The sequence below is a fragment of the Micropterus salmoides genome, unplaced genomic scaffold (genome assembly GCF_014851395.1).
Source record: "Micropterus salmoides isolate LMB-PRFRI ecotype aquatic unplaced genomic scaffold, ASM1485139v1 Ms_hic_scaffold_17, whole genome shotgun sequence".
Classification (NCBI taxonomy): Eukaryota; Metazoa; Chordata; class Actinopteri; order Centrarchiformes; family Centrarchidae; genus Micropterus; species Micropterus salmoides.
Window position 1 is genome coordinate 18888965 of NW_024040817.1, and position 128345 is coordinate 19017309.

General features: G+C 41.2%; 1 protein-coding gene across 4 annotated transcripts; it reads left to right on the plus strand.

The window, feature by feature from the left end:
- The first annotated feature begins 61004 nt into the window (after positions 1–61004).
- Positions 61005–119944, plus strand: runx1t1 (RUNX1 partner transcriptional co-repressor 1). Of its 4 annotated transcripts, none has more exons than XM_038725240.1 (11): positions 61005–61543; positions 96831–96968; positions 99082–99323; positions 101715–101804; positions 105933–106114; positions 109375–109637; positions 110471–110568; positions 111244–111439; positions 111944–112012; positions 114412–114644; positions 115653–119944. In XM_038725240.1, exons 1-11 carry the CDS (start codon positions 61516–61518, stop codon positions 115971–115973), a joined length of 1860 nt encoding a protein of 619 aa, XP_038581168.1. In that variant the 5' UTR covers positions 61005–61515; the 3' UTR covers positions 115974–119944. The 4 variants fall into 4 exon arrangements, with proteins under 4 accessions (XP_038581168.1, XP_038581171.1, XP_038581170.1 ...); XM_038725243.1 differs by having other exon boundaries at positions 114454–114644; positions 115653–115973; XM_038725242.1 differs by having other exon boundaries at positions 110471–110559; positions 115653–115973.
- Positions 119945–128345: the final 8401 nt, after the last annotated feature.

Below are 128345 nucleotides of genomic sequence, written 5' to 3' on the forward strand. Positions count from 1 at the left end.
ACTGTAGAGTTAATTACTAACCCAAAGTACATTTATACATACATTTATATCTGGCTTGTCCGTGTCTTATAACGTAATAGATAGCATCTCTCTCTCTGTTGTTTCTCTACAAAATGCTAAAATGGGTCGCCAAACTAAAGCCTATGTATGGGAAACACTGTCTGTCCCATCCCAAAACAAATGGTCCGGATGGCCAATTTGCCGCTGGTTAGGGATAAGGTTGGGGTCATGTTAAGATAAGAGAAAACACATATCGACAGGAGAACAGACTTCGACACAACCCCTGTATTAGTGATAGGAACAGTGGAAAAGACGAGAGATTGATGTTAGCGGTATTTAATTATAAAGAACTATATAATATAGTATATCATAAGGCCACCCCATTATTCAAATACTAACTGGCAAACTCAAGCATGTTGTTTGATCAGTCAGGTGAATCTCTCTGGTGAGTATAATGCCATTTACTATCCCAATAAATAGGCTAGCTAGCGAGCTTGTTAGCTGTTGTGTGAGAGACCTATGGGGTAGGGACACCTAGCGCGCTTTGCCAGCTTCCATTTGGAAGGTGAATGCTTTTTAGCCTGGCTTGCTAACATTGGCACTAATTACCAGTAGGCAGTACTTTTTGTTCATGTTATTTTAAAGCAAGACACTACAGGTGAAAAGAGTAAAAGTTGATTACTTATATTAAGACAATGTTTTTTTTTGTATTATTTCTTTTGTATTAAATATTATATTTAAATATACAAATGAGACACTATCTAATGAAATTTTCGTTAATTTGCATCTATTTCAAGAACTAAAATCTGAACACCAGATTAAGTCTGATTCAAAATTATTCAAATGTTTTTACCAAGGGGATTTTGGATATAACTTTTTATTATTTCATAAATCAAAAAATACAACAGGCCTGCCAATTTTTGGCCTGTTCTTTTAGAGTAAAATGTTATATAATTCAGGTGATGAATGAAATATGAACAAACCACTCTGTAAACAATTCAGAATATGCTGTGTTACTAACATCATGTCTGAACAGTTGCTCTTACACACAGAAACAGACAGAGCCACCCGCGGAAAGCTAACATGACGCATCTAAGCCAATCATGTTATCAGAAATGTATGCTAGCCAATCAGATTTCACGCTTAGCTGGCTGTACTTTTGATTGATTGCTTGTACAAAGGAAATGACCATATTTGGATCTGCTAATTTTCTACAACAGAGAGAGAGCTTTCCAACAGTACTACAGATGAAAACGGTGTAGACAGTGGCAGGACATGTTGCTGTAGAATACTAACTTTTAGGAGAAATGTACAGACGCAAACAGACAAACTGTAATAAAAGAAACTACTAAATGTGTATTTTAGACTTTTTTCCTCACTTGTCTTAAAGAAGACATGTTTGGATGCATTACATTTATTCATTTAGCTGACGCTTTTATCCAAAGCAACTAACAATTACTATATGGGTCAGTGGTTGCACACCTCTGGAGCAACTAGGGGTTAAGTGTCTTGCTCATTGACACATTGGTGTCTCACATTGGATTCGAACCCAGGTCTCTCACAGCAAAGGCTGGTGTCTTATCTACTGCACCATCACCACCTTTTTTTGCCAACTGTTTATTTGACAGGGACAGCGCACAATTAAAACAATTGCACCAGAGTTAGCTAACGGATAATTTGCATCTGTTGTCCCTGGGCAGGTAGACAAAACAACAAACAACATTTTAGCGAAGGTTTAGTGAAGGTAATAATGACGGTGTGTGAGATGTGTGTGCACAGAGAGTGAAATACTTTGGCAACACTGCAAACTTCGCTAAACATCTGAGATTAAGTCAAATTAATATGATGATATTATGAAGCGGCAGTTCTGAGCAGGATATTTTCATTATAATTAAAGAATATGACAGTAGTTTGATGTTTCATGTATTTAAAAAGAATGGTCTTTAAAAAATTGCTTATAACATAGTTTTCTGCACATTTAGTTTCAGTTTGATTCTTACTTCCTACTATTGTTCCCATCACCATGACATCCCTGTGCATGGATGCCACAATACTGCTGGTCACATACTGGCACATAACCCAACATCTGTGGTTTTTAAATGAAGATTCTCATACAGATCCGGACTGATACATTACAGTATAAATTACTTTTATTTATTGTTCTAAATTTGTTAAGTTATATGTACATATTTAAATGAATGGAACAGATTGCCTCATATAAATGTATTTCAAACATTAACAATATCTAATATTATTGTAATATTGCAGCTGATGGTATATTCTAATGAACAGAGTTTATGGCAGTTTTAGAGCTCAGATTTAAAGAGCTCATATTATGCAAATGTTCAGGTTCATACTTTTATTTAGGGGTTGTACCAGAATAGATTTACATAGTTTAATTATTTTTTTTTAAACCCTGTGTGTTGAATAGGGTTGGGCCAATAGACGATGCCATTGTCCAAAGAAAATATGTCCCACTTCTCTCAGCAGGGGGACGTCTTGTCACTGTGTGTGCTGCAGCTCAGTGACTAGCCTAGGTGATCAATATGGCACAGATAAGTTACGTAAGTAAAGGCTGGACTACAATCGGGCTGTTTTCCGGCAGTTAGGAGCAGTGTTTTCTGTGGGAGTTTGCAACTAGAGCCCTGCATTCAAGCCTGAGCCCAAAGTGGGCTTGTCATGTCATAGCCTACACGCAGGCTGGACATCGAGCCTGTATTAGGCATCTTCTTTTTATGTTTTAGACAGCCATTAATTAAAAGAAACTAGGATAAGTTGGAGATGGTGAAACAAAGATAGAAAGCCTATTCATAACCTATCACACTGACATACATGACACAGTCTGCTTCCTGTAGTGTTAGGAGGCTGTCTCGTTTTTCATTTGGTTGATTTGATTGGATTTTGGGATTGGCCGTGTTCTGTGGTATAGCCTTGATTTTTGATGCATAGCTTCAGTGTAAGGTAAGACAACCTGCATGTTTTTATTATTGTTCGTTTATATTATTTAGCCTGTTGGTTTTTCCAACCGCCGTTAAGAGCAGCAGCAGCCTGTCTCAGCTTGTCAAAAATTCCTTTTTACTGTGGTAGAGATAATAAACGTTTAAACTAACTACCACTAATTCTGATAGGCTCTCAGACACTGGCCGGGTTTGAGCCTGAGGGTCTCAGGCCAGGGCCAGGCTGGGTCTTAGGTTTGAGGCCTGTGCAGGGCTCTGATAGTAACTCCCTTTGGGATGGACTTATTACATGCACAAAAAAGATATATAACAGAACAAAGGAAAGGGAAAATGCCAAAAAACATCACCTCTTTAACTCATTACATGCATTTTATAAGGTAGCGTATTCTACCAGGAAATTAATTGTATTGAATGATGGAGGATTTAAGAGGGCTTGTTTTTCAGGGCTGTCTGTCTTTCCAATGAGTTAAGATTGCCCGGATGGGTATGTAATCAGTAGTTCCTTCTCAATTTCAAGTCTGCAAAACATTCTTGAAAACTCAAACTAAATGAAAAGTTGCTTTGTGTCTTCTTCAGGAATGGCAGAGAAGCTTGAATGACACGAAAAAAGCAAAACAAGAAAGTAATAAGCCAACAGAATGAGAGCAGAGAAGCTGAGCCAAGCAGCTAGAGAGATTTTATTTCTTCTGCCTCCATCTTTTTTTAGTTTTTGGAAGGCAGCCTAAAAATGTGCCTGTCGCAGATGTTTGGACAGAAGGTGTTTGCATGCTGTTCATTTATACACTGCCATACGGGACACAGTATGACCACCACAATAACCAGTAAGTAACACTCTCCATGTGCACAACGACTCGCCAACTTCTACCTTCTGTTTTTGGAGGGAACGTGTACCCCCGTGGATTGAGACGTACCTTGAAGCTCCTGACTTGCCCCACTGCCACTGATAATGACGCTGCGGCGGTAATGGATTTTGCATTAGCGATTGGTTTGGGAAGGAAAACAAACTGTTTTTGATGGAGGTTTCACTGAATGTCTGTGTGTGAATGTGTGCACAGGTGTGAACGTCTGTGCATGCACAGATTGCTGTAGACCAGAGCTTGTCAAAACTCCCACACAAGCAAACTTCTTCTTCATGACATGGTAGCTTTGCTCTGCTATGCTCTACTGCAGAAAGCTACCCGGGCCATCTGTCATTCTACCCATGAAGTTGAACAGACTGTGTGCCTGAACCAATTCCAAGTTTCCCATGCTACCACTCCCACTACATATTGCAGGGGCACAGTATCACTGTCACCAGCTTTATGTTGCATATTCATCAATTTCAGCAGTTTGTCAGTTCTACCATCAACAGTTCCTCTCAAATGAACCCAAAATATAATCCCCTCATGAACACTGAAATATTGAAACATGCACTATGCCTGTGTTGAATATTTTGATTATCCAAAGTAATGAATGAAAAAGACAAGAATCAAAAATCTATAGTATATTGTGACTACCTAATGAAGGGTGCAGTATGCAAGATGACAACACCTCTGTATGTGAATTAAAAATTGCCCATGTGTCCACCGTATAGAACCATTTGCCATGTGTTTGTTTGAATCGTCTCTGTTATCACGTGAAGAAAACACTTCTGTTCATTTATGCTTCTCACCAGTACAGCGGTGATGAGGCAGACTGATGCAGCTCCAAAACATATGCTGTTCATTTTTTCTTCTTGAGCCATAGTTTCCTGCTTGAAATCTGGGGGTTATTTAGCAGAGAGAGAAAGAAAGCTGGTTTGGTCATGAATGCATCACTAAGCCCATATAGTCTAACACAAATGCTGCATGTGGGTTCCACAATTCCTTGGATACCCTAGCATCATTTTGAGGCTATGAAAATACACGATTCTGCTAACAAACGTTATAGTTACTGGCCCAATTTCATACAGCTGAGAGAAACACTTCAGCCTGCAATGCCCCACACTCTTATGCCTGCATTATCAAGGTTCAGAATTTAAAGTTATGGTTACGCTTTATAAGAAAGACCTGACATCATTAAAGTATAGGTGCCACTCCACTTCTTTATATTGATGTGATATTTTTTGTAACAAAAAAGCCCAAAGCTTTGATTTTCTGCTCTGGTTGGTAGAGGATATTAAAGTGAATTCCTTTTTTAAACCACATACAGTATATTGGTAAAGAAATAGTCCTGGCTTAATGGGCTTCAGTAGTTAGATGCATTAAAGAAATAGTTTGACATCTTGCCAAGAGTTAGATGAGAAGATTGATACCGCTCTCATGTCTATCCATTAAATATGAAGCCAGAGCCAGCAACTGGTTAGCTTAGCTTAGCACAAACACTGGAAGCAGGGCAACACAGCAAGCCTGTCTGCCCCTCTAAAGCTCGCTAACTAACCTTTTATATTTAATTTGTTTAATTCATGTAAAAACAAGTGTAAAAACGACATGTTGTGGTGGACTTTTTCATAGCCCGACAGTGACTTCCTGATAACTTGCTGTTACTACGACGTAGCCAACAACAGAGACCAGCTAAGTCGCTGCTGGCTGTAGCTTCATATATGATTACAGACATGAGTGGTATTGATCTTGTTATCATGGGAAACTATTCCTTAAAATCAGTGGCAGTATACAATATGAATTAAAATATATAGGCATCATGATTGCATACAAGTTACTGGACATATACGAACAGAGGTGATGAGATACAGATTTGCTGCACATGGCAGAATATAGGCAACATCGTAAAGCTAACAAGTATACTGTAGGATTTATATCAACATTATTTTTATTATCCACCATCATTATTATACTTCTATATCAACTGATTTGAAGAAAAAACCCAAAGACAAATTAAGAGCCACCTGTTCTGTCAGGCATGTATTTATCAGATTGATAACGTACAGGTATGTGTAGGTTTATCTACAAATGAGGTTTACCTACCACACTTTCTGTTTTCTTTCCCCTCCTGCATGTGTTCATAAAACCTCATAAAGGATTGGGTTATAAAAAATAAATAGATGGCAAGTATGAAATGTAAATCTTCTACAATTATTTTGTAAACACACATGTAGCCTTTGGAAAATTTCTGATCTGTGGAAATGTTTGTGCTTTAACTGATTCTGCAAAATGACATTATGGTTGATTTTAATTCCAGTGCCAGTTTTCTTTCATCACAATCCTACTGAGCTCAGCATTAAAGGGGGAAAAACTATTACATGTAACTGAATAGGCTCTGCCCTGAATAAGCACTGTGTCAGAAGAGTGCACTTCATACTGTAGGTCTGTGAAAATGCATGGTTCTGTTTTTTTGTGGGAGAAAATCCACGCAGTAGTGAATAACACTCTTTGTTGAAGGAGCCAAACCTCTCACAAAAATTACATTCTGAAACTATGTGAATGAAAGACCTCAAGCAGAAATGTAAAAGTCAGCCAGTCAGCATTAGGTTCAAGGATATGTTTTTTTCATCATTCAGGCAGTGGAGGAAAAAGGTTACTGCAAAGTTCAAGCCTTTGTTAGTGTTCTGAGATGCACTAATTGTCATTATTTTCTGAAATTCTGATTAATTAAACCTGTGCAAAGTAATGCTGAAGTTGGAAATACGAAGGTGGCAATATAATAAGCATTTAGCTCAAAGGAAGTTACCAAATGTATGTGATTCCATCAACCAGTAAAATAAATATGACCATGAATTTGACCGACTTTTCAGAACAATTCAGCTGCCATCATTTACCTTCTATTGTTTGCCTTTCCATAGGAGGAGAAAAAAAACAATGGGACACGTTGCATTTGTTTACCCCTCACATTTCTCTCATTGACATGCAAATGCTCCCCTCTACCCCCACCCCTCACAAAAAGAGAAAATCAGTTATTAAAATTCAGGTAATGTATTCCTGTTTCTGAATTCTATTTGAGAAACGTTATTAATTTCATATATCAAGTTCGGAGCGGCCATCTGTTCGCTGCGCACCGCTGCACCTCCCTCCATCTGCCCCTGAGTTCCCAGCGTGCCATTCTGCCGCCACCGGCTCCAAGTTTTTATGCACTCTGGCTTTTTGATTTGTCACTCATCACCGGCCTAGGCCCATGTGACCAGGCCCAGGATGGCAGGAGCATGGTGGGGGAGTTCGGCGGGATCAGTGATGGTGACATCTCAGGTGATTCAAGGCACTGGCAAGGTTTAATAAATGACTTTGTCCAGCCGTAACCATGGCTGTCACCTCCTGACACCACTGAACCAGCTATGGATGCCTTTCTCCTTCTTCTTCCACCTCTGTCCTTCCCTTCACCTCCTTTATGCTCTCTTCCTCTTCTCTTCTCTCCTTTGTTTTTATCTCTGTCTCTAGTCTTCTTTTTCTTCCCTTCTTTGTTTAACTCTCTCTCTCCCCTCAGTGTTCTCCTATTCCCTTCAGCTACAACGCCCCTTTCCTCCCTCCCTCCTTTCTGTAAGTGGAGGAAGCAGATTGTGCAGTCGGCACAGTGCAACGTGTCCCTGCCACAGTTAATTTAGCATCTGTGCCTTCATGAATATGAATACATTTACACGTCCAGGATATAATTAGGTGGTAGAGTGTGGAGAGGGTTCACGACACTCCAGGTGGGGAGAGAGAGAGAGAGACAGCGACGGAGGAAGAGATGGGAGGAAGAGAAACAGAAAAGAGATGGAAGTGGAAAAGAGGAGCAGGTAGGGCTAAAACAATCTCCCAGGCACTGTGACCTCTGTCGCCCAGCTAAGCACTCACATCAATCACACAGAAATGGCTGGAACTGCATGACTGAGGGAGTTTACATGCCTGGCACAGAGAAGTAGATGCAGATGCAGAGGCAGGCTGTGAGGCCACTTAAGCTTACAGCAAAATGTGCAGTTGTGATGCCAGTTGATGATTGCCCGCAGACTGTGTGTCTGTGTGTGATCACACACTAGCATGTGCATGTAAGGCATGTTAGGAAGGGTCAGGTTATAGATGTTTAGGCTACTATTGCAAGTCAATCTAGAAGGTTCACAAGAATTTTTTTATCCTAGGGGGTTCAATAAACCCTGAGAACAAGCTTGACTTGATTTGTAATGGACATGATAAAGGGTTTATGGTTAGACTAAGTCACTTGAAAATCTCTCTGTTTCGCTGATGATAGTCCCGTCTTTGGCAGACTGTGGCCATCAGCATACACTGGGGCGGTTTGGAGCAAATTGATAAGTAGTTCCAATGAAATCTGAACCCATGGGCATGGTTCTAAAAGTCTTCAAATGATTGAAAATGACACCTCCTACGTAAAGTATTTCGGAGTGTTGTTCACAAGTGAGTTTCAGATGGAGCAAGAAATGGCTTTTTTCCCGAGGCTGTCATGTGAAGGGAATGCTGAGGCTGAGAGCGTAACCTTTGCAGTCCATGTACAGTCCTCAAAAGTTGTCACAAGGTGTGAATAATGACCAAAAACAAGGAAGTTTGCTGAGCAGGGGTCAGGGCTCATCCTCAGGGACATAGAAGGGGCTTTGAGGAGCTTGGAGTAGAAATGCCACATCGTAAGTAGCAAGTTGAGCTGATTTGGGCATCTGGTTTTCACATTTCTTGTACACCTCCCTGTGGATTTGCTTCAATAACGGCCAAATGCGAGGAGACCCAGGGGCAAAGCCAGGAACACCTCGGGATCCCCGAAGAGAAGTTGGAGAAAACTGGATGCTTGAATCGCTGGAAAAGCTGGAAGTATGTACATGTGAATATGTGTATATTCTGTAATTATATATTGTTCTAATATGCGAATGTTACGTTTAGTCACATGTGGCATGTATGTATTGTTACACAAGTTATGGTGCAGATTGCCCTCTTTTTGTGTGCTGCTTTGTTTGTCTCAGTGAAACATGGTTAAGAATCTCAGCTTGGCACACGTGTCCATAAGTCATTCACACTGCGTAATGGTTTATTTGCCAAAGCGCTGTGCTATTTAGGCACCAGGGAGGCACAGTCTCCAAAATGTTTAATGTTGTGTAGTTCAGCCATATGCCACTGTTTTACAGCAAGCATTGCCTGTGTCATTACACCCCGGTGCATTGGGCGCTTTCCATAATGGATCTATAACGAGAAGTTTCTGCAAATGAATAGCCAAACATCTTTGGGGATGTTTGTTTAACACAGGTGTTACCCTTCTGTAAATATGATGGTGAGCTGCCATATGACAAGGTAAGTTGCCATAGGGAGGTTGGTGTTTTTTTATGGAAAGGAGGCAGTTTTTCTGCCTGCACAGTTCTTCTGTGCAACTTGGGGCTTTAAAAGTCAAATTTTGCATTCACTTGTTGTCTCCGTTCCAACCTGACTGACATGACAAAATCGCTCCTTCTAACCAGCTTTCACAGTGAGTGATTTGAATGAGGGAATGTTTTGAAGTGATACGACAATCTCCTCATCCATAAAACACTACATCACTCCAGTATCTGAGATGTCCTTCAAAGTGAAAAACAACATTGTCTTTAAGGTTAAAAGTCTGTGATAGAGTCTGCACACTATGCCTCTCTGTTCCTCGCCAAATGCTCGCCAGGGGACCAAGCAAGGTAATTGATTTTGGATGCAGTCATGCAGGGGTAGTCCCAGCCACCGAAGATAAGAAAGAATTTCAAATCAAAATTATGTCTGCGCTATGCATATGAATCAGATCAGGCCTAATAAAATAAAGGTATTAGCAGCAAGGGAGGGAGAGAAGTAATTAAAGCAACCCACCAGGCACCATTCTCGCTTCGCTCTGGAGATCTCTGTGCCTTAGGGTGAGTTAAAGAACTTGTAGCTTTTAACAGGAGGCACAGAGGTCATCTGACTTTGACTTCATTCCAACTTTTCAACAGTGGTTCATGCTAAGGTTCACAGGTATGCATCACATATCACAATTTTTCAATTAATCTTCATCATATCAAATTATGTGTTACGGACAACCTGTATAAAAAGGATTTTGCACAATGACTCAGGAGTAGATAGAATAAGGGGAATAAATTGCTGTTTGGGTGCATGGAAATCTTGAAATATTATATGTACACACTTCTGCACTCTGCGCATGCGTTGGCGTCTGTCGGAAGCTCCGTCTTAAACCAGACTCTTATCCAGTTTTAATCTACATTTTTCCGTTCCATTGTTTATATCCTTTTTATTTAACTTAGGTTTTTAACTTAAGTTTTACGTGGTTCAAGGATTTTAGTCATCCGACATGGATTTTAAGCTAGATGACCGTAAAAACGCCATCAACGCTACTGATCACAACAAAGCTCCGGCGACTAACGTTATGCTAGCCGAGATAACTCTGCCCCATGAAGACTGCACACTCCTTAAGAAAGCGAACAAAAAGATTGCTGACCTTATGGAAGACATCCGACGACTTTCAGAGGAACTCAAAGAGAAAGATTCCCTGCTGACTGGCTTTATGGATGTGGCTTCAGTACAAGCCAAACAGATTGTTTCTCTTAGCGCAACCGCCAACATCCAGGACACCGTGTTATGGCACCTCTATAGCCTTCCCAGGCTTTCCTCCTGCTCGACTCCAAAGCATCAGTCCACCTGGGCTGAAGTGGTGGTCCATGGCTGCAAGAGAGGCTCGGATGGGGCTGCCTCTCCTCCGCACATCGGCCTCTCCGGCGCTATGCAGCCCTGTCTGACGACACTCCGGTCCATCCAGCGGATGCACCTGCGGCTTCGAGTCTCCCTGATACGGATCTCTTTCGGCGGACAGTGCCTGCCGACACTGTTGCATCTCCTTCACTGGCTACATCTCCCGAGCTGGGCCACCGGTCTGCCGCTGGGCCTGATCGGCGGCCGTCATCCCGGTCAAAAACCTCCGCTTCCTGACGTAGGATCCTGAAGGAGGCTGTGCTCAGACGCTCTCTACCCTGCACCGTCGGGTAGCCCTTCTCTCAGGTCTGTTACTGCTACTCCAACACAACACTCGGCAGCTCACACACTCCATACTCAGTCCGCACACAGTGTTGAAGCAGATTCTGCTCAGTCCTGCTCTGGAACCCCACAACCGGCATCTCCTCGTCCTCACGCTACAACTCACTGCTTCCCCAGTGCCACCACGGCTGACATTTTAAAAAAACTCCAGGACCTGATGCCATCGCTCCTGTCCTCCATCACAAGAGTGATAGTCCATGTCGGAACAAATGACACAGCTCTTCAGCAGTCAGAGCTGACAAAATCAGATTTTAACCGTCTTTTTAACTTTTCAAAGCAGTGTGGAAAGTCCGTTTTTATCTCTGGTCCCATTCCCACAGTTGGTCGCGGTGCTGGCCGCTTCAGTAGACTCTTTGGCCTCCATGACTGGCTCCAGTCAGCCTGCAGGGCTTACCGTGTTGTGGTGGTGTCAATCAGAGCCTCTATTACCCCCGTGGCCTCTTACTCAGAGGTCCCTCACCAGCAACAAGAGAGTTTTAACCAGTTTTATCCCATCGACTTGTCTGAGCTTTTAAAAACAGTATCACCAATGAGAGTGTCCTCCAGCCCACTTGATGTAATACCTACAAAGTTTTTACTGAAAGTAATAGATTCTGTTGGGCCCCATTTGATCTGTTTTCAACAGCTCCCTATCTACTGGTTGTGTCCCTGATTATGTTAAAAAGGCTTGCGTGAACCCACTTTTAAAGAAACCAGGTTTAGATCCCTCCCTCCCACATAATTTTAGACCAATTTCAAAACTGCCTTTTATTGCAAAGATTCTAGAAAGAATCGTGTCCAAACAGCTGCTCACTGTGCTGGAAAATAACAAATATTTGAAAAGTTTCAATCTGGTTTCAGGAAGTACCACACACTAGACTGCCCTGTTTAAAGTCACCAATGACCTTTTAATGTCTGCTGATGAAGGCATGTGCTCAGTCCTGGTACTCCTGGACCTTAGCGCTGCTTTTGACACCATTGATCACAACATCGTGTTAGACAGACTGAGGCACTGGGTGGGGATCTCTGGTACTGCCCTAGAATGGTTTTCATCCTACCTGTCAAATAGGAAGTTTTGCGTGTCTGTAAACAACTATGTCTCTTCATTCTGTCCAGTTAAATATGGTGTGCCTCAGGGGTTGGTCTTAGGACCCATTTTGTTTTCCTTGTATCTGCTTCCCCTTGGACATATTATCCATAAACATGGCATTTCTTTTCATATTTATGCTGATGACACACAAATATACTTGCCCGTCAGATCCACAGACCCTGGAATGCTGAGTTCACTTAACAACTGCCTTTGTGAAGTTAAAAAATGGATGTCAAATAATTTCCACCAGCTGAACTCAGACAAAACAGAAATCCTGGTCATTGGGTCCCAGCAGATGGCAAAACAAATACTGCCATCTGCTGGTTCCCTAGTAAATCACATTAAGCCTATGGCAAAGAACCTTGGTGTTTGGTTTGATAGTAATTTGAATTTCGAGCAGCACACCACAAAGCTTGTTCAATCATGTTTTTATCAACTTAGAAATATAGCAAAAATTTGATCTATGTTAACTTTTAAGGACACCGAGACCATTTTACACGCATTCATCTCATTACGCCTGGATTACTGCAACAGCCTTTTCACCTGTTTAACCCAAAAATCTATTGATCGACTCCAGACTGTCAAGAACTCAGCTGCCAGGCTTTTAACCAGAACAAAGAAATATGACCACATTACTCCTATTTTAGCTTCATTACACTGGCTCCCAGTATGTTTTAGAATTGACTTTAAAATTCTATTGATCACTTTTAAAGCTCTTCATGGCCTCTCGCCTTGTTATATTTCTGAACTTGTAGTCCCATATACACCAGCACGTACCTTGAGATCCTCAGGCAGAGGTCTGTTGTCTGTTCCAGAGTCTCGACTGAAAACTAAAGGGGACAGAGCGTTTGCTGTCGGGGCCCCGAGGCTCTGGAACAGCCTGAAATCAGGTTCGCTGAGTCAGTGAAGTCCCTTCTTAAAACATACTTTTATAGGAGTGTATTTTAGTCTTTTCAATGTTTTCATGCTTTTATCTTGTATTGTTTTTGTATTATTGTCTTTTGGGTATTATTGTCTTTACACTTGTTAAAGCACTTTGTAACTTGTTTTTGAAAAGTACTCTATAAATAAAGATTATTATTATTATTATTATTCTACTTGTACACATTTGGAGTCTTCACAGGTCCAGACTTTCAAACACAATCCAAAATGGACAAGTGGAAAACCTGCCTGAACCGGACCTTTTATTTATTTATTATGTACAAGTAGCAGTGGTCGAAAAAAGAAGCAACATTGTCATTTTAATTCACACAATCTATTCTGACATTTTGATTTTGACATACACAAGTGATCAGACCTGCTAGCGACTCACAGGTCTACTCGGTTACTAGCAACTGAATGGACCCATGAAGACCTTAAATGCAGATATATTGTCCACGTGAAGCATACTGATTGTGTTACTTTAAGGGTGAAAGTTCATCTGTCCTACATTTGTCCCCTCTCTATACAGAGGTCAGAGGTCAAGTTGAGCTACAGCACCTTTGCCACAGTAAAGTTTTGTTCAAGGAGGTCAGAGCCATCTGGGACCTGAGCCACTGTCATACTACCCTGCTCCTCAAGTTTTCCCTCCTGTCAGTACTGATACAAATGAATACACACCAGGCACATGATTAGGACACTATCTCTCGATCTTTCTGTCTCTCCTTCTCCTATCAACAGTTGACTGGCCGGCCATTTTGGTTGCACAGGTGGAAGTCATTCTCTTTGTCTGTGGTCGGCAGCTCTATAAGCTCTCTGGGGGGAAAGGATTATTCACCCCTCTCACACACGCTCTGTCTTCCTCTCTCTCTCTACTCCCCTCAGGGTTTGCCTTTGAGTGTGTCCCTCGATGCTCTTCCAGTTGCCTTCTTGATCTGGACCCATCTGTGGCTATCTCTCATTCCCTTTTTAATTTTTTCTTTTGGTTACTCCTATCGTATTCCCTCTACCGGTCTTTTTTTCCCCCTGTCTTGCCCCTCTTCTTCTCACTTTCTTGCATTTTGTGCCTTGGGGATAAGCAATGCTTCTAGAGGGGGGACACACACACACACACACACAGACAAAGGCAAATGGTGGATTGATGCTCTGACAGGTGCGACTGGAACAAGTCTGGCTTAAGACTCCAACCTCTCCAGCTGGAAAGAAATGGTAGGGCAGCCAGGTTCCCAGAGATGGTACAGTGCAGGGATGTCTTTCATCACAGCAACACATCCTGCAACATCCCCACCCAACACCACGACCACTACCACTAGAGGTACACACACACACACACACACACACACACACACACACACACATATAAACATCAGTGCACACACAGCTTTCAAACCTCCACCATAAGCCTTCTCATAGGACAACAACAACAGGAAAGAGACAGCAAGGTATCTAGCATGCCAAGATGTTAAAGCAGTCTTTTCTTTTGTCTGTGTGTGTGTGTGTGTGTGTGTGTGTGTGTGTGTGTGTGTGTATCTCTAGTGGTGAGAAGAGAGAGAGAAAGAAGCAGTAAGTAGATTGAATCTATTCATAATGAACGAATGAATTAATTTTGGTGTGTGCGCACAATAATATACACACACATGTATATCTTGTTCCCTGTGACAGCGTAGATTGTCCTGTTTTATCCCTGTCTCCAGAATCAGTCCAATACAATTTATTTTGTCCTTCACCCTCGCCGAGTCATTTCTGCTCTAATTTCCGTATAATTTAATTCTGCTCCGTATCTCTACTCCCCGCTCCCCATATTCTTCAAGACTGATTCAAAAAAAACTTGACTGAAAAAGTTGCCAAAGAGACACATTGCATGGTTCGCAGCTGCACAATGGGTTAATGCAAATTCAGGAGTCAAGACTACTGAATGTCACGATCAGAACAGGTTTTTACTGCAGATTGGCTATTTACAGTAACTGTTCACATTCACTCATGCGGCAGCTATAGCCAATAAAATCCTAAAATAAAGTTCCATGAGTTGAAGTAATGTGCAGAATGCCTTATATTTACAGTCACAATTCAATATGCAGAAATTTTTTTGCTTGTCTAGTGATTTTCACGCTATTCATAGTGACTGTGTTCCATTGTCCCTTAAATCAGCATGGCTTAGTACAAACAGGAAGACAAATTTGCAGAGAAAAATGACATGTAGACTTTGGCTACACAAGTATTGTATCTTAATAAAATAAATACTATACAGATTCATTTCTAGTTTATTTTCTAAAAAAGAACAGTATAAGCCTGCAAAAACTACAGTTTGCAGTGAGGACCTTGGCTGTGACTGCATTACAGGCATATTTGCCTTTGCTTGTGAGATGTAATTGTGATAGGGTATTTATGCTTGTGAACTATGGATTATTTTTGCTGAACTGTTCTGCTAGTGTTTAGCAAACATGCTGAGTAAGTGTTATACTATTATTATACTTTTGTTATACTAGTATTATATAAATTTTATTTCAGCTTTTAGACAGTTAAATAGCATATAGCCAAGCAGCTAGCTAAGCTAATCGTTCACTCGTTGCCGAGAACGGCATGTCGCCAGAATGTTGTGTGTATTTTGATTGTGCTTGGCTCACGAGACTCACATACAGGGTAAGAGACTGCTAATGTGTGTATTTAATTGTTAGTATGTTCCTGTGTCCATTTCTTCAGTTATTGCTCATGAGCAGAGAGTATAGTAAATGGAGGAGACAAATGTCAATGTTTTATACGTTTTTGTTTAGTTCTAGTAAACTTAAGTTTGACAATTCAGGTTTAAAATTGTGGATTAATGGACCATTTTCATGGGCACCTATCTGTTACATTTGACTATTACCTGTTTAAAAAAAGAGGAGAAAGATATTGTACTTGTTCACTACCTGTATGAGAAAAGCTAAAGAACATGATAACTGTTGTGTGCGTTTGAATGGTTCTGTAGTCCTTACAAACTGTACTTGCCTTCTGTAAGTGTGATCTAACAACAGCTGTGTCTATTTTTGATATTATAATGTAAGCTGTTGTGTACAGTGTCTTGAGCACAACTGTTTTGAGATATTGCTGCACAAAGAATATTTTCAAATGTATATTCTACATATTGTCATTTTATAAAAATTAAATAGCTACTCAGGAACCTTGAATGTTGCAGTATAATGTATACTTGACCTGTACTCATTGGTTACCAAAGATACATTATTGTTAAAATGTTTCACATTGGAATAACTTTTCTCTGTGTGTAACTATTTCTGCATATAACAAATCATTCTCAATGAAGTTGATTGAAAGGAGGCATCGTGTCCAAGAGTCCTTATTAATATTTCCCCTTTACAGGGTGTAACATAATCAAGTAGGAGAGTGAGAATACTCTACTGTTGCACAATGTAACTAGTTAAATGCTTGTACATTTCCAGATTTTGCTACATCTTGCCAGATTTTTCAACATGTAAAGCTGCAGTTTGGTAAAAGTACAGCTGGTCCAACAACACTGAGATGACCTCCAAAAGTTGCTCCTTTGTCCTGGGAGCGAGTGATGTGCCAAGTCCTCAGTCTTGTGTGCTGTGCAAGCGAGCGCCGGCCGTGCAAGCGAGCTCCGGCCTGGCAGCGATGCCAGTTCAGAGACTGGTAGGGGTTCTGCAGGCCATATGGGAAAGCTCCAGGAGGATCATGGGAGAGCATGGCACTCATCTTTGAGGCCTGGGACCTGAAAGTGCACCATAATCAGAAACACAAATGCAGAACCAGACAAAATGAGCCAACACACATGAACATACAAAAGTTCTGAAATGAAACACGAAGAGCTTTAAGCAAAGACTTCATTATTTGAGCATAAATAGAATGTTCAATATATACTAATACTGTATATAAAACTCTAACGGATAGAAACTGATAAAAAAAAAAGAGTTATGGTTCGTTCACTTTGAAAACACATAGTTAACAAACCTTATACTCCTGACGTACTTTGGCTTCCCAGAGCACTCTGGTTGTGTCTGCTTCTTAGCTTTTCCACACAGAACTTTCCCTCAATAGGTTTATCATCAATCAATATTGCATGAAAATGATTCAAAGGATGAAAAAGAATTTTTAAGATGCCAAACAAATTTTTTTTTCTCTTAATGGTCAATTTAAACGGTACTTAAGACTGCATCGCTTTGAAGTCTTTTCATTTTTAATGATGACCTTGATTCTTGATTCTTGAATGAAATGCTTCAACGGAGAGTAGAGTGCACATCAGTGTTTCTCACATTTAAAGTCCCCTGCGCATAAACGACTAAAGTTTGGTTGTCCAATAACATCTCCAAGGACACCGGTGGGTGGTGGATGTGGTAATTAATTACTCAGTGAAGATGCAAGCATTCTTTTAGAAGTTGTGTTTCAAGCCAACTCGTTTTTGTTGTTTATTTTGCCTTGATAGTTAAAGCTGATTTGACGACCTCTGAATTCAAAGGAAAACTAAGGATAGTGTTAAATAAATGTCACACTACAAAGACATCAAAAAAGAAAATATAGTGTATGTGACAAAGACACTTCCACTACTTCCAACTTTCTGATTAATTACCATGTCTGTTGGCTCTATATACTGTTTCAGTGTTTGCAGAGTGATGTGTAAGTATTTTTTTGTCCTCTCTACGATACCTCATTCAAAGTACTGGTGTGTTTCCATCTCCTTCTCTCCCTCAAAGGGTCTATTGATCATCAGCACTGTGGTCAATGTTACAAGCAACCCCATCGCCATCTTTGCTTAATGTAGTCAATAATCGTAATGGTGTGATCAGTGCGGCCCCCCGTGAAATGGCTGCACAGCTGTGACTGCTTGATTTGACTGGTGGGAAAGATGGAGGAGGGGAAGAGGAAAGGATGAGAGATTCTAAATGGGGACGGCAGCGAAATGAGCTTAAGTGATGGATGGATGAATAGATGGATGGATGGAGCAACATGGATGGATGGATGTATGGATGAGTAAGTGAGGGAGTGATTGAAATGCATGATTGGAAGCTTAAGATTTCAATTAGAAAAGTGTAGAGGAATAAAGAAAGTCTCGGGTTTACAGCCTAACAGATGGGAGGATTGATGGAATGATGGTAGAGTTGAGGCAATGAGGATGGAAGGGTAGAGGAAAGGGGGGATGGAGGACTCTTAAAGCATAGTGGCATCCAGGCATCCCAAAGGAAGGAGATTAATGGCGTGTGCCTCTCCGTCACAGTGGCACTCTGTGCCAAGCGCCCCCTCGTAAAGCACGCCCCAGACATCTGGCAGAAGTGTGGGGCATGGGGCACCAATCCCGCTCTCTGTCACTGTTGCTCTGGAGGTAGGAAGTTCCTCTTGGCACAGCTATTCTGTGTATTTATACTGCTCTTAGAAAGCCTGATACTGGTGGAGAATTAATCATATTCTGATTAATTTTATGTGCTTTATTTCTGCGTCTGAGATGACCGTGTGATATGCCATTAGGAGGACAGCCTTCTTTACCCTAACACAGTTCCTCTGTGTTCACCGGATGTATATCTGTCAATTAAAGCACTTAGTAACCAACCGATTGGGAATGGCATTCCATGTTACCCTCATGTACACAGTAATGCAATTACCTTGTTAGTCACTGATAGGATTACTCTCATACTGAATACAAATGAAGAGGAACAAGTATATAGTTTTGGTTGTTGTACACGGCTTAGGCTATCAACAAATCAACTGTATAATTATTCCGACCATATCTCCTACAGAAATGTTTCTGTACTTTGCTTTGCCAGGTATCCCTTAGAAGAAATGTAATTACTGTCTTGATTACAATGAGTGTCAATTTCTTTTGAGTGACATTCTCATGCCTCAGAGAAGTTATATGGAGTAATTCAGGATAAACAGTGGGATGAACAAAGCACATTTTTAGCACCTGAATGCTGAAACATGTCTGTCCTTTCTGCATTTAGGGACACATGCACGGAGATAAGTGTGTGGCTGTTTTATACATGAAACATTTGTGTTTATTCTTTTTCCTTCTCCATTTTGTGCTCACCTCCAACAGGAGTTGGATTAACCGATCAGCTTGCTTGACACTCTAAGATTTGAAAGCTGTGTGTAACCCCTCTGCAACTTAAGGCTACCCATGAAACACCATTCTTAGGTTTGCAAAGATGTTATTGTGTATCTTCAATGCATCATTCCAGCTTGAGAACCAGATTTTCATGATGTGTCACATGCGCCATTAGGTTGAGGCAACATTTGGTTAAAGTTAGAGAAAGGTGATTGTTTTGGTGAAATATATGAAGTCATTGCATAACTTCTTTAGCGTCAGGTCAGCATTGAGTTTTATGAAATATGTTGAGAGTAAACATTTTGCCCAGGCATAACACAAGTAACAGGTACGTTCAACATAACTACATTTTCTCTTTATGATGATAAAATTTATGAAGATGTTTTTTCTTATCACCTTGGTACAACCCTATAACTGTGCTGGAGTTGATGTTCAGTAGGAAGTGTTTGTGCTGCTCTACTGGCTTCCAGCTAAACTAAGTGCAACTCTAAGAAAGCTGTGTTTGACATTGGCCAAATGGAAACTTGTCATAGAGGTTTGAACTAAATGTTGTTTGAGAGATGTTGAAATGTGTGTGATTGGTGGTGAGAGGTGAACAAAGGGTTGTGTGTATATGTATGTATCAGTCTTTGTGTGTGTGTGTGTGAGAGAGAGAGAGAGAGAGAGCGAGATTTGTTGAGGTTTTACAGCACAAAAGCAGTTTAGAAGACTGTGGCGGGATATGTGCGTTAACTGAGCACTGAATGCGTGTACCCTCGCGGCCATGTGTGCGTAACCTATCTGAGGTTTGGAGGCGATCAGTCTCTTGTGGATTACTGTCGGCGCCGGAGACCAAGAGCGTTTGACGGATCGGCCACCCCCACACTCGGGACGCTACGTTCCTACACAGATGGCGTAATTAACGGAAGGCAAGCCAGGGAGGGAAATTTATCTTTGATCAGCACCTTTGCGCCAGATTGTCATCTATGTTAATATGATGATAGCATCAGTGCGCACGCGTGTTCACACACTCACATGCACACACAGCAAGAGATGGATGGTGATAGAATAGAGGCTAGGCAGCAGTCAGCCCTGAGGATATAGGGTTATGTGTGCAGTCACATACACACACACACACACACACACACACACACACACACACAGTCTCCTCCTAATCCTTTGTTCACGGCATGGCACTGCACTCCCCCGCTGTGAGGAGAGCTGAGATGATCTTTGGAGGTTGCCTCAGACAGAATCATGCATACATACAGAAAAACACACAACTGTATGTCTGAAGTTTTTTGCACTGAAACTCAACAAAATATTATTGTAATAGTGACTGCTACATGATTGATCATTTGTGATATACTGTACACGATTGAGCAAATCCTCAAAAAACAGACCAGATCAGATCTCCCTGAGTTGTCCTATACATTGTGTGTGTGCAGTTCTGCTCTGCATGTACATGTGTAATAGTGTGTGTGTGTGTGTGTGTGTGTGTGTGTGTGTGTGCGTGTGTGTATGTTTGTGTGATACGGTTTGAGAAGAGTCTAGCTCTGCCACGTGCATACTATCAACACAGAGAGATATTAGGAGTAATGGCGCGTAGGTGTAATGGCATGTGCCATAATGTCTGGGCTATGGGCTGCCAGAGGAGAGAGAGAGAGAGAGCGCGACTACAAGGTTTCCATGGTCTACAAGGTCTCTGCGGACCACACATGCTGGGGAGGTAGGAGGATAGATGATAGTGGGATTGTTAATATAAGGTACTAGAATCAGAAAAAAGGCAACATCTGCAAAGGGTAGTTTGGAGGTCAAATTCAAAACACAGAATGGAGGGAAGGTGAGACAGAGGTAAAGGAAGGAAAAGAGCAAAAAAGAAGATGAGAACCAGAGACGAGAGAAAGGCAAAGTGATAAGGAGATAGAGGAAGAAAGGAGATGGGAGAGTTCATATGTTTGAGTAACTCGGAGTGGAAGAGAGGAGAGAATTAATGACATGTCTGCCTGCGTTAGCGAGCTTTAAAACATTTCCAAACAAACTGACAGGCGGTCAGACAGAAAGGTAGGCAGACATGCAGACAGACAAAAACGCAGGCAGACAGACAGCAGGGAGAACAAAGGCTGTGTTCCTCCGCCTCGCTCTGCTGCTCCCCAGTCCATCTGCTGCTTCTGCACACAGGCTCCGATCGGTTTCACACTCATTTCAGCTATCTTGCTCCTCTCCATCTTTTCCTCCCTCTCTCGCTCCCTTGGTGTATACACACACTTTACATTTAGCTAATTTTCATCCTCAACTTGTACCATTCCTCCTACCTATCTTCTTTTCCTCCATGGTTAATTTTCCTCTCGACTTAATTTTAGAGCTTGACACATGAAACAACTACTACCTGCAGGAGACAATGGTAACCATTAACCATACAGTACATCATAAATCCAGTGAAGATATTGTAAAAAAAAAAAATCTGTTTTAATCTGTACAATATAGACTGTCTTTTTTTTAAAGGTACTGTGTGTAGCTCTTTAACATCGCTAAACAAATATTAGGCATAATCACCATAAATAAAACCAAAACACCAAAATAAAAAGGTCCAGCTGAGGTTTTGCTTCAGGGCACACAACCTGAAAATTGAGCTGCTGAAAATGAAACAGAAGGTGGAAGGGTCAGCATCTTATGTATGACAAGAAATAACAAGATAATCCGTGCTGACAAAAAACTTCATTAAAGGCCCCATATTTTCTCAGTCAGCTTCTTACTCTGAGTAATATGGTCAAAGTTAGAACAGTTTTGATTATTTGCAGTCCTGAAGCAGATTAGCTGAGTTTTGCAGTGATAAACTCTTGGCAATTAACAATTTAGATTGTTTTTTCCAAACCTTAACTTTAATTGTTGCTTATTTAGTCATATATGTTTAATGTTGTAGAGAAATAAGATTTGAACAAGATACTATTGTTCAAACAAGTTACTAGCTAACTGTTTACACACGCTATTGGGGCCATTTATTGACTTGATTTTTTTAAATTCCCACCCAATAATAATTTACCACAATATATTCTATAGATCATCTTGTTCTGCAAGATAGTTTTATGTTCTCACAAGATTTCTCACAGAACACCATTTTGAATTGCTATGTAGCTCCAGGCATGTTTATAGTTTTTTTTTGCAGTAAATGTAAGTATCACAGTGAATTTGTCACTGTCACTCTTAAAAATGTTACACTTAAAAAGATCATAGTATTTGGAGGGAAAAAAGAGAAAGCTGATAAAATCATTGGTCAGAGAGGAAAAAGAAGCGCAAGCACCGATTCCTCCCAACTAAAACAGGCACAGCTGTGCACCAGTGCCCTAAAAAAAATCTTCTGTTGAACACCTGAAACTCATTTTGCCTATGCTGGCGGAGATGTTTGCAGTTAATTTTGAGATGGAGTGTTTTCAAGGAAAGCTTAAAATATCTCAGGGGAGAAAATGAAAAGGTTGTGGGGAGCATTAAACTTAATAAATTAATTAAGTCGTTCATTTTTCTATTTAAATTAAAAGACGATTATTATTGTTGACATAATCATCAAACCTTGAAAAGCTAGCGTGCTACACAGATGACATCAATAGTTTCCAAGTAACACTTAAGCAAATAAAGTTTTTATCAAACAGTCTTCACTCACACACCTTCAGTCACACAGCAGACCACATCCTTCTGTGTGATCAGTAATAGCTTTAATTGGATCAGTGTGTGTGTGTGTGTGTGTGTGTGTGTGTGTGTGTGTGTTTGTGCGCATGTATGTATGGCGAATAGGTAGCTGTATGCATACAAATAGATGTATGTCATACATAATTACAGGTCAGAGTTATACAGTCTACCGTGCCTGTGCATCTGTGGATGTGTGGATGTGTACACACGCACATGTGGGTATTTACGTGCTTTTGCATGCACATGACCTCTCGCATCATTTAGTTGCTGGTGACTCTCCAAACAGGGACGCCCCAGCGACAGCCTATAATGCGGTGTATAATAATGGGAGATTTGCTTTCATGAGCTAAGCTCCGGGAATGTTTGGACCTCCCATTTAGACTCAACAGGAGCTTGGCACTGACTCTGCACAGGTGCAGACAGAGAGAGAGAGGGAGAGAGAAAGGAGGAGGGAGAATTGGGTCCTGCGAACAACATTCAACATCTGTGTCAATGGCTGTTGCACACATTTTCACCAATAAAACAGTGAGCAAGGGGGAAGTAGAGAGTCAAACAGAGAGAGAGAGGGATAAGACTGGAGTGGGGATTCAACATCTGTCAGTGTCTGTTATGCTTTCTACTAAATTGAGAGAGAAAAAGAGGTAAGAGCTTAAAATAGCAGAGAGAGAAAGTTGGTGGCTAGCCAAGCCTGGATGAAGCAATCCACTTCCAGCTGTTGTACTGTTTGTGTATCAGAGCGAGGACAGGAGGGGAGGCAGGGAAGACGGGAAGGTAAGAAGCTACTAAAGGTGGGGAAGTAGAGAGAGATGAAGGGAGAGGAAGGTTAAAGTAATAAGTTACAAAAAACACTGCAGCTAGTGAGGACACTTCTTCCACAGGTTGGAGTTAGGAGTAGGAACGACTGTAGGATGAACTGCAGTATGCTTCTCTGTGCACTCGCTCCTTTATCTGCTTGTACACTGAACTTAACACACAGTCATTCCACTCCAACTCCATCTTACATTTATAAACTGTATGTGTCTGAGGATGATCTTGTTCAAATTCATACTTTTTAAAACATTTGTAATTCCATATTTTTAAAACACGTGGCTGAGCCTATACCAGCATGCACTTGGCAATAGATGGGGTACAAACTCCACAAAGAAAGGCCCCCGCCAGCAAGTGGAGCTGAGCCATAGTCTGTACGCAAGACAATCTAACTACCAGCCATTTATCAGAAGAAAATAACAAAAATCTAATGCTTGTAGTTGCAATTTAGTTGTTATTTGACAGAAATACAGCTGTGACCTCTCATAGGCTATAATGCATATGTTTTTGTTTTATGTAGGTAAAGCATGAACTATGACAATTAGCATATCTTTGCGGTTGGGACTGTGTTGCAATGGCACAAACAGATTAATCCATTTTTGAGATCTAAATTTTAGTCTGTTTGTGCAGTGACAAACACATTAATATTTACAAAACAAGCATTTCCTATTTTGTCCAATTCAAACAGCCCATTTCACTTCAAAAAAGGTTTCTCCTTCACAACCGCACCACTTAAGCCAATAGTGATTCATATTCTTTCATCATTCACAATGAGCTCTGAAAAAGATATTTTAATGTTCGCACCCAGGCCAAGTCAAATTGAAAAGAGTGCCTTGACTTTCAAAAAACATATTTGATAAATAAGTGGTTTCAATATATAGAGTTCCAACACTGGCACTCCTTTGACATCATGTCCTTCATTTTTTCCTTCTGTCAGTTGTGGCTAGTTCTTTTATCCAAGCAATAATCTGTGGCTTCAGTGTGTGAATGTGAATCTTTTAGCATGTATTTTTTATTTTTTTTTTTACTACTCTCTTGGTTTGCTTGATAGATAAGTGGCAGTTTTAGGGGGAAACGTTACTTATGATGAAATCAACAGGCTTTTGAAATTTGCCAAATTGACATGCTCAAAAAGGGACTGAACAGGTGGAAAGTAGGGCACTCTTAATGTGATTGCATGTGTCATAATCAAAACCAAGCCTTTTTTTCACAAAGAGGCAAATCATTTGAGATGTTTCATTACAGTCAAAAGGCTAAAATGAAGCAATCTACCAGCTGAGTAGGCTTGTGGGGGAAAAAACAGGGTAGCCATTGCAAAGGACACATCTTCCCCCAAAGCACCACATGTAATAAAATATATAATGTAAGAAAGTGTCTTCAACTATTTGTAAGTTTTTTTATTTACATTAAAATTTTAACTAGGCCACCCCAACAAATCAATAAATACATAATAAAATGTAATGTCTAAGGTATTGTTGTCTCCCACTCCTAAAGTAGCTTGAACTTATTTTCAACATCCAGCCAGACTCTTTTCGTTTTGTTTTTTTTGTTGTCAACTCACTCTGAACAATTTTCTCTCCTTTGAGCACCGTGCATCGACAATACCAGTAAAGATTGCCTCCTGGCTGTTACCCATGCATAGAAAATGCTGCCACAATGTTGTGGATCACACCCAATGCATAGAAAGTAGATATGTCGTTATTTTTTGGAATCTGTCAATACCGATAATGATGACAGTCTTTTGGAGTAAGAGAAAAGGTGTGTGTTTGTTCATTTTGTTTGTATTTTTGTCCCAGACTCTGGCAGACTACTATTTGTCCTCTTTTTGTGTTGTTTGTGTTTTCACTCACATTTAAAGACCAATAAAACTACAAGGATGAAAGAGATGTTTGTTTTGTTTTTAACCTATTCTAATGCAAGAAACAATATTTTAATTGTTTTAACACCCTTTAAAGATAAGCATGGCAGATGGATATTAGGCTGTGGAGTTGATGAGTGGCCAACGGAGGATGTTTGCTCTCAATTGATAAAATAAAGATTTAGGAGATTGTTTAAAGAACCAAGGTAGTTGAACAGTCACGTTATATTTTTGTTTATTATATATATTGTTTATTATTATATATTTGTTTTTTGTCCATGTGTACTAGTACTACTTTCTCCTCTTCACTAGCAAGGACCACGCCACAACAATGTGTGATTTGGAGGTACATGCAAATATGGAATGCATGGATTATAGAGGATGGATTAATGCATGTTGAGGGGAAGGGTGATGGTGGAAGATGGATGTCGTCTGGCTGGTCTGAGAGGGTGTACAGAAGACCAGGCAGAGAGACTCAGTGTGGGGGTTCCGTCTCGGAAGTGTTTTCGCCTGAGCTTATTTCAAGCCCCCCCAGACGGTACCTAGATGGCACATGAGAGCTGTGCCCTGATTGAATAGGAAGGGATGAGGGGATGAAGGGATGGGGATGAAGGGATGAGGAGAGCAGGGATGATGGTATGAGGGATGAAGGGAAGACAGGATGGGGGGGGGGGGGGTTGAGCGATCTGAAACAAGCGTGCTGTTAAGCGTGTGCTGTTGAGCGTAGATCATTGTCTGACTTGCGTCTGAAACAAGCAGGGCAGGCTGAGCGGAGCAGTATATGTTATCTTGACAGGTTATTGGAGGTGTGGTTGTGGCGTGGCCCCGCTTACGAACCTAAGTTAACAAATTAACTTAATTTATATAAAATGCATCCTCACATCAACATTTTGTATGTTTATCACAAATTTATTAGAATGTATCTCTTCATTATGATGTAAAGAGACACACACACCTCACTTGAATGCTTGGCGAACCTCTCACAATTAGCAAGGTCAAGGGACACCGCTCTCTTTAAATGGAGAGAATGTGGACAGTTTCTTGAATTAAAAAAGCGAAAAATGTCATGTGGACTTTTATGCAGTTTCTTATTCTGCATATTGATCCACTGTTTCTTCACTCCTTCTTTTCACGCTCACAGAGTTGTGTGAGCATATGCTTTTCAGATACACACACTCTCTCACACACAAACTTTCTCCTGTCTTCTGCAGAGGCTATTAACCTGCCTGCTTTCTGCAGTATCTCTGTAATTTGGCCGTCAGTTATTAAAATTCTACCTGCTGGCACGTGGCGAGAGAAAAGGTCCTTGGCAGTCATTCTGGACCCCGAAAGGACTGACTGCTAACACACACTTGCTAATGTAAGTGTGACATCCTAGGTACTGCAGGTTTGACACTGGGCCCAGCACACTGAGTGGATAATTGCATATGTGATGAGAGGGGTGGATGAAAAGGAAGGGCTGGCGTTTGCTTAACAGTATGAATGTTATAATAAATTGGCCACACACAATTGTTTCTACAGTTGTGTTACTGTAGATGGGGACAGACAGTGATTTTATGTATTGTATATACCTTACAGTAATGGAGCCATGATATTTAAACAAAGACACACAATGTCATTGATACAGCGCACCTGAAACCAGGCTGGGCAAATAGCAGAGACGCTATGCTGTAAATATGTACATCTGCAGGTTTATATGACTGCACCTGCATTCCTTTCATACAGGTGACACTGGTTAGTAGGAGGAGAGCTGATGTCATAATTACCAAAAAGCTCTGGCTTTTTTTCACAGCTTGCTGAACACAAATCTGTATCAATAATTTGTGTTTATTATTGCGAGGATGGACAGACAGAATTTGCACATATACATGTGAAAGAATAAGTGAAAAATACAGCAGAAACCTTATATTGTTGAGTGTGTGTGTGTGTGTGTGTGTGTGTGTGTGTGTGCTGGACTGGACTGATATCTGGCCCACCGGGCAAATGCCAACACACCTTTGGGGCCGGTGTAACGTAAATTATTTATTTATATATAACTGTTTTTAAAAATGGGCCAACGATCGGCCCATAAACCATGGAGCGCCCATTGGGTAATTTTCTATACTGACATTGGGCTGGCCCAGTCACATCTCTTACTAGCCCCAACCCCCTCTGCTCTCAGTATCTTGCACTGCGGGCCCAAAAAAACCCATTCTTCACACGCTGCCGCCAAATGCGCGGAAACAACTGATATGTTTGCTGCCGGGGTAGTGCTACAACATCAGCTGCAGTACCCTGCGTAGAGCAGGCACAGGCACTTGAAGGAGTAAAAGAGCTGTGGTGGCCATTACCAGGCAGAGGAGGAGGCATGTGAGAAACAGAGTGACAAAGTGATAGGGCCGAGGGAGAGAGAGAGCAGGAGGAGAGTGGAGGTGGGTAAGGAAGCGGTAAGGATGGAGTAGCTCAACCTGTAGGGAGGGAGCAAGGAGGGAGGGTCATTTACAGTGGGAACGCTGGGGACATGCAGCCACCACTTTTTGAAAGCATTTGTTAAAAATGTTCTGAAAATCAAGAAATGTTGATTAACTAATAAAAATGCTATGAGAAAGGCTTATTTGCACAGTAAGAAACCTGCTATGCAATGTAAAAATCAGCGTTGTCCAAAGAAAGTAGCCTAACTTAAGCAAAAATTATAATAAGCTACTAATTACTGCATTATGCTTTATTATATTTTTATATTGTGAATTGTCACCTGCCACCTGAATTTTGTGCTTCCCTTTATAAAAATAAAGACATTTACACCAATTGGTGCAGAAAATGTCTCTAGAATGCAGGAAAATAAGTGTTTAAAGTGGCATTATGTAGTTTCCAGTGGCCACTAGCGGTGCGTACACGTGTTTGCTTGAACTCATGAGTGAGCATAACCCGAAACACAATCACTTCCATACAGAAATCCTGCAATAAACGCAGGAACACCAGCATGCAGGCTGTGGCTTTTCACTCAGACATGTTAAGGCTCTGTTACTTCAACGTTCCCATTCCCGTACCTTTCATTCAGCGCAGCGAGACACCGGCATATTGGCACAGTACTCCCGAAAAAAGGCAAAGTGAGAGCGGCTATAGAGAGACAGGGAGCCAGCTTCACACAACATGGTGGAAACTCAGGTAAACCCCCACTGCAAAGTTACAGTAATATTTTTATCAGCTTGATGTTGAACTAATCCATGCTCGTTACCTGATAAAGTTACACTGCATTTAGCCAACGTGCTACATCGTTAGCTCGCCTGCTGCTTTCAGTAACTGCCTTTACTATGTGTGTATCTGTCACCGGAGGCTCAGCAATTTCAGCAAAGCTACATGTTTTGGATGATAATGAAACTGTTAGTGAGCTGGACTGAATGTGAGGTGGAGAAGCTGTGTACCTGAGTATCTGCAAAAGGCAATAAATCTGAATTGAATGTTACGAAGCAAACAGCGGCGGGTCCGAGCTAATGTAGTGTTACCTGGCTGCATCATTATGGGATAGCAAACAAATCGCTCCACATTAGCTTTTCTTGCAGGCTTTGACACTTTGACATAACAGTGGTACAGAGGAAAGTAACATGGGTTGCATTAGTTGGTGAAGTAATGTGAAAGCGATATAACTTTGCACCGGACAACATTAGCAACTGCTCGGTGTTAACTTGAGCCAACTGAAGCACAAAATCAAAATATATTTTACATGCTTTGTAGTAATGTTAGCTTACCTGTCCAATAGGATGAAAGCCAACTCTGGGTCTGTTTTTATACCCAAAACAAAGCGGAGGTTTCTCCATGATTCAAAAGCCCTGCCGATGTTGATCCATGTTTTCGTCCGAAGTCGATCCGATTCACGTTTGGCCTGACGAGCTTCAGCAGATAAAACTTTTTTTGTTTTTTATCCTTATGTGGAATTTGTGTTGGAGTCTGTGTTGTGCTGGGAGCAGGTCGTTTCTTAGTGTTAGCAGACTGCATGTCCTAAGTTGCAGTGTCGTCGCTGCAGAGTGCAAAGTCAGTAGACAAAGTGAGAGGCTCGGGAGCGTGCATGCAGGTGTCAATCACTGGATTTCGTGGAAAATCCGACCCGGAGCCTTCAAATAGGAATAGGAATACTTGCCTTCAGAGTTCAAGAGAGAGAGCGAGAGAGAGAGAGAGAGAGAGAGCAGGAGAGGAACAGAGAGAAAAAGAGGGGGATGGAAGGAGAGAGAGAGGGGAGGGAGGCAGCCTACACAATATACACACAGAGGTACAGACAGTAAAGGTGATGTTGCTATAGACTAAATGAAAAATGGTACAGATATTTATAGTAGTGTTAATGGTAACAGTCGTAATGTTAATGATTATAATAACAATAATAACAATAGGACTAGTAACAATAGTCGTTGCAGCAGAGGGTGTCGAGCAGGAACACGGGGGACAGGTGACCCGCAGCCACAGATCTAGACTCCACAGCTCTAGAGCCAGAAAACCTGCAGGAAGTGATAGGAGGAGAGACTACCAGAAAGGGGAGAAGTTGTGTTAGTAACATGCAATAATGGGATAAGGTTGCATACAGAGGGAGAGAAAGTAGAGGAGAGAGGAGCTCAGTGCATCATAGGAAATCCCCGGCAGTCTAGGCCTATAGCAGCATAACTAAGGGATGGTTCAACTACATATAGCCCCTTTAATGCTAAAAATAAAATTTGAAATATTATTTTTTTTAAATAGTATATCTATTAAAATACAATCTTGTCTTGTAGTCATGGACACCGATCTTGTGCAAATATCACGTCTCAGTGTTTCATCACACCCCTAATCTGACCCCCTAAATGGATCGATGGTGTATTGGTGAGGGGAGTCCGACCAATTTTGGTGGGCCACCCGGCCAAAAATGCCAGGGCCAATGTTTTCTCCCAGTCCAGCCCTGTGTGTGTGTGTGTTCATTGTGTTTGTATGTCTACAAGATCATGCCAAAAAAAACTAAATATATACATGCATATTGAAAAAGGATGAACATTTCACTCTGTCCTTTCAGGCTAATGCAAAACATACACTCCGCTGCAATGTCTTGCCAAGAACAAAATGTTAATGGTGGAACGTTGGGGGAGGGGGTTTGATTATTTATTTGTATTTCAGCAGGGGAAACCGGAGCTCTGTCACCAGTATGAAGCTGTGAGTCATAAAAGCCTGTTTATTTAGAAACCAGAACTTGCTGCTCGACAGGCCGTTACATCTGGTGGCAATTATATCATTCAGCTCTCCATCCCACATGCTGAATTCAACTCATATGTGGGAATTGCATCACATCAGAGTGTGTGTTTGTATTGTACTGTATACATGTGGGTCGTGTGGTTTGACATGCCTAGCTACATGGAAGAAGTCCCATTTATAAGACATCCTATTTTACATGGTTCTGTCCCTGAAAGATGACTCTTTGACCCTTGATTGGACTGAGAATGTCAACTTGTGTTCTCATCTTAGTCAAGAATTTTTCCATTATTGCTGAACTGAATGAGGAGTGGGTTTCAGAAGATTGGTGATAGTTTCCATCGTGGCTTCTTTTCTTTTGGGGCTCCAGCTCAACAGCTGCTTCCCGCCTTCACTAAAACAGAGCTTGGCCGTTGAGGGAAAACATCTTGTTTCATTTTAGCCGCTCTGTTGTTAAAGGACTTGGAACAATCGCTCTCTCATCTTCTCGCCTCCTCCCCTCACTCCCCTTCTCCTCACCTCAGGTCCTGTCAAACCTCTCTCCGGGGGAGAAATGGAAGGTGTGCGGCTCCTCAGTGAGGTGTGCGTTTTAATGTGTGCTTCTGTGTTTGTGTGTGTCTAAGTGCACTCTTGTCTATTCAGCCGTGTGCGAGCATGTGACTCAGTGTGGGCTCTGTTTAAACCCGCTGTCTCCAAAGCCTTACAAGGCTCCCTGTGTATAATTGGTGACCTATTACTTTCTGCCCATTGCATCTGACAGATATGAATTGGAGACTGCCAAGCAGACATGCTGATTAATGACAACCACAAGTGGTACCTTTTAATTGCCAAGGATGAGATGTCAGGCATTGCCCGAGAGAAAGAGAGTGAGAACAATGAGCATGCACACACTTTTGCACACATCTGTGATTACATGTTTGGAGTGCGTTGTGTCTCTGTCTCTGCACGTACAGGCCCTTTCTGACACTGGGGTGGAGTCATTCTAATTGACCGATGGAGCCAGCTGTTTGTCAATGATGCTACTTTCTCTGTGCATGTTTTCATGTCTGTGAACCCATGGGGAGTGGGGAGGGTTGGGTCTGCAGGGGGATGGCATTAGTAATGTGTATGATTTAGCACACATCTGGTCACATATACTCCACAAGGGAGAGGAGAGTTATATTAGCACACAGCACACACACTTGAACAGATCTACACACTGCTAATTAACCTGGTGCTTCTCACAGCTGCTGGCCCCGACTTTGCTCCTGCCAAGATGGACGTGGGTGGCTCTTCAACCTAAATCAATCTGCACTAATTGCTGGTCTACGCTCCCCTGCGTCTTTACCTTGCTGCCTGTCAGCATCCTATCTACCTGTCTGATCTGACAAGTAACTCCCACATCTTGGAGCCACTGTGATCACGCAGACAACTCAAAGGTCACAGTGTTTTGATTTTGCCACGGTGTGTTGCAGAGCTGGCTGCGTGCTTATCTATGATTTCTTGCAGTTGTGAAGTGTTTGAATGAGGTAATGTGTGGTTAAATTCATGCATCACTTCTTTGTGAATTCTCAACTTGAAGTAGCTGAACTTTTTCTCCCTTTACTGTATGCCTTTACTGTGCAGTCACTTATACCAGGAGTTCATGTTAAGGCTGCTAAAACTGTTCGTTATATTAGGACTGACTCTTAAATAGCACATTAATTCAGTGGTGAAGCTGTTCACTTAGATTTAGAGAATTTGGATTTATGTTTAGGTGAGTCTCCACTTGCAGTTTTCTGCCTCTTTTACAGCTTCTCTGGCTTGCTAACTGTTTCTTGTCACAGATGCCTATGATCAGTTATACTCACTCCATCCACAGCTTGCAAGCCAACTAGGAATGGTCTTGTCATCAATAAGCACGTTGCCAGGAACCATGGGTTGAGAACGGGACCAAGAATGGAGGTGGAGCCAACTGAATTTATATGTAGCTGAGCTACTCACAGCCACCAGAGCCTTAAAAGGGAATAGGTATGAGGAGAAAGTAGCTGTTCTGTGTCATTTCCACAAAAGCAGACATCTGTCTTCTTTTGGCACCTCTCCCCATGCTGACAGAGATCATGAGTTTGTGTTGTGTATAAGCACGAGGGTAACAGTGAGTCTGTCAAACTCAATGGAATTACATGAATGTGACAAGAAAGGAAAGAGAGCTCATAGAAATAACAACAGAAACATGAAAGAAGAGCCGAGGTCATTAAATTGTGAAACAGATTGCCCATAGAAGGCAATTTGTTTCACCACAGAAAGGCCATATAACTCCATATAAGAGATGCATAGAGATGATGTTGAGAATGTTTAAAAATTGCAGAATGAATCCATCAGTAACTTGGGTTTGTTTCACTATTGCTGAGATTTGGTCCTGACCCTCTCGTTAGCTATTAGCATATTAGCCGAAATTTGGCATAGGGGAGGGGGATTATGTGAATGTGAGTAAGGGGGACTCCATGCATCCCTACTCCACCTCTTTCCCTCAGATGGAGCTGTACTTTAAACAGCTGGAGGAGGGTGCCAGAGGGGCTACTGAGGAAAAACACCAAAGAAAGGCGGGGGCGTTGCGGGTCCTTTCACTGGAGCAGTTGCGTGAAACTGTAAATCCGTCAGCTATATTTCAGCGGGTCTGGCAGCGCTAATAGACGCATCTAGTTAATTATTTATTAAGCGTATGATGTGTGTGTGAGCTCAGGGGGAGAAGACAAGGGGTACTGTGATGGTGTCACACCAGACAGTAAAATGTGTTTGGCAGTTATGAGAGAAAGTGTCAGTGAGTGCCATCCCATAATTCCTGTATTGTACGTGCTGCTGTTTAAGAATGAATGCAGTGTCGAAGTTGTGAGATATGTGTGTGAAGTTACTGAGCATTCCTGAGTGTATGTGTGTGTAAGTTTAAGTGTAAGTGTACCCTCCAGAGTGTCTGCTTCCCACATGGAAAACACTGCCATTCTGGGCTTTTTCTGCCTCATAGACTCACAGCTGCTTTTTCATTTCTCATTTAAGGTGATTTGTCAAAACCGATCCAATGCAATTAAAACCATTTTAATGCTAACTCACGGTCCAGAAGGCCATATGAATAAAAGAGCGGTTGACATTACAAGCGTATGTAAGTACACCTCAATTACTGCACTTAAAAACAATCAGACTCACCTGTACATGTTAAATCCTCTGCAGGAATGCCATTATACATCACAGTGGTTGTGTTTTTGATGTACATGTACTATTAGCTTTGATATGACCATCATATGGATTGTGGGGTGATAGTACCAGTTGTCATCACAGTAATAATTATAATAAAAGTACATTATGTTGATATATTCTTATAGCTCTCTAGCACAAAGGTATTATGGTTAGAAAACATAAACACACCTTATGAAGCTTCCATCTCCACATCTCTTTTGTTGCCATTAGCAGCCTTATAATATAAAGTATTGACCAGCATGGTGCCAGGTCATGCTCTATCTAACCACCCACCTCGAGGCTGTTGCAGTCCCAGAAAGCCTCCTAAATCAAGAGAGCAGCACGTGCTGGGGCCGTCATGGCTATGGCATATACCCTGACTCCAGAGGATGACTGGAAGGCAGAGAAAGACAGACTTCAAACCCAGATGGGCTTTGATACGGACTCTGAACTGGTCCCTTGTCATCTAATAGATGGTGGCAAGAGAGAAATAGGGGAGGGGGAGGAGGTGAAGGAGAGGTAGAACGGAAGGGGAGAGAAGGCCTGGGGAGTTTTTACTTATATCATGATCAAAGAGAAGCAGAGAGAAAGAGGGGAAGGGAAAAGACAGAGAAACCTTATGCCCTTCAGACACTTTTTCAGCTGGAGCAAAGTTAAGTTAAACTTTACTAAAGACTCACTAAACTTACTTCCAAAAGTCATGTTTTCATTCTTATTTTTCCAGAGTTGAGACAATGACAACAAATAAAAGCAGACCAGACACATTTTACACCCTGGTAATCCTGGTAATGTGAAAATATAAATTTCTCATGCAAAGATATTCAAAGTGCCTTAACAGTCTTTATATTAAAGTAACTATATTAATGGCATTCAGTATTGTATTTAAAATATTTAGACTTTGTGCTATTGTGTGAATGCAGGTGAAATACTTTATTTCTGTACATGAAATGTTCCCAAAGTAGGTATCTCATGTAGCTCTGATGTCAAATTGTGTCTGTGTGTGTCTGTGTGTGCTCTGAGTTTCTATGGTTCGTGTTCTGACATCTGTTTTGGGTGAGAGGGCTAAATGGGTCTTGGACGGGCTCAGTGACCAACTGTCTGTCCCAGAGCGCAGAGAGCTTGACTCTGTGACTGCTAAATCGGCCCAGCTGAAAAGCTGCCATCCAAGCTGCGCGGTGTGTGTATGTGTGTGTGTGTGTGTGTGTGTTCTTTGTATTCATGATTTTGTGGGGACAAAAACAATTAGTGAGTGACTTATCTCCCATGGGGAACAGTATCTGGTCCCCATAACAATAAACATTTAAGACTGGGCCAGGGTTAGGGATAGAGATGCAGTGGTTATGGTAAGGTTAGGGTTTATGTTTGTAGCCCAAAGATATGAATAAATAAATTGAACTAAAACATATCTTAAACTAATTAAAGCCTTGTCCAACATGGACAAGAAATAGTCCTGCTCCTGCTCAAGCTCCATTACAGCTACGAAATGTAGCTTTAGATGAGATTATTTTGTCAGCGATCTATATCTATCTTCTAAAACTTGTGAGATAGCTCATTTGTTGGTACTGCAGTATGGTAAAGATCTGCAGTTGACAATACAGTAGCTAGACTCAATTTACCCATACAAATGATGAGGTTATGGTAAAAGAAATGTGTATGTATAGCTAACATGCTATATGATACTATAAAGATTTGAATATGAACAAAAAAAGTATATGAAAGCAAGTGAAATAAGAGTGGAAGAACCTAGAATAAAGACTGGTAGAAAGTGGTCTTACTACTAGTAACTAGTGGAATACTTGTTATCTCTCTGCTTGAGTTAACACTTCCTTCTCTCTCGCTACCTCTCTTATTTTCTCTTCTCGTCTGCTCAGTCGTGGTGTCGGGAGAAATGTGAGATCCAGATGTCGAGCCTTCGCTGCAGATGTGCTCTCTTAGAGGCCAAGAAACGCTAATCTGCCTTGCCGTGCTCATACACACACAGAAGCATGAAAGTGAGCTCACACATTTACATAAGCCCATATTTCCAGAAAGAAAATCACACACGCTCGTAGAGGCAGGATTGTTTGTGGATTTAAAACAATAATAAAAAAAAACAAAGACAAAAGACCTACTTAAATCTCCAGAACAGTGTCGCATATGGACACAAACAAAAAGACTTACAGACACTGCCTTCCTCATGCACCAGGCAGATTTAGAACAAACGCTCTCTGCTGCATTTTATTTATTCACTAACCTCTGACTTCTTATTGGCCAGTTTAAAACGTACACACACACACGCACACACACACGCACACACACACAACACACACACACACACACACACACACACACAGACAACAACAAGCCTAATGGATTCAAATATTAATGTTTCCTCTGTTCACTACTTGCATGCCTCGCAGCCCATTATTGTAGAAACAAGCTGCGTTTGAGAGACCTTGACTAGCTTTGTCCAAGGCCTTGATGCTAATGAAATGAGCAGGGCATGGCAGCATTGAACCACTTGCATTAAGGCCATTACAGAGAAATAAACTATGGGAACAACCAGGCACAGGAATCCAATTCCCACTTATGTTCTGTGAACCGTTGTCACTGTAACAAGCAGTGGGCTTATTATGATGAAGTTGACGGTTTGAATATAGACAGAAATAAATGCTGCAGCGGAAAAGGCTTTGAAACAGGCTTTATTCAACTGCAGCACATCCACATGTTTAAAATATTGTAATGGCTTTAATAAGCTATAAACCTCTTCATGTAACTTATGTTGCTATTAAGGGAGATTAGCAGAATTGAATCAAATACTGTAAAATGGAATAGAATAATGGCTGCAACAGTTATTTTCATGATCAATTAATCTGTCTTTAATTTGTACATTTCATAAAGAAAATCAGAGAATTGTGACAATTTTCCTTCACAAGCTCTCACAGTACAAGGTGATGTCTTAAAATTACTTGTTTTGTCAGAACAGTAAATATTCAGTTTATAATGAAATGAAATAGAGAAAAGCAGCAAATCACCACATTGGAGAAATTGGAGATGTTTGGCTGAATGACTTATGCAAGTTAACTACTACCCAAATTGTTGACACTAAAATTTTAGTCAGTTAATTAATTGACTGATCATTTCAGCATTAAATAGAATAAAATTATATTTAAGATAGCGTTTACCATACCCTGCAGGACGTTTTCAGGTTCCTACTGCATGACTACTACCATAAAAACATTTCAAAAACATTTTGAGTCATAGGTATCATTTACACTGGGGACAATGAGGACATGTCCCCATCACTTTTTTAAAATCATTTGCTAAAAATGTTCTGCCAACCAACCTTGAGAAAGGTTTATTTGCACAAAAGAAAACATGCAATGCAATGTAAATACAGAAAAAATAAATGTGCAGTGCCAAAATAAAGTAACTTAAGCTAAAAAGCAAGCTTCTGATTATTGCATTACATTGAATTATATTTCTATATTTTGAATCACCACCTGAATTGAAACACCCCTTAACTGAGCCTTTATGTCCCCAATTTTCACCACAAAGTGATGCCCTTGTTGTGAGTTAATCTGTTTTCTGTTTGGCCTTTTAGTCACATTGTGCTGATTGTTGGTTATTTCCTGTTTTTTGCAAAATACTACACTAATGATTTACAATTCTTTGTTCTTTGTTCTGCTTCAGTGTACAGTATATCAAATGTGCAATACATTGAATAACCCCCAAAAATCTGTGTGTGTGTGTGTGTGTGTGTGTGTGTGTGTGTGTGTGTGTGTGTGTGTGTGTGTGAGGGTCAAAGTGTGCAGGGGGTGCAAATTAGCTTTAGCTAGAAACCCTATATGCAATACATTTGTCCCAAGTTATTGTAACCTGTTGTAACCTCTTCTGCATTATCCCTGACAAAAAAACAATAAAATACAAAAAATATGTAAGGGTGAATGGGTGGAGTTATAGAGCAGCTCTGAAATATTGACATCAAGGAGAAAAAGCTGATACTTGTGTGTGTGAATGGGTGTGTGTTTGTTTCCCCTGAGCCTGTTTCTCATTATTCGTCTTTGTGTCCTTCCGGCCAATGATTATTGATCGGGCCATGTTACGTATGGAGAAGGCACCTTATGGTGACAGCTAGACTGGTGCTGCAGCGCCTTGATCTTTTCTGAAGGTAGGTAGTGGAGGCAGAGAGATGAAAAGAGGGATACGTTGTAGTGTGAAGCTGCGTGTGAATGTGAAGGAAGATCTTTGGGGGTTAGAGGTGCAAAAAAGTGTTTCTGCAGTAGGGGGGGGGCTTAAATGTGTTAGAGGGTTTCAAGACTATACTTGTACTGCTGTGGGTGTGTATGTGTGTGTGTGCTTGCATTTCTCTTCACCAGGGAAACAATCCTTCACCAGGGTTATAAGGAGCAGAATCCATCACATGGATTTATATTATATATATATATATATATATATATATATATATATATATATATATAATGTATTATTTATATATTATATCACTTAATTATTACCTCTTTATTATCACACTGTATCCCCACTATGTTATTGCCGAGCTGTAATGTAAAGTGCTACCTCAATTCCTTAAAATGTTTTCATGAAGGACCGTGTCACAAGGCTGCGCCTCGAACCTTGTCTTTGTCTTGATCATTGACCAAATTAGACTGTGGACCAATAGGAAATTTCATGTGTTTAGACAATCCCTACCGAGGGAGAACACATTTTTATGTTAACAACTTGTACAGTTTTCAACACATAAAACAAAACTGTTTGCCACATCTGTACTTCTTGCACGTTTTTTGTTTATTGATAACGGGCAGCTATGTTTGGGGTCCGACATGCATGGCATATTTGTAGTTATCATCCAATAGCATGCTTGGTAATGTAAGGGAAAGAAATAGCATGCCAAAGCAAGTTAAATGATGGTTAAATGCCTTAATCCCACAAAGGTCTTGGTTTGTTTTATTACAGTTTCAAATGTACAACCACATTTTACTTAATCAACAACGGCTGCCCCAAAACGAACCAACCACAGGATACTGTTGCATAATACAGTATGTGACTTTAGCATTATTAGCTAAATCTAAACCATTAATAAATCCATCTGCTGATCGTGAAATCTGTTCAGGAAGCAGTCTCATTTGGTAACCACGTATGTGGGTCTTTGCATTTTCTCTGATTAATAGGTCAAAATGTGTTAAAAATGCTGTGCTTGTACTCCTTGTACTTTGTCAGTTCATACAGTCCATTAATAAGTGTGTGACAGGGATCCCACAATAACAACCCCGAAATCAGCACTGTAAAAGAACACCATTTTTCAAAGTCATTATTCATAACATGTGGTAATAATGCTTATAAGAAATTATGTCTTCATGAGATCTTTGTGACACCAAAGAACAGAAATATACAAATCAGGAGCATTAAAGTGCTGCATAAACTGTCACTGTCAAAATCACTGGAATTTAAATGCCCAACGTGGGTCCTGATGATGCATGATGACAAGCTCCATAACTGTCAATTAGTTACCCGTCAGTCTGTATAACTTCACGTTTACTCCTTTTAGTTCATTTGTAAAATGTCAGTGTGAACATAAACCAGACCAGAACTAAAATGCAACAATGTACATTTTTTTCTCTTGATCTGGACAAGATGAACTACAGGTGTGAAAGCAGCTTATAGCCTGTCTGCTGTATTTCGGTTTCCCTTACTGTTTTTTGTAACAGGGGCACAATTGAAGTCCTCACCCCTTCTGCAATGAGCAATCAGCTCCGTGCCTGATTTGGGTATTTAAAAATCACATTCCCTAAACATAACAGTCTCCCTATTTGTTATTCAGCTTCATATACACAAAATATTTAAGTATTTTAGTGGTAGTCTTCATTGTCATCCTTACTTTTTTGATGTGAGAATTTACATATTCTGTCACAACATTACAGATGTCCTCAAAAGTTTCTTTGTGAGCTTTTCACATAATAAATATATATAAATATATCTGATTTCACAAATTTGAGGTCTCTTGTATTGCTTGGGAACTTCACCTGTCGGTCTTTAGTTAAAATGATGAACAACGTCATAAAAACGAGACACACACTAAACTGCTTCTGTACCCATCATGGTTTGCCAGCAAACATTACATAAAGAAATAGGGTGCATGTAGTTGAGAAAAATTGACCCGTCATTCCTTTCACAGACACGGGATGGGAACATTTATCATTTCATGTTTCTACGGAAAGATCCGGACACTAGAGAGTCCTCTTGCTGAATAGGCCATATGATGATTCAGCTTGGAAACTTCTATTCCAGTCTCCTCAGATTAGCAATTTAAAACCCCAGTTGTACTCTTGCACCCTTGTCCAGTTAAAGGGCTCAATTTGAAGAGTTGAGACATGACCTATTTGATATATCACATCACTGAATTCCCACCCACCTGTTTCTGTCACAGAGTGCTCACCTAGCTGCAGCTGAAACTACTGAGATGAAGAGAAGCATTTCTCATTCACATTACTTCTTAAATCCCATGAAGAGTGCAGTAAAAGTTTGGGTGTAAATTTTTACACACCTGCTGCTTTTCTCCACAGGTGATGAGACAGAATGCGTGATACGTGGGACCTACTGAAGAAAAACATGCAAGCATTACTACCCCTTATTTCTGGCACACGAGTACTAGGCCGAATTTTTAATTTTAATAAAGTGGTTGATCTGTGATTAAGATAACAGTAGTAACAGAAGATAACAGAAAAAATAGGTAGGAATAATGGTGGTAGTATAACTTCTGCTTCTGAGGTGCAGAATGTCGTCTGTGACAACTCAGTAGTTTCGGGGACCATACACAGTATATAGGGAAAGCACTGCATCTCCAAACTTAAAGCTATAGATAATGGGCCGAGTATTGAGCTAAAATAATTGTAGTGTCACTAATCTGATTTCTGCAATTACAAATGAGGTAGGTTCTACAGTCACACCACTGACTTTTACACATCCAAACAAGCACAACACCTGCTTTGAATTAAAATTTGAAACTTAAAAAATACATATATGTGAAAAATAAAACAAACTACCCAATGTAAGGTTATATTAATTATGAGAAATAGAGGCAGGCCACTTCAACTTCACTTCACCTGTAGGCTGCATGACGCTAGCTAGCAAGTGTAACATATTGCCTTTACTTGTGTTGTAGTCAAGACCCCCCAAATCGAGACCAAGTCAAGACCAAGACCGAGGGAGGGCAAGACCAAGACAAGACCAAGACTTTTAAGGGCTGAGACCGAGTCAAGACCAAGACCAGTTCCCCACATTACATGACACACAATAAAATGTGGAACAAGATCATAGGTACTTCTCAAATTGATCTGAAAGATCCCCATTCCCATTAAAACATCTAATAGCTGAAATCAACGTAAGAATCTTTATTCAACACTCCTTTTCCATGCTTACCATCCCGGTTAGGAGAGACAGTCGTTAACGGTAACAACACATTTTTAATTAGGGTTATTGGTTGCATTGGAAGCAGTACGTTTTACATCCAATCAAAGTAGGGATGTTAACAAATAAGACAATGCAAAAGCAATTAATTGATATTCCCAAAGTTATGGTCTTGACTGGTCTTGAAATAAAATCCGAGATGAGACCAAGACCATCAAAAAGGGGTCTTAAGACCGGTCTCGAGTACAACAACACTAGCCTTTACACAAAAGGTGGCCAAACATTTGAACAAAGTTTTGTATAAAACATAGCAAACATAAGCATAGCTAACATTTTGCAATAATTATAGTATTAATAACATTAATACTTAATGCAACTAAATCTGATAGGTTAATGATATCCCTCCATTAGTATCTTAACCTGCCATTGGTTGGATTGACATAGTAGTCCGCTGCGTTTGCCGGCATTTTTAACAAACTTTAGACTATGATTTTAGACAAAAAGTGCAAGAATTTCATACGGCAACAAACAGCTAAAATTATCTTTACAATTTTATAAACCCTAGTTGTCCATCAATGGGGATCATAATTTTCTAAAACTACAGCAGATACGTGGCCTTGGCCCACCACCTAAATGTCCTGATCTGTGGCTCACTCACTGGCTACTCTGACAGGAAACATTTAGTGCAAATGAGCCTAAGGCTGTGTTTTTCATCCAGCACTGAGACCCATGGGAATAAGTAAATGATTTGCAGCCCTTTTTGGTTAAACAGCATAACATACAGTTATTGTGCATTCTTAATAGCCTTGAAAAATTTTTCACTTCTTATCCCTGTTTCAAACCCTGTTTGCTTTTCTGTAGGACCTATGTTCCTTTTCATTTGTTGTTTGCCCCAATCATGACTTAATTAATTTAGGTACAACATTTACAGATTTATTCATAAAATTACATATCTTTTCAATGCTTCCTTTCACTACAATATCCCAAGCCGGGGCCCTTTGAAACCATCCAACCTCTGGAGTCCAATAATAGATCTTTTGATTTAATGCAGGGTCATGCAACTCCTTATAGCTAATAACTAAAACACTGCCAAAGAGGACTTGTTTACTTTTAGAGCTACTTATTTATCTTAGCTAATTTTACAGGGAGTGAGAGGGTCACACTGGAAAACTACATATTGTGAAATGGTTAGAACAAGATATCATGGCATTGCAATGCGTCATACATATATCGTGCAAGGTGAATCCAGAAGCTCAGTCTAGAAGCACTGTATTCACAACGGGTAGTATACCTTGAATAATAACTTATGCTGCAGTTAGAAGGGCTTTAATATAAAGCAAGTTTTTCCCCATGGAGAATTTCTTTTTAACTTAATCATTGCTGCTTGAAAACCTATGAGTCAGATCTCCATTGAATTGTTTATGTCTAAGAAAAAGCTGAGTCTATTTATTACATCTATTGAATCCATTTATTTCTCTCATTCTGGTTGGATTGCTACAGATAACGGCTCACTATTCATTCTGTTGGTGCGGTGTTTGGAGTGCTGCCTGTTGGCTTGCATCAGTGCCCTCCTGTTTGTTTTCTCCACAGATGAGTCAACTGATTGGCAGTCAGACGGCACACTAGATGATAGTGCTAAACCTTGGCCCAGGCTAGCTGTTCAATTATTCAAAGAAAGAGCAAGAAAGAGAGAGACAGAGAGAGAAAGAGAGGGAGAAAGACAGGTAGAGAAAAAATTAATGAGAAAGCCAGGGAAAAAGAAATGGGGAAAGATGAAAGGGGGTAATTCAAAAGCTGAACATCACCTAATATTGCCAATTGAAAAAGATCCGCTTCTTATTATCACCCACCTTCATTGGTGCAAGCATGGCCTAATGCCTTAATCTAGCTGCAAGTCACTGCCACCCACCACAGTGTGAGACGCACAAACACAATAAAGTAGCACTACCTCTGCCAACACTACGCACACATGCACCAACACACACTCCTAGCACTCCGGCATATGGGTCAGATCTAATCGCAATAATTTCATTTCCCCCCTCATCAGCTCCAAGCCAGATAGACTAAGTCCCATTTGTAACCACTGCAGCACTACTGGAAGAAAATATGACAGATAAGAGGACTCTTGTAATAAGCCGGCTGTGTGGATCTGATAAATGAAGAGAGCTTTTGCCAGTTAGCTGAAGAAATATATTGTGGAATGGAGGAAACCCAAGTGTGGTAGCTTGAGGATTCATAAAAATAAATGGGGAAACAAATTAACTTTGTTGATTAGCGGCAAGATGGAGGAAGCTGCTTGGAAATGACTCGACGCCGCTTGGGAAATCTTGAGTGTGTGCGGCAGCGTTCTGATATCAAGGAGAGAGAAAAAACATAGATGTGTAAGATACAGTAAATCCTCGTAGGCATCTTTTCATCAACATTGAGTCACTCCTCTCTCTTTCAATAACAAATCTCTTTATCTCTCTCACACGCACGCATACACAGTTGAAAAATCCACCCTTTTCAGCTGTTCCTGGTTAAAAAACAGATGTGCAGCATTGCTTGTGAAGGAAAGTGTAATATCTGTTTAGAGCATGTGCCTGCATCATGCCCATATGCTTTTCAGTGGGAGAGGTGGAGTTGCTCAAGCGGAATTTCAAACATAAATAGAACAAAGGATTGTGGGAGGTGGTTAATTGCAGCTGTTTCCATGGCAGGTAAGCACCGTCGGCAAGGCTGGGATGTTTATTTGTATGCCTTTATTTCTCTACACAGCATGTAAAATTAAGTTTGACATGCTTTGCACGGTTCAAAAATATGCATGAAAAAGTGGTTCTAAAAAAATCAGCAGTGCATGCAAAATTGCCCTGTGCGAAAATTTTAATTGCAGGACTGTTTAAACGGGAAGAATTGGGTTTAAATGTAGAGTTGTTTGAATTTTGTTTTACAGGTCTGAACAATCTCTGGAGAGGCTGTTTGTCTTTCATGACTGAGAGTTTCTAGATATTTTCTGCAGAGCATATTCCAACGTAAACAGGTCAAAAGGAAAGCCGAGGAAGTTTTCCTCGTGTCGGGCTCTCTCTGGAGGAAATGCTCCAGTGCATCTCAGAGAATCATCCATGCGAGACCGAACACATAAACAGTCACCTTGTCAGTCACCTTGTCAATCAGTCAGCCAGTCAGTCAGTAGGCCAGTCCGTCATCCAGCTTACTACTACTCAACCACTTACCCAGCGAACCAATGACTAATTGTTCTCTTTCACTTTTTTCACCCAGCCACCCTCTATTCTCCAAGTTGCCCAACACCAACTGATCAAGTGTCTCCTCCACTTACTAATGCTTGGATGAGTTTGTAGTCAGGACCTCCGTTCTTCCCTCCCCTCACACCTCTAGACATTTGGTCAAACTGTATATTTTCTATATCAGTTTCTGTTCTGATGTAGTGGCACTAATCTTTTTTTGGCCACAGGTGTTGCAGTCTCAATTCAACTAAATCTCCAAAAAATGTAAATAATTGCATAGCTATTGGTGTACAGTGAAGACACAGCTATTAATATCAAGGTGGTGTTTATGGTATAATGCAATAAGAAACTGAAAATGTAAAATATATAATGTATATAAATATATGTATTCATGATGATATTTGGAGTAGTGATTTAGCTTGATGTGAACAGTTAACTTGAAAACGATAAATTTGCTCATAGAATAATGATGTTTGTGAGACTTAATGATTCAAAAGCTCTGCCCTTTAGGGACATTAATCATTCCACAGCTGACATTGGCATATTGACAGACATGTCAATGTTTAGATACATAATTCTCATTACTTAAGAATCAAAGCATACTTACTCAATAGCAAAGCTTAAACACCTGTCCCACCCATCAGCATAAGTGTAACGGCAGACATGTCTGTGTTTTTTATACAATAAACTACCCGAGGTATTTGCATTAATTAAGCCACTTCTTCTCACTGCATATTGATTCTGAATCAAATGAAGAAAACTGAGAACTTGTCTCTTTTCTGCTCTTTTGAAAAAAAAAAAAAACGGGTGCGCTTGTGCGGCCACTGAATTGGCATAATTACATGGGTTTAAATGCAAATTTACAATGTGCTTATTAATTCTATTCTGCTCATTTGAAATGACTGACTGCACTTAATTAAATCAGATTGATTAGACCTTTTCTAGACTTTCCCTTTACAACCACATAATTATGACAAATAGAGCCACTTGACACAAAATCTACAGTGGAGCTTTCTGTTCTATGCTATTCAGGGTCTTTCAAGTCCTGCGTGTGGATCTACCAGTGGGTCACAATAACATGAAATAGGTCACCATATTATCTTGAAGGAACACTGTTTATTTCTCGAGGGATTTACTGTAAGGCCTCTGACCTGTTGTTCATATTTTACCTAACCACACATTAAAATATTACATCAGCCATCGCCTCTGCCCACACACAGCATTTTTACTCAAACACCCCCTTTCCAGTCTCAATCCTCTGGACAAATTGTGCTTGTTCCATTTCATGATGTTCCTCATCAGCACACCCACATATTCTGGAGAAATGGGTGACCACAGTGGTTAATAGATATTTGGTACATGCTGTTGAGTCTTGAGGATGGATAAAATAATGATCATCACAGCTCAGTGTGTCAAAAACTAAGCAGTTTCTTTAACTGGATATGGTTTTCTCATTGTTGCATACAACCGTGGTTACTCTTTTACGGTGTGTCCTTAACGACATTGGCTGTCTGTGCTGATAGTATTTTGTCCCACTTGTATTTCCTACAGTCTAATGAGTTATTAACATACACTTTTTAATATTTTTTTGTGAATGCAGTTGCTCAGCTTGAATATTAATAATTCCAAAACAGGGCTAATGGTGACTTGAAGACAAAGACAAATAGGAATAATAATTAAAGGGGGGGGGGGGGGGGGGGGCAATATGCAGAAAACACATTCAAAGAAATGTAATATTTAAAAAGAAGCACCCCAGGACCTGGCGAGTTAATGGCTGAAAGGGCTCCTGCTCCTCAAGTGTTTTTCTGAGCTTTGATTGCAATTTGGAGAAGGAATTATCTCATCAGGGTGCGTGGGTGGAGGGAGGTCGGATCTGACTGTGAAGTGCTTGTCATTACCAAGATCTCTCCCCTTCTATTTTCCCTCATTCCCTTTGTCTAACTCGTTTTCGCTCTCCCCTTTGTCTAACTCTTCTAGTTGTGGTTGTTCTGCTTCTGCAGCTCAATAGTGTCAAAATATTTATGAATTTACAACACAACACACAGTATACTGCACTTTGTTTTATGAGACATATTTATATATCTTTAATACCATCCAGCATGCCCTCTTCTCGTGCAGGAAATCTGATTTTGTATAATTATTGGATTGATTAATAAATTGTTGGGAAAACACAAGCAAGAATTAAATCCATGTATCTACACAGAGAGAGAGACACATGCACATAACTGCAGTCAATTCGCTGTCACAGTCACACATGTGTACATGCATACTGAAACTGTCTTTCATCGCCGATGCACCATCAAGACAGGTTCATTTTCCACATTCTTCCCTCCTCCGTCTCCTCCATTGATTTGACAATCACTGTGTAATCTCGGGCTTAAATGACTCCTTTTAAAAATGCCGTGGGCACGAGGGTCATGATATTTCCCCTTAATTACTCTGCCACATTATCACCATAAAGCACTTTCCACCTCTCTCGCACTTCTAATTACATTGTTCCGATTGCCGTGACACATCCTTTCATTTGCTGATGCACTTTGCAAGTGAATGAGTGCGTGAGCAAGAAAGGAGAGAACGAGCAAAAGAGGGAAAGAGACAGCCCCACTGGACACCTCACCGTAATGCAAGCAACGTGTCTTCATTAAAGAAAATGCTCTAAAATAATGTCCACACTCGCTGAACACTTGTGATTCGTAGCCCTGACAAGTTGCAAGAATCATCTGAGCTGAACACAACTGAAAACAGAGGAATGTGTGCCCAGTTCTCATGAGACATAAAGATGATTTTGCAACAAGATATGCCATTTTTGACACTACATTTGAAACTTGCAAGTCATTTTTTAAAATAACTTAAATTAAAAATTACTAATAACATAATTGGTGTGCAGCTGTAGATCTGCAAAGCTGGATTTGTGGGTGTACCAATTCTGGACTTAGCAGCACAAATGAAAGGTAGAAACCCACAGAAGAAGCAGGAGACAGACTGGAGGCTCGATGTGTAACTACCGGTCTGGTTTTGCATTCTGATGTAAATGTCCTAGGAATACAGTACCTGTCGAATACCATCAAACCACTGATGCATTGAAACAATGAAATAGTAAACACAATATCCACAAGTATCAGTATGTGAATTGATGATGTGAGCAGCTGATATCTTTTGGAGATGGTTTTTGACAGTGAATTGGTGACTCTGTGGGTTCTTGTAATTATAGTTTTAGTTTTTTGAGTTGTATTACATCCAAAATAAATGTATGTAAATGTAGGACTTAGAGCAACAGTTTTGGCTAATTCTGTACCTAATAAAATGGCAACTGAATGTATTTTACATACAAGACACATATAGTTCAGTAGGCTTGGTCAAGTTTGCATTTGTACTACTTGTTATACCACTTGAAATAACAGACACTGGATGTTAAACCATTTATCCAGTCACTTATAGCTATCTATTTTGACGTCTCTTGTCACTTGCTTTCACTCACTCTCTATCACAACATATAGTGTTCAGGCGTTACAGATGACTCCGGCTGGTGGGAGACATAACCTGTGCAATCGGCTTATCATAGCTGGTAGCTATGTGGTCAATGTAACGACAGATGCATTAACATCAGCATCACACATATTTGTAATCACACGTGTGTGTTTATTTCTCTCCTAAATACTAATATGTGGATTTAAAAAAAAAGTGTATCTATTTTTTCCTATTAGCACAGATTTCCACGAACCCCCTGGGGTACACACTGGGGGAATCACTGCATTAAACTCTATCTGCCATGTGTAAGGTGTTTCTCTGAATTTGTGTTTTAAGTCGCTCAACTGTAAAAATCCCACTTTAGTTACGAGCGATATGTTATTTTGTTAAAATTTTTCTTCTAAAAATACTTTAATCAATTGAAATTAGTTATTAAGTATATAAATAGTTTTTTCATTCATCGTCTACAGAGACGCTTCTGAATTTGCCTCTTTTTGCCTCACTATACTACTACATGGATTCTATGTCGGGTTGGGCTTTCCCCTTTTAAACACACAAACTCCCACCACCACCCCATTTTACTTGTCACTTGTTCGAAAACCATTATGAGGTCTTTCCACTGGTTTTAGTGTGGGATGGAGGGAATGACTCGGGGGCTGCGGCTCCACCAGGTGGGCTCTTTGCTAAATGGCCATTAATGTGCCCATTAAAGGCAGTGAAGTGGCGATATTGTCGGACAGCCCTTTCCTGTGTGAACACTGTATCAGGCCTGATGCGTTTCCATTGGTGGTCTCCATTTCTCTACTGCTCTCTGTGTCTGTCTCTCTCCTTCTTCAGACCAAATCTATTACACACTGACAGTGTGAGTCATGTGGTACATAACTCTTCAACACTTAGCATTTCTCCAGTGTGTCTGACATTACAGAGCAAACTGTGGTTGGTTTATGTAGTGGGACCAGATGAGATAGAGACATGCCAGAAAAAGATATAGTCTTTGGAACACTTTAAGGGCTATTTTAATCTGTGGTATACTATAGACAGTAGGTGTGACACACACACACACACACACATATATATGTGTGTTAAAGGATGAGGCTAGGAGGAAAAAATTTAAAGAGGTGGTATTATGCTCATTTTCAGGTTCAAAATCTTATTTAGGGGTTGTACCAGAACAGGTTTACATGGTTTAATTTTCAAATAACACCTCTTTTCACCCTATGTGTTGTACGCTCTGCTCTTGAGCTACAGAATGATGCATCTTAATTGTACAAAATCTTTGTTGGGAGTTGCACATGCCCAGTTCCCAGCCAATCAGAAGCAGAGAAGGGCAGGTAGTAACAAGGTAGTGTGATCCAAATCAAAGACTTCAAACTGCGACCGTAACCTAGCAGATGGTATAAGTTACTCACAAGTCCACAACCACACAATATCATTGTTCCACATCTTACCATAAACCACTACAAAAATCATCATATTTCAACTCATATTTACATAAGAATTGGCCAAACAATTTGAAAATTTTCTCAGTAGCTTTCACATCGGGTGTAACATTAGCATTATAGCTATAACTTTAGCTGTGTTACAACAACTTAAATATAATTCACAACCAATAAAGCATACTTACAGGTTGTGATTGTGAATTTCCAGGCCCAAAACAGAGTCGGAGTTGCATCATCTTTTGGGACTAAACGTTGAACTGTTGCCGGTGTTCTGACGATCTATGCTGCCTTGCCAAAAAATGCTACCACAGCGCAAATCGATAGACTCGACTCTACTCGGCCCTGCTCAGTTTTCCATTGCAGGTAGTACGTAGCTTGTCGTCATAGCGACACCACACACAGCTGCCGTGACGTAATGTTCAATGTGACACACACACCAGCGATCCACACATCTTTCTCTTTTTTAAGTTAAAATGTTTCAACATTTCTCACAGATAAGCTGTATGAAAACCTTCCAGCTGTGTTTTCCTCTGCCGTTGTTGCTGCAGTGGTCTGTGTGACGGTGGGAGCAGAGGGCTCTGTGAGCGGGCGGCTGGCACAGGCTTCCCCCGCAGCCACTTGCAGAGCTCCTCAACTCCGAAAATATTCAAGCACATTTTTGTTCCGCCAGCACATTTCGTAAAACTGTCAATATTCAAAATCTACACAGCTGATTTCTCACCTCAAATTTATTTATTTAGTGATGAAATTACATACGAAAACTGTAAAATATAAAACTTTCTGTTGCTTAGACTCTGACTGGTGCACGCAATGATGATGCAGTGAATAGTGAATATTCTCTCTGACCAAACAGCAGTCTGTCATGTTTTCACGTTACATTTTAGTATCCCTCAGCTCGCTTGGAACCTCGACGTAGGTGATGCGAAAAAAAGTACCTGGAAGCAGGTACAGGTACAACATTTCTACAATGGAAAACCAAACAAAGGCGAGTCGAGCCAAAGGGCCTCTGCTCAGACTAGCTTGGTCTGAGGACGTGCCTGACCCCCGCTAGCCGCTTGGCAAGCTTTATGACGTGTTTTCATTGTGACATCACAGTGAAGGAAGGGAAATGGCTGGACTACAAACGAGCTGTTTTCAAGCAGTTCAGAGCAGTGTTTTCTGTGGGAGATGGGAACTCCCTTTGGGCTGGACTTTGGGCTTTTTCACTTTGCTAACCTATTACATGCACAAAAAAGCGGTATAACTCAATAAAGGAGAGGGGAAAAGCCAAGAAGCATAATACCACCTCTTTAAATGGAGGTTTGAGTGTTTTGTATTGAGCTAGAAATCAGGAGGAGCAGAAAATCAGCAGATCGAAACTGCCTTTTTATCTTTTGTGTGTGCAGAGTTGAAGGTCAGTGCCTCAGAGCAATTAGAGACTTGATTTAATATGTAAGCTAAATGCTAAATAATGCACCTCATGTAAAATGAATACATAGTCTCATGAAAAAAAAACCTGTCTCTACACGGGCATACATTTATTTCAACAACTAAATGGTGACAATACAGTAGCCTGCTCTACTCTATGTCTCCTCAGTGAAAGATGATATAGGCTCCTTTATTAGCTTTGCAATCATATTATGGTGTGCATGCAGTTTATGATTTTATTTCAACTTAAAACATTCAGTGTCACAGTATTTAAATCTTAAAATCTTACATAGTTAAATAAAATCCTCACTTGCACAAATTATAAATAAGCTATTCTGGCTTAGCCATATAAAATTTAAATTTAAATTAAGATCTGTGTTTTGGCAAATGCTAATAGCAATATCCTTGCCTACAAATGTCTTAGCTACAACCAATTGGCTAGCAAAACAGTTTTGCCTTAAATACAAATTGGGTCCATGCGTGAAGTATAATTCACCTGCAGTTGTAACACTGAACACATGAAAAATGCCAGTTTAGGGGGTATTACCTAATTTCATTGTCTTATTTGCGCTAATGCAAATGTATGTTGAACCATGTGAGTTAATTTTTCCAGAGCCAATGCTGCCTAAACTATTTTAGAACTATGCTGTGTTTTTTTGCATTGAATAAAGACGTGCAATGTAATTTAGCGCACTAAAGCACCGACTTGTTCCATTATTCTTATACAATGAAAACTGAAGTCTAAAACAGAGACCTCTCGCCTTCAAAATAAAATGTCCGTGTTTTAACTGTAATTTTAAGGATAGCTAAACTTAATAAATAAACAAGTAGCCTAGCCTAAATATTGAACATAATTCATAATTCATATTCCTACCACTTAACCATATTATTAGTTATTATTATTAGGCTATACCACATTATTTCAATTAAATTGTCAATTGGCTTCAACACTGGAATTATTATTGAGTACTGTGATTTATGCCTATGTAGCGTAATGATTCATTTATATAGCCTAATCATCAATTTATTAATTTGTGATGAGTCTGATTTATCTCCAACTTTGACGTCATTGCTGTGGGTCTGTTTTCATGGCAATAACACTACTAGGTTACTCTATCCTCGTAATGCAGCACAACTGGTGTTGAAACCGCTATTTAAATGAAGGCTAGTCACATTTGCCGCTTCTGTTCCTTCCACACTATGTATAGCCTTTTCATTGTATAAGTTGGATAATGGAAAAAGCCGATGCTTTAAATATTTTTATATCGCACTTCATTCAATGCCACAACAACACAGCATAGTTCTAACATAGTTTAGAAAGCATTGGCTCTGGAAAATTGAACTCACATGAGTCAACATACATTTGCATTAGTGCAAGTAAGACAATGAAATTTGGTAATACCCCCTAAACTGGCGTTAACAACTGCAGATAAATTATACTTCACGCATGGACCCGAATTGTATGGCTATTAGGTGTGGTGAATGCTGAATAAGCATATGTGCAAATAGTCTAGTATAATGTATTATTAGTTATTTCAGCTGTTGCTTTAAGTCCTACATGGGACTGTGCTGCGTCAGGACTGGTATTTGCCTGTAACATACGCCCATGCCACATTTAAGAGAAATGAGGTAGTCAGTCTGTTTTGGTTAATGTACCTGAGGTCAAGTATAATTAAGCTAAATATGGAGTCAGTCCTGCGTGATTTGGTCGATCACTCTTGACCTGAAGATAAGCAGACTGTATACTTCCAAAATAGATAATTATCTCTGCATTGGGATATTCTTTTTTCAACTATTAAACAGTTCAATCAAATTCATTTGAATTAAAGTCTCAACATCTTCTCTTTAGAAGAAAATAAAGCATTTAGAAATATGACATATTCATATATCTTTGTAGTATTCCACATTCATGCATTCCCATTAGTGAAATGCTTTTATTCACATTTGAGATGGAAAATAAAGGTATGTGGCTCTTTCATGTGTTACTATAGCTACAATATTACAGCTAACCATCCACATTAACACTGTATATGCATTAAATATATATTATGCCACAGGTACTGTCCAAGGTCACATATGCACAATACCCTCCTAATATAATACAAGACTTCACTTACCATGATGACTTTTCTATGCCTGCGAAGATGTGGAGGCAGATGGATTGTCTGAAAAGGATGAGAAATAGATGTGTGTGGGTTGGGGTGGCAGGGTGTGTCCATTTGTCAGTGTGTGATTGCATCAGTGTGTGAGTACATTAAGCGCGTGCATGCAGCACATTGGAGGCAGCAAAAAGAGGTGAAAATGAATAGAGGTAAGTGTTGGCCGTGTGTGTTTCTGTGCTTACGTATGAATGTGACTTGGTTGTCAGCCTTTGATGACCTTTGCGTGTTGCCGCTGTGAGCAGAGTGACCCGGCTGTACTCATTAAAACCAATGGAACGGATCATTCCCCGCTAATTGTTTTCCACTGACAAATGGCTCCTCTGACTCCCGAGGACTGCTGCAGGGGCCCTGCCTGCCTAGAGCACACTGACTTCGCTAATGAGAACCGCCAGTCTGTGTGAGTGTGTGTCTGTGTGTGAAAGGCAGAGTAAATGTATGTCTGTGAATGTACGAGTGTATGTGTGTGTGTGTGTCTGTGCATTTGTGTACTGTCTTTGTGCTGCCAGCCTTCCTTGCTGTGCACTGGCATGTGTAAAGTCGGAAACGCTGCTACATTAGGCTCAACATAACCCATTATGGCATTTTTCTCTTGTCAATCACCTTAATACTGAAATGGTGTTAACACATAAACTATTGTATATTACAGCTAAAAAAAACTTATTTATTTACAGTGGAATAAATTCCAGGCAACTTTGGGAGAGCAATCATTTCAGCAGTAATTTTGACCTCATTTCCACTGCAAGCAAAATATTTTACTGTGTCAGCTTTAGTGTGGTTGTCATCTTTAACAATCAAGGAAAAACCAACCTATCATGCCCTTTTCTCCTAAACCACCCTCTCCTCTGTCCTCTCATTGTGAGGGCATTCACATTCAAACATACACAGAATAATCTTTTGTCCAACACATCCCCCAAGTTAATGGAGGACAAAAACGTCTTCTACCGGCAGGACTGCCTCGTATGTGAGTGTCTTCCAAAACCGTTACAAATCACTGTTGCAAAAATAAAGGCGTTCACTGTCCTGACACAGTTTAAGGTTTGGTGAGGTTTGGGCACATAAACAACTTGGTTAGGTTTAGGGGACTATCATTCTCATGGTTAAAAGAAACAAACATTGACTGTTGTTAGGAATTGGGAAGCGAACGGCACTGTCAAAGTCAACCAGTCCTTTAAATTATATGACAAAAGAAGTCGTTTGACCATGTCCTGTAGAATGACACATGGGAGCGTTTTCTGATATAATGCCCCTACTGCTGACGGCATTTTCCAGAACTGTTACAAATCAACGTTGAATATAAATCTTTTACATCAATGACATGGTTTAAGGGAACATCATGGTTTGGGTTAAAATTACCTTCAATGTATTGTTATGGTTACAATGATATTCCACCATCTTCTCCACTTTACATTGCTGCTGCCTCTTTAAATTACACTCCATCTTTTTCTACTGCAGACATACCACACACACACACACACACACACACACACACACACACACACCTCTCTTTCTCCCTGTTGTCCCTCTCTCTGCTTCCACCTGTTCCATGGTCCACTGGATGACTGTGAGTCCCTCAGCACACCGCTCAGCACCTCCAGCCCCTCCCCAGCCACACTACCCTGGCACTAATCCATCAGAGGAGCAGTCAGGCTGTGCACCACCCCGCCACCACCCATCCTCGATACCCGCCAGTGCCCAGTGCTGCAGCAGAGGCCCCAGCTGGGGGACCGCCAAAGCTCGGTCGTTATCAGATGACGGATAGCTTCATATCAGGTGTGTAAAGCGGGCAAGCACTGGCGAGGGCCATCTGGCCAATGATTTGGGGGAAGTTGGGAAGTCGGGACCGCAAGCGAGGTATAGCGAGGTGGGTGATGATGATGGATGGGGCCAGGAGCATCACCGTCCGCCAATCACAGCAACCCTTGCCAGCTTCATACATGTGTAGAAGAATTGTTTCACAACCACATCAGTATGCAGGGATGGTTAGACAATAGCTGTGGCATAACTATTTATTTCACATGTGCACACAATCTCACTAACTTCAGCTTTCTCTGAATCACTCATCGCCTCTTCCTAATTCTACCTTTGTCTTTCCTATGGTATGTTCTTCCCCCTACTGTTTATACAGTACATTTGCTGTTCTCAGTCCAAGCTAAAAAATCCAAAATCTCATTCTAACATGCGGTAGATTCATTTAAATTCAATACCTAAGGTGTGAGTAGTCCCTCAATGCCTTTACATGACGTTTGTTGAATTTAACAGACTCCCTCAGAAGAGATGCCTTATTTTGGTAGACATGTGAGGATGATTTTATCCATTATCTGATCAAGAAAACACTTCAACAAAGGGAGTCACTTTCATTGTAACATAGTACTATAGACTATAGTTCATTTGGTATATACTTTTGGAACCGTGGCAGTATGTCCATCTGCTACAATCTACAATGCAGTCTATATAGTCCCCAGTCAAAAGTAAGTGAAATTAATCCATCTGTCGCGATGTATTTTTTTATGTGTTCACATTAAATGTACACGGAAAAGTAGCACCTCAAGTCATTGTGGGATACCCTCCAGGCCCCAGCACAGAAGCAATGACAAAGATAATACAGTGGTAATATCCCTATTTTTGTCTTTTTTCTCTACTTTCATAAAGGAAAGATCTCCTACATCATATTTAAATGTAATATTCATTAAGATGACAGCTATCTGTTTGCTCTTTCACCATGGATTTTGTCCTGTAATACACTACGACATAACATATGACATACAAAGACATCGTTATCAAGAGTATTATTAGAAAGTTATTGTCTTACATGTTTGCATGCTGTCAGGATATTTAGCCAGTCTTCTCTAGAAGTTTGAGAGACTCATTTACATTTCCATGGAAGAAGGCAAGGTTGTCAGTTTTCGCCCACTTAGTTCTTCTCGAGCCAGACGGTGGGTTGAATTCCATAATACCCCAGTGTGTGAGTAAGATCCCTCTCCAGACACTGTACCTACAAAAGATGCTGCACTGCAGATGCTATCCCATCATGCACCTCTGTCTCTATTCCTCCACCTCTATCAGAGGAGTTAGAGATTTTTATTGAATTGAATTTTTTTTTTTCCAGACTTTTTCCACGAGTTGTAGAACAATGTATGTGGCATGTCACATTTAAATATGTGATTGTTTTTTGTCAGGATAAACAACTGTATGTGATTCAGTTGAGTATTGTGTGTTTGAATGGCATGCTGAGGATGGATTCATGCCATGCGGCAGAAATATTTCAAGTTAAGCAACATACCAAAACAACATAAATGTTTCACACATCAAATCTGAGGCAGTTAACACAAAATCCCTGACTTTTTCAATGTGCACATTCTAACCAATTAACCTTGCAAGGGCATTCAATAAAAGCCACGTTTTTCCCTTGAAAGACTGACTACTGCCTTTCTCCATCAATGCTACTTCATTTTATTTTTTCTATAGCAGATTCATCAAGTATTAAATCTGTGCTGAATCACTTGAGGACAACTCCAAAACTTACTGTTACCTTGGACACGGTTCTCTAAAAAATGTATTATCTTTCTGGTGTACCCCCATTTTCTCTTTTTAACGAGTTGCTCATAACAGTTCAATCTGCAGAGGAATTTCACCATTCAGAATTGAATGTCCTCTATTCCAAATAAATGACATTTACACAATGCCCACTATTTGGTGTGGCATATATTTTAAACCAGTATCACGGAGACCTAGACTGATGTTACCGAAATGTACTTCATCCAACAGAAGCAAAAGCACTTATAATTGGCCCATGTGTTTTACTATTCTACATTATATTATTCGGTTCTTATAACTGATACATTATTGTGTAAGTAACATTTTACTGCTGCTATTGGTAAAAATGAATGTAATTTTAACCATTTCATGACAGTTTAGTGGTTTAACTTTGCCCCCTTTGTTCCTATAATAAATACATATAAAAAGACAATCATATTTTGGAGACGAAAGTGCTACAGATACTGTAAAATAAAAAGAGATCCTTATATCTATACTGACGACCCAAAAGTAACACTGTAACGGCTCAGTATTACCAGGTTTGGACCCAAACGCAGGATTTAGAGACACAGCAGGTAATGTTAAAACCTTTGTTTTACTCGTGGTCAGAGACAGGCAAAAGTCAATACCAGACAGACAAGGAAAGTAAGGCAAAGATATCCAGCTAGGGATCAGGCAGGAAAAAAAGCAAAAAAACGAACCAAAAGCAAGCAGAGGTACATGCAGGCAGGAGTGAGGCAGGCAGAGGTGATGGCTGGAATGCTAAGTTGTGGCGGAGAATTAATGGGAATGGGCTAGTATATATATAAAAATATAAAATGCAAGGCTAATGGGCCAGTGGGAACAGGTGTGCAGTTGGGAGGGGGAGGTCAGGTCCTGCATGGCAGGAATGCAGGGATTACTGCTGGGAAGGAGGGAGTGGCAGAATCTGAAATGACAAGAGAGTTAGTACTTGGATGGACGAGGGCAGATAGAAAATGGGGAAACACAGATCTAAAATAGATTCAACTGCGAAGCATGGATATTTAAGCCCATAATATTCATACAAACCTTTCTGGCTTCAACTCCACTACTACTTCACTACTGATGTCTTTATCTTAATGTTCCAAATAGATCAAGTAACTTTAGTTCTCTTTCTTATTATCCTGTTGCTTTTCTAACCAGTGGTGGGGATGATGTTGATGGTAGGCCCCTTGGCCTCAGGCAATGTTGATCCAATGCCAGATAATGAGGGGTTCGAATGGCACTTGTTTACTGTCAACTCCGAACTTATATTTGTCTCATTCTTTGTCCCCATGAATGTAATATGAGTAAGTGTGTCTGTGTGTGTGTGTGTGTGTGTGTGTGTGTGTGTTACAGGTGGCTCCCCAGTAGGTGGGAAAATGCAGGAAGTCTGCTTGTCTGTGTCCACATGTATCAGACACAGCATGTTTTTCCCTTTCAGAGGCGAGGTATCCTGTGTGTGTGTGTGTGTGTGTGTGTGTGTGTGTGTGTGTGTGTGTGTGTGTGTGTAAGTGCATGTGCGTGCGTGTGTATGTCGCGGATCACACTGGGCGGCTGACTTCCAGGAACCCCTGCAGCAAAAACAGGCACTGTGTGTTTCCTGCTCTCACGCACCGTTATCACAGGACACACACACGCAAACACACACACACACACGGATCATTGCCCTATTCTCTTTTTTCCTTGCAGGTTTCCTCAACGCCTATCCTTGTGCCTCCGGCCGTCAAGATGTTTCGCTGTGATTGTCATAAGAGGACTTGCTCTCCGGGAACAAACCAGAGGACACAAATAGGCGAGGAGTGACGGCATCCTTACAGCCCTGCTGTTTTTTCTGACCATGCTAGGTTGCTCAGTTTGAGTGGCCAGTGGTGTTGATGATGAACCTATTCTGACCTTTCTCACATCTGATTCAGAGGCCACTTTTTTCAAACATGTTCTCACTACAAACCTCCCTTCTTCCTTATTTTCATTATGAGTCTGATTTACTTTTCTTCTGTGCTTATCGTTCAATATTCCCACCCTCCCTTTCCATCCCTCACCTTCTCACTGCATGTCTATTCACATATCCTGTGTAGCCCACTGCCTTTGTCAGAAATTGACAAAAGGACCCAGGCTGGAAAATGGAAGTAGAGCACAGAGTCCTGTGCTTGTGAGGGTGCCAGAGAGTGTATCTATCCATATTCCCTCTGAGAACACAATGTAACCCACTGCTGAAGCACTCCAGATAGTGAGAGATGAGAGGGAGATAAAGTGAAAGAGAGAAATGCACACTGGCAATGTTGCAAACAATTGCCATTAATGGCATCATCTTTTCCCCACAGAGATTGCACTGAGGGAACAATGAGCTCCACGATGATGGTACGCTAACAATCCACTGAATGTTTTACACACAGTACATGGCAGACAAAAGCAGAAGATGTTACTTTAGTTGTGATGATGCTCCATAATAACTTACAGTATAAAATTATTGATTTTGCTAGTAAAAACACACAGAATGAGTTTTTCAGGTGCACTATCCTTTGTATTGCCTGGAAATTAGAGACCATGTAACTTGCAGCAAATCTGACATACTGTAGGTGCTGTCAGCGATTCTAATCCAATACACTTTTTGTCACAGAATATCTCTGGTTCGTACACAGCCCTGGCTCTGTAAATGGGAAACAAATCAAGTGGCTTGGACCGAGCTACACAACATTATTCTAGCCAATCAGCAACAGGGGGCATTTGTGCTCCTGCTTGAATACTGTCCCTCTTCCGTCTTCGCCTGTGTAATGTAACTCGTCCTGACTATCTGCTATTCTGGAATTACCCCATGCCATGAACAAAATCTAAATAATGTCAGAGATATAACCCTTCCATGCTTAGACTTTAGTTTAGATAACTATCTGGCTTCAACACCTATTTAAATATAGTCACACTTTCTAGAGTATTACAAAAACAAATGCCACCTGTAATTTCATAGCTGTGAAAATTGCTTCAACTTTTTACCCTCTGGCAGCAGATGCTCTGGATTCTGCCATATTTCTCTTTTGGTCAGCTAGCGCAGTTGTATGGCATTGCTTTGACATTGCTCATCCACAAATTTGGGGGGCAGAGCTTCTGAATGAGCACTGAAGGGAGGGGTGTATTTGTTTGTCTGTTTAGTTCATCAGTAATCTTTCTCCAGAATCGCTGACTTTCCCTTTATATCAAAATCAAAACATCGGAAACAGTGAACTTAATTTTCGTAGAGGACATGTCTTGCAATTAAGTGAAGTTTAGTCATTGTTGCTAGAACCACCAAGTAAATGAGCATTACAGAATAGAATAGAATGGAATCAAATAGAATAGAATATTTTAATTTATGAGATGTTATGAACAGGCTATGGTGCATGACTTGTTCAACCATGCAGTTCAAGTGGACCAGTTGTTATCACCGAGTTGTAAACGTAGCTTCTGCTCTGTGCTTTCACTGGCTCTGCGGGTGAGATGACTTCCAGATGGTCTGGGGAAAGTGTTTGCCTTAGGTTACTGCAGGCCAGCCTGCTTGTGCCTTTTTCAGCTGAGGGAAAGATAAAGATACAGTGTGTGTGTGTGTGTGTGTGTGTGTGTGTGTGTGTGTGTGTGTGCAGACATGCATCACGCAGTCCTACTTTTTTTGCAGACACAAAGGCCATCCAGCTCCTCAAGCACTCTGCTGGCTGGTTCTTGTCCATGACACTCCACTGCTGTCTCTGCAAGTAGTTCTCAAAGTCCAGGCAAAATAGCTGAATGGATAGGCTTAAGCATTTTAGCACAGCTTTCAACAATTAACTCCCCACTAACTGAAACAAATCAATTGTCTTTTTTTGTACAGAATTCCCTCTTTGTTTCCGCAGACAGCAGCAAATAGTTCCATCCAAAAACAAATGCATTTCCAAAAAATCTGCAAAAGAAAGCCACTACGGTTTGCAAATATTAGGAGTTGAGACATGGAGATAAACAGCTGGTGGAGCTAACTGTCCAGTCCTGTGCCATTAAACCATTGCAGGAAAAAATGATGCAACGAGCAAGCATAATTCAAAGAGCACCAGTCAAAACTCACACTGTGGAAAATTTTTGTCATGCAAGTCCTGATTTCTGATTTGAAGTCTGTTTCTGTCTTTTATCAATACACCAACTTTTTTTCCACTCAGGTTTTTCAACACACAATGTAAAATATGCATAAAAACAGGTGGATGGAAATGCAGTTAGAGTTTCAAGCCGCAGTGAAGATAGTAACACAAAACCTTCTAAGTCAGACTGCTGAAGCCTCAGTTTAGCTTTTGCTGAACTTAAGAAAGCATAGGAATATGAATCTTGTCACCAATCACACACTTACATTGGAATATGAAGGGATTTAAGCCAGTATGGACAGAATAAATAATAATACAGTAACCAATTATGTTTTGAATGTACATATGGGCATGCAACTATTGTTTAAAAACAGACTTGACAAAATGTGAACCTGTCTTTTAATTCTTGACTAATATGGGGTGCCACACATTCTCTTGCGCCCTTGGGTTAAAACCCTACAGGAATAATCTCCCTGGGAGCCCTTGATATGAAAAAGCTTTGGGAGCCACTGGTACAGTAGAAAACGCTTCGACTTGACCTGACCCTGCTTTTTCCAACCTGTTTTAAGACACACAGATGCTAGCTGCTGCCCAGTGGCCACCTCCTCCTCCTGCCTCACCAGCGCTTCAGTCCCGCCCACCGCCACCTGGCTCTGCTGCGCACCGCCGACTGGAGGCAGAGTGTAGCTACTCCTCTTCCCCACGCCAACGGAGAAGCCGAAAACTAGGAGACGAGGAGGGTTTGTGCATGCAATTTTTAAATCATATTTAAAAACCGATTTCTACAATCTAGGCCTCGAGGTGTAAATGATTTTGGAAGAAAGTGCGAAAGACTAGTAGAAAACCAGACGGGTGCCGCGCGCACTACTGCATCCTCCCTCTCCATCTCTATCTCATCTCTCCTCCTTTCTGGCTCTGCGCTTTTAGAAGATTCCCGGCTCTCCCCATCCTGAATATTCTTAGTGACTGATCAGTTACTGAAAGCCGTGAGCTGATCTTCTTCTTTTGTCGGAGTTTGAACCACATTTCCGAGCTGCTGGAAGTATACCGCCAGAGCCCCTGAGAGCTGGCTGGACTCGGTAGCTTTCGTCTCCCCGATACAAGCGGACCATCGAGTGGACCTTTGCGCGGAGTCAAAAGGACTGGAAATTATTTAGCCCTCTCACATCAACGTACCGCATGGTGGGAATTTCTGCCTCTTTTCAGTGTAAGTGGCCTCTCTAATGCAATGGTGATGCTGTTTCCCATTTACGCCTTGGCTGAGTGTTTTGTCCTCATGTAGACATGTGTGCGCCAAATGAAGGGGATGAATTAGGGAAATAGCTGCTGACCCACTGTTGAATTTGATGTGTGCTTTGTTTCATATATTTTAATGTAAAGTAAGCGGATGCGATGGTGCTCCAGAATAGTGATTTTTATGAAAACACATCATGCATAAAGCTAACAATTACATTATTTCTAGAAATATTCATTTTGATTTTGATTTTTATTTATGAGTTGATCTGGGATGGCAAATATATTGCACGAGCGAATAATGTGTGGTGTGCGTAATAGTGTATGTTATGGTTACAAACACATTTCAGTCACACATCACATTTAATCGGAGAAATAGGCTGAGCAGAGAAAATAGATTTGTTTTAATGAATGACCAATTGTTCAAATTAATAAACTGTAAATACGCTACGAAACCCAGTATTGTGTCTCAAGGACTATACTTTAGAGGAGTAACCAGTAAGGGATTCGTTTGTGTATTATCAAAAGAGCAATCATGGTTCCGTTTGTTTAAATAGTGGCACACTTGCAGCTGTTACCGTCTCTATAAAAAGTAGATATCAGTTCATTTTGAACCCAGGGTGGAGAGTCGTTCTCGGGCAACCTTCAACTTGAGTTCACGGATCAAGTTTGGTGACTCCCTTTCGATCTCGCAAGACCCCTTTTTAGAAGTGAAGTAGCCCCAAAATCAGCTGAAAGCGTAGACACTTTGTTTTATTAGTTTTATAGCGAGGCACGATCGCCACTCCTCAGCACGGGATAGACAGTAATGTGCTATGGAGTGCTGGGAGCATGCAAGTTTTTAATCAAAAATTAAAACATCACCAGGTGAAGTCCTTTTTCGCTGATTAAAGAGAATATAAGCTTGATGACAAATGCCCACTGGTTTCTAAAACAAACGAAGTAGTTTGTGGTTGTTGATATTTGCAATTGTTTTTTTTGGGGGGGGGGGGGGGGGGGGTGCAGAGACTTTGCTATCCCTCTGTGTGTTTAGTTCAGAACCTTCTCTGCATCTCCTCTCTTTGCATTTGAAAACATCCTCCGGAGCTCCGTCACAACTGTCAAAAGCATCTTCTCAAATCCATGTGAAGTTTCCATCTCCACCCGCTGCGACTTTGTCATCATCGCATAACCGAAAAGAGAGGGGGAAAATTAAAAAACGGATTTTTTTTATGGAGTGGCGTAGGGTTGAAATTAAAGGGCTTGGGCTATATTTTTACTCCAGTGGGAATCTTTTCCCCCGACTGGGAAAAGAGCAGACATGCGGGTTAGGGAGGGCGGCTGCTGGGGCACAACCTGCTGTCGATGCCCGACTGTTCTCACGGCTCGGATTAGAGAGGGAGGAAAATATCTCCTGGAAACCCGCCGGGCTTTGGACATTTTCTACGCATGCCAAATAGTCCCATGCAAAGCTTTGTAGGCATCCAAGAGGGTGATTGTTAACTCCTCTTAAAAGCGTGACCCACTCCAGATTTAGTATTTGCCGAGTTAAATATAGTTAAAAGGAATTGTTTATGAGCATATTTTTTTGCATTAATATAAGCTATTTATATCAACAAGAACAGTATTCATTATTTTAAATTGAGAAGCTCAGTCGTCTAAGACACTATTTTTATTGAGCTGTCATTATGCATATGTTGCCTGTATCTGTAATTTAAGTGATGCAAATGGGGATTCAGGATTTTCAGGATTTTTTTATCATCTGTATTATTTGTCATTATTATTTACTGCAGTGGACCCCCCCCCCCCCCTTGACTGAAAAGACTATTACCTGGAGTGAGTGTGTGTGTTTACAGAGATAAAGAGAGAGACAGAAGGAAAGAGGGAGTAAATGAAAGGTAAACAAAGCTGGTGATGAAGGGAGGGTAAATGATAAGTGCTGATTGCAGGTTATCAGTGTGTTTGTGTGTGTGCATGTGGTTGCATGGTAAACAGGCCTGTATTAATGTTAGCTGCTAGCTCTCTCTGGTCCAGGCTCCTGCAGCATCAGCTAGCACTTCCAGGGGCCATCTGCCCAGCCACCAGCCTGCTTCACACCTGTTCTCCCTCCCTCCCTCCATCCTCCTCCTTCTCCTCCTCCATTCAGCTCTCAGGCTATGGGGTCAAATGCATCAGACCGCTGCTCACAGACACGGACATGGCCTTGCAAAAATGATGGCAGCCATTTTATTCTTGCCTTTGCACACACACACACATACAGGCACAGGTACAGACACAAACACTTATATACCCCTGATTGGCAGGTCGGAAAGGTGATGCTGAAAATGACTGTGTGTGGTCTGCACAGTGACACAATGCAGCGTGCAGATGACACACAGACACAGAGAGTCACTTTGACTTGATGATTTGCATTCTTTCCTTTAATGCTCTTTGATGCTAACCACAGCTATTAGCATCCATCAAACTGCATCCAAAGCGTTTAGATCACCGCCTCAAACAATGAATTATTATTATTTAAAAGGGGAAAAAGCACAGTCATATTGAGCCTCTAGTGCTGTGATGTCATTACGAAGCACTTCTTTCAAGTATGACACACCAGACATTTGGATGTGGCCCAGGTTTGCTATACAGTGAATAAGTGATGATGACTCAACAGAGTTTATACGCCGGCTACATCATGAAGCCCCCTTGTGTATTTCTGTGTCAGCTGTAAGGCTGTACTTTCTCACAGCTACACACTAATACAAATATCCTTCTACCAAAAGGCTTGGTATTGGATGATGCCCAGAAAGAATTGCATCACCTGTATTATTTGTGTTTTCTCATTTGGTTTTAACTGCACCAGTATTGAGAATGATTGTGGCACAAAATGATCAGCTACACCCTTTTTTTAGTTTGGTAAGTTGGTTTTGTCATTTTTAGATTCTATTATGCAGAACATTACACAACCTATACTTCATTTATGGACTGGCCACACTATGTATGCTATAAATGCTGTAAGACTGTTTTGGTTGTTTATTTGTAGTATAATTCTGTACTTGGCATAAGTGAGCTTTGCTGGTGCTTCAGTTGGCTAATGGGACTTTAATGTCCTGGAGTTGAGTTAAATCTGGAAGGTTTGTTGTCATCTCACTCAAGTAAAAATAAGATAAACATACAATAGTCATAACAGTAGTGATTTCATTTTTAAATAACTCAGTAACTGTAATTGCATAAGTGTGTAAAAAAAATAGAGATGGCGGAGCGTTTTGAAATAGGTATAGGTTGTATTTGAAGCAATACAGTCATGGGGCAAATGTCAGCAATAGAAGTGGACACTAAAACCAGTTTTCCGTGCACTCCTTCAAGATGTATGGATTTGTTCTTATTATTCAAAGCTGTCTCTTACTAACTCACAGAGTGAATTATAGATAGAGCCATGGTGTGTGTGTGTGTGTGTGGTGTGTGTGTGTGTGTGTATGTGTGTATGTGTGTGTATGTGCGAGTGTGCGTGTGTTTGTGTGCATGCACCTACATACACACACATGCCCTTGTAAATCGATAGGCCCATTGATGGTTATCAGCAAGAGGGCAGTTCTCTTCACTGCTTATTGAATTTCATCACCCACGAAAGAGCAGCAGTGGTGTAAAAGGACTTGCATGTGTGTCTTATTGTATATGCATTTGTGTGTGTGTGTGTGTGTGTGTGTGTGTGTGTGCGTGCACACGCTCTCCAGCACTCTGAAAAGCAAGAGGTCTTTGTTTTATTGTAGCTGTGAGTTGGCCTTTACAGGAGCTTATTTAATGTCAAAGTCAACAGTGAGCACTACAAACTGATTTTATTGGCCTTGTTCGTGTTTTTACTCCAGATAACACGAGACTTATAGGGCAAGTGAAGAAGAGGCCAATAGTGCATAATCTAACAATTCATCAAGTTTCATGGAGGCAGTTAATTCTTCATAGTTTTTTACACTTCAAGCCACTTAGGAAACAAATGGGAAATCATATGTATAACCGTCTGGTTCCTGAATTTCACCAAATCCAACTTCTTCATCTTGTTTTTCTTAACTGTTGGAAAAGCAATAAGGTAGAGACAGCTGAACTAGCGGTGTTGTTAAAGACAGACAGCTGGGAAATGTAGTTTTTCGGCTGTTTAGCTGGACGGCTCACTGTGTCTACATCATAGTTCAGGTTTCTTGGACTATAACACACTAATAGACATGTGCAGGGCAACATAAACACACACACACACACACTGCTCCCTCAGTTCTCTGTATATAGACCGGGATTGAGTTGCTAATTAACTTCACTTTTTCAAACTGTATCACACACAGGCAGACTGCCACACACACACGCGTACACACACACACACAGGCACACACACACACACACAGACAGAATCTCTCTCTTAGGCTCCTTCTCATGTCTTTGCCCCTCTCTCTCTGTGTCTCTCCCCCACTGTTTATTTTCCTGCCTCCATCTGGAGTCGGCTGATATTGTAATCGCCCTAATGCACATTGCCTTACCCTCACACACACACACACACACACAACACACACACACACATGCACGCACACACACAAACACATACACACAATGTGCCATCCTGACAAGCCCCTTTTCTTATTCCGGAAGATAAGCCACTGGATGTGATTCTGTGACTGTGTGTGAGTGCACATGCAGATGTCTATACAGAATGTGTATGAATACAAAAGGACACACACAAAAGTGTGTTTCTCCCTGCACTCTGCCAAAGGTAACAATATTGAATAGGCACTTCTTAGTGATGTGGCGCGGCGATAGTGTGGCAGAGTGAAGATGTTACCTGTTATCGCTCAACTCCTCAATATTCACCTGTCACCCAATTTACATTTAAAAATTAAATAGCAGAAGAGAAATAAACTCAGGGGTGGCAGGGGAAGTGTGTATGGTTTTATATGTTTATATGTGAAAAGTCTGTACATGTGTGGGCACATGTGGAAAGAGATTACTGCACTGCCATCTGAAATAGCTTTTGTTTTGTGATTCAGGAGAGGTTTGGCATGTTGGAAGGTGGGAGCCTGCGTACGCACACACAAATGCAGCCACACAAATGCCTAGGACACACAGAACGGTTTGATTGATGGCTAGTATGAGCTGTGAAACTGTGCGATTAGGAGACTTTTTTTCTCCTTAGTTCACGAGAGGACGATTGTTGAAGAATGGACCTGCTTGCTTTGCTACCAGTCCATAAAACCTGACCATAAAAGTCGTTTTTGCCTTTGTGTGTGTGTGTGTGTGTGTGTGTGTGTGTGTGTGTGTCTGTGGTGTGCATGTTTGTGTGTGTGTGTGAGAGAGAGAGACAGAGAGACAGAGGTGGTGGGGTGGGCACAGATTGACAGCTCTTAAAACAAACAAACAGGCAGGCAGAAAATCAGACAAATCGACAAAAGAAAGAGGAAGAGGGATTTTAGGGAGAAACCTCAGCTCAGCCCAGTCACGCTTTAGTGGTTTTAATCACCTAAACCGAGGTTGCTTCCTCCATAAAAATTCTACATTGCTAATGTTGGCCTGCATGAGTCTGTGAAAATAATTCTTTTCTGTTACTGTTTCATTTAAAAGCACATCATTCACAATCACACCATCCCCACGTATCAGCTTGGATATTCCCGATATTTGATCTACATCTCGGTTCTTTCTCATTCATTTTGATGTATGGATTTGGATGGTACACTTTATGGAAAGGGCAGCCGCTGGTGTGGAGACCCGGCTAGCCTGGTAAAAAGCAGTGTGATTAAGATCAACAGACAGGCAGAGAGAGAGAAAGAGAGAAGCGCGAATCGATAGATTCAGACAGTGGACCCTCTGTTTTTTTCCCTCCGGGTATTGACATGTTCAGTCAATTACGGCAAGAGAGAGAAGAAGAGGGGGAGAGAAGGGGATGTAGGCTGCGTGTTCAAATATGTGTTTGCATATTGTGAACGGGTACACCCATATGTGTATCAGTACATGGGTGTATGTGTGTGTAGCTGCAAACAGCCAATACACATCTGTGTTAAAGATGTGATCCTTTAGTATTCATTATAAAATACGGTCGACAACTGCAGAACAGACACATCCACCGTTGTTTTAGGACTTCCAGTTGCTCCAAGGCTTTTATCTACCATCAGCAGACACAGCTTAATCATTGTTTCCCCTCTTTGCTGGTTAAAATCACACCACTGCAGCCAAATAATGAGGCCCTTCTCTTTTGTGGTTGAATTTGACTTGCATGATGGGTATTGTAGGAAGAGAGGGCTTCCAGCTGTTGTCAGTTAGTGTCACAGACAAACAGGGAGATGGGACAATGAGACGGCGGTGGCTCGCTCCGTCCGATTGTCTTGTTGTCAAACCGACAGCAGGTGCCTCAAATGATAAACGCAGAGTGTCAATTATTTTCAAGGAAGGGCCATTTTAGAAATTGGTTCAAAGAAAAAGAGGTAGAGAGAGAGAGAGAGTGGCAGAGGAGACAGTGGGGGTTACATAAAGAAAAAGAAGGAGCTGGTCCATTTTCCCAAAATGGGGCCAAGTAAAAGCCTCATTTTGTTTAACTTCTAGTGCATCCCATCCCCAGTATTTCACTCCCCACATCCCCATTCAACCTTCAATAGCTAGCCACCCCGCTAAGTGTTTGTATGCTCACAGTCGATATAGTCTTTGCCATGAACAAAATTACAGGCCATTTTATCTTGACAAAAATGGTATTGGATGTCATTTCCACTCAAAAAAAATGAAGATTATCCTTGGAATAATCACGCTCAAATGTTTTTTTCTCTCAGAAGGGTTAAAAAAAAATTTTGGTTTTCTAGCTGAAAAGGGTGGTTAAGTAAAAAAAGCGGGGGGGGGGGGGGGTGAGGCTGTAGCTGTGTATTGATCAATAGATAGAGATCTCAAGAGCTGCCTCTCCTTAGATGTGTGTGTGTAGAAAACCTTAGCATCAATCTATCTATCTATCTATCTATCTATCTATCTATCTATCTATCTATCTATCTATCTATCTATCTATCTGTCTATGTAGTGTCATCTGATACACATTTATGACCCCAGCTGCTCTTATAGATTTGCAATTGGCAGCCCTTTCATCAAAGCATCTGTTCTTCCCCTCTGTCTTACTCTCACCATATGGACATGTCATCCTCAGCTGCGCGTTTCATCATAGCGTAGATTATGTGTCTCTATGGTAACCAAACTCCACTTTTTGAAATACAGTATAAATTTTGGATTTGGCCCCCTCGTGTGCAGGTTGACTTGACACACTGGCGTCTGTATTGTCTATATGTACAATGTTTCATATCGAGTTACGGATGTGTTTGTCTTCTCTACATGATAAAGCCATTTCTGGAAGAATCCGTGCTTCTTTCAGTATTTAAACAGCTCCAGATTGCGGCGAAACTCTTTAGTCCTGCTAACACTGAGAGTTAGCGTGGAGCAGAGGAGAGAGAAGGGCTCTCACGGAGCAATAAAAATCCAGGAGAGAGCATAAATCCATCTCCCCTTGTAAGGTCCGATATTTTTTTGCAGATTTTTCAAGATGTTTGGCCCAAGGAACGGTAATTTCTTGCCCATCTGTCTTCTCTCCTCCCCCTATGTCTCTTTATCAACATCTGTTTTTTGTTGCGGCAGGGAAACAAGTATCCTTTATAAGCCAAGGGCTCCCAGTTCCCCCTCTGCTTGTGCTATTAACTTAGCCTCAACTACTGCGCTCTCTCTGCGCACACATTTTCACATATGCTAACCATTAGGAAGTCATACCATTCAGAAAATGTAATAACTTTCAGTTAGAAGGGGAGATAAAGTATTTTGGCTTTTTTGTTCTCTCTTCACTTTTTCCATAACTACATAACTGGGGTTCTGGTTTTTATGCCTCCCCTGTGAGAGGACAAATTACTGCCTAGTTGTTAGCTTGAGGATGCTTTAGTGAGAGGAAAGCCCCTTCCCCTTTAACATTTGAGTAGGGCCCTTGGGTCTCTGTCTGCACCTCTACTAAAAGTGAAGAGCATAAAGCTGTTACTCGGGGTGATAGAATCAGACCCATTGCATCCATTCACTTGTAAAAAGAAGACATGTTTATTTGGGAATGGATGCACTCAAAAATTTTGCTGCACACTTTAGCAGTACAGCAAAAATAAGATCTTAATTTGCTATTTCCTCTTTGGCAATATTAAATTGTCCACATAATAATTCACAGCTGCACAGAGAACGAGTATTGTGGCGCAGCTGCAACTTTATGTTTAACCATCTCACACACAGGGCTGAACACACAATCATATGCACATACACACACACACACACACACACACACACACACACACACATACACACACCGACAACCAGACACACAGGTGTGCACTCACCACATCACTCACAGACAGTAAGAAGTTGAATATGTAGACAAAGACACGCAGCCCGGCACCATATGGCAGGGTTGTCAATTGAAAATGAAGGCATACCGACCGTGCTTTGAGTGTAATGTGAGGTGGTGTACAATGTTCCTGGTGTGTGTTTGATGGGGTGAACAGTGTTTTGATGATTTTCTAGCATGTCATATTAACAGACAGATATACACATGCGTTCCCAAGTACAAATTTTTGTCTGGTTTTTGTATGCGCGAACACAACATACATGTCATTTAGCTGCTTAACAAAAGCATGCTGAGCTCATTTTTTACTGCCAGTTATGTTCTGTTAAATCACTGTTGTTACTGTGAAACAACACAGGCCACAGAGGAAGAATTTTGTGAAATGAACGTTAACACTGAAATGCAGCGTCAAATACATTTTGAACCACAGCGTGTACCTTTTATACCAGTTCGTCAGAGTGAAAGGTTTCCCTAAACATTAATCGTAAGCAAGTAAAGCTTTGGTTCGGCTATATACAACAAAATGCTGGTTAGACAGCTGAACAAAAAGTTAGATAAGTAAAAAGAAAAATCTGGTTAATGTTAGAATCAGGTTTTCATTGTAGTTAAGTAGCAAAAGAAACCTGTGTACAACATGCTTGGACACACGCAACCTCTGTATTTGGATAATAACAAGTCTCTTTTTTTGCTGCTTTGCCCAAGGCTATAAGACACAATCACACAAAAACATGTACTCACACATGACAGATGCCCCTAACTGCCAAAGACACTAATGCATTAGTCGTGCACTGCCCTGGGCTTTTGTCTGGTAGGACAATAACACAACCAAGTCACCAGCTGATCAAGGGTGGAGGAGACACACACACATACTGGTTCAAGCACATGTTTGTGTTTATCGTGATCCCATGCTTGTTTACCATTACCATAAAAAAGTTGGAGTTGGATTGCATAATTCAGTGCATCTCCCTAACACTCATTTTCCTGTTGTCTGCTTTCATAGAACTCCTCTGTTTTTCTAACTGAAACATTTGAATATATCATTAATTTAAAAGTAATGTTCGTGCATGTGAATTAGCATGTTCTGTCTGTATATGCAAGTACTGATGCAACCACAATGTTACCAAAAATAATCTCTTTCAGTGAAATAGTTTCGGGATGACGAGTGAGTCTGGTGTTGGCTGCTTTTGTGTCTTGAAGACCTCTGTTTGCTCACTGTGTTGAATCTGTGTGAGCATGTGTGTATGTTGGGATGGGTGGGGGGGATCTTCATGTGGAATTGATAGCAAAGTATTACATTGTGATTACAAAAGGGGGTGGGGAGCAGAAAGTAGAGATTGGGGAGGGAGAAAGGTGTGTGGTGGTGAGATGAGAGGTGTTAGGAAGGTAAAATGGAGAGACGAGGGGTGAAAGAGATGAATGTTTGTTTTAAAATGAGACATCCATCATGCAAAGACATAGCCGAAGAACGAACACACATCTACAAACATTTTCAAGTAATAATCAAGAAATTAGTTTAGTACTAGATAGTCGGGGTCTGCGATTGATTTGGTATAATTCTTGTGGACTAAACACTTCTATCTAATAAGGGCACAGACTACCAAAATGGGATTCCTGTGTTTTGGACAGAAAGCCAGGTTATTCGGCAGGGTGAATGAGGTCTGTGTGTTTGTGGCTCTGATGTAAGCCTGTTTCCCTGTGCCAGTTGGACAACAGGACCCTGAAAACAAAGAAACAGAGAGAAAAGCAAGTGGGACACGTTTGTGACTGACTCTAAACAACTAGAGACTGATTCAGGTAGCCACACAGTCAAGCGACAGAGGGGTGTGGATGTACTGACAGACAACAGAAAGAGACAGAATAGACGGAGAGCGAGAAATACTCCGTACAAGATGTTAAACAACATTTATGAGTTTCCAAATTGCTGAGCTCGGATACAAGCTTCGGCTTTCAGACCTCTAATGTGTTTTTGAGATTCTCTGTCTCTCTTTTAGACAGCCACTAATGCTAAACTGCCTCCACGCTGGAAGCATTTCAGCATTTGAGGGAAAATAACATGAAATCAGTCAACCTATATTTAACTAGTCCATGTCAAGGAGTTCACAAAACAATTCTTAACCACAGCTACATGCGAGCCACAGTATACACTATATATAGCTGCTCTGCTGTAATAGAAAATTATAGTGCAACTGGGTATCAAGAGGTTGGGGAAAATGTTGTATTCAAGTATGTGGAAGAAAGCTTGTAAAATGTGACACAGCCTGCTGCTAAAAGAACGTCTTGCTTTTCAGATGATTGTCAGTGTGAGGCTGCCCTTTTTCACAAAGATAGAGAGGTTTACAGTTGTTGTGGTGGTTGTTGTTGTTGTTGTTGTTGTTGTTGTTGTTGTTGTTGTTGTTGTTGTTGTTGTGAGCAAAGACCAAACTGCTCCTGCTTGTGCAACGCAAGGGGAGAAATTGAAAATGCATTGCTTCTTCTCATTTGATATCTGCCCATGTTTTCATTCACACCTTGCAAATTAAATCTGGAATATTAATGTGACAGAGCAAGAAAATGTAATTCATGAATTCACAGATTCTAAAATAATTAATTTACAGACAGAAAAGATGTTATTTTATAGATGTCCCTGACCTTATATTTACAGAACTGTATCTTACTATAGCTATAGTATAGATGATGATGTTTTAAATGTGTGTGGTGGATGCCTCCACCACACACATTTTTAGATTTTTTTTCCAGAATTTCTGATTTAATTGATAGTCACAGCTGAGAGAGACATTAAAAGCAGGGGAGAGAGAGGGAGGATGACATGCAACAAAGGGCCAGGGATTTGCCGTAAGGATTCAGCCTTGATACATTGGTACCTGGTGAGCTACAGAGGCGTCCAGCACATACACATTTTTAAGCACAGATGGATGGAGTACCGCACACTCTGACATCCCTCTGTCCCCCCGAAAGCCATCAATTCTGACACTGCTGAGTGGTTTTGATTTAGGAAAGTTCGTACAGTCTTTCACTGTTTCTCTCTGTCTAGTGCCTGAGAGCAGCTGTAATGGTGCACTTATGTCAGTGGAAGAGGCGAGGACACAGCGTTATATTTTACCAGCCAGACACAAGGCCAGCCTGGTTCAGGGCAAGAGAGGTTAAGAACATGCTGTAAGTTACTGAGAAAAGAGATGCCATACTGAGGCTCAGATTTTTTCAAGGAGATCTTGATATAGTAGTCACATGTGTTTGTTGAAAGAGTTATTGGTTGCTGTAATACTGAAAATAAATCAGTCCCCTCCTAACTACACTGTAAGAAATAGGGTAGAAAATAAATCCATTAGTTAGCTAATCACCTTCCTGCTTTCTTTCCTTTTTCTCTCTTTCCTTTCTGCTCTCTGCCATTGTCTCTTTATCTCACCTTTTCTCTCTGAGTCATTCCAGCAGCCTAAAAAGTGCTAAAAAATGGCACATCAGCACTCACCTGTCTTTGCACTGTGTGCATATATTTACATGTGCATGTGTCCTGTGACAGTTGGGAGAGCATATCTGCACATGTTGTCATGGAAACAGTGTGACTGTGTGTATGTATGTGTGTTTCACAGGAGACCCCTAAACTAGAGCAGGGAGCAGGTTTAGTGAGGACTACAGCCACATTCAGACATCTTTCTTACTCTCACGTAATTCACTTTTTAATGTTTGTCTCAGTGAGCAGTCCAGAGACCACTGTTACTCTGGTTTGACCCACTGTTTAATGCCCCAGTGTCAGTGACAGTGTGAGAAGAAGCCTGATAGGACAGTCCGCTTACCCAAGGAAGCAGCCAGGACAGTGGGGTCAGGCCCAGGGCCACCACCACCTTCCTACCACACTTCCCTCCTCCACCGGCTATACTCCATCTGCTTTCCATCACACTGTTCTGCTGCTCCAACTTTAGTTACCTGAAAACAAGCAAAAACATCCTGGCAGTGTAACGTGTGTGCGCGCTATGTGCAGGTTTGAGCCCGTTTTTGCATGGGAACAAGGCGTTTATCTGAACAGCGCAATACTATCTGTCATACAGACACACACACACACACACACACACACACTGCCCCCCTCACACACATCCTGACCCCGACCAACCAACCTTCCCCACCCTTCTTCTCTCCCCTGCTGCCTTGGTTCCCATCCTCTGGGCTCCCATCCTCTCCCCCCTCCCAGATTCCTTCTGGTTCCTGACCAGCGGGGCTATCTCTGGATGGCCAGCGGTTCCTCTCATTCTGCCGGCCCATTGTGTGGTGAGTAGGGCTGGGCCCTGGGCTCCGGGGGCCGGGAGGGGAGCCAGGAATGGCCTGGTTCCTGTTGCTGTACTAGTTAAAGGAACTGTGGCACCATTTCCATTAGCCCTTCATAACTGCTGTGAAAACTGATTTTAGGGCTACTTTTGTGAAAACAGTCACATCCATGTAAGTTGTTTCCCTCATTTTTGGAGAACTGTGACTTTGATAAGGAGAATCGGTTAGCTTGAATGGATGCCTTCAATGTTAAAGTAAATTTGTTATTATTGTTGTTTAAAGCACAATTTGTTCCACAGTGTTGCAGGACAAATCTGTGTTTTACATGTAGAAAAGGCAGCCCAAAAAGGAATGGCTTTCTTCTGGGTCAGGATGTAATAGGAGTAGTAGTCAGGATGTAGTAGTCAGACCAGGAATACTGACACATCCCGAAACACATACATACAAAATAATTTTCAATGAAATTGACTTGATCATACCAATATCAAAATGTATTCACCTTTTTTATAAATTAAGGTACTGGTGAGCAAAGAGTCTACAACGCAACAGGTCAAATGACCCTTTTCATTTAAAACAAACTAACTAAATATAGCCAGGAGTATTTAATAGGGTAATTTGGTACCTTATAGCCCAATACTGACTTTATCAGCAGCCAAGCAGCAATATCCATCCGCAGTGCAGGCAATAATACTCAAATGAGTAACCTCTAAAAATCCTTTTCCTTTTCCCACCCTTCACAATAACGTGAAGTAAAGCACACTTACCCCCCATCATTTTCATTGTCAATAAGTTGACAATCTGATAAAAACATGCAATTTAGTACAAGCATCACTGCTTTAAACATCTGCGTAGTCAGTGTCTTCTGGTTTGAAGGAACACACATAATACAACACACACTCACAGCCAAGACCATTGTACCTTGTGGCAGATCTAACTGTGAGCTCAGTCCACTCTGTGCCTTGTGAGTTTCTCCCTTTGAGACCACTGTGGTGTGTTGCATGGAGTGCTACACGAGCTAGTGCACTCTGTTAATTGTGACTGCCAAGCGGGCTGTCACAGTGATTCACTATGGAAAGAGAGAGAGAGTGGAAGGAGATCGAGTTGGCAGGTGTACAGATGTATCATTAGCGCCACCCAGTGATGCAGAGAGAAGAGAATAGCAACTCCTACTCAAGAAAGACTTGAAGGGGAGTTGATTCTGACAAACTGAATGTCATTCTGTCTGTATTGCTATACATTTTTCTTTCTGCCTTTTCACCATTTTTTAGTTCTCAAATACCTCTATCATCATCTATTCTTCTCAATTGTCTGCTTTCCGCTATCCTCTCTTCTCCCCATCTCCTATCGTGCACCTCAATCTTTCAACACCCTGGCACTCCCTTTTCGTGCTGCTTGTTCTTTATTTTTTCTCCATGTCGCCACTTCTGTTGCCAATGTCAGTTGTGCTGTCTCGTGTACTGTTGCAACAAATCAAGCGCCCCATTCATCTCGTGTCATCTGTGCTGCAGAGAGCTGGATATGTGCGCTCTCTCCTCTCCTCTGTCTCCACTGACAGCCACCTCTCCACTTTATCATCGCCCAGCAGATCAGATCAGATCGGAACTGGGCCAAGAAACTCAGTGCTGGATAAATGGAAGGTGGCCGTGAGTGGGGATTTATTGGACTGATTGCTCAAGCTGAAATGAAAAAGGTTAGTGCCCTATTGTGATCCGATGGTTTATTTACCATAGATCCTTGAGGCACAGTGCATTCAAATTACAGTTCCCTAGACTGGGTGTAAAAAGGGTTATTATATTGGAGTGTTTACTGTTTTCAGTGCTCTAGATATCAAGCATCTGCGCAAAAAGACATGAGCTTATGTGTCGGTAATCTGTAGCTATTTTGTGCCTTCAGGTGAGAAAACAAAAATGTTTCTGCATAACCATTAACAACTGTTTACAGCAGTAAAGTGAGTGGTTTGGGTAGTGAGCAGCTGAGATTGGAAGAATTCAGCAACCCATCCACCAACTCACACACACACAAGCAGGCCCGCACACATGCATGCACCCGCAGCAAAAAAGTCATTTGTTCTACCTCATTAGCATGTATTGTGGTGAGCAGGCGTAACACACTGAAAGGTGAAATGGGTCCGCCATGAATAGCACACCAGTCGGCAGAGGAGAGAGGAGGAAAAGGATGGTGGGAGGAGAGCGGGGGGGGAGTAGAGGGAGGAGAATGTCCAGATGGCTGGGGACCTGCCGCACACAGGGAGTCTCTTGCTCGCTTTTTTACTCTGCTGATTGCACCGTTTCGATTACACTCGTTTTCACTTGCTTTCCTTCTGCAGCTCCCTTTTTTTTCTCACTTCTACCAACACACACACACACAACAAAGGCCAAGTTGTATCTAACCTCCCTTCCTCTAGAGTTGTTCACATGCAGCCTTCGCACACACACACACACACACGCACACTCTCACAGGCAATGTGTGACCAGGAGGCAGGGTACAGTTGAGTGCAGCACTGTTGTGGCCCATAGCACTTCTACACAAGCTGGTCTTCTCTCCTCCTTCATGTCTCTTTCAACCTCCTCCTCCTTTCTCTTCATCCATCTCTCTACCCTCCACCTTGTCGCTTGACCTTCCTTTTTCTATAGGTGTCTCCTTTAAGTCCTTCTTCTTCCCTTCTCTTCTCTTGCCTACAAGTGATACATGGTTGTAATACACCCTTAATTAATGATTTACTTGGACAGGAGTTTGTTAGATACTTAGATAACTTAAAGTCTGACACACTTTGGACAGATTTCACATAGTGTCCTTCTGATTACTGGGGTATGACTATGTGATGTTTGATATGCAGTGTTGAGACTCTGTTTCTGGCATGTTACATCAGATTGCACTAAAGCTGAGGCCATCGATCCTTTGACTAAAAGGAACGAAAGAGGAGAGAAGGAGGCACAGAGAGGAAGAGTACTGACGTTTGCCCTGATGTTCAGTTTCCTTTTCTCTCAGTATTGTGTAGCTCTGCCAGAATATCTGTTCATTTATCTTCCCATCTGTGTGTGTGTCTGTATATCAATCTGCCGGTCTGTCACTGACTCTCTCTTTCTCTCATTCTTCTTCTCTTGATTCTGTCTCCCCAGCCTCCCTCCCATCTCCCCTTCTCCTCTACACATTTGCCTCTTTTCCTGTGTCTCTCTCAGATTATGTCTTCCCTGAGTGTCTGGTAGAGAATCACTAATGACCTCCACTGGGGTATAAACCGTGTGCGGTTGTATTCTGTAGGCTGTGCACACACACACACACACACAGACCCACGCATCAAGTTTAGACAGCACACAAGCAGGGGTTAGTGGGCAAAGAATACAGGTAAGGGAATGGAGGGAAGGAGGCAGACATCTGGGTGTGTGGTGATGTGGTGCACTGCTGTGTCAGTCCAAACACAACCCTGTATTTACATCCTTTTGCATCTCCACTCTTTGTGCACATAGCTAGCTTTCTTGCTTCCCTTCCTCTTTTCTCTCACACACATTGCTCTGTGCCATTAAACCTACACATGCCAGTGGCAAGAGGCTGTCCCATGGGACTTAAGTGTGCATGCATGTTCATGTGTGTGTGCGTGTGTGAGAAAGAGCGAGCGAGAGAGAAGAAAGAGAGCATTTTGTGTGTGTCTCACTATTCATGTCCACCTCATTGACTCATCATTGAGTGGGCCCTCCAAAGCTCTATTGAGTTTATCAAGTCTTCCACAAAAAAAGTCACTCCCATTCTTTCTTATTAAAGCCAGTCACCCCCCACCCTACACACACACACACACACAAACACACACACATTGGCTGATGCACACAGGATGGCTCCGTCCCACACAAAACAGCCAAGACGCTCCATTGAAATCCCCTTAGCGGAACGTTTTCACCTCATCAGCATTGTGTGACTATTCAGTTTGTTAATGCGCCTGTATGAAGAAAGCCTTTTATTTGCCTATTTTGAATTTAAGCACATATATTAACCCATATATTGAGAGCTCTTTAATAGCCTAAACAGGAGGTGATGTGTGTGTGTGTGTGTGTGTGTGTGTGTGTGTGGGGGGGGGGGGGGTTAGGAGACAGGAGAAGAGGGAGATCTGTGTTTTGGATGCAGCAGGCTTACTTGCAGCCACAGTGTTGCAGTTTTCTGACAAGTTGACTTGTTTAATACTTGAATAAAGTAAGCGCTTGATGCTCATTCATAGACACACTCGCACAGAGAGAGAGTAATTTAACACAGCACTCCTGATGTCCCATAGAATTGTAAATGTGGTATTTGCAATGTGAGTGCCTGGCATGTATTTGTCCCTTTATAACAAAAGTGTTGAAACGGCAGGGAGTACCATTATAACAAACAGGTGAAATTATAGGCATTACAAAACGTGGACCAATGCAAACAATCATCACTGTTTGGCCGCAGAGTTTTGCTAAGCTTTTGTTGTTGTCAGTTGGATTATGTGTTTTGGCAATCCTCTCACTAAAGTATTTGTTTGGATGCCGACGTCTGTTGCTTTTATTACATATTTTTGTTGTGGATGAGATGGTGAAAGTGACTGATTCCAAGCAATCTGGGACAGAGGAGTGACAACATATTACTTGGAAAAAAGGCTTGAGCATCCTGCAACATCACTCTTTCACACATATGAAATCCTTTAATTGTTGCTGTGGGCCAGTAAATCCTTATCAGGTGAACAGCTTCCACCATACTGGCTGATCACATAGTTTGACTGGCATAGGCTGGTTTGCATGGAAGGCCTTCCTGGCACAGGTGTTGAAAATAATCAATGGCAGATCTCTGATTACAATAACTGGAAGGTGGGATATGAAGTTAAGCTCCCAACTGCTGTTTATTGAATAAACTAAATCCATTGTATCAGTGTCTGCTTATGAAAGGAAATATGAGCTTAAAGAGAGTGGGACTACGTGTGTGTGATTGTGAGTAATTTTCAGGGCCACTAGTCACAAGGGAGGTGGTGGAGCTGTTGCTGTTGTTTATCAGCACACATACACTCACTCACACACACACACACACACACATATACACACACACAAGAAAACTCTTATCTGTCTCTATCTCGTCTTTCTCTCGTCTTATTATATTACTTTATCCCTTTCTCACTCTTCTCCATTACTGGCATTTTAAGCAGCTCACTGGGGAACACGAGGCTTGTTGGCAATGATGTTATAGTAAGCTTTGTCTCTCATTCTCACTGTTGTGGGCACACGCACACACACAAACACACAAAGGGAGGTAAGTGCAGTTAGAAGGAGGTTCAGGGGGATTTTAGTACCTTTTTTTGTCTTCCTGAACCTGAAACATGGTTCATGAGATTGTGTGAATGTGTGTGCTTGTGTGGCTATGCATGTGTGCAGATGCCTGCAAGCTGACAGGGAGTGAAAGCCCAGACATATGTTAATCAGATGTTGTGATGATGGCAGAGCAGAAGGAGAGAGCGAGAGAGCGAGGGCACTGGAAGGAGGAATGAGGGCTGAAAAAAGAAACTAAGAGCTTTTAAAAGACAGCGCAAGAGAGGAAACAGAAAGGGGAGACACAGTGGAGGAGGAGAGGCTTGGGGAGGGAAGAAATGAAGAGAACAGAGAAAATGACAGGAAGTGGTGCAGTGATTCATTTTCTAACTGCAAGAAAAAACACTGCTGAGAATCGATCCAATCCATTAGTTTAACAGAATGGACCTACACTCTAAGTTTGAGGTCACTAAACAAAAATGATAAATTCTTCCTGTAGATACTGGTTACATTATCCATACAGTGAGACTTTTCATTTCTTTTTTAGATTTTTGTATGACAATGCTACCCTGTTTTAGCCTGGTCAGTATCTGTACCATATAAATGAAACTAGTGTAGGGCTGGGCAATAATCCGAATCGAATTAAAAACTGCTTTAATCATTATATTTTTACAATGTATGAAATTACTACATGGAATGTGAACGGAGTGGCTTGCACCAAGAATCCAACTCCAAATCTGCAGTTTCCCTTTAGCACTAAGGAGCTTTTTAGCACATTTTCAGCACATTGTTTTGGTTTTATGGCCCACAATTTACTGTTTTAGTTAACTCTTGCTGCTCTTATCAGTGTTGTTTACAGCTGCAGGAAGCAGCTGTTGTCAGGGAAAAAGCTCTAATACACTATGAGCCCAGCCCCACACATCACAAATCATAGCGGCCTGAGCTGGATATGTGAATAAGCAAACGTTTGCTTGTAAGTGTGCTATATTACCTTTATATGGTGATAGTATGATTCCAATGTAATTAAAACCGAAGAAAATAAGATATTAAACTTTGGGTTTGATATTTATAGAGCACTTTTGTCTAATGTAATTGGAATGCAGTCAATTTCTTTGAAAACTGAAAGTATAATTATTTTTACAGTTATTTTAGACGATAACATTTCAGTGCATCTGAAGTTAGTACAAAGGCGAGGAGGTAAGTGGCTCAAGAAACAGAGACAAAGAGAAATAATTAGAAAGAAGGGGAAATCCAAGAGGGAGAGAAAAGGAGAAGAGAGCTGGAAAGAGAAGGGATGTGGGGCATTTCAACTCAGGAGAGTTCAGAGGGGGCAGAGAAGCAGCAGACGGCTGCTCCAAATGGATTTTCCTTGTTTGTAATGAGGCTATTTCTTCTGCCGCTGCCAGAGCATGTGGTGTTTTTGGGGGTTGGATGGATAGAAGAACGGAGAGGCGAACAGAGCTAGACGAGGATGAGTGGTGAAAATAGGAAGAGGTGGTAAAAAGAGATCAGGAAGTAGGGAGCGGCAGGAAGAGGTAGGAGACTGAGCAAGAAGGGAGGGTCAGAAAGAGTAAGAATAATAGGAACGGTATTGTGTTCAATCGTAGATCTTTCTGATGGTGTAAAAGCAGTTGCCACAGGGAGAGGGGATGAGCGGGGAAGAATGGGGAGGAAGAGAGAATAGATGGTGGGAGAAACAATCAGTTATTGCAGGTAGTGGTGGCCAGAGAGAGGGAAAGAAATAAATGGAGCGAAAAATAGGGAATGGGGGGAGATTTGTGACTGAAAATATTACAGCTCTTGTGTTGTAGAGGAGGAAAGTAATAGCTTGGTGGTGTTCCAAAACTCAAGCTGTTAAATTGTGATGTGGGGATACAAATATTAAGATAAACGGAACAGCATCTGGAAAAGTAACAATTTGTTTTTCAATGCTATGCTCAACAAATGAGCTAAATCACACGTTAACATACTCCAGCTGAACAAGTAAAGGACATGGTCTACGTGTGTAGTACTTGTGTCTTTCCTTGGCCTTCATTTTCAAACAGTGGTTTAAATAAGAAACATATGGGAGAGAGCTTCACCCAAGGCAAAACTCTGGTAACGACAGTGACCTGTTTTAGCTTTTCTTTGATGTGAATTCCACGGTTCTGAACTCATATCACTTTCCCACTTCTCTTCTCCTCCTCCTTTTTATTTTCCTCTCTTCTCTCCTCTTTACTTTTATTCAGTTAAACTGCTGTTGTCACTCTGTTTCTCTCTCTACATTCTCTCGCTCTTTTGTTCTCATTTTCACCCACTCTTCTCTGCAGAGGAACACTGAGACAGAGTGATATTATTTCTTCTCTTCTCACTACCTTGCATTCACTCCTTTTGTTCCTTTATCTTTCTCTCTGGTTTCCATTGGTCTTGTGTGATGTAATCAGGGTAATCTGACCAACTTTTTCTATGTGTACATGCCCGAGCATAACTGCATAAACTACCTGAGGATACCTCTGTTGGTCTCTCATCTTATCTGTACATCTGATAGGGAGAGATAAAGCAAAGAAAGGAAAGGAGGATTGGAAGAGAGCTTCTTGTGTGTGTCTTGTTCAATTCCAGGTAACCTGAAAAAGACCTATCAAGTAATGACACATGTTGATCTTATATGCCATGATATAAAAATTTCAATACACAGGTGGTCATGACATAACACAGGAATCTGTGGCTTGGAAATTCATCCGATAAGATGAGACATGATGAGAGAATGTGAGGGAGGGAGGAGAGGGAGCGAGTGTTTATGAAAGCAAAAACAAGGGCAGAGAACGAAGCAGAGGGAGAAGTCAGAGGCAGTGCACAGATGGTGAGCTGTCAGCGGCCGGCTGTGTGTGTGTGTGTGTGTAGGTGTGCCTGTGTGTGTGTGTGTGTGTGTGTGTGTGTGTGTGTGTGCGCATGCAGTGTTCATACCATACATATTTGTGCATGCTGGATGTATGTGGAGTGCATGTGTGCCCTTGCTTTGCTTGTGTGTATCCATGCATGTATATATGTGTGTGTGTGTGTGTGTGTGTGTGTGTCTGTGTCCTCTGAGCTGAGAAGAGGTACTGTATGTGCACAGAGCTGTTCTTCCCAGATGGCCCTGGCAAACAGACACTGCAAGGCTGGCAGAGTTGGCACGAGTACCCAGTGCACAGTTGGCACTGCCAGCCACCATGCTCTCCCCTATGTACCGGGGCGAGGGTACCTGCTGCCAGCCGCCTGAGCTCATTGACTGACTGGCAGGCTGTCTACCAACTGACTTACTCAGTTGTTAAAGTTTCTTTGTCATTGTTTGATCATAAGAGAGCACCCATCCACCCTAAATGAATGTGAGTGTTTTCAGGAATTCATTGTTCAGAAGTAGCACTTCACAAATCTGTTACCGCACAGCTGCATCTAATGAAATTAAAAATGAGTCAAAGCATGAAGCAACATCAAATTGTCCTGTCACAAGGATTCACATCACACCTTGAGCATTAAAACAGTTTCAACTGTACACAGCTGCATTCCAATTACATTCTGTTGTTCCAGCAAGAGCTTTCATGTCTTAATTTCATTGTCAAATCATTAAACAGCGATGTGTCTTAACACACTCCTATGATCATGCTGATCTATAGGCCTCTGCTGGCAGGTTGCCAGCGCTGGAGACTTTCCAACTGAACGCCTTGATGTTTTCTCTCTGTGTTGAGAAAACAAGCAGATTCGAACAAGGTTGAACAGCTACCAAGGATAAAGCACCGCATTAGTGTGTGTTTGTGTGTCTGCTTGTGGATGTGAGTGTGGCAGATGCAAAGGAATGCATATGTCTGTCTGTGAGTGGGCTTTGGTGGTGCGCGTGTGGTGGTGGGGTAGAGTTGTGGACTTTATACTTCCCATGCCTTAAACAGGAAGTGTAAACTAAGCGCAGATATGTGTGTGTGTGTGTGTGTGTGTGTGTGTGAGGAAGCAGCTGTGCAAGCGGAAGCGTTTGCCAGGTTGGGAACACTTAAGCAGAATCGAGACACTGTGTGTGTGCGTGTGTGTGTAGTCGTTTCTGCATGTGTGTCTCCATTCTGGAGCATATGTGTGTGCGTGTGTGTGTGTTCTTGTGTGTTTGTGTGTATGCAGGAGGGGGGGGGGGGTTATTTTGGCCACCCATCTGCGCTCTGCTATTTCGCTACTGTTACTGCAGGCACACACGCAGTCACACACACACGCAGAGCACTGTGCCAGGCAAGCTGTTCACTAGCTGGCGCTGGCAACGCTCCAGAGAGAGTGGTGGCATCCATCTGTAGCACTGGAGAGCGGTTAGGCTGTGTGTGTGTGTGTGTGTGTGTGTGTGTGTGTGTGTGTATTTGTGTTAATGCTGCAGAAAAACAAAACAATGGGATTGTCGTGATGATGCTGTTAGTAGTATTGGTGGTGCATGTGGGCACAGAGTTCAGAGTTGTGCTGGTTATGAAACTATTTACACTGAAAGTTGTGCTGCAGTTGTTTGATGGACAGTGGCAGGTGGATGTGGGAAGGACAGTGGTCTGAAGCATCTCCTGCAGAACAAAGACTGCAACATGTGCAACATGAAGTCTGAGCAAAGTTCTACTGTTCTGTACTGAGGATTCTGGCTACTTAGGGCCAACAGCAGGCAAGAAAAAGAAATGACACTACCCACACATTTTAGATAAATTAGGGCAATGTCACTGGTATGAAGTTTCTACATTTATAATGTTGAACATTTGAACATTTGAAGGTGAAAATCATTGAGTTGACCATATGGCATATACAGTATATAGACTGTAAATATAAGACTAATCAACGTGGAACCAAATTCCTCAAAAATACCTCAGTTTTTTAAAGGTAGCAGATGGGTTTTTAAGCTGGATTTAAGGTTTGAATTTTAATGTTCCAATATTTGGGGGGTTTTGTGCTAAAAGAGGATACTGTTCATTGCACTTTACAATAATGGTTGCCCTGTTGCAGTGAGAATGGTTCAAAGAAAGTGCTGCAGCTAAGAGAAAAATGAAGAGAAGAATCAAGAGAAATCTTGAATGTGCTGCTGATTGTGAGTGCTGCAAACACAATACAAATGTTAAACTACAGGATCTGAGAAATGTTATTTCTAAGCCCTTTTTTATTATACTTGTTTTCATGTGATGTTCACTTATGTACAGGACCACATATAGAGTACAGAACATTTGAATCCATGCTTCATCTTGCCTACTGTCACTGATGTTTCTCAGGTCAGTGTATGTCAAAGCTATGTTGTGAACTGGTATTCTTGCCTATTTTGAGATCCTTTCTTCTTGTTTGTCAGTGGATTCAGATGGCTGTGGGCTGACAAGCAGGTGAGACAGTTAAAGGTGAAACTATGGGGAAGAGAGAGCGGAGGAGAAAGTGTGCAATGGTTAGATGAAATGAGACAAAAACACATCACTGACCTGGAATCGTCGTAGTGGTACTAAATATGTGTGAGTGTGTGTGAGTGTGTGTGTGTGTGTGTGTGTGTGTGTGTGTGTCTGTGTGTGTGTATAGAGGCCATCCCTTGTCCACCTTCGCCTCCAGCAGTACTTTACTCAGCCACTCAGAGCCATTAGCAAACCATGCTCACCATATCACACACAAACACACAGGTACACACACACACACACTGTGTGCCTAAGCCTGGAAATGCCCTCATGCGATGTCACACCAACCACCACTCTCTGGGTCCCTGCTCACCAGATGTGACTAAGACCCTGTTTTAAAACATCTTCTCCTGCAGGGGAAAGGAGGGAGGGGTGAAGGAGAGAGCATAAAAAGAAAAGAGAGTAGTGGTTTTCAGAGGAGGGGCAGTGAGGGGTAAATGTTTTTTTTTCTGTTTTGCAAATCTGGTTCTACTTAGCAGAGCTCTGAAACACGTTTCATAAATTGCAGACATATTTTTTCGGAGCGGTTTTAAGGGAAAATAGTTAACCGGCAGTAATTTCCAACACATGGTAGCCGTCATGTGATATTTTGAAAACACCAGGCAGACAGGCTGCCCCCCAGGAACCCTCCCTCCCTTACTGTTAGCCTCTGCCATCTTTTTTTCTGCGTTCGTCCTCTGCCTCTCGCGTTTGATTTCCCCATCTGTCTCTCATAGGCGCCTAATGTTATCTCTCGTTTACAGTCCCTTTCTTCAGCATAACTCACCTCACTCTTCTTATCTCTTCCTTCTTCCTAGATCTCTGTTTTCCACATCTGTTTCACCCTTTCATCCCTGTCTATTTTCCTACCCATCACACACAGTTACTGTGCTCTCACTGCATTGTACATCACTCCATCCATCCACCCCCTCATATTTCCTTTCTCTCCCTCTGTGCTTCTGTCTATATAACTGTCATGTAAAACACGAGGGCCTTTACTGTCTGTTGAAAATTGATTTAGCCCATGAAGGCAGTTATATGATTCCTTTAAGCATGGACACACACACATGCAGATACAAACTGTCTCAGAGAGAGGGTTCCATCCGGCTTAAGGAGATATAACAGGGAGAAAGATACAAATTGCCACTTGGGCATGTGTGTTTATCAGTGAGTGTCTATGTGTTTGTGTTTAGAGATGGAGTGGATGCATCAGTGATTTTAAATTGTGCTACAAGGGTCCCACGGTTCATAGAGGGTTTGTGTATGTGTCTGCAGCATTTTTCAGCACTGACAGAAGAAAAGCTTTGTGTTTATAGACCCACACAAGTGCAAGAAAAACACGGCCCACAATGAGATTCACATGGTGAGGTTGTTCAATATACAGTGTTATCTTATATATGCTGCAACAATATTAATCCTCAGCCACACAACAGATATTTTGTTTCTATTTTACAATGGCAAGAAAGGTAACCCACTTGCTGTGCATGATGCTTAGGAAAATAAAGCTATGTTTTGTCAGCATTAGGATGTGTGTTCAGTGTTTTGTGAGTCCTTCTCTGCTGGCTGAGAGTCTTGCCTGGGAAAACACCCAGATCCATTTAGGTTCACTTGGCTCTGTGTCAGCATGGCACCAGAAAAGGAACCAAACTCTATGCAGAAAGCAATTTCCAATAGGATGGCTTTAATCACATGGCCAAAGAGGGCTCACCAAGACTTTTATCTGAGTTTTATTGCTGTATTTTTCCCAAAAAGCAACATTTATGTCATTATTTTGACATCATGTTGTTAATGGCATTGATAGTCCAGCTTAATATAAACAAACAACACTTTTGATTGCATTTTATAAATATGTTGAGCCCTGCTTAGCCCTGCTGTGGAAAAATGTCTGACGGCAATATGTTTCTAGTTCAGCTATTTCTATAATAATGGTAAGCTCGCCCTCTTTCTGTTTTGCTCCCCGTCACACTGTACATATCCTCATGTTTTCTTTACCTTTACCTTTCCCTGAACCACTTCTTTCCCTCCTCCACCTCCTTTCTGTATTTTCTTCCGCTACCCATTCCCATTGCCTGTCTTTGTTTTACAAGGCCCTGTAGTTCAATTTTGCCTGGCAACAAGATGTGGCAAGAATCAGTTTGATTTGAGAGGATGCGTAACGGGCAGTGTGAATCATTTTTATTGCTCCTTAACACTTGCTTCCCCTCTCTCTCTCTGCAAGAGAGACTTTATTTCAACAGATGGGAAAAACAGACATTACTATAAATCTATTTTTTGAAAGAGAGTGAAGTGACTTCTAATGTTGTACACCACATATGTTTTATTGTCCAGTGTGTGTATAGTCTGAGGTGTTTTGCGGGATTTGTGTGTTTAGTTTATGTATTTTTGTGTTTGTGTGCATATGTGCATGTGTGTGTGTGTTAATGTTTGTGTGATGGAACAGATGGTGTTCAGACCTTTGTGTGCGATTGAAAAATCTCCTTATGTCTTTGCTGGCTTGAAAAAGTGTAAACACACGATGTTACACAGAGTGAAAAATACATATGGTGGATGATGCAAAGGACTGTCATCACTGACCAGGAGCGGATCTGTTTGCAGTGCTTTAGTGCTGTGTTGTGCCATCACTCTTTCAATCTTTAACTTCATCTATATTGCACATCCTATGCTGTAGTCCTATTTATTATATTAGGGCAGGATAGATACTAGTATCTATTGTCACTTGTAGATCTCATATTTTATTGATGCTTTATTGATGCTTGTAGTTGTTCCTCAAACTTTTTCTCATGACACAAAAATCCCATTACAATCCCATACAGTGACCTTTAACACCAACATTCCTCCAGTGTGTAACGTATTTCTACAATGTGACTGGTGGAAATTCAGATTCGTGGATCCAATTGCACTTCATGTAAAGTGCACCACCAGCTGGCCGGTCAGGACAGCATTGGGTGGAAAAAGTTTACAGAAATATACTTTTTCTTGGAATGTGCTTTGTAATTACTTTGTCAATATCAGAACTATTATGGCTACTTAGAAGAAAAATTATTTTATGAATTATTAAAACCTTCCTCATTACTTTGAAAATTGACAAACAACATTTTTTTCCAGCCACGTTTTAATAATTCTTTTAACATTAAAATACACATAAGAGCTAACTGAATGTAAAAGGAAATTGAGCATCTAGGACTACAGTTTGAGGGGACAATACCAGGTAACTAGTTGAGCAAAGTATTGAAGTAATTTGTAAAGGAATGATAATAGCATTGAATGCATAATGAGTAATAGCTAATATGCAGATTTCATGAATAACAAGGCCATTACTGGCAAGGGGAAACTATATCATACTGTGCCCAAAGTCCCTGCATCCTTTAATGTTACTGGGAGATGAGATGAAGCAGGAGGAACTTGTGTTCACCACTGAGTGTATACAGTGGGTAAGAGGGAAACGGAGGAGCAAAAAAAGGTCAGGACCGGCATGAAGAGAATGAGAGAGACATTGAGAGATGGTAGGAAAAGAGTGAGGAAGCAAGTGAGAGGCTGAGAAGGAGAAAGAAAAAAGGGAAGAGAGGGAAAAAAGAGAGAAGTCCGAAGGGACTGATGGTGGTGCTAACCCTCTTCTGCATCCTGCATCTGCTGTGGAGGGAAATAAATAAGATGATGAAGATCAGATCTGTGTGTGTGTATGTGTGGGTGTGTGTGTCAATGTGTGTATGAGAGAGAGAGTTGTGTTGTTTTTCTTGCAGTTTGTGCCCTCATCCTTGCAGCTGTGTGTGTGTGTGTGTGTGTGTGTGTGTGTGGTTCTGGGCTTGTGGTAGGGTGTTGCATCCATACATCTTCTTGACAAGCGGGTGGAGTTTGATGGGACATGCTCTGCATACTGCTCCATCTGGATGCCGATGACTCTGTGTGTGTGTGTGTGTGTGTGTGTGTGTGTGTGTGCATGGTCTAGAGGAGAGGGATGATGGAAAGAGAAGAGGGGTTACCACACTTGCATACTGATAGATTTCTCTTCTTTCTCTATGCGCACTCCGTCTGAATCTAAATCGCCCCACCTGTCCCTCAACTGTGTTCTTTCACACATCTGTCCCCTCATGTTCTCCATTTTTATCTCTCTCTAGTCTTGTGTGTGTCCCCTGCTCCCTCTCTCCACATCTGTACCCAGCCCACAGAGCAATCACCACAAGCCACTATCACACCATCTCTGAATCGCTTCATCTATTCCATTACCTATCTGTCCCGCTCCCACTCTTCACACATTATTTTGTGTGTGTGTGAGTATAACACACCCAGAGGCACCATTTTGCACAGATATTGGCATGTTGTGGACATTAGTGCTCAATTCACAGGCTTCCTACGGCTTCAGTGCCTCACAGTTTTCACTTCAACGCCTACATATCAATATGTGCGCTGAAGGTATAATGAAGGTCTAGATTATATGTTTGCCTGTGTGTGTGTGCAGGGCATGAGTGGGTCAGTCTATATACATTTTTCCATTTAACTCCATGATGATGATATCTTATGTCTGACTAATACAATCTTGTGCGCACGCAGGCACCAGCGCACCATGAATTGTTTATGTCACAGCCGCCAACTCTTGAAAACTCACCCAGCGTGATTGAAATCCATTGTCGTTTTGAAAAATGGGATTTGCCTGTGTGAAGTAGTCTCGAGTGGCATATTACTGCCACTGTTATCACATCATTTTTCTGGGTCTCCAACTGTACGATCACAGTGCGTACATACACTCGTGCAAACACACGTGCACACAGCGGCAATTCTAGCTTATGAAGTGTGTAATTGAGATTGGATGACTCTATCTCCTGATGATAGACTTTGGAGTCATTGTAGCCTCTATGAATAATCTAAAATATCAAGGTGAGGCAATGTTGTCCCCATTTCGCAAGGTGATTTGAATACGAAATGACCTCATAGCTTTGTGTGTGATGATGAAATGTCTATGGTTTTGATATAACATTGTATTTTTGCCTTGAGTTGTGGGTTAGCAAAGTCCTCTCTGTAACATATTGAACTGTTTCTCAGGGACCGCGTTCCTTCTGGATATCGTTCATTTCAACAACCTTGTTTTAGGCGAGTGATGTAACTTGCATGTAACCTTAGAAAAGGCATGTATCACAAGTCAGTGGGGGGATAAAATCTCCTTTCTTTGAGCTTGGCTGAAAGAGGGCATGAGTGAGAGGGAGAGAAAGGCGAGTAAAGAAAGAAAGATTTTGCAAACATTGAGGATCACGTAATCATGGGCGATACAAACGGGTGATGTAAGTGTGAAGACATCCTTGTGAGTGGCAGGTAGTTGTCCAGGGTTCTGCCTCATTTCTAGGATTGGTCTGTAAGTCAGATATAGATTGTGAATGGATTAAAGAAGTACTAAACCAGAGCAATCCAAGTTTTGCTTTGTTATTTTAAGAGGGAGCCTTCGAGAGTAAGTTTGGAGATGTACATTTAATTCACAAAATAAATAAATATGTAAATATGTATATAGTGAGCTGAAAGATAAATCTGAGGGTTCACGACATGATTAACAAAATACGAACAAAGAAAAGAAAACATTTTCAGTTGATTTCAACAACTATTGGTGACTTTTCTCAAATCTTTGTTTTTTGGGGTGAAATATACGTTTTAACCCTTCAGCCATTAAAAAACTGTTAAGCTAAGACAAGAGAACATTCCTCTTTGACTGAAGACATATGCAGTCTGTGGCAATGCAAGTACACACTGTTAGGCTGTAAAGGCTCACAAGCCAAATATGTTGGTAACCAGTGGTTTCTATCAAAAGATTTCTCACTACACAGCATTGTAATGGCACTGCTGCTACTCGTGTAATCCCGACTTTATGTAGACAAAGTTATTACAACCTCATCCCTCCTGGGGGCTCGTAATTCAGTCAGATATCAGTGTAATTATCTTTGACACATACAATTTGATAGCTGGGAAACAATATACCAAGTACATTTAATGAGGCATCACTACAGCCTTGATATTCTCATGGGTTTGGGTCTCATTTAGGCCAGTCAAACTACAAATATTTGCGCTAAGAGCTCCTTTATGATGCTTTAGATAAAACCACACACCAAGTGGCTGTTGTGAGACATTAATCACTGTCATCCAAAGGCATGATCGTCAATAGGCTTGGCACCTCTGCCTGCATAGAGTGCACGAGTGAATCAACACACATTTGAGAGGCTCTTCTCTTCCTTTATAGCTAATTGCTGCCTCTTCAGCAACCGTCCTCATCCTGTTCAATCCATTAATTCCTGGACAACAGCACTTCTGAGAAGTCGTAAAGTGAGTTAGGCAAAGTCAAAGCACTCATCACCCCTTTCCATTAAAGCTCTACACATCAATACCTGTCCAGTCCTGGAATACCATCCATCCACTGACCACAGATCTGCTGCTTCGCCTACAGTGTGCAACTGGCGGGGCAGTAACAGGCCTAATAAATGGACAATAGATGTGCATTAAGTTCAGCCATTAACTTTTAACAGATGTATTAGACTGGAGGAGATGTTCGACTTTGTTTTCAAGGTTGTTTAAGGTTGCTTGTTCAGGTGATGCTTTTTGAATTGAATTATGTATGAGGTACAGAGCACTTGGTATTGTTCAGCCTTGCTCTATTGCTGTAATAAAATGAGAGCTTGTCTGATTGTCGTCTGTGCATATATTGTTATTGTGCCCTATTTGCTCCTGAAAATGGATTGCACACATATATGCAGTGAGCTGTTTTCAATAATATGCTTCAGTTGTAAGATGTATTTTTATTTTTCCCAAAGACTGGGTAAATTACCTTGCGAAGGGAGTATTGCTATTGATTCCTTGGCATAGTAACTGCTGAGTGAATGGTTGGATGCAACCCTTGTTGGTTAGTATGAAGCTATTGATTTTATTCTGCTTATATGCTTTGCAGGGCTCTCAATCAAATCAGAAAACAGAGAAGAGGCTGTCACAAGAGTGTGTGTGTGTGTGTGTGTGTGTGTGTGTGTGCGCGCGCGTGTGTGTGTGTGCGTGTGTGTGTGTGTGTATTAGAGAGAGAGAGAGAGAAAGAGAGAGGCATGTTATCTTGTTCATTCTTGTTGTAGTTTACGTTATATCTGTATTTGTTATTTTTGTTGCAGTAATTTATAATAGCTAAATTGAATGGTCTTGATTGCATTAATTCTTGTCATGTTATATTCAATGTTGCTTTGGCAACATGAATTAAACTTTCATGCCAATAAAGCATACTGAATTGAAATAATAAATTGAGAGAGAGAGAATGTGTTATTGCCTGGATGCATGTACATGTATTTGCAATGTACATGGATTTTACACTAATTCATTCTTTATCTTTCATCTTCCCTGGAGGGACTGCAAAGTTTAAATGCTTTCAGGGTTTATATTATTCTCACTTTCACCCAAGACTGCCATCCAATCACAACACTGACCCAGGTGTTAATCCCCAATTACAAGCCTGTAACCAAACTCATTGCATCATACTGCTGCAGGGCCATGTAGGTGGATCTTGACTTTGGTGGTCCAGACTTTTGTGTTCTTTTCCCCCTTATGTATTTTACATTGTGCTTTTCAAACTCTTCAAGTTTTTATTGTGAACAAATGTTGACTTATAAGAAAAGCATTTTTCTGTTTCTTTTAGATATGTTATACCCCAAGGATAATGCTCCAGTCTTTACTTAAAATACCCCACTTTTCTGTAAATTGATATATTGTATGTAGGGCATGGTAAAATATATATATATATATATATATATATATATATATATATATATATATATATATATATACATAGTTGATATATTTTAAAATTAATTTATGTGCGATATAGCTGATAACCATATCGTCATATTTAAGTGTTCAGTGTTTGTAGTTTTTTTTGTTACTTTATTCAAACATAAAGTGTGTAGATAAAGTCAGGTACACTAGTTAGTGAAAGCTTTGTGTTGTGTTTGCTAGTACAGAAAATAGATAAAAAAAAGTCCCTGCTTATGTAATGTTACTAAGGCTCTTCTGCTCTGCACAGCAGAGTTGGTCCAGACGGTGAATTGCTAGCATAGCAGCTGTGAGTCGCTGTGATTTTTACGCTGTGGGAGAAAAAAATCCTAATAGAATAATGATGATAAATCATGATGTTATATGGCTTCCATCTCCGAAATGTATTGGGATACCTCCGATTTTAGGCTATTTTAATTTACTTTAGCCTGACTTGTAACGTTACCTGCTAACTAGCAAGCTTTTCGGTCTGGACACCAGGGACTTTTTATTTATTTTATGTGGCAGCAAACACAACACACAGCCGTTCAGTAACTATTATACTGAAACATGAGCTCATCTACACACTGACTAAAGTAACTTATCCCCCCACACACCGGGAAATACTTGCTTTCACAAACCCTCTAGACTCCGTCACACTCACTGGTCGCCCACAAAGCCACCTTCCTTAAAGGTGAAGGCTCAGCCGGTAATACAGGGGCAGTTATGCTGTGGGTGTGCTACAGAGGTGGAAGAAGATGATGTTTCTGGATTAATATTACTGCTGGATTAATGTGTATGTTGCTTCTTACTGCTGTAGATGTTTAAGGTTGAGCTAATTTAACTACTTTATATACTGTTGTTTAGTTTAATCTACAGCAGTACATCTTATTATACAAAATCATCATGGTTGCAAAATTTGAGTATGTTATTTTAGACAAAAGTGCCTTAAAATATCAATATATTATTTATGAGCCATATCGCCCACACATAATTGTACTCTTTGCACTGGAGGTCAATGTCTGATGAAAAATTGTATTGTGGTGACATTTGTCATTTACATCATCCATTCCTCTATCTAGAGACAAAGATTAAGGTAATTATGAGATGATTTGGATCCTAATTTGATGTCCTATTATCAAGCAATTGCAACTGGACCTAAAATCAGCACACAATTAGAAAAAACAATATTCAGAACTATGGAAAGCATGATCCAGCGAAACAGGATAAGTAGGACCATGTGTGATATGGTAACACATTCTTTATTTAACTTGGGCTTGTTAACCATATACATGTAGGATCTTTGTGTTTGACTGGAAAATGATGAATTACCTTGGGTCCTGTCACCGGGCCATCTTTTTTAATGACCTTGTATTTTCATAGATCATATTTTAGGCAGGCATACAGGATATGATAGCTGGCAGCCAGAGGTAAGACCATACATGTTTCCACTAGCTATTCTGCAAGTTCATAAAATAAATAGTCAGGTCCATACTTTTTTACTGTGGTGAAATTTGAGTAGTAAACATTTCTCAGTCCGGCCAGGCTGGGAGGATGGGAGGAAGGTTGTGTGTGTGTGTGTGTGTGTGTGTGTGTGTGTGTGTGTGTGTGTGTGTGTGTGTGTGTGTGTGTGTGTGTGTGTGTGTGTGTGACAGAGAGAGAGCGGTAGAGCGAGGGGAAGACGGCTGAAGCACAGCAAATAGACAGTTAAAGGTTTGGACAGTATCTCTGTTCTCTCTGTATGTATTTCTACACATTGACTCTTTTTTCACCTCAATTCCTCTGTTCTCTGCTTTCCTCATCACTCATTTTTCATCTCTATATTCTGAAAGCATTCATGCTGCTCTCTGCAATTTATCGCTTTTTTCTCAGAGTTAAAGCTTGTGTTGTAGCAAGAGTCAATGATTAAAATTAATAATTTTATTTTAAAAGTACAGTTGAATAACATTTTAGGTCAAACGAGAACAATATTTTTTAATTTGAGAGATTTAACAAACTGGCGCTATCCCAGTAATTCTAAAATGTTTTGGCTTAAGGTCTGTTGTGTTCTGGTTCACAGACTTGGTCTGGATCTCACAGTTCACCCTAAAAGTCACCCAGTTTCTTTTGGCAGTGTGCTGGGAGCCTGATAAATCCAACCTTCCCAGTGAATTTATCAGTTGACCCCTCCTAAAACGGCTCCAGGGTGTGCATGGTTACTGAGGGATGTCTGTGGTTTGTAGGGAGATGTGTGACCCCTGTCTTGGGAGTGACGTGATGATTCTTTAATCTTCCTTTTCTGTCCTTTGACAGTGTCTGACTAAATGGGTTGGGATCTGTTTGCCTTGAGGATCTTTGGAATATCCCAAAGAGTACAGTTTCTCACCATTTAAAGGGAAAATCTTGAACAGACTATTATTGCCCATGTCAGTGTACCAGCAAGGAGCTATAAGAATGGCAGTGTCAGTCAGTAAAACACAGGGAGCAGTGTAGCTTCTAGGAGCTAGTGTGGTCATAGTTTTTCTCAGAAAACCTTTAAAGCTTAAAGATGCTATCTCATTTCTGTTTGAAGATGTTGCTGGTCAATTGTTATGTGGTGTAATCTTTATGTAATATATCTTGTATATTTCATATTAGTTCTCAAAGGGTCAACATATACAATAAACAAAACGGAACTAAACGTTAAATCCGGAAATGGAGCTATGGAGCACTCTGTATTTGGAATTTCAGTGACATCTCCATCTCTCACTTGCCTGCCTGCTAAAGCAGAGCTAGCGTGACTAAAATACTTAGTCACAGTGCACCTCAGCAGCAGCGAGCCAGAGTGCTACTGATGCCGTGGGCCTAGCTAACAGGCTTAGGCTATCCTGTCTCTCTAGCATCAGTATTTCTCTTTCATTTCACCTAAACTTAACTCTGTGGATCCAAACAGTCAGCAACAACACTAGCAATCATATAGTCCATATACACTTCACTATACCTAAACACTGAGGGAAACTATGAAAAATGAACATAGGTTCATGTAAAATATAAGATAATATATTAGCCTGCATGTTCATCATGCACAAAAACACAAGCACGCAAACACACTCTAGGGTCTTGAGAGGAATGTGTGACAGGGACCTCGCTTTTTCTGGAACATGCACCTTTACCACCCTGATTACAGTGTGTGTGCGCCTACCTTTATCCTGCATGCGTGTGTCCTTGAGTCAAAGCACATGCCCACTCCTTGATTACAGCTATATGTTCCCAATGTCACAGATAGGACTTCTCCATGCAACTCTTCCCTTTCTCTCCTCTCTCTCTTTTCTCTTCTCTCCATCCACCCTGCTCCTTCTCTCGTCCTTATTTTTATAATTTCACCTTCACAATGTGCCACAGAGATGGTTGATAACAGTCTGTTAACTTTGTGATATGCTTGTTATTGCTTTTGCTGAGGGAAGTCTCATCCTGCACAATATGGGCTCCACCCTCACACCAGTGCAAGAAACAGACAATGTCTTGTTGTTTTTCTCATACATTTGATATGGTCAGCTATCTGCTGAGCACAATGCAACTGAATTAGGTCAAACTAAGCATGTCATCAAAGAAAATATTTTGTTTTTGATTAATGTTCTTTTGACCTTAATCTTTGACATTTTGCCATCATAAATTAGTTCATTGACTAGTTGGTTTTCTATTGTTTTCCAGTCCTGAACAGATGTGAATATAGTTTCCAGAGATAAAAGCATTAGGACAGTGTGTGTGTGTGTGTGTGTGTGTGTGTGTGTGTGTGTGTGTGTGTGTGTGTGTGTGTGTGTGTGTGTGTGTGTGTGTGTGTGCATGGTCTAGAGGAGAGGATGAGCACTGCAGTGTTAGCAGGGGGTGGGTGGGAGGTTGTGTCACTGTTCTGTACAGCGGGCATGCAGGATGGCACAGATGGTGGCTGAATGAGACCCGTAGTCGCTGCAGATTTACGCTCCTCTCTGTGTCTGTCTCTGTGTGTCTGTGAGTCTCTCCTCTCTCTCCTTTCTCACTTGACAGTCTGAGCATATTCATCAGTGTGATTGTGGCAAGACATGCAGACATATGATGTGAGCCATCTATTCCATCCAGAACTAATCTGTCTGGTGCACCTCACAGGCGCTTTCTTTTCAAATTAAATCCTGCTGCTGTTTATGTGCAAAGTATGACTTAGTTCCTTTCGAGGCGCACAGATGTGGAATGTGTTGCCCGGAGCTGTTGTTTATTTCCCATATTAAACAATCAGCATGTTATTTTTTGGTATGTTATTATAATCCTTTGCTTGTCTCTTTTGTCTTCCTTCAGATCGCACTGGGAAGCACTCCACCATGCCCGACTCACCTGCGGACGTCAAAACACAGTCCAGGTTGACTCCCCCTACCATGCCGCCCCCACCCAGCACGCAAGGAGCACCCCGTAACAGCTCCTACACCCCCACCACATGTGAGTAAAGCCAAGTTTACAGTTCTGCGTAAGGGGTTATGTTGTAGCAACGGAGGTACACATCAACTATGCCACAGGCGTCAAAGACCTTCAAAGAACAACAGTTATGCTTGATTGCAGATAATGAAAGCAATTTTAAGCAAGTTGAAGAAAGGCTTAGTAATTTTCTCCTTGTCAGTAACAAACATATAGTGAAGCAATTCCCACTGCAAACCTTTGATTCGCCGCAATCATTGCTCTCTGTTACAAAGTTAATATAAAAATGTAAACACGATTGTGTCCCCTTTTAATGATTTCACAGCAGTCGTCTTCTACTTAAGTAGGAGTATTAGTGCCTTACAGCACAAAGTAGAGAAAGAATGTAAACACAAGTAATGTGTAGTATATAATTAAAAAATGATACGGGGTAATGTTGTACCACACATCCATATAATTAGCGATGCACCATCTCAGCACCAATACTGACTTTATATAGCAGATCTGGGTAAGAGATCCACGTTAAATACAGTTACTTTCTAAATGTCATAAAAGTTTCATGTAGCCACAGCATAGCCCACCACAGTTCCATGTAGTGTGGTGATTTTAAACTTGGGAAAAGAGAGCACTGGTATTGGATTTGTACTCTGTATCAGCTGATATAATGAGTTGTGGTATCACAATTGGGAGATAAAAGGTTGGGTTGGTGAATCCCTGCATATAATAGAGTGGTTGTTGCATCAACAGGTGCAGTGTGATACTGAATTATAAATCAGTTCTAAATTGATGTTGGGATGGCTGTACTCTACATGACACTGCATAAATATAATTCCACCTGAAGACACCCATGGTAAATAAACACAGCAACACTCTAAAACAGAGCAGAGATACATGTGCTCACACATGGGAAGACAATCGCGATGCGCTTCGGTAAAACCAAGAAATAAAAAGTGAAATTTCCATCAGCATCACAACATCTTCTTAACCAGTTGCATTGAGCTTTTTTCCGAATTGCAGTCATTCCAAACAACTCTCCAACAAGTTCATTAACGCCCACTCATACAAACTGTTGGAGCTTTGCCATGACGTGCAAGTAGCCCCATGACAAGCAAATTACACCCTAGTATTCACTCAGAAGTGCATACTTAACCACTTGCATGAAGAGCACTAGAATCAAAGAATCGAAGGCCCTGTGGTTCAGAATGCTCAAGGCACTCAAGTCTGCGTTAGTAGAGCTGGTTCTCTGCAACAGAGGCATTATTTTATTCTTTTTCAATCACTTACTCTCCCTTTCTTCTTCTCTGGTATTTACTTTCTCCCTCTCTCTGTCTGTCTCTCTGCTGCAAACGCTTACACTCCACAATTAACATCGGTGCTTCAGTGCGATGAGGGAGGAAAGGCCCAGCTCTCTCATTACACATGCCGAAGGTTTTAACAAAGCAGTATGCTTTGATTTCCACCCGACGTAATTGTTACCAGATGCAGTTTGAGCATCTCGTCTCTCTCCTCTCTTTACAGTGGCGGCTTTGGATGACGGCCAGAGGGGGAGTGAGTTGATCGCTAGTCAAAACCTAATCTCATTAGAGAGAAAGCTTTATGCCCCCTTGTATCTCTTTGTACACCAACTCACCCAACACACACATGCACTGCTCCCGTGCTCTGGCGCGAACAATGGGGTCGAGGGGGGGGGGGCACACTGTCCCTGCTTGTTTAGACTGCAGGAAAAGAGGGAAAGGGAGAAGGAGGTGTAGGCAATATGTCTCCAAATGCAGAAATATGTTTTTTATGAGACAATACCGCAAAGGATCAAACAAGCCACGATGATTGGACGCAAATGTTGAAGATTGTGAATGTTTTCAGGGGAATGTAAATCATTTCAAATCAGAGGTTAGGTCTCAGTGAAGCTGACATATGTTGTTTCCTTTGTTGTCATTTGTCAAAGGCACAGTCAGGGATTTTAGGTTATTTTTGGAGATTTGCACATAGCAAAAGCGAACGCAGTGTTACTTTGCACAGCAGTGTGTTTCTATGGAAATGTTATTTACAAAAAACATTCAAAGATTTTTTTTTAATATAATATTTCTCATTTTGCTTTCCTTTCTCTTAATGATATTCTTTATGTGCTTATCTCACGCAGTAACTAATGGCAGTAGCCACTCACCTACGGCACTCAACGGTGCTCCATCCCCTCCAAACGGCTACAGCAATGGCCCTAGCTCCTCCTCCTCGTCCTCGCTGGCCAACCAGCAGCTGCCGCCGGCCTGCGGCGCCCGGCAGCTCAGCAAGCTCAAGCGCTTCCTCACAACTCTACAGCAGTTTGGCAACGACATCTCACCTGAAATCGGCGAGCGGGTCCGCACATTAGTGCTAGGACTAGTGGTGAGTGGCTACTGTGTATGTGTGAGCTTAAGATCAAAGGGCCTCGAGTTAGCAGGAATAAGTGAACCCATTAGTTGGCATTTGTTCAGCATGCCTGAAGTAGGCTACCAGATGGAAAATGTTTACCGAATCAGAAAGTTTCAATAGTCTCAGGTTAATTTTCAGTCACAAAGATGAATTCTTTTAAATACTTATCGCTGATTATGAAAACCTCATGAGGTATGTCAGAAACCTCACCCATCTGGTCCTTCAGGCATAAGTGTAAAATGAACACAGATCTTTGCCACCAGGATTGACATCCATCACTACTTTGCAGCCCATTATTCAGTGTTAATGCAAAACAATGGCAGCATTTTGTCATCTGGGACAAACAGTAACATCAAAGCAGGAGACTACCGTCTTTTTGCGCATGAGCCACTTTGGATTTAATTGCATAGACTTGTTATTTTAACATCGAACTTACTAAGGATGTGCAGTTGTCTGACAGCCAAACATGACTCAGTTGCTGTATTAAAGCCTCATTTATTTATTTATTTATTTAGCTAATAAAAGCAAAAAATGTGATTGCAGCTTTAAGAGGATGCATTAATGAAAGCATTACTGATAATCACATTTCTAACCCAAATTAAGATCCAGTACATAAAAGTGAATAAAAACAGCATGTGATATTCAAAACCTAAATTTGAATTTGTATGCACTAATAATATAGTATATAATCAACATGTGTGCAAAGAATAACAAAGATGAAACGGTGTTGTTGCTGCAACCATCTAAATACATTTAATACAGACAGATGTGCAGTGTTTCTCCAGCTTAGCTGACATGGTGATATGAAGGCTATATAAAATACATGTGCAAATCTAAGGATTTACAACAGGTCTGCGTGATCTGAAAAAATTTGAGCATAAGGAGCAGGGGAATACAGAAATAGTGATTGAACATTGTGCAGAAAGGAGGAGGCGGAGGAGATGGAGGGAAGAATTTTTTAATTAGCCACACAGAGCATAGCCTCCTTTTGGCTTCACTATGTTTATTTTTCTCACCGTCTGCATATGCACATGCCTCTCCTGTGTCGTTCTGGCTTGCAACCCCCCACCACCACCATCCATCTCTCTCTCTCTCTCTCTCTCTCTCTCTCTCTCTCTCCCCCCATCTTCCTCTCTCACTCTCTGTCCCTCCCCCTGCCTTATTGAAAAGAGTGACACCGTTAATTAGCTAGTTGTGTGCTGGGAAGAGGGAGAGAGGGAGACTCAGGAGGTTTCAATAGCTGTCAAGAACAGCCCCTACGCAATCTGGGCGAACAGATGTAAGGCTGAATGTAACAAAATTCAGGTCTGGGAAATAACGGCGAGAGTGTGGGGAGGAAAAATAATATCTGCTGCTCCGTCTCGCTTGATTTTTTTTTTTTTTCTTGTTTGTATTTTTGCTTGTTATAGAGCAGATTCTTCTCCCATGTGCATGCTCACCTCTTCCTCATTCTTTTTCTACTCTTTCTCTCTGGTCTGCATCTTGGGAATAGTTCATGTTGAAAATTAAAAATAGTGTCACCGCTGTCTTGTCAGCCATTAATGTTACAGGCAACCAAAGAAGGAGAGACAGATACTAGACTTTGTTTGGGTGTAGAGGGCTGACAAACTGAAATGTATAACCCACTTTTCTACCCCCACTGCTCCAAACACACACTTATACTCTCTTCCTGTTAGCACCCAGAAAACACACAAACACCCTCTTACTCTAAATATACAACCTGCTCCGTGTCTACTGCACATTTTCCTGGTCCATGCCACTATAATGTATTTTGGTCACCATGGTCTTATCTAGTCTGTGAAAAGAGACAGACAGTGTGTCGGTTGGCACTGATGGAGAGAGGTAACACAGGTGTCGAGCAATATGGCACAAGTGTGCTCACGTCCTGTGTTGATAAGGACGTGGTTGCCATGCATGTACACGTATACATCAGAAAGCATGTGTGCGAACATCCAAATGAATGCCCAAGTGATGGAAACAAAGACAAAATAAAAAATAAACACAACTGCAAGAAAAGTGGTATTTTAGATAAATATGTAGATAAATACAAAGTTCAAGTCCACCAACCAGAAGTTGAAAAAGTGCATTTTTGGTTAATAGAAATTAAGCACATTACTCCCTCATGCAGCATATTTTTGACGATGATGATTTTTTGATCTTGCATCTGTATTTGTTTTGTTAATAGAAGGCAATGTGTGTCTTTGTTTTCTGTGGCTTTTTTCACTGTGGCTTGCCCATATGCTTCCTATTACAAAACATTCACTCCAGGCCAGGATATAGCTTAGCTTCCAATAAGTAATATTATCACTTAATGCCTTCCACATGGATTCATGTGTTTTTTCTCTGTCTCTCTCTCTCCTCCAGAATTCCACGCTAACCATCGAAGAATTTCACTCCAAGCTCCAAGAAGCCACCAACTTCCCTCTGCGACCTTTTGTCATTCCCTTTCTGAAGGTAGATATTTAAATATACAATTACTACAGAAGGTTTGGCCTTCCTGTCCGCCTGAGCGACCAAATGTGGAAAACATTTCGCCAGCTCAGATCCAGACGTGCATACTTATGTTTGTGATTTTTCTCCCTGTTTTTCTCTCTCCTCTTTGCATCTTTGTCTCTCTCGTATGCCTAAACTGTCTCGTTCTTCACTCAGCTTCTCTAGAACTTCACAAGATACTGTCGCTCTCATTCTGTCTCTCACATCATCTCTCCTCCAAATTAAACCGGGTATAAGTCATTTCAGTACTGATGCTGATCTCACTCTATTATGTTCACTCCGTTTAACCCAAGGCTAGCAACTTTGTTCAAACCATATTTGTTCTGTACTATATTTGAACTGGAAAGAAGTTGCTTTGTTTTTTTGAGAATCCTGCTTAAGGTGTGCTGGAAAAGAGCACAATGAGTGTGGGTTCGGCCTGAGGACAACGTCCCCTTTCATGTCCTCCTTTCCGGCATCCTCCACCTCTTTCACTCAGGCTTGTTTTGTCATTGCTTCTTTATTCCACCAGGCCACATTTTCAGCCAGTATTTTCCATTTTCAGCCATTAGCATAGTATATTACCAGAGGAAGGAGCACTCTTTAAAGCATCCAGCCGTGCCCTTGCTTCAGCCCATTTGTCAACGGTCGCCTTGTTTCGGTCACAACAGCGTGCCTCACATCTCTTTTTTCCAGTCTGGGAGATAAAAAGGAAGAGTGATTGTGGTTTTTTTGTTTGAATCTACAGGTGAAATAGTGGCCATTTATGTGTATTTGGGATGTTTGTGTCAGATAGGTGTATTTTCCGAATGTCTGCTGGATTTGAGGAGCTAACACAGTCTGGAGGTGAGAGCAGTGGCGGAGGTGGTGTGATTTGTTTTGGTAGTCAAAGATGACAAATGGGACTGGATTTATGTTGAGGGATGTACTGTGCAGCAGCAGTTTAGATCATGTTATGGGGTTTGGGTGAAGCTGAGATCAATATCAGTGTGGTACAGAGACATGGAGGGCATGGACGGGCATAACTCTTAACACAGGGCTCATTTGTTTCTATTACACACCTCTGAAAAGGCTCTGTTTTGTTTTCTCACTTTTTTTTACTGATTTTTTCCCCCTTAAATCATCTTCTTGACTTCTCGGTCTACCTCTTCCCTCTTTATCTATTCTCTATCCCTCCCTCCCCTGCTCTATCTGTTTGTGTCAGGCATGGGGTAAATGTTATTTATGAAAGCAAGACAGTCGGTCCTCTCTGAGCACAATATCATCACTTTACTCTGTCTGTATGCGTGTGTGCATTTGCAGATGTGTGTATGTGTGAACTGCCATTCACATTCCTGTATTATCCACTGAGGGCCTGCGTGGATGTGGGCAGCAGAAATTGGTCCCACTAGAATCACCGTTACTGGCTCTTAACAACACAAACAGAGACTTTCTGTCCTCCCTGTCTCCTTCCTTACGTTACATATATTCTCTCATGCTTAAGTTTTCTTCATCTCTTTCTTCTTTGACTCACCTTCTCATTTGTTCTCCCGCCATATTTTCCTGTCTTTATCCCTTCCCTGTCTCTGTTTACGGTTCCCCATCTCTCCATCCTCCAGTCCCTCCTTCCTTTCTCCTCTCCTCGCCAGATGGTTAGTGTATCACTGGGATGGCTGCGGAATCAAAGATGCAACTCTTTTTCCCCCTCCATCGCTCCTTCTCCACCTCTCTCTCTCCCCGGTCTAATTTTAGTGTCTTCCCACTGCGGGCCTATAATGCCAGCTACCATATGGTAGCGGAGAACAGTTGGAGGTGTAGGGGTGCTTTTATAGGTGCGTCGAAGCACAGCTGCAACAATGCGCATCAGGGCTCAGAGTTTTTCATTACGCTAATGTTAGACCGAGGCGACCCGCCCGCACCCCCACTCCCACCCAAACCCACTCAACTCCTTTCCCCTTCTCTTAATACTAAACCACAAATTGGTTGGGACTCTTTACTGGAAAGAGGCAATCATAAACCACACAGCGCCAATGACGTGATGTGTTGGCGGGACGCCCGCTTCACGAGACAACAGGCTTCCAAAGCAACAATGTTTCTCTGTTTTCAAGTTCAAGCTTTTTTAAAGTTTGCTCTCAGCTTAGCTGTCAAGTGTTTTGTTTTTCTTGTGTCATGCTGAAGTGAGAGGAGTGCTGTGAGACGAAGGAATAAACACATTTAGCTAAAGAGAGAGAGAGAGGGAGAGGGAGAGAGAGTGGTGATAGGAAATAATTGAAACAGGACAATATAGACGTGCAAAAAGTCACCTAGACTCTCCTCCAACTGCAAATTACACAGAAACAGAAAGGTGATGAAGTGCAGCATATCCTGAACGTGGCATATTCTGAATTGTTTTTTGGCACCGTTTGACAAAATGACAGATCCTGTATTTTCACAATAAATCATCCTGGGCGGATTTTAACTGTGACTGCTGAACACTACTTGAAATTTTCCCTTTATGCAAGTGCAGATGTTGGTTGCTGTAACTGCACAGAAGCAAATCGCCATACTTTATCATATGAAAAATGATCTGGCCTCTCCAGTGGTCTGCATTTCTTGACTCAGTCTTTTTGTTAATGCATCCCACATCTCTGGCAATTAGAATGACCTCTAATTAATGAAAGATGAGTTCACCGGGGTCAAAGCAATCTATTTTATGCTCTTTTTTCAGGGGGTAATTACGATCATAAACTATTAACGGTCCATTAACTCGGGCAGGTAAAGCGATAGCCATGCAGCGCTTGGCATTTCTTTTACTACAGCCAATTACTGAAGAGGGATTTTTGTATGATTATGAAACATAAATATCACTAAACAAATCAGGGTTGTGTTTTGTGAGTATTATTTCTGTATGCAATTGGCAAAGACAAGATCGAATGGTTCAAAGAAATGGAGGAAAATTCATAGGTCAGAGGAAAGAAATGGCGAAAGAGTGAACAAAAGCCTATGGATTATAAAACTGGAAAAAATAAGGAAAGGAAAAACAAAGCAAGGGACGTAGAGAGAGATTACGTTGTTGAGAACAAAACAAAGATTAACAGACCTAAAACTTACAAAGATGGCCACTCCAAAGTCTCTTGATGTACCTGGCCAAAATAGCTACCACTTTCGTTCTGAACCTTCCTGATGCAACACTTTCATCTTCTTGCTTCAAAATGCACCCCATCAGATGTCTTTGAAGTCAATGCGCACATACCTGCATGACCCTGTAACTCCACACAAGAAAGCAGACCCCCTTGTTATGTCAAAGAGATTGAAAATAGCTGCTGTTTCTTTTTCCTTTTTAAAAAATGTATATGCCATAGAGAAACTCTTTGGGTGTTAATGCACTCTGGGTCACAGGAAGTGGTGGTGGTGGTTCGGTGGTAATGAGCAAACAGGGAGTAGATGACATGGAAGACATGGATCTCTTGTTACCTCAAATTGGTGTTTTTGAACTGAAAAGACGGCGGAAAATCTTTTATTATAACACGATCTTTGTGTGTGGCTTACTGTGAGATAATACATTTCTGTGTGTTATATTTCTTGAAAACAAGCTGTCTGTAGTCAGATGTTTTAGAGCTTTGCATTTTGTTTCAGATCAAATAGATGCATCAATCTGGTTTAATTGATGTTTGTTGTTATATAAATCATCAAAAACATATTTTGTAGAGTAGAACTGATATATTCCAACTGCATAGTTTCTCTTTTAAGAGCTTAGATTACCCTTAAAGCAATGCAGACACATTTTTATTTGCATTATAATTTTATGCAGTTCCAAATCTCCACAATTCTGATTTCACTACAAATGATATCTATTTAATATATTGTCATATAAACAGCTCAGCTCAGAATCTGACATAATATTGTCATTGTTTCCAAAATTAGCAAAAAACTAAACAGAGTGCCTCTTCGAAAGAGGAGCGAGTGACTGAGCAAGTGCTTTTTTTTCATTTGTTGAAAGGCAAAAAGGCAGATGTGATAATTATATTCTTATTGTTGCTTCCCTGTTGTCAGTGTTGTCCAAAAAAACAGTGCTGATTGTCAGTGTTGTCCAAAAAAACGTGCCTTTGTTAAATTCCCTCTGGTAATACAGTGCTGTTTCCTTCTGTATAGGCCAACCTGCCGCTCCTTCAGAGGGAGCTGCTGCATTGTGCCAGACTGGCCAAGCAGAACCCAGCTCAGTACCTGGCCCAGCATGAGCAGCTGCTCCTGGACACCAGCACCACATCCCCAGTGGACTCCTCCGAACTCCTGCTGGACGTCAACGAGAACGGCAAGAGAAGGACGCCAGACAGGTGGGTGAATCAGAAAGTCAAACATTATTTATTCATTATGGGACAAATATGTGTTGGAATCATAACATAAATGCACACCGATCAAGATGTAGAGGTTATAAATTTACCAGCTCCAAACATTAAAGCCGCTGAGGCTTGTTATTCCTCTATTGTTTGATCTCATGCATGAATCCCTTTGAGTCTGCCTGCATCCCTGTACGTGACTCCACAGACACAGGCTGAGCCAATGCAAGGCAATAGTATGATGTGTTAATGTATGTATGGGAAGTGTCTGCGCCACCGGGCCTCATGACATGCTCCATTGGACATCTCAGCTCCTGGCTCCTTCTCTTAATGGGCCAGAACTGCGGAGAGGAAGAGATGGAAAAAATAGACCTGGCTACACACACACTTCCTGAGGATAGAAAAATAAAGGAAGACAGCTGTGCCTTAATGAAAAGTGTGAATGTGTCAATTAATGTGTGTGAATATGTATTCCGTGTATGTTCTTGATACCTAAGTTATCATTTACTTCCATGCTTGACTGGGTGTGTAAGTGGATTTTTTTACTTCTTGGACAGAAGTTTGTGAACATTTGTGTGTTGTTGTGAGTCTGCTACAAGTACAATGTGTGCATGGTCTTTTGAAATAAAGGGTAATTCCCCGGGGTCTAAAATTTTTAATACAGGTAGGGGAGAGGAAAATGTACTTTTCATATCTGCTGAGGGACAAAAATGCCAAATGCAATATTAATAATTCTCACCTCTCTTTTCCCCCAACAGTCGGATAGGCAGACTTTTTCTGTAATACCTGCATATTTGCGAGCCGTCTGGTGCATAGGGGAGTGAGCTTAGGGGAAAAGGTGTGTGTGTGTGAATGTGAGAGAGAAAAAGTAAGTAGGCATCTGTATTCAGTGAAAACATGTGGGCTGTTTGTGTGAATGTGTGTGTGCATGATTCTCTATCAAGTGTGAAAGTGTGAGTATGTTTCATGTATGTGCACCTCTATAAATGTTTGGGTGTAGTGCGTGCTTGTGTGCGTGCGTGCGTGCGTGCGTGCGTGCGTGCGTGCGTGCGTGCGTGCGTGCATGCGTGCGTACGTGTGTGCCTGCCTAGGGAGATGGGCTGATAACATATACAGATGAGGCTCCAGCACCAATATGGCTGGCTAAGCACCTCTGGTTTCTGCTTACCTCTGCTCTGCATTCCTGCTTAAGGGAGGCCTGTGTTGGAATATCGGAATTTGAATGGGAATCCTTAATTACAGACAACAATGCACTATCAGTGCATCCTGATTAATACCGTGGTCTGCAGACCAGGAACATCACAGTACAATATGCAAATGAGAAAAAAACAGACATACAGTGTATACCATAATTACTCTATAACAATAGCTGATATTTAAATAATAGCTAGGAGTCCAGAATTACCAATACCTGCACTGTAATGACTTGTATGGTAAATTCAGTATCATTCAGCAATTACTTTTAATAGAAATGCTATTCTCACTCACTAATTGATTAATTCCTATCCATTCTGCTTTTCATAATGTAACACGTATGCAGATGTTTCACTATAAAAGTCTTCCAGGCAAGTAAAGGAAATATGCCATCCCTAAAAAACTGAAATAAGGGAACTGATGAATTTGTATAACAATAAAGGGGTGCAGATCAAAATACATGGAGGCTTTTTCCTAAAATATTATCTAATTTATTTATTATTTATTATTTATTTGAACTAAAAGCCCTGTCTCTAAAATCAAAAGTCTCAGATTAAGTTATATATAAAGTTTTCTTCAGTTGAGGTAAAAAAGTATTCTCATTTACAATTTGAAGATTTCCAGTATATGAATGTTGTTTATTATGAGATGCTGTTTAATCACATTTCCATAGAGACAGTTTGAACCCAATTTCCTCTTCACATCTATGTGTGTGTTTTTATCATGATAGGCATGGGCCCAGATAGAACTTTGTCATTTCAATAAGCAGTATTTGTTGTCTTTTTTATGTGAAATAAAATAAATACATACAAGTATTAAAATGTTATTGACATGTGTACATAAATTGGGCATGTATGTATCTACACTAGGTAAATTATGTGTGCACACGTCCGTGCATTGTATAGGTGACTGAACATGTGTGTACTGCAGCGCCTGTAGATATAAACATTGTTACAGCAGGAAGGCTGGGGAGATAAGAGTGGATGGATGAGTCGAGGGAGGCAGCGAGAGACAAACGGATGGAGGGAAAGAGCATATGGAGAGCTGTGGATGAGCATTAGGAGCCCATAAAAGCAGCTCATTAAGAAGTTCAATCTGTTCATCGGAGAGAGAGATGGGGTGGAAGAGGAGAGAGAGAGAGAGAGAGAGAGAGAAGGAAGTGGGGGATTTCAGCTTGGGGGGGGCTTGGGGTTTGGCAAGATTTAACTGTGAACTGACAAAGCTGAGAACACACACACAGACACATGTGAAAGCATGCGTTCACACACACACACACACACACACACACACACACACACACACCTGGCCACATTAATCTTTGAAAGCAGGCTAACAAAAATCCACCTGATCCCCTGGAAGCTACTTGAGCGAGTTTGTATGATTGTGTGTGTCGGTAATTTGTGTTCAGGCTTTAGTTGTGTATGTGTGCATGTATGAATGGACGTGTTTTCAATGGAAGAATTCCAGGGTGATTCCTGTAAAAAACAGCCTTTCACTGCAGTTCTTTTGTCTGTTAGCAGGTCAGCTCAAGCCTTCACCACAGTACAAAGGGATGGTACAATTGTTATGATATGATGATGTGTTTCAAATGTTTGTATGTAATAAATGTCACAAACAAATTTTGAATCAGTTTTACAGTTTTAATAGGTATGATATCAGCGTCACATTGATTTGTGCCTGCATTCTTTCCTTTTATTTCCCTTCTCTTTTTCTATGGATCCATTGTGCCTCAAGAGGTACTTTGCTATTTGCCTTTCACTTTAACAAGAATATGTTCAAGTCAGGCAACAACAGCAAACCTTTCAGACATATTTGGTCTCATACTGGTCTTATTTTACTTGGAAATTGTGAAAAAAATTTCCAGTACAGCGAAATAATTCTGCATATTCCTAATGCAGTGTCACTTGTGTCAGGATTCCTCCAAAAGAGTCCCTTGTTATTGTAGTGTCCCCAAACTAAAATTTTCTATTTTATTTAAATTTTAACTATTAATTACTGCTAGATGCAGTGACAAATGAAATACAGAGTCAAAAATGTGTCTCTTTATTTCATTCTCCAACTAGAACCAAAGAGAATGGCTTTGAGCGAGATGGTGCCCTGCATCCAGATGTTCACCCTAGCAAGCGGCCCTGCACCATAAGCCCTGCCCAGCGCTTCAGCCCATCCAATGGGATCTCCTACCAACCCAATGGCCTGCCCCACCCGGGCCCGCTCCCTCCACAGCACTACAGGCTAGACGATATGGCCATTGCCCATCACTACCGTGACAGCTACAGACACCCCGCCTCCAATCATCGTGAGATCCGGGAGAGAGCCAGACCTATTGGTGAGGACATGAGGGAGGATGGAGAGTGTATATAAGTGTGTGTGTGTGTGTGTGTGTGTGTGTGCATGTCTGTGTGTACATACATTTGGATTTAGAGACACAAACCAATCCCACTTAATGGCATGCTGTCAAAGCTTTTACTCTGTATTAGCACCACGAGAAACATAAAGAGGATTTTATATACAGAAGTTACAACAGTTACATCATTTTTTCATCATTTCTCAGGCTTCTCACTTCTTTATATACCACTGAGATCTGTAAATGTAATAATAATGATACTCAGTCAATGTCCACTTCAGTCTGTTGGATGATTGTTGGTACAGCAGTCTCTGACCACAAGGCCATCCTGCTGCCTCAGAAAGCACAAAATAAAGCCACTGCAGCCTGGCTGTGGGAAGTAATGTGCTGTTAGATGTATGAGTGCACAACATAAGCGCATTCAGACACAGTGTATGGCCGTATTAGAGACATTTTTCTGCGTACAGCAAGCCTTGATGAAGCTGTAATGACGACTTTGGCTCAGTTCTAAAAATGGAGAGACATTTACCATGTCTCGCCTTGTGATGGATGTTTATTGGACTAGAAGCTCAGTCATTTGAGTCCTGCCCTCAGGGTGGGATAGAGATATGGAGACAGCAAAGAAAAGGGGGAACTGAGGGAGGAGGAGGGAGGGAGGGAAAAAATGGATGGAGAGTTTCAAACAGGGACCAAACGACGGATAGATGAAAGGGAGAGTATGGGAGCGATGGAGTATTGTTACATTGATCCTCTGTGTCATACTGACTTGCCCTTATGTTTATCTTTCTATTTGTCTATCTATCTATCTATTTTAGGTATGCATGCAGGGACCAGGCAGGAGGAAGTGATTGACCACAGGCTGACAGACAGAGAGTGGGCTGAGGAGTGGAAGCACCTTGACCATGTAAGAAAAGTAATAACATTTTTTTATTACTATACCTTATAATTCTTTCTCTGTAGGTAACAGGGATTAGCTAAGTCCTCATTTCACTCACATTAAGTTTTTTTTTTTTAAATGTCGAGATAAATTTAAAGAAAGCTTTGATACTCCATGTATATCAAAGTATGTTTTTTTATGTATAGAATAGAGACGTGTATCTGTGTGTATATGCTTGCATGTAAATATGTTTGCCTACATTGCAACAAATATACTGTACATTATAAATATCGATACATTATTGCTCACATGTTCACCTTCAGTGTTGTTAATCCAGTCCCTTTAAACCTACAGTTTGTAACTTACTGCATTCAAACTACATGAAACAAGACAGAACATCAGGTGTCACATTTGTGAATCAAGTAATGTTTAAGTAAAATGTCAAGCAGAGAGGTGTAACCATACAAACATGTTCGACATTTCAAGTGTGAGAGTGTGACTCCAAAATGTACATCTCGTGTTTCACTATCAAACTCCACGAGACAGATATATGATATAATAATGATACACTTACTAAAATAACAAGACATACAGTATGTCGTGTTTAATTTAGAACCCCACCCTTCGCCACTACACCCTTGCTGAATTTAAATCAATCCATACATGCCTATGTGTAAACTCAGCGCTTTGCCCACTCCCTGTCACCCTCAGTTGCTGAACTGTATCATGGACATGGTGGAGAAGACAAGGCGCTCACTGACAGTACTGCGGCGGTGCCAGGAGGCCGACCGCGAGGAGCTCAACTACTGGATCCGACGATACAGCGATGCTGAAGAGCTAAAGAAGGGTGCCACGAGTGGGCAGTCAAGGCAGCAGAGCCCAGCCGCACAGGAAAATGCAACATCAGGTAAGGGACCATACATACATCTTCCAACCTACCTCACTATTAAAGAAGCCCAAATCTGACAATCTCATTATTAATTATTAAAACTAAAATCGTTAGCTTGTTTCTGTCCTACATGAAAATTATGGTGTTTATTTTTTATTTTCTCCAGAAAGGCTGATAGTAAATGTGGAGTTCCCCAGGGTTCAATTCTAGGTCCTCTACTGTTAAGTTTGCATATGCTGCCAGTAGGGCATATCATCTATGTTATTATGATTATACTAATGATAGTCAGTTGTACATCTTCCAGTCCCTTGAAAACTTGAACCATTTTACATCTCACTAGTTTAGCAAAATCATCATTTATCAAAACAGTGTTTTGCTTTATTCCTTAAACCTTTTGGTGGAAACATCAGAGTAACCAACAGGCTTTACAAAATGCTGGTTTCTTCTACAATCTTTGGGTTATGTCATGCAAACCACTGGTTAATCTCTGATTACCATGGCTGTGTGTTTGTGTCTTCTCAGAAATTCACAGGGAACTGCTGCACCGGCCTGTGTCTGGCTACGTTCCTGAAGAGATCTGGAAGAAAGCTGGTGAGCAGCACTTCCACGCCTGCCGTCATCACACATACACACTTTCTCTTTCTCTTTATCTCTCTGCTGTTTTTTTACGACATTTTGCTCTGTAGAAATCAAGGCCATCTTTTTCATCAAGATGACTCAGGGCTGGAAGTGGATGAGAGGCGCTCCTTTAAACCCCTTCTCCCCTCTCATCCCAATGTAGTCTGCTGTCTGCAACCTACTCCCATGGTAGACTTGAATTAATGTGTCAGGCTACTCATAGAAAATCATTTATATTTGATACAGTAGGACGTTAAAAAATAAGAGTTTCACCACCACACTCAACACTCTCCAAATATGATGTCAGGTCATAAAACAATTTTATTGCTCCAGTCAAAGAAGGGACAAGAGTAGCTTTTACAGCTGGTCCAGTGGTTCTGCTGTTGAAAGTATAGTAGCAAGACGTATCTTTTTGCTTTTGGCACTTTTGTAATCCCCTTAGCAACAGACATTGCAGCTATTTAGTGAAAGTGTTATATAATAGTACAGGGGAGTTTGTAGAGCCAGTTAAGATCAAGTATTGAAACTAATTTGTTGCTTTAACAGTTTTCAGTAGTTGGCATTACATTTTGTAGCGTACATAAACAGCATTCTTTAACCTCATGAGTGCAGTTTCAATCACCATTTTTGCTATCCTGAAAAACTGAAAGAATTTTCCGCTTACGGTTTGATGCTTGAGAAATCCACTTTGTATTCACTGTCGGTGATACAGTATATCTGCTTTTTAAACCCCTTGGAGAAAAGAAATTGTCCCCTTGCTTGACCAAGCATGATGTGTGTGATACTCAGAACAAGTAATATGCATTTAAATTGAATTGAGTATCACCATCGGGACTCTGCCTGCTTTCCAGTATTCTCCTCCCTTCGCCAGCTTTGATCGATCTTCCATCTAAGGCATTTGGTGTGTAATCACAATTCCATGCACAAGGCATATATCACACTGCACCGTGGCAAGTTCCATGACTTCAGGCAGCACAGTAGGTTAAAGACGAAACCACCTTGGTTTAAAAATGTAGCGCAATCATGATGGAGAGAAAATGTGTCTGTCTTTATGAAGGCACACATTCTGCGTGATATTAAAACGGATTTTGCAATTGTAATACAAATGTTGTGTACAAAGAAAATGAAGTAAAGTGATGCATATTTGTCAGACATTAAGCTGAATTTATCTTTTGCCTGTAGGATAAATGGTGCCTGCTATTTCTCATTCTCTCTGCATTCTTCTTAGTATTTCCGCCATCCTTTTCATTTGAGTCGCATATATTTTGGCTGAGGAGAGACTGATCTAAATTTGACCCAGGGAGGATTGCAAAATAGGATTTTTAACACAATGAAGTGTGGCTGTGAATACATCTGTTTGAAATGGGCAAAATGTTTACAGTTGGTGATAAATATTCAAGCACCTTGCACGGTGTCCTACCGGTTTCCCACTTCCCCTCACCACATGGGCCTCTGGGATCACAATGGAAATGCATAATTTAAATATAAATTACCTGATTTGCATACACAATTAGTCAAGTTACAGGCTTGATGGGAGCAAACAAAAAGCCCTCCTTTTGCTTTGACGTTCTGTTGGAATTCCACCGCTTAACACCCGCGTGGCAAGGTTATTCATTCCACAAAACAAGTATAAAATAACACATTGCTCCAGCTAAAGCAGGTTTTCTGAGTGATTACCTGGGATTAATTGGCTCATGCTGTTGTCTTGAGGATATTTTTCAAATTAAAAGAAAAAAAATATTTTGTTTGCTCATAATCAAATGCGATCAGTTCAACCTTTAAATTCCAACATTACACACTAAACCACAGTCACTATCATAAGAGGGTAGTAATTAGGAAGGGGTATGCAAAAGTGATTGGTTGTTAAACATTACTTCCTGAATGTTTTAATAAATAATTGAAAGCAATCGATGTGTCATGTGTTAATGTACCCACTATCCTGCATTTACCACATTTAAAAATTGATGTCTGGTTAAATTTGGTGTATCCCATATGCAACTGATCCTGAAGTAAAAAAAGCTAATAAATACAAAAACTGCATAAGTTTTCTCTGCTGTGCAAATTCACTCTTATCATCTCCAGAACTACAAAGTAGGTATCTCACATAAATGAGCAAACTCAGTTTTATTGTTACACGTGTATCTCGCAGATGCAATACAGATGTAACAGATGAAACATCTTGTTATGAGTTGAGATGAAACTATGTGTTATTTCAGAAAAATGTTATGGTGTTTCAAATGGCAGACACACATTTTTTCACACAGTAGTTTTGAGTGCGTTGCAAAGAATCTGACTTTATATACACACTCATTCCTGTGTAAAAACGTGAATTCTTCCAAGGATAGGATGATATAATACACATTATGTTGCAGGTACGGGAGGGTTGACTTCCTCTGTGTCCACACTCTTTCCAGAAGAGGCTGTGAATGAGGTGAAGCGACAGGCCATGTCAGAGCTGCAGAAGGCTGTATCAGAGGCTGAACGAAAGGCTCATGAGATGATCAGCAGCGAGCGGGCCAAAATGGAGCGTACGGTAGCCGAGGCCAAGCGACAGGCAGCTGAGGATGCGCTCTCCATAATCAACCAACAGGAGGACTCCAGTGAGGTATGAACATACACAGACAAAAGGTGTACCATCAATCTTTCAAACACATCTCGAAAGCCGCCATCTTCTTGTTTGGTAGTTATGGTATTGCTTTGTTGATGATACTTTTGTTATCAGCTGTTGTAGTGACTCCCAAATGACACAGATGATAGGATCTTCTCTTACAAAGAAATTCTGTTGTATTTTATCATTGTATCAGTAAAAGCGTTGAGGATTATCTTTCAAATACCGAAGAGGTTGCTGATTATTCACAGGTTTAAAAGTGTTCCTGCAAATAGAAGTTCTTTTGTAGTCAGGAGACAGTGCCGAGAGAGAGAGCAAAACAAAGCTAAGCAAGGTCAAACAAGCAGCTATTACCCTCGCTTTCCTCCTTCTTATTTTTTTTTATCTGACAGAGTAGCTAGCATGTTTAGAAAGGTGTTACCAATTCAACAGAGAGGAAATAAGGGAAGGAGCTTTTATTTGCTAATCACCATTGGAGACCTTGACGTTTAATCAGTTAAGTGAGAGGGAAATATGTCTCACATCTGTCATTAATTGGAGGAGTGATGTTTATGAGAGAGAAGCGCCTCAGAGGAGAACTTTCAGAAGCTGTTTGCAACCTTGTTCTCAGGTTTCCCGTGGATATGCAGTAATCATGACATGCTTTCCCTGCGGTTTCCAATATATATAAGAGGCCCTAAGTGTAATCAGAGATGGGTTTTTGATCAGTCTGTGGTTTGTTTTAAGCTAAGTTAAGTGTACCAAAGGCAGAGGCTAGTTCTGTTAATGTGCAGACTGGTGCACTGGTATCTCTTGCTAATCTTCATGTCCTGTTCAACCAGGCATTTTCCTATCACAAACATATTATTATCTTTTTGTGTGAATAAAGAAAAGCAAGGCGTCCTAATTACATTTTAGCAATTATCAGAAGTTCATCAGCTGTACTGGCCAATTCTCTGTCTGATTGTAAATCCTTCTGCTGTATTATTTTTGTGTTAGTTAACTGTGTATCTTTCTGTCTGTCAGAGTTGCTGGAACTGTGGCCGCAAAGCCAGTGAGACGTGCAGCGGCTGCAACACGGCGCGCTATTGTGGCTCCTTCTGCCAGCATAAGGACTGGGAGAAGCACCACCATGTCTGTGGTCAGACCCTCCAGGCGCAGCAGCAGCAGCAAGCCAGCCAGCAGCAGGGCAGCGTCCCAGGTTCAGAGACCCCTGCTCCTATTAGCTCTGCCTGTACTCCGAGCAGCGGAACTGGGAGTCCGGCTGCCACTCCGCCTGCTGCTACCACTCGCTCCTCTACCCCCAGCACCCCGTCCTCCTCTGCCCTGGATGGCACACCGCGCTAAGAGACTCAGACAGAAGATGGAGGCAAATGCCTCCAGGGGCTTTACAGCCAGCCCTCAACCCCACAAACAGCATGACTGTTTACATTGCCTTGCAAAGATACTAAGCTAACGTGGCTAACAGAAAGAGGTCTTCTGTCTATCTTGCAGCATAGTCATAGAAGGAGGAGGAGGAGGAGGAGGAGGAGGTCCATAATCAGGTCATATTGACTTGCCATGACTTTAAAGATACACAAAGATATTCTTTGTTTTGAATGAATGAATTTAAATATTGATATCCTTTTATCGTTACACTTGCTATTCTTGTTGTCTGTTTGTCGTGGTGCCTGTTGTTGTTAACGTTGTTGTCATCGTAGCTTATCTTATTTTTTCCTGTAAATAATAAAAGACTGAGCAGAGATAGCCGTGAACTCGAGATAAGTATATCTGACCTCCCCTTTTTTTAAATGTTTTTATTTTCCATCCTTGAATTAATGCTTATTTCCTTCCTGTACCTGGGACATGAGACTAGTCAACCCCATTTTACCAAACAGCATACCAAGTGAACATATGTAGCTAGAATGACTGAAGTAATCAATACTCTTTCTAAAGAAAGACATTAGATTTCCTGACAGGCACACCAACGGGTGGATAGATAAACAAGTTTTGCTGCCTGGAGAGAGGAGGGGGATGGATTGAATCTCTGGCCCACAGACCGCCACGAACTGGGCAGATGTGCAGCAGATTGCAAGCAGAGCCAGCTGTTCAACCAATGTTATTTCCCTCTCACTTGTAATAATATCCAGGTCAGTGGGCTGGGAAATACAAATCTGTCTCCCTGAAGGATGTAAAAGAAGAATTCTTGGACAAGATACAAACTTTGCCCACCGCACATGTGGAGAATGTACTGACTGCAATTCGCATGTGCATGCTTGGTGGGTCATAGAAGCATTCAAACAGGAAGTGATGTCATCATCCCTTACCGGTGAGACTGTCAAATCACTACAACAGCAGCTGCTGGGCCACTCAGAGCTGAAAAGCTACAGAACTCAGTATGGAGCTCATTCTGCAGCCGAGGCGCTCCCCTCCTGTCTCACCTTTGAAAAACATTTTCATCTTTCTTCATGTTCTTATTCTTTTTCTGTAGATGTCATGGTGTTTAAGACTTCTGTCCTGTGGTGTCACCAATGGTTATTTATTGTATATGTGTTGGGCAATTGTGACAATGCATAGTACTTCAACCAGTCACAACTCTAAGTCCTTCATAAATCTCTCTCGCTAGCTGGTGCAAAAAGAGATAAAAAAAAAAGAAGTGTTATCTTTTTTCCAAGCTGCTTTTCTATTCTGTGTGTAAGTGGTAGATCCCTCGTAGTTCTATAAGTTTTACTTCCCTTTGTCCTCAAGAAAAGACACAAGCTATATCTCAGAGCTGCTACTTGAGTCTGACCCAGATCTTTTCTGAGAACTAGCATGTTGCGCGGAATGCTAACCTAAATGTTTTGTACAAGGGACATACATAAATGTATTTGCACTGTCACAGAGGTTATTTCGGCATGCTTCTTTTCAGCATAGACCTACTTGTGTTGTTGGTATAGAGCCATAATTCATCAACCATTTTGTATGTAGTGATAGAATTATCTGGTTTTACATTCTTTGGGATGGGGGTAGTTGGAAAAATATAAAATCACCAAACCCACTTTTTTTTCCTTCTCAATATGCTAACAAAGCGGCCATAAAAATGTTTTTTTTTTTTTTAATAGTTACAGACAGTGCATGCACATTACTGAACGTTTGTTAAATATTTGTTATTTTTTAGAAAAACTGGAAAAACAACCAAAAAAAGTAAAAAAAATACAAAAAATATTCTAACAAACTAACTTTCCAAATGCAGAGGTGTAGAGTCCGATTGACAGCTTTAACACTGCAAAGCACCAGGTAAAACACAGTATTAACACAAGAGATAAACAAAAAAAACACCAAAAACAGCCAAAGACTGACACCAAGGACCAAAATCCTGATTTAAACGATTTTCAAAAGAGGTTTGTTCACACAAATATTTGGTTATTTATTTCTGCAGATTTTGTTCACCCGTTCATGGGACAAAACCAACTTCAGTGTCATAAAATTCCCACCCCAACAGCACTCGTCATTGTGAAATGAGAAGGTGTGAATTAAACATAATGAACATTTCACAGCAGTGTTACATTTTAACTGGAGCAATAATAACTAATGTGACATGAACACTGATGACTTCTGTAGGCATTTTTGAAGAAAATCTTTGAGATATTTTTTGATCTTGTTTGTACATTTTCTCATTACACAAGTGTCAGATGCCCATTTCCGCTTTAAGCAGCAAGAGGTGAATGTGAGACTGGGCTTTCACACCAATGCCATTTGCAGTTGTTTTATATTTATTTATATCAAAGTATGTCATTTTTGCTGTTGGGATAGATAATCAGTTGGAGCTTTGTTGTAAACCTTCAATGTAAATCAAACAAACCTCTCATTCGCAGTAAGAGAGCACTTACCCTGACGCACACAAAGGCTTTTCACCCCAAACACCTTGGTGCTACACAGAAGCGCGTTACAAATTCTGACCTCAAGGAACAAGTGGAGGCCCACAAAGGTTCCGGGCTGTTTGCTCCCTCTGTACTTCCTCATCTCTCCCTTCTTGTCTAAACAAAATACACACCTGCATTCATGACTCTAAAGGGTTAAACAATCCAAAAAGGTGTCTGACACCCTACTAGCGACTCCTTAGAAGCTGTGACGAAACAGCCAAGCTGTTTTAACACTAGTGTATTTGAAAGTATACAACAAATAACATGTGTGTTCATCATTATCAGGGCAAAAAAACCTGGGTTAAAAAAAAGAGAAAAAAACAAAGGCAAACATTATCGCTCAATGATTCTTTGAGAAGCTCTATTTTTTCTTTCTTCCCTCTTCTATGTGTGTTTTGCTACAAATTCCTCGGTGGCAAACAAGTCTCACTCTACCTCTTACAGCACGATAAGAGCATCAGTCGCGGCGCTGATACTGGTCTAGTCTAAACCAAATGGGCACAAGAGAACAGGAAAATAAAAAACCCAAAGTCGAAGCTCATACAGCTGCAAAACCATATCACTACTTGGTAACAATGCAGACCTCATAAATAAATAAAACATAAATGAATAGAAATGAGAAAAAAAAATTTTTGTTATGTTCCTTTATGCCTGTGGCGTTTCTAGAGTACATCAAGAGTTTGAATAGTTTGAACAGATTTTAAAAATTGTGCTAATTTTAAAGAAAAGTGTCGATTCCTATTTCGACGATACAAGCTAAGGTCACAGTTAAGAAATGTTGTTTCTCTCTCGCTCTCCTGTTTCCCCTCCGCCCTTTTCTCCTCTTCTCTGTTGTGAAGACATGCTAAAGTGCTTGTCGAACTCGTCAGCGGGGGTAAATTCAGAAGGGGGCATATACAAAAGGCAAAGCTTGTAAAATCTAAAATTTAAAAAAGTGAAGGCTATGAATTTAGACATGCCTGTTTTTTTCACAATAGGAGAAAATGTTATTTAAATTTCCTACTTATGAAGAAACAATGGGGAAATGTGTGGGGAAAACAGTGAAGGCCGTAGCATTAATCTGGGGGAGTGAGCTGAACTTCAGGGGTGGGAGGGTTTCGTTTTTTGCGTTCTCTTGAGAAATTTTATTGTGGAAAAAAGAGCTCAAATGATTTGAAGTTGTTGTGCAATACTTAATTGAGACATGAAAACCACAGGTTAGTGGTAGGCTGACACTGGGCGGTCTTTCCATCGCCTAGGGTCAGTGTCCTCTAGAGAGCTTTCCAGTCTACTATGTCAGAACTGTGGTTTCTTGTTGATTTTTTTCTTTTTGTTTTCTTTTTTTTTAATTCTTTTTTTGGGCTGTAAACTATGGTCTGTCAGTCTGTGAAACTTTGCAGTATAATTCTGGTATTGTTGTTCTCTTAACGGTGTAATAAATATGTTAATACCTGACTCTGAGACTTATCTTCTTTCATTACAACAGCAGGATCCAAGATTAGCAACACTATCTAGATAAAATACCAAACTGATAGGGACACTGTACAGTTCAGTGTACATGTCACCAGGGGTACCACTCAGCCTGAGAAAGCCTGTGGCTTTGGAGGAAGCTTTTTAAAGTTTGAAAAATTAACACAGTTGATGTCTGATTATCTCAGCTTATACAGACTTCAAATAAAACGCTGCATTTATAGGTCACACAAAGGTGTAATATATCTATATACACTGAACAAAATTATAAACGCAACACTTTTGTTTTTGCCCCCATTCATGAGCTGAGCTGAACTCAAAGATCTCAGTGAGCACTTCTCCTTTGTCGAGATAATCCATCCACCTCACAGGTGTGGCATATCAAGATGCTGATCATGGGTATTGCACAGGTGTGCCTTAGGCTGGCCACAGTAAACAGCACAATGCCACAGATGTCACAAGTTTTGAGGGAGTGTGCAATTGGCATGCTGACTGCAGGAATGTCCGCCAGAGCTGTTGCCCGAGAATTGAATGTTCATTTCTCTACCATAAGCCGTCTCCAAAGGCATTTCACAGAATTTGGCAGTACATCCAACCGGCCTCACAACCGCAGACCACGTGTAACCACACCAGCCCAGGACCTCCACATCCAGCATCTTCACCTCCAAGATCGTCTGAGACCTGCCACCCGGACAGCTGCTACAACAATCGGTTTGCATAACCAAAGAAATTCTGTACAAACTGTCAGGAACCGTCTCAGGTAAGCTCATCTGCATGCTCATCATCCTCATCGGGGTCTTGACCTGACTGCAACTTCGCACAGCCATTGAAGAGGAGTGGACCAACACTCCACAGGCCACAATTAACAACCTGATCAACTCTATGTGAAGGAGATGTGTTGCACTGTGTGAGGCAAATGGTGGTCACACCAGATACTGACTGGTTTCTGGACCCCCATGGCACCTGTCACTGGGTGGGCTATATTAGGCAGCAAGTGAACATTTTGTCCTCAAAGTTGATGTGTTAGAAGCAGGAAAAATGGGCAAGCATAAGCATTTGAGCGACTTTGACATGGACCAAAGTGTGATGGCTAGACGGGGTCAGCGCATCAAAACTGCAGCTCTTGTGGGGTTACCCAGTCTGCAGTGGTCAGTACACGTCAAAAGAATGAATACCCTTGCATGGAATCGGTAATCCCTGATGGCAGTGGCCTTTTTCAACAGGATAATGCACCCTGCACCAAGCAAATATGGTTCAGGAATGGTTTGAGGAACACAACAAAGAGTTCAAGGTGTTGAATTGGCCTCCAAATTCCCCAGATCTCAATCCAATCCAATCAACATCTTGGTGCCAGATACCACAGCACACCTTCTGAGGTGTAGTGGAGTCCATGGCTCGATGGTTCAGGGCTGCTTTAGTGGCAAATGGGGGACCTACACAATATTATGCAGGTGGTCATAATGTTTTGGTTGATCAGTGTATGTCTGTATGTTTAGCATTAAAAGGGACTTTTCATTTCATTGCGCAGCCCTGTGTAGTATGATAAATAAATGTACCTTGTAGAGGCATCTTCTGAAATGAATCTTCTGAAGCAAAAACCAGCTGTGTGACCATCATGCTAAACTGTAGAGGTTTAGTCAGAATCTGTCAACACATCTGTCAGCGGTTGTTCAGAACGTCCCATTTTCAGGTTTTTTCTTACTGTTTGTTTTATTGATTTAAATTTCAGATAATTTAGCATATGAACAGATTCAAGTGTGACATAACAGTCCCCAGTCCTGTATCAGACAAGTGACTCAATAAGTAATCAATTCCCATTTAAAATGTGAGTGGCCATCCAAACAGTAATAAGTGGAAAATCTGTTGATGGTCATGCAGGCTGTATAACTGAAACCCAAAGTATGACTAAGTACATACACAGCCGCTTCCTTTTTCCACATTGCTGGCTATTTTTCCTGTCTACAGACCTCGGACCTCACTGTCTTTCTTAAGGGAGACACAGTCAAAGCTTGGACTCTGCACACCTGATCTTTTATTTTCATGGTTGGAATCATGATTTTACATGTCACAAATCCAAAGTAGGATTTAAATAATCGCAACAGATACACAGGATCGAATCCCGCAAAGTGTCTCCAGCCACATTCCCTCTTCCATCCATCCACTAGATACTCTCATACTTTCCCTCCTTCCCATATCACCTGACTGCCCAACCCATCTCACCAGTCTCCCAATTCCTCAAAACCATTTACTGCCTTTCCTTACCGTACCCTCAGACTTTTTCTCCGAACTTCCTCATTCACCTGCTCACAGTTCTCACTTCCCTCATCAGTCACTCATTACATAAACCAGCCTGATCCTTTGTTCCTTTATCAGTTCGTCCTAGTTTCTGTCTTGCCCTGACCAGAACCTGCATTTCCTCAGCTGTGACAAAAACACATATACCCTACTTTAATGAAAAAATGAAGCACTTGCAAACATTATTATATTTTTGCTCTATTGTTTTTTTAGAAATATGTCAGCCCGATGTAATGCTGTCTTGACTTCATGTAGGATGGAAGGTAGCGATGAAAAAAGTTTCCACCATTTGAGAGTTCAAGTCATCAGACTTTATTCTGTGTAGAGTTGAGTCGTATGTATTAGCCTTAAAATATCATTTCCATCTGCAAGTGGACTTTTGAGAGAACAAACATCAGCCGCCATATTTGATTGATTCTGAGGATGCATGGCAGTCTCAAGGTATTTGAAAGACGAAGTACATTTATAACAACCAGCTAGACCTGTGTGTCCTTTTAAATAGTTGTTATCTTTTCATGGCAACTAGGATTTCTGAGGATGTATGACTAATTGCTTACTAATTTAAGAAGCAAATCAGCCTTTTGACTCCATGAGAGATGTATCCATTTCAGACAACTGGTGCAACAACTTTACCCTACGCCTTACAGTGTTTCCAAGCATAGTGACAGGGCTAAAGGAACTGTTCAAATTAAGGAGATTCATATATATTACAACAAAGCTGTTAAGATATGAGCCTTTGATGGAGCTATTTATATAGCTCTGTCACCAGTATAATTAACCTCCTAACTAACCTCAGGTTTTTGCCTGACAAGGCTGGACTTGAAAGAGCCGAGATCAGCTGCTCCCTTTCAAATCAAATGACAGTGAAGCCATAAAGCAGCTTGTCAGCTCCTGAAACTCTGCCTTTTATGACCCCCCCCCACCCCCCCAAACCATCTTTATCTCTGTGTTGAACCACTTTGGAGTTGATAAAGCTCAGGGATGAGTTGGACTGCTGTGATATTCCTGCCACATTCTTCTACATAAAGTTCATTGTGACCAGGGCTCTTTTCTTCTTCCCCTCATCTCTCTCTCTCCCTTCCCCTGTCTTTTCTCACTCTCTCTTATCAAGCCAGGCAGAAGCAGGCAGCGACTTGAATTAAGCACTGGTCGGGGGGGAACTGCTTGGAGCCGATAACAATACAAAATGGATTTTCTCAAACAGAGAAAAACAGCTGTCTCCATTATTTGAATGCTTCACCTTTCCCCGCTCCATTAATTGGCTCTTTGATCACAGGCAGAGGTGCACAGTGACTGATAAGGAATAGGTTATTAGTAAAGTAGCCTGGAGGACCGAAAGGCGGCCGGCCATGCCGGGCTGCAGGAGATGAGATAACGGCGTGGTAATGCCGGCGTGAGAGAGTGCCGGTGTATGATAGGGCCTTAGTCTGGCCCTCTCACTCCCGCTTGGCTCATGGGCGACGGGAAAAGGAGCAGCAGCAGGACGAAGTGTGATATAGCAGCTAATGCAGGATTGTGATTCAGCTTGTGGGGGATAGAGCGTGGGATTTGATTCCACAACGGCTTGCTCCTTTAAGTGGTAGATATCTCTTTCCCTCTCTCTCTCCCTTCCAGTCTGCCCCTGCCTCTCTCACCCACTCTTACAGAATCAAACTGTGTGACAGGAAATTTCCTTTGCTCCTTTCAAATTGGCCTGATATGTGGTAAATGTTAGGCCTATGATAGCCCGCAAGGAGAAAAACTAGAAGGAGGGGGGGAAATGACATTACCCCATCTAGGGCTTTTTAAAAAGATGGGCGGCTCCTTTGATGTTGTGCTGAGTTAAATTCACTGCATTAAATCTGATGGAATTTTCACTATAAGCCTGTTTATGTATTTTCTCACATCCATGGACAAGGGGCGATTTGTCACACTCCTCAGCGGAGGAAAGGAATCTTCAAGAAGTCACTATCTTGTAATCCTCTCTCTCTCTCTCTCTCTCTCTCTCTCTCTCTCTCTCTCTCTTCAAGAAATAGGGCCGGAGGGGACAAGCAGGGTATTTGTGTGTTGTAAAGCGTGGTAAGAAAAGAGGGGAAGTGTTGATATTAAATTACCGAACACAAGGTTATCTAGTTCCTGCACATGGCTAGGCTGCCCTGGGCCAAGGGTAATCTGCTAATAGCGTTCACACCGAATGACATTATTAAGGAACTGGGCCCATGTGTCAGGCCTCTCTCGGTCTCTCTCTCTATTTGCCTCTCTCTCTCTCTCTCAGACACACTGGGAACAGTAGAGGAAAAAAGAAAAATAGCAAAAGAGACAGGGGGGCAGAGATAGATGAGGAGAGCTGGAGGAAGAGATAGGAGCAGAGGAACCAGACTGAGAGATAGACAGAGAGAATGAGGGGAAAAAGCAAGGAAGTCAGGGGTAAAGGATATGTGGCTGAAATGCTTTCTTTTTATCGGTGGCATTTGTTAAAAATGCCCTGCAAATATCAAAGTTCAAAATGATTTACGACTTGGTGAAAGCTTATGACAAAGCACTTGTATGTAGGGAATTGTGACCCACTAAACCACTTTGATTCCCTCCTGATCTGAGGAAGGTCACACATCAGAGTTCCATTTAGGGGTAGTTAGTTAGTCCAACAGAATGGGATGAAGAGATACCATGCAAAACAGACAAAAATCAGAAGCAAACTTGCTGTTATACACCACAAACACTCTTGTTGTGCAAGGAACGCCCTGACCTTATGTCTCCTCAGCAGTACAGTATAGTGTATTCACTAGTGGCATATACAGGCCAAGGACAAAAGCCCATGCAGCTATCAGTGTCAAGTAATGGCCTCCATACACTGCCCAGCAGGTGAGTGGAGAGAAAAATACACCACGCTTCCTTACACCCCTAGAGGATAGAGAAAACTCACCGAGAAGACTCAACACTTTCTCCCTCCCTCCCTCCCCGCTCCTCCAATCGCACCCTTAGCCATGGCAGCATCCTGTAATCCACCATGCAGTTGCTCTCGTTGAAACAGCCACAGTTGTTACACACAAATGGAAATGCACACTAAGTATACACAGTCACGATTGTTCAATGTGGAGAAAAAAGCCTGGAAATTACTGTAAGATCACATTCAAAGCGTCGCCACATGTGTGTGTGTGTGTGTGTGTGTGTGTGTTTCTGTGTGTGTCAAACATGCTATTAAATGGAACCACTTTCATCCCATTCTTTTATAAAATGCAGCACTAACTGTGATGTACTATCAACAAATCATACCATGTCATATCATATCACCATATAATATACCAATGCATACAAAATCCATACAAATAATAAATCTTGCAGTACGATCTAAACATTTCATCATTAAAAATAACTGTGGAATCATTTTAAAACGGAAAATGCTGCCCATTTGCAGTGGTGATAGCAGTTGACTAAGGACTCCCTTTGACATTTTCAAATTCTCATCAAACTGTACACCTATTTAAGTTCATGAACTGGCAGACCGTCAAATCACAAATAACCACAGCATTCCCAGGGCGACTAACCTCTCAGTAAGTAAGCATTTCTCTCAGCCCTTTGACATTGACTTTGAGGGGCAAGTATATGTATATGTTGTCACTCCTGTGCATGTATGGGTGTGTCTGTGTGTGTGTGTGTGTGTGTGTGTGTTCAAGTGCCAAAGTGAGCATCTTGCTAGGACGTGAAGTCAAGAGGTCTCTTCCCATGCAGGCAGCCAGTAGAGAGGAGGTGATTGATGGCTAAAGAGGGCTGAATGAGGAGCCGAGGCCAAATACACCGTATACTACCTACTGCGGCTTTACCACATGATGGATGGCATGCTGAGATACAGTACCCACACAAGCACGTTAAACCAATTAAAGTGGATGTGGATATGCCTCTGTGTGTACTGGTCTGGATGAAAGCATGGATGTAAGACGTGCACATGGAAAGGTTTATTTACAGTTTTGGTATTTGCTTCATATTTGTATCATGTGAATGTCCTTCATTTACTGGGTAAAACACTCTGACTGTGCAAACCACTGACATTAACTGATTTCCATTTATCACCACACTCCACATACTAACTTTAGAGCAGTTATCTCATGTTGTATTTTCTCTCACAAGCCATTCTGTTCCACTCAACACCCACTGCGCCAAATCACATCTAAAAACAGTTTACCATGACACACAGTGGGACATTGCGCTCCATCAGTCATCTTGAACCCCACTGTTTCCTGCTCACTGGATCCATCCCATACCATTCAAATACCACTCAGACTCATCCTATGGACACTGCATGAAGCCTCGTATAAACCCTGCAACATATGGATGGTTGGGAAATTGTACTTTATCTTAGTTTGATCAGTGATAAATTGGTCCGTACATTGGAGTCCTACCTTGACTGTGATGTTTGTGAATGCAGGAAAACATAGATGACTTGAAACAGACAAGTGATTAGGGCTGCAATTCAATTCAATTCAGCTTTATAGGCATGAATGTAAAACAAGAATATTGCCAAAGCTACAAATAATCATCATCATCATTGTTTTCATTGTTTGTTTGTTTTTTTATTAATTAGTAAATAGTGTCAACTATCAAAGGTCAGAAATTAGTGACTGTCACACTTTCCCAAATTCCAAGATGACATCTTAAAATGTCTTATTTTGTCCAACTAACAGTCCAAACAAAGATAATCAGTTTAATAGTTATATAAATCAGGGAAAAGAAACATGTTTTGATGGACTAATCAAATACTATAGATACTAATCAGATAACTTAGATAAACAAATATGTTTGTATGTGTGTAGTTTATCTTTCGTGATTACGACACAGTATAATAACAATAATAATAAGTGAAACACAACAGAATGCGCAAACATATTCATTTAAAGTATATAAATTGGACATTATGAGGTACAAATAAATTTTTTCTCAGAGGTTTAAAAAAAACGAAAGTAATTTGTTAAAATGTTATTGCCTTAAATATAAATGGGAAGCATATCAGTGTCTAGAAAACAATCTATAAAATGTCAGGATAAAAACAACATCAAGAAATCCACTCATAGTTTGTTTTCTCTGTCTGTGAACCTCAGCAGAATTTAGTTAACTCTTCACATTATTTAACAGATTTAATGTTTCTGTCTCCATTCTGAACCCTAATAAATACTGTAAACCTGTCCATTAACGTGATACACAAAGAATTGCCTGCTTCCAGAGTTCACTTTTCGTTGCATGCTTTGGGCCATGTATCTTGTGACTGACAGTTGGCCACATTGAACATTTAGAGAATACGGGACTATTGAGTGCTTGTGATGTGTCTTTCACAATCCTAAATGAAGCACCAAAGCAGGGTCATAAATCAGCAAGAACTTTTTTCTTCAGTCAACACTCTTCTCTCAGTCTCTACCTCTTTCCTCCTTTCCATTCTTCCTCCTGTTTGAAACTGCTGGACTGATTTCTCTCTACACACTTGCATAGATGTACTCCTGTTTATCAAGGGACAGTAAATAGCACAGACCACAGCTTATGCAAAAATGGGTGGGCCTGATGAAACTGAGCTCACCATCACAGCAACAGCATAGACAGACAAGGAGACGCCATAAGCACCTGAAGCGTTCCTGAGGAAATTTATAGCTTATTCCTGAGCCAACTTTACACCCCCTGGCCCCACTTCCATTCACCCATCCCTGGTGCTCCGTCTCCCCCATCCCTCCTTACCCAGCACCTTCCCCCTGGCTTCCCCAGCTGTTGTGCACCTGGATGCTGGCCTAGGAGAGGGATGGGAATACATGCCATCCATCTCTCTGAGGGGTATGTGAGGTATGTGTGTACGCGAGGGGTTGCTGGAGCTTTCAAGAAGCAAAGGGACATGGGGGAGTGGGGCTGTGGATAAAATCATATTATATACAGTATCTCACAAAAGTGAGTTCACCCCTCACATTTTTGTAAATATTTGAATATCTTTTCACTGAAGAAATGACACTTTGCTACAATGTAAAGTAGTGAGTGTACAGCTTGTATAACTTGTAAATTTGATGTCCCCTCAAAATAACACATCACACAGCCATTAATGTCTAAATCGCTGGCAACAAAAGTGAGTACACCCCTAAAT

Excerpts from the sequence above, each read along its gene's own strand:
- runx1t1 (XM_038725240.1), top strand. The coding sequence starts at position 61,516 with ATGGTGGGAATTTCTGCCTCTTTTCAGT. Across the intron at positions 61,544-96,830 it reads AATTTCTGCCTCTTTTCAGT|ATCGCACTGGGAAGCACTCC; the intron begins GTAAGTGGCCTC and ends GTCTTCCTTCAG. Across the intron at positions 114,645-115,652 it reads AACAGGAGGACTCCAGTGAG|AGTTGCTGGAACTGTGGCCG; the intron begins GTATGAACATAC and ends TCTGTCTGTCAG.